The following is a 144,179-nucleotide window of genomic DNA, read 5'->3' on the forward strand; positions in this document are numbered from 1 at the left end:
AAAGTTGCTTTGGGATTACGTTGACACAGTGTAACAATGCCGGCGCAGGTGATCAGGTGATGAACCATCCCAAAGATAAACATTATGTAAGTATCTACGAAAATGCAGTTTAACACTCATTGGAGACGTATAAATTATTGTTACGTAATATTCATTATCAGATTAACCATACACGTAATACATTCCATTATATATTTAGTTCTCATTTTCTGAGGCCGCCATCTCTTCTGATCAATTTGCCAAACATTATTATAGAAGCTTCATGGGATACAAAATTGATGAAATGTTGTAAGTTATAAAAATGTAATAATCTTCTTTCACGCTTCATGTCAGTTTGTTCGAAAATACTATATATTTATATTTCTGTAATTCGCCATTTTGAGAAAACACACAGTACAGATTAAAAGGTGTCGTTACTGGAGATTATAAACATATCCTCGAGGCTGAGCTACGTCACAGAACGTTCCATGTTGCTAAGACGCGCACCAATGTGCTGGTGTGGAGCGCCGGTGGAAGAGCCGGCGAAAATAGCTAAATTCAAGAAAATTAATCCTGGAAAATTATATATGTTGGTCATGGACGGGTGACTTTGTTACACTATTCAGGAGAGTTTCAACAACCATTCCAAAGTACAGTTTTCTGAAAGTTTTTGGCCTTTGTTTTCACCGTGATGGTTGCCAGGCGTTTACCATCAAATGTCAACATTATTGAACTATTCTTATTATGGTAGCTTTACGGGGAACAATATTAATCATAATATAATAATCTGCTTTCACTATTCATGTCAAAGCAAATACAAAGTATTTTTTTTTTTTGTAATTCGTCATGGACATCCTAAACATATACATCTGTTTCACGAATAAATGGTATATTACATATATTACCGTAAATGCATGTTTTTTTTACAAGTATTGTATTTGTTTTATTAGAATGTCACACGCAACGTAATATTACCGTAATTGGTATAGTACAGGTGTGATGATTCAAACACCAAAATGGCAACAGTAACAGAAAGACTTCCCTGGCGGCGATGATAACATACGAACACGGAGCCAACAGATGAGGTTTCAACTGGTACTGGTATTATTATACTCTGCAAACATCAAGCACAATAACGCGGTAAAACTCCACTACTCCAATAACTAGATACTTAAACTCCAGTACAATTCAACGAGATCTCCGATCTGAACTCAGTGCTGAACAACTCCAGTATATATACCCCCCACTGTCTATAAATAGACCATTACATCAGCATACATAATGAGTCTGAAACTTACTACAAATTTCTAGAATGTTCCATTACCTTCTATTGCCTCCTACTGTGTTCTATTACCTATTCAACCATTTTCTAAAAAATATAGAATATTCCACCAAGACACAGTACGGTTCTAGAACATTCTCATTGACACTGAAATGGTAAATAAGTCGTATGCGACATAGAAGCGTAAATGTATGTAATGACAAAGGAGTGTCTACGGTCAAAGTAAGCCATATCTAGCACACACAAATTGTTTACAAGCACTTCCAGATCTAGTGGATTTGTGCTTCGAACAAATATGGTATTACTTTTTTACGTTTTTTTTTCTTTTATGAAATCAATATGTTTTACTTTGTCGCATAGGTGTTGTTATGACTATGTTCATTACTTTTAACTGTAAACAAGCTTCTTAAGCGTGTACCGGGTAAAGCTCGTGTATCTTGGTAATCTATTTCGATTTATTGATATGATTTTGTAATAGTCTGAGTGTACAGATGAGATGTTATCATTTGAACCATCCCAAATATAAACATTATGCGAATATCTACGAAACGGCAGTTGTGGTTATTTGTATTAGCTTTTAAAACACTAATTTGAGCAGCGTCTTTCCGAAATTTTGAAAACCTGTGATGACGTATCAATTTCTAAAGTAACTGTTTTATTATTTTTTTCAAAAATCAAGATATAAATTAAAATTCCCCTTCTCGCTACCTTAATCACGTTCTAAACATATACATCTGTTTCACGAATAAATGGTATATTACACATGTTACCGTAAATGCATGGTTTTTTTTACAAGTATTGTATTTGATTTATCAGAAGCGTAAATGTATGTAATGACAAAATAGTGTCTACGGTCAAAGTAAGCCATATCTAGCACACACAATAAATGACATTTTAGGTTTACAAGCACTTTTAGATCTAGTGGAGTTGTGCTTCGAACCACAGTCACTCTACTAGGACGGTTAGGAAGCGCTATTGTTAAAATTTTGAAAACCTGTGATGACGTATCAATTTCTAAAGTAACTGTTTTATTATTTTTTCAAAAATCAAGATAAAAATTAAAATTTCCCTTCTCGCTAAAACACGTTTAACCACACACATAATGTGGGTCTTTCTGTTAGTGTGTGAGTGAGAGCGTGTGGAATCAACGTTGTGATGACTTTCATTCAATAACACACACACACACACCAAGCGCATAATTTATAATACTATTGTTAAAATACATATTTATAAAGATTGCCCATGGAGAAAATTCATTAAAATGACAATTTGACATGCAAAAATTAAACAAAAAATGGGTACATACCGTATTCGTGCTGGAATTCAAATGCGTGACAATATAAATCTACTTAAGACCCCTTGGTTATTTATAAATAGCTACAAATGGCCTGCTTGTTTGAGAGCACATACGTATATCATACACTTAATAATACAAGTAACCTGTAGAATACTGTGTGGGTAATATTTTTTTTTTGTATTGATTTTTGTTGCATTTGCAGCAAATAGTTACCAAACAATGAGAAATCTATAGGATTGAATATACCCCACAGCTGGCTTCACATGCATTGTTCATAGTTCATATGGTGCTTACACCAGGATTTAATTACAGCACCTAGGCGGTATGTGGTTACAGCTAGCCTTAATGTTCGAGTAATCGCAAGAAATTGACATGACAATAGAAATTCATTAAAGACTGCCACTCCCATGCAATTAACAGCGAGTGAAATTCCTGGGATTGAAACATATATTTTGAAGTCACTGGTGTAGGCAACGAATAACTGCAAGTTGACATAAAGACGAGGTAGTTTATTTAATCAGTGGTCAACTAGAGGCTGAAATTATAATTAATTTGTTTATTTCAATTTCTCCTGACGTCAAATAGAATACACTGGTGAAACACGGTAGTAACTGTGGGTGAAAGGATGTTTTGGGGTGTAGTTTACATTGTATATAGAGTGGTAGGGTCGGGTGTAATGTGTTCATTTCCAACTATTATGAAGTCACGTAGAATTTCACTTAATTTATTTTTTCTGACATGTTTTCAAGCATTACATGTGAATCCAATTTTCACTGCGCTGTGTCTCAATAGAGTATGGGGGAAATGGCATATTCACTGGAATTTATTTCAGGGGAAAAATGTTTTCAGTGATAATGAAGTATTATGACAGATACCCTCCCCGTGGCTTTCATTGCGTATGGAAGTTATTTTCACGAGTGATGCGGTGTATCCTGCTGCCGTACTTTCACGAGCGAAGCCACGGGGAGGGTGTGGGGTTCTGTTATTATACACATGTCCCATATTTGATTATTTCATATTAAAAAAAGAACGTGCAACAAACCGGGATAGAAATTTAGATCGGGGAACCCAATTGCCCATTAATATGCTCCAAGACAGTGCTGCGACCTAGCAACGCTTGTCAGTGTAGAACGCGTGTCGCTGTACGTGTGAAAATAAAATAATCAGACGTCTAATTTAAGTCATTGTCCGAATAAATAACTCGTGGATGTTTAAGCGCGGTGGTCGTAGCGCAGCGCGTGTTCGAATTTCATGTAAATAAACAATGTATTTTACACGCGTTGTATACGTCGCTATGAGTCCCATATCGAACAGGACGCGACACGACGACTGTCGCCCTTTAGTTGGGACCACGACAGAACCAGAACTTAAACTGGGCGACTACGATACACGGTTGATGTTGAAGTTAAAAGTTCCTCCACAGATCTGTGCATTGGCAAACATGCCGTGCAACTGCAGTACTCCACTGACGGAATGACTTTCGTTGAAATCGGTCGTCGCTGACTCGTGAGCTGCACACTACAACCTCGTTTGTGATGTTGCTTGCTTGTCGTGGATGGACTGAGTCTTGGTTACCGGTTAAATTTTGCTAATTTGGCGTTGGTAATCTTTATTTGGAACTGAGTAACGCCGCAACGTCGCCAACAGAAACATCATGGTATATCGATGTTGATGGTTGCGGCTCCATATTAATCGGAGATTTCACTGCGGGTCCAGGCAGCGGGTGGATCTTCCGAGAGCCCTTCAAGATTTATAAAACTCAGATTCCAGGTGGTCAACAAACATTAAGTTCTCCCAATCCTAGTATTCTATGTGATGTACATCTAACATGCCAAAAATGCTGGTGAGCGATTTGAACCTGACAAAAATACTTGAAATAGATACCAGGAAGGGGAGGGGGGTAAAAGAAAAGTTATATAACATTTTATTATTCAATAATTTATTAAAATACATAAGTTTGTCCAACTCCCTGTGATACAACACCTCAGACATAGCTCATTGTACTCGGCTTGAGTGTGGGCAAAAAGTTACTATTTGAATTTTTGATATCTGTTTTCATTAATGAGAAAGTTGACCCCGAAGTTAGAGTAACTGTTCAGCAGGAATGTCTTTTTAACTCTTCTGTGATTTTTTTTGGCTTGGCTGATTTTGTCACGGTTCATACTTGACAGGCAGGTCGTACCATCACTAATTGGAAAAACAATCCTGACCCACCGCTACCATGGCAACAGCCAAAGTCTTGTAATAGCAGTGCCCAAATGATCATGCCTTTTATTGTGGCTACGTTGCGCACTGGTAAGAGATCACCGGCGCCGACATTGTTACCACTGTCAACGGAATCCCAACGCAGCTTTGAACTTTGAATAAAATGTAAATGCTGCCTCCAATCTAGAAAATACTATCGCAAAACGGTTGGAAATAATACATTTAACGGCTGAATACGTCCTAACAATAAAATAAAGTGACTTCTAATGACTGCCATGTTATTTTGCGAACCTCGTATAAGGTGCCCGGTTTTAGTTATAAACAGACGTTAGCTTCACGTTCATGTCCCTTCCATGATAACAGCCGAAAACATATTGCTTGTTTTTTACCGGTTTTCATTGCCAACCGAAGTATTTTTATTTTGTAAACAAATTTTCGTCTGCTATTTTTATTCAGTTCAAATCGTTCAGCAACATTTTTGGCATATTAGGTGTACATCACATGGAATACTACGATTGAGAGAACTTGATGTATGTTGACTGATTTTTATCATAGTACGAAGTACCAGGAAGTTACTCAGTTCCAAATAAAGATTACCAACGTCAAATGAGCAACATTTGACTGGTAATCAAGATTCATGTAATCCATGGCTAACAAGCAACATCACAAGCGAAGTTGTAGCATGCAGTACCAGTAAGTCATCCCGTCAGTGCAGTACTGCAGTCACACGGCATGTTTGCCATCAGCATTGTATTCAAACGAATCACGTGGTGTGCCGTTCTCGTTCAAACCCGGGATTCGATCAATAGGGGAGTCCCATTAAAAAAACACATTGCAAATCATGCAAGTTCAACATTTTCAAACCAATATACTAAAACAGAAATGCTCAGAGATGCAAATGAAGGATAGATATTACTTTTCACTATACACATCTCTGTTGATACTATCCCTCACATATTCTACTCCCAATTACTCCTGCGTAAAATGGACTAGCCTCTTCATGTTGACGTTCAGACTAAAATCACGTGACAGGCTGTTAAAATTGGCTGTTGTATACTCTTTCGCCGGTCTGGAAAAGGTGTTTAATTAACTCGCATTCAAGCAACAATGCAGATTTCCCAGTGGGAGTCAGACTATTCGACTCTGCCACTAAAAAAATAGGGGTGTTTTCAGCAAAAAACGAATAACCCTGGAATACACACAATATACTGAATTTCGGAACAAATCGTGCATTACTTACAGCAGCAGAATACCACAGAAATATCAGACGAAACATGAAAACACTATATATTGTATTTCAGCTTGAACCCTCTATATTGCAATTCAAGGAATTAACCCCATATGTGCATCCATTTCCCACCTTGGTATCACCCACCCCTGAAAACAAACTCTTAATACCACGCTGAAGCGTTTGGTAATAATGTGCTTGTGTAGGGTGGTGAACAAATTACTCTTGACTATTTGTATTTACAATTTTTTTTTGTGATTCGTCATGGAGATTCTAAACATATACATCTGTTTCACGAATAAATGGTATATTACACATGTTACCGTAAATGCATGTATTTTTTGTACAAGTATTGTATTTGATTTATTAGAAGCGTAAATGTATGTAATGACAAAATAGTGTCTACGTTCAAAGTAAGCCATATCTAGCACACACAATAAATGACATTTTAGGTTTACAAGCACTTTTAGATCTAGTAGAGTTGTGCTTCGAACCACAGTCACTCTACTAGGACGGTTAGGAAGCGCTATTGTTAAAAGGTGTGAACGAGCAGCTTCTGAATGAGAACCTATGCTGGTCTCAAAACTATGACGTACTAGTAATTGTCATCGGAGGGCGCTATTTTTCATTGCGTTAATGTTGCTCGAGACGACCGTGAATTTTTGAAATTGTGCTTTATTTTTACATCAAACTACAATCTCAACTGAACTATGACTAAGAGTGATATTTTATTTTACAGATGAGCGTTCTTTTGCAATCGTGAAGATGCTTTACTCGAGAAAAACGGTGTTTTATTGACAGTCTCTTTGTCTCGATCTTTAACAGTCTTTCGGTCCGTAAAATAAACCCCTCGCTCAGTTTAAAAACAATTTTATCGCTAAAAACATTGATGTCTGCAAACTTTTATAATATTTCTTTGTCCATTCTCGTAATTTTTGTGTGTTTTTATAGTCACTTTATGGCGAAATTTTGCATGTTTTCGTCGTCTATGGAGGTGGTCGCCATGTTGCTTTATTGCATGGTTTTCAATGGAAGTAATCGGACGAAAGAGATTTTTGATTGTTTTGTTTTTATATCCCCCCATTCGCTTTATTTGACGACTGATACAAATCCCGTCCAGCTGTATCGGTGATACAAGTCATATTTAGTTTCGTTTGAATATTTTTTTTATGACTTTGCTTTGTGACAATTTTATGAACAGTTTATTTCAGCATGTTCGCACTGCTTTTTGATTCAGTCGAGACAGGGTAAAATACCCGGATGTTAATTTTTGTGTGGGATTTGTTTGGGTGATATACATGTAGTATTAACTATTAATAATTTCAGAATGCCATACAAGACAGCAAGATTTTCCCGGGGAAAAACGTGTATATACAATGCATGATTATTTCCGCGTTTGAGACTGCTCTTCCGTGAAAGGGTAAAGTGCCATGTATTGCAATGCTTTGTGGGGAAAAATGACGCAACTCTCGCACTGTCTCACGATTTATCGCGTGTTTTCCGTCGCCCATTTTATGCTAATGCTCGTTAATACCGCTTTTGTTTCAATGTTTATCGAGACAAGGGTAGTTACAATGGAACGACGCGACGCTTCCTAACCGTCCTAGTAGAGTGACTGTCATATGAAAATTTGTGCTTACAACTGGTTTTTAATCCGTGTCGAAAACGTGCACAGAATGGTCGTTTTGTGCACGTTTTCGACACGGCTTATCAGCTACCTCAAGTGCCAAATCCATGAAATAAACAACCAATGTCAATAGAGTAGCCTAGGTGTTAAAAATGGATTAAGTACTGGCAAACCAACTTCTGCATATGTATGTTACTAAACGCTTGCTTTTTAGCTGATTTAGTCATCATTTTTGAACTCAGAAGCCCGCAAAACCTAATATTACATGTGAGTACGAAACAAATCCGTCGAGATTTCACGTTTTCCCGTAAAAGGGATGCTGGCTGTTCCCTCTCTGGACTCCCTCCCCGCGTATACTAGTACTGGTACTACCATGGATTAGTACCTTCCATGGTACTACCAACTCTAACCATGTCCCCATTTGGTGACACATGTAAAGCTATAAATTGGCATCAATACTCATTTCGCCCAATATTTCGCTTTTATAACATTTTATAACATATCACTTAATTTCCGACCGGAAACACGACCATGTTTTTATCCCTTTTTTTCTCACTCGCTTATTAAAAACACTGACCGCTTGTTCAAACACTGAACACTGGCACATGAGTTGTCGAAATGGTTGTTTTAGTGCTAAAGTTTGAGGATTCAACGAGTATTAACCATTATTTAATTTCGAACGACACTTCCAAACCATCATACTTTGTTTCGTTCGCGAACGTACAGCGGGACTGTGTTCCGTTTGAATCCAGGGCTGCTATATCGTTTCAACAACATGATTATCGAGACAATTACGTGATACAGGCAAGGCAACTCCTTAGGACAGAGAGCAGATACACCAGGAACATATTGATGCCACGGCCATGTATTTACAATGCGAGCATGCAGACGGGCGATATTTCTGGGTTCGCGCGCTCGAAAAAATAAGCGAAAATTATTCAACAGGCGGTTGCAAAAGCGATTAAAAATGATAATCGAAAAGCAGAAGCGAGCATGAGGTGGGGTGAAATTAGTGCTGTACATTCAGGTCCTTTGTAAAATACGATCGACCAAGATCTATATCATTCTGAGGCACGCTAGAGACAGACAAAATGCAGTTTTAAATATTGACACCGTTCGTATTTTTTAAATGAGTCAAAAAATAAATAAATTGTATGCTGCTTAAGCGATGATGGATCGAAACAGACTCGTTTTGCAAGTTTTAACGGCTACGTTCTGCTGAAGATATGAGACTTCACTTTCGGAGTTATTACCGAAGATAATGTACAACAGCAAAAAACAACAACATTTGGTTATGTGAAATAGAGTAGCATTCATGTAGGTCCAATCAGTACTGATTGTACTCGTCTATTTCGTCAACCGAACGTTACTACCCGGACCTGCTCGTCGATTATTATTGCAAATGTCATTTTTTTTTCCAGAATCAATTGGGTATAAGTACGTTATTTTAGAATGATTTTCATTTGGTTTCACCAAAGACAATTGTCTTTGGTTTCACGTGATAGTTAATCTGATTTATCATATAGCATTACAAACAGGAAGTCCTCGGCATGGGTCAGAGTACTAGCATACTCCAGACCACTCGTTTTGATGAATGGTCTGGGTGTGGCTTGTGGGTAAGAATAGAAAATGAATTTCGGTGAAGTTGTGATTATTCAGATTTTTGAGAATGGATTTTTACTATTGAAATGAAATTATCACGTCTAGGGGTGAATTGTTAATAGGTGAAGTGATGTTAAAAACATAAGTAGTTCATCTTCTTGCGTACACCGCAACAACAAAGGTTTATTTTCTAACACAGATCTCCAGTCAAGAGGGTGGCGTTTGGACGTAACCCCGGAGTTAAACCATAGACAATATAGTAGGAAGGACAAGCAACTCCAGCGATTCTATTGTAGCAGGGTAGGCTGGAAAAAAGTTAAGATGATTTAAACTAACCGTTAACATAAACTAAATATTTATTTCGATTTCTCGTTAAGGTAGAGATGCCTGACAGGTATTTTAATTAGTTAATTAGGCAACCAAGATGACCTCCCTTGTCCACAAAACTATATACAGCCAAAACAAAGTCAGCTTGGACATTCAGTTGTGAGACATGACAAAATAAACGGTGCCAGTGATAGATTTCGCGAATGAAAGAACAAAATAAACGCAATCAAAGGCGCCGACCACGCGTGTTCGAAATAAATAGAACTGACGAGAAATTTCGCCAGCATCTTTCACTCACGCAAACGCACACACATGCTATTTCCGTATATTGAATACGTTGGTAACGGAAGGGACAAGTTTAAATCATCTTTGTATTAACACAACTTGAAAGCAACAGTCTCACACTGAATATATGTTTATAAATTATCAAACCAAACAATCAATGAAGCGGACTGCGTAATTTCGTTGATGAGAGTCGCCTACGGTATTCCATGGGTATTCTAAATGGCCGTTGCTGATCACGAGTTCCCGTGTGTAGATGATTTGCTCGATGTTTTTTTTCTTCGGATTTTGATGACGGTGGAAATGATAGTGAAGAAGATCCAAACGCAATAGACACAGTAATTTATGTTAACAACTCTGTGTGTGTGATTCAGAGCCTGGGCATCAACATCGAAAATAGCGAAGATTTGCGTTTTCTTGATCGTCACGTAAAAGAAACCCTTTGAAACGCTAACAAAAAACCGAAAATAGTGAAAATAGAATAATAAAGACAATCGTGCCTCATTTATACACAAGTATTCGAATTATTTTATTGAAATTATTAATAAAAACAGGGTATAACGTAGGTAGACGTGCATTCAGGCTGAAAGACTGGACGTGTAGTCAAGATGGCGACAGACGTGAAAACGGAAAGAAAGTCTATTAAAAAAATGCGACACAGACAACAACAAAAAACAAGTGTAGTCAGTGAAAATAACAAAATTTGACGATTCATGCATCATGAAAACAATAATATTCGTGTATTTTGTCGAATACGGGGTACACACTTACACATGCATTCCGTTTGAAAGAGTATGAATAAGTAGTCAAGATGACGACAGACATGAAAACGGACGGATTGAAAGTTAATTTCAAAATAAGTGCAAGACAGAGAACAACAAAAAATGAGCACAGTCGGTGGAAAATAACATAATAAGAAGATTCATGCATCATGAAAACTAAAATATTCGAGTATTTTGTCGAAAACGGGGTACAACCTTAGACAAGAATTCCGCACCAATTTTCATATGGTGTTCGAACAAATATGGTATTATTTGTTTACGTTTTTTCTTTCTTTTATGAAATCAATATATTTTATGATGTCACATAGGTGTTGTTATGACTATGTTCATTACTTTTAACTGTAAACAAGCTTCTTAAGCGCGTAACGGGTAAAGCTCGTGTATCTTGGTAATCTATTTCGATTTATTGATATGATTTTGTAATAGTCTGAGTATACAGATGAGATGTTATCATTTGAACCATCCCAAATATAAACATTATGCGAATATCTACGAAACGGCAGTTGTGGTTATTTGTATTAGCTTTTAAAACACTAATTTGAGCAGCGTCTTTCCGAAATTTTGAAAACCTGTGATGACGTATCAATTTCTAAAGTAACTGTTTTATTATTTTTTTCAAAAATCAAGATAAAAATTAAAATTCCCCTTCTCGCTACCTTAATCATGTTTAATCACACACACAATGTGGGTCTTTCTGTTAGTGTGTGAGTGAGAGCGTGTGGAATCAACGTTGTGATGACTTTCATTCAATAACACACACACACACACCAAGCGCATAATTTATAGTACTATTGTTAAAATACATATTTATAAAGATTGCCCATGGAGAAAATTCATTAAAATGACAATTTGACATGCAAAAATTAAACAAAAAATGGGTACATACCGTATTCGTGCTGGAATTCAAATGCGTGACAATATAAATCCACTTAATACCCCTTGATTATTTATAAATAGCTACAAATGGCCTGCTTGTTTGAGAGCACATACGTATATCATTCACTTAATAATATAATGTGCTTATGTAGGGTGGGAACAAATTACTCTTGACTATTTGTATTTACAATTTGTTTTGTGATTCGTCATGGAGATTCTAAACATATACATCTGTTTCACGAATAAATGGTATATTACACATGTTACCGTAAATGCATGTTTGTTTTTTTACAAGTATTGTATTTGATTTATTAGAAGCGTAAATGTATGTAATGACAAAATAGTGTCTACGGTCAAAGTAAGCCATATCTAGCACACACAATAAATGACATTTTAGGTTTACAAGCACTTTTAGATCTAGTGGAGTTGTGCTTCGAACAAATATGGTATTATTTGTTTACGTTTTTTTTTCTTTTATGAAATCAATATATTTTATGATGTCACATAGGTGTTGTTATGACTACGTTTATTACTTTCAACTGTAAAAAAGCTTCTTAAGCGTGTAATGGGTCAAATTCGTGTATCTTGGTAATCTATTTCGATTTATTGATATGATTTTGTAATAGTCTGAGTATACAGATGAGATGTTATCATTTGAACCATCCCAAATATATTAATTAAATAAGAAATGTATGGGTTTAGATTGTCCAGTCAGCCACATTTTTACAATTTTCTTTTAATAATTTCAATTTTTACAGTAATTTTAAAGAAAAATGACGAATTAAGGAAAAGCAATGCAGGATTTTGTTGACATGAGGGTTGAAAGCATATTATTCTATTACGCCCTTTATTTTCAAAAAAATGTGTATGGTATGGTATGTAAAACATTTATATGGTGTGCTATCAAGCTACTATTATAAAGTTGGTTTATTAATCCTGACCTTTGATCAATAAAGATGTCGGCCTCAGAAAACGGTTAGTGTTGGCAATGACATGCGGTAACTTACTATCCGATGTAATTAAAACTGAGCTTACAGAGCTTTCATGTCAATGTGATGATAAATACAATTCGTCCTATGTGCAGGCTGGAAGGACGAGGGCATCATATGCCCGTAGTTCACAAATTTTAGTAACATTTAGACAAATTGAAATATTGACAAGAGTACGCTGTTTTGACAGACCCTGACCCTGTGTAAATTTGCATGTACGGAAAATTGTGATTATAAAATCAAATGATAAATTCATTTGAATTTCCGAAAAAAAGTGTAAAGTAAGCTATGCCTTGAAAAGGATGTGTACAATTCGAAAAACAAAATTGGTATAAGCTCAAATAAATGCAGATATATATTGTTTCAGTTATTTTCAAATTTGCCTGTGATTATGTGTGGACAGCATTTGTCGTTGCTCCGTTGGCTGAACTTGCCACCGGGACTGAAGGTTGGCCATTTCTAGAGGTGCTAGTTAACACTCGATGAGTGGTAGTGCTAAATGGGTATAAAGCTGCGACTGGATTATTGGTGGTCTTATATTTTCTGGAAGACCAGATACCTGGGTCGTCAAAATATTGAGGGATAGTGCAGGTAAGACACAAACAGTGTATTGTATTTTCTCTTTCAAATTTAATTTTGTTTAATTGCGTTTCTTAATATAATGATGGAATGCAATCTGTTGAAAATTCACATAATTAATGACACAAGTTCATCGTAATCAGAAATTCCTAATTGCACAACTGCAAGACTCGTCTCAATAATCGGTCCTCTACTCACAGACGTATTAAGTCATTCAAGGTCTCCATGGCGGCGATGAATACTTGAACTTTCAACAAGCGAAAGGCCTTTTCAACATGATTATCCGGGTTTACTATTTGAAAATATTATGATCAATGTATAGTCTTAACGTCATTCGCAGTTCTTCGACCATCAAAGATTGACTGGCATGAAAAGTGAAAGCTGATTATTATTTTACGCTCTTGTTTAGCTATATAGCAGGGATAAACCACATTTGTGGAGACCAGTGAATGATAGAATTATTGCAGCCAGATTTAATTTCAATTTCATTAAAACAACAATTATACATGTATATGCACGATCAATGGAAGCGACAGACAGCTTTTATGACCAGATGCTAACAGTAGTGGAAAATGTGAAACAACATAATATGGTGATAATAACTGGTGATATGAACGCCAAAGTATACACATTGGTGAAAGATTATTTAAATTCTGTAGGTTCAACAAATTTGTTATCACAGGCACATTCTTCCCGCACAAGGACATACACTTGGTCATCACCTGATAAATAAACTCATAGCCAAATTGAAACGTTTTGATCGATAAGAAGTACAGATCGTCAGTGAGAGACACATGGGTAACGAGAGGGGTAGATGTCAGAAGTGATCACCAACTTGTGAAAACACAGATAAAGCTTGAACTTAAGAAACAAGGCAAGAATGAAAATCCAAAAATGAAATACGATACCAGCAAACTACAGAATCAAGCAACAAAGAATCGGTTTTCAATTAAACTCAAACCTACAAATTTGCTGTACTAGAAGCAGTACCAGAAGACGATGTAATTGAGACATTATCCGACTATTTTACACAGATAGTATGTGTACTGTGCAGTCATAGATGGAGGCAAAAATCAGAATGGTTCCAAGTGAAGACAGGAGTGAAACAAGGGTGGGCAATGTCTGAATTTTTGTTCTTCCTGGTGATTGATAAGGTCATGAAAAAGACAACCAAAGATAACAACACAGGGATCAGATGGAAAATTATGAAGACCTTGATTTTGCAGATGGCTTCGCCCTCCTATCTACCAGTCACTCCCAAATGCAAAGGAAACAAATTTGTTAGCCTGGCATGCAAAGAAAACATGACTCAAAATCCACAACAAGAGGACAAAGATCACGAGAATGAACACAAAGAAAGATGATGCTGTTCAGCTAGAAGAGATTGACGTAGAAGATGTGGATGAATTTACATATTTGGGTGCAACTGTAAGCAATGAAGGTGTTGGAGGAAGAGACATGAGTAGTCGAATAAATAAAACTAGAGTGGTATTACCAAATTAAATAAAGTGTGGCGATCAAGGCAATATGGAAGAAAGACAAAAATCAAGCTATAAATCATTAGTCAGGCCTGTACTCCTTTATGAATGTGAAACATAGAAGATAAAACTGGTGAGAATAAATTGAACTCCTTTCAATACCAGTGTTTGAAGAAAGCACTGCAAATATTCTGGCCTAATATCAGTTCAATAGATGAACTTTACAATCACACCAAGGATAAGTCAAGAGGTTAGACAAAGAAGATGGAAATGGATTGGACATAATAGGAGAAATCAAAGTAATCACTATTGTATGATTTGACGTGGCATCCAGATGGAAAAGGAAGGTGGACAGGCTTATTAAAACAACATGAAGGAGAACAGTGGAAAAGGAGAAAAAGTTGGGTGGATGGATAGATGGTAAACTTGGAGGTCATGGGAAGTGCACAAGACAGACGGAACTGGAAGACAAGCATTATAGCCGTGTGTGCCAGGAGGCACGAAGAGGATAGATGACATGAGAGATTAATGAATCTTCGTATGTGAACAAATTTTTTAAACCAGGGGTAACCTGGCATTGCAGGAGTTGTTATTGTTGGCAATGCAGATTCATTACTCGACATTCATTACTCGGAAGAAATAGCGAGCATATGAAGCAAGAGTGGCATAGAGAATTACTCAACCACAACCTAAATTGAGCTGTATATAATGCCAACTGTAGCAATAAACAAAGCAACTGTCACTGGAAGTTGTTTCCCGCAGCTCAATGTATTGTATTACCAAACTATAGGACGCCTGTCAATAAACATGTTTCTACGACAACTGCAGCCTTCTGTAATATCACAAAGTGATATTAGCTTTTTAGGAGCGTCTGACATTCCAGCAAAAGAAACACCCTGAACCAGTGTTGTTGTTTATTGTTGCCTATTTCTATTATTATTTCATTTTGTTCTGGTTCGTTTGTTTTTAACTAGTAGTCGGTTTATTAAAGATAAAAACAAACTAGAAGAATATATTTACTATTTACAAATATATATTTGTTAGAATTGAAAACATACTTAACTTTATTTTATTCTTATTGACACATTTTACATTGGTATTACTCATCTGTGCTTCACATTAGCCAATCAGAACGACTTGTCGTTTACATTACTGTTCTGAGTGAATTTGACGTGTTAGTGTTCATATTGCAATGACTATCAGAGTGTATCTTTTGAAATAATTTTGTATGCCAAATATTTGTCGTAATTTATTTCGAATTGTACACATGACATGAACATCTCGAAAATGACATATTATTACAATTGTCTAGTATTGTATTTTCCCAGCAATTCAAATATCAAGTAATGAAGGGGAATCTTAGTACGAATGTCGTCAATATATGCGTGTGTCTTACCATGTAAGAAACGCCACATAATCATCGGTGTCCGGGGTAGTTACACTCAGCCACTTACCGACATTTTTAAAGTGACATATCAGACCAGTGGTGCTGTACCGATATAAGATATTCTGTACACAGACTTTGGCATGACAGCCAAAGTGACATTGATCGTTTTTTCAAAGATTTCCACATTTCAGCAAATCTACATCATAACTGTATCGGATCTGGAGCTAACCCAGTAATACTCGCACAACCCTCAAAATAATAAAACGAAATATGAAAAACTTTTTTACAATTCACTAGTAATATTATTTTTCTTATAATATTAACACGTCACCAGTTCAAAAGTACAATTTATTACAATGCTATAGATAACACTTTTAAATGGAAAATACTAGTTACGTGTTGAACTTCTTTAGCGAGATTCTATCCAGTCTAGCTTTTAAGCTTACACTTGTCACTTCATTGTATCAAAGTTATGTTCGACGTGATTATACAACACCAACATTGCTAAGTAGGTGTTTTTAACGTTCTTTCACTCAAACTTAGGGCAACATTTCTAATAATAATTGCTATATCCCGGTACATTGATTCCATAAACTAGAAGATAATGTATTCGTAGTCACAATAAAATGACATATTTAACTCTCCGATATATTGGAAATGTCTGTTTAGAGCAAAGTATTAACTGATTGAGACATTTACGTACATGTCATTTTGATGGTAATTACGTAACACAATGGATAACTCAATATAATGTGTGATTAATGAAATCTTCGTTTGTTTCTAGGGTAGTTTGTAATCATAATGTACGATATGGCATAACAATTGAAATTCCTTTTTCAGATTCGAGAGAACTGTCTGGGCGTCATTCGCACCTTTTTATTGTATTTAAGTATATAACAAGTAATATCAAGCATCTAAACAACATGTCTGCAAACAAATCTATGATCATATGTAGATTGCGGTAGTGAGGGGGAAAGATGACTGGGAAATAACACAAGTATAAAGTGAACCAAATGTACTTGTATACATTATCCTGTGGAAATCTTAGAGGCTGGGTTGTATTATGTCATGTGTAAAATGATTTTCAGGAAAGTTGAAATGTTGTGACGAAGGTCTGCTCTCTTGTGATAGCCTAGACATTTAACATGCGCCGTGAACTTGTTTGGATACAATGCTCTTATCAACTTTAGCAATGAACAAAACAACCGTTGGAGGCTGTTTCCCGCAGCTCAATTTGTTGTATTACAAAACTATGGGACGCCTGTGAGTTAAAATGTTTCTATGGCAACTGCAGTTGATCTACAGTCTGCTGTAAGCTCACAAAGTGCATGTTTTGACCCTGAACATCTCAACATCAACATTTCATGCCAGCTTTTTAAGGAGCTTCTGACATTCTAGCAAAAGAACCACCCTAAAACAGTGTTTCTTTTTATTGTTGTCTATTTCCATTATTATTTCATTTCTTTCCGGTTAGTTTTTGTTTTTTTACCAAAGGTAAAAAAAACTAGAAATATTTATTTACTAAATATGTGTTAGAATTAAAAAAACATCCTTTATTTCATTCTTATTCACACATTGTACATCAGTATTACTCGTACACTGTGACTTAGCCAATCAGAACGATTTAACGTTTACATTACTGCTCTGAGTAAAGTTAACGTGTTAGTGTTTATATTGCAATATTATAATAGTGTATATTTTGAAATAATTAGTTTGTCAAATATTTGTCGTCATTTATTTCGAACTGTACACCCATTAACCTTACATTTATGTAGTAATTGTATTTTCCCAGCAATTCTAATATCAAGTAATGAAGGAGATTCTTAGTACGAATGAAATCAATATTCGCGTGTGTCTTACACATGTTGTCTTTGACAAACACACCGCATTCATCACATATTAAAGTATAGTGTCCCGCCGTTAACGGTAGACATTATTCCAATGTACTCGTAGAATATAGCTTTATATTTGTTTGTCTGTTTTGGTGAAGTTTGAATCTCGGCGGAAAATGTGATTTACATTTCCTATTGTTGGAGTTCAAATCATGAATCCCATCTTCCGATCGATCTTCATCTTCATCAACTGTCTGTCTTTAGAAACGCCACGTACTCCACGATGTCCGGGGCAGTTACACTCCTTTGCTTAACTGCATTTTTGGCGTGACAAATGAGACCAGTGGTGTTGTACAGATTTACGATATTCTGTACGCAGTAGACTTCGCGCTTTTGAATTATGCCCACAAGATAAAAAAATCATCTGTGCAAAGTATTGTTATCGACTATTTCTCATTCTAGCTTTCTGCACTAACTTAAGGATTGGTTATATCTGTGCTAACATATCCAGATGTAGCTATAGCAATGGTGCATAGTGAATAGTATGCTATTCATACTTACATTGTGAGGTATTATACAATATACACATTGAAGTACACCGCTGATTTGTCAGTGCACATTGTTCCGTATTGTATTGTATTAACAGGCTTTACATGGCAATGAAACAAATATATAGAGAACAATTGTTCGCGCTTATTGTCCATGAGGAGCATACCAAAAAATATACTCCTAATAGGAGATCCCGTAATTATAATACTTAATATCAGTTGCGCGCGTGATTATGACGTAGAAGTGACTATATTAATGTAACGCAAAAGTACTGCAAATCAATATATCATTTTAGCTCAGGGAATACCATCATATTCTCTGATTTCCTAATACTTTGATCTTGGCCTGTCATTTCAGACAGTTTTTTTTCATTGATTTTTACGGTTTTTTGTAACGAATTATGATCACTGTACCAATTATCGCCATAGTCTCAGTCGTGACAGCTTGCGTATACTGGTCGCTCAGATCGAAAAATGATTACAATTTGCCACCAGGACCTAAAGGTTGGCCAATTGTGGGGATGCTTTTCAAATTGGGTGATACACCACACTTGCAGTTCGTGGAATTTGCGAAAGAGTTTGGTAATATATTTTCGATGAAGGTTGGTACTCAACGAGTGGTGGTGTTAAATGGCTATAAAGCTGTGACTGAAGCATTGGTGGAAAACAGTCTCGTGTTTGCTGACAGACCAGAATCATGGATCTTCAAAAGAATGAAAAATGGTGGCGGTAAGAATCAATAGTTAATAGTACAGACCCATTAGTGTACAACTAGCATCAACACAAATATCAGTTTACAACTCGTTGCATTTGCGTTGTGTGCAGACATCGTGATTGGCAAGTATAAGAAAACCATGTTATAGAACTGAAAGGGTTAATTAACCAGAAAAAGAAAAAGAAAATAGTTTTGTAGGCATAAGGCAACTATGCGATGTATTAATTTGGAAATGTATATTCTAATGGCCGAAGATTATACTGAACTTAGTACTATCATATTCATGTTATCGCGATTAATTTAGATTTAGAATTAAGAGTTCCAAATCACGTAAATTGCGAGAAATCTAAACTAGAATACAATAGATCCTTTAGTATATATTGAATGAATTGTTAAAGTTAATTGGGAAAGCGACAATTTAAGTGAAATATAATAACGTCAAGCAAAAGTACATGGTGACAAAATTATATAGAAATTCGAGGTCAAAGTCTTCGAATTCAGAGTAGGGTGCTCAAGTTTTATTATATTATATTATTATATATTGTATCACTTTTGTTATTATTTTACATGTACATAATTTTAACAATTTTGTAAGTATAATATGTACGTTGTGCGTTAGAACATTAGCTTTATTTAACTGTTTCAGGTAGACATAATAACCGTGTTGGGTACAAACGAGGGCAGCTAAAGAACTATTTAAGACAGCTGAGAAAGGTGGATTTCCAGTTGAAAAAGATGAATTTTCAGAGAAAATGGACTGAAATAGAGATAATGTGTGTTTCACAGAGAAAATATGAACGTAACATAGTTTTTAAACTCTCAAAATACCCGCAAAAATATGAAAATATCGCGGTCACGACAGAAGATATATTATATATATATAAAGGAAGGAAAACTGGATTACAAGATATTTAGTCGAAAGCAAAAAAAGAAGCTTCATTCATTTTAAGCGATATAGCGACCGTTAATATGCTCTAGCAATAGTTAATCTATTTTTGAGTGATACTTTTTTAGTGATATAATTTTACATGCTTTAAAATACTTTATTTTCGCTTGGGATTAATTTTCACCATTTTCGCTGAAGGAATGATTTAGTGAAAATTAAATCCAGCGAATATATATATTTTACATTCCGCTCATCAAAAAGCAGTAAAAATAAACTACATACAAAACACCCAAACAATCTTTTCAAAGAAAATTAATTCCAGCTAAAATAAAGTATTTTACAGTACTTGGTTTGCTCATTGAATAAACGCTCCAAAACAGACCACATGTGGATGGTGTTAATGTTTTTTTCAACTATTGTTACTAACATAATCTTGTGTGTGAACAACGCATAGTTCTTTTGTATATATTATCTTTCCGTTAACATATACAGTGTCATTCTAACATAGAGAATTTCTCCCTTTGACATCGTAGCCTACAATCTGCTAGCAGGAGCTTTAGTTTGAAACAAAAGTGAATATGGAATTAATAAATATAAAAATATTTTCGCTTTTAATAACTCAACTTCCTGGCTTCGCCTCTGTTGAAATTCACAACAAATCACTGAATAACGATGGCAAAGTAACACATTATCGCTGTCGTTGGAACCTCTGGAAAAAGCTTCAGTTCTGTATTTTTTATATTTGTCCTTTTTTCAAGATTTGTTTCAAAATACTAATTGTGCCATGTAAAAAATAAACAAATCGATTTGATTGTTATTTCTGCGTTTCTTTTTAGGTCTGGCAACTCGAAGTTTTGACCATGTGTGGAAGAAACATCGCACGTTTATGGTGACACAATTTCGTAACTTTGGTGTTGGCAAGGGTCTTGATATAAAGATTCAAGAAGAGGCCGAGTCGCTGTGCCAAGCGCTAGAAGCATCCAACTCCGAGCCTGTTGACTGTCATCTTTTTCTACAGCACGCCGTCACCAATGTTGTATGCAATATTTTATTTGGTAAAAGATAGGAATATAGTGACACAAAATTTCAAAATTTGTTAGTACTGAGCACCGACTTTGTCGCTAAAGTGAAATATAATATCTCAGCTAACTTTATTCCTCTGCTGTGGCATATTCCATATGGCAAATTAAATGTCTTAAAATCTACATACGCTAAGCTAAATGAATTCTTCAAAAAGCAAATCCAAGCACGAGAAGACGTAATATATTTGAATAACCCAAGAGATTTCACGGAAGCTTTACTCCGAGAGCATTTTCGCAAGCAGGAATTGAAACAACAATCAATCCTCGACGATTTGGAAAATGATATGGAAACAATTACTCATCTCATAAGTGAATTATTTCGAGCTGCAACAGAAACCACTCACACAACACTGCGATGAACTATGATGTTTATCGCCACACATCCAGAAATTCAAGAGAAAATCTATCAAGAGATAGAGGATGTTGTTGCCGAGCAACCATCAATGATCGCGACAGTATTCCATTCATCCAAGCAGCTATACGAGAAACCATGAGAATGGCAACGCCCGCACCTCTGTCTCTTCCACATAGTACTATCAAAGATTGTAAAATCGGCGATTATGATATTCCTAAACATAGTTATATCATGCCCAATATTCCGTTCACATGGATCCAGAATACTGGGCGCATCCGGAAACATACGACCCAAGTCGATTCATTGACCCCGATGGAAAACTGGGAAACAGGGTTGCCTTCATGGCTTTCGGTAAAGGTGAGTGTTGCACTGATGTAGTTTAAACCAATTAAATGTTGTTCTCTTATGAGCAAAAGCGCAATAAAAAGATTTATTTGTCCAACCTATATTATTGCAATGAAGCTAGATTCCGTAAATATTCTCGAATCCAAATATTTATAATGAAACAACGGTTCATGTGATAAATGAATAAATACCGACAACGAATTCAATTCAAGTGTAGTTCTTATGAGGAAATATTGTTGATTGTATGAAACGGTTTGGCGGATATATAATATTTCGGTCACACTCCTGTCTCAGGCAACCTTCCTATTTTCCCTACTATCTCGAATTACTGACAATTAAAGTTGTACCTGCTAATAATGTCCGTTACTTTGCATATTGTATTAATAGGTCATCGTAAATGTCCTGGTGAATACCTAGCCTGGAATTAGTTATTCCTGTTTGTTGCATACGTCATGCAAAGTTTCCGATTTGAGTTGGCAGAGGACGCTCCACTAGTGAAATGGGAAGGTCTCACAAACAACCCTGCATCCCACCGAATTCGCTGTATCACACGCACGTGAGAAGTTGCTGCAGAGGTCGCTGAATTCCATTGTCGTTTAATTTATAGTTGTCATTTATTATTGTATTTTTCAAATGGATACATGGACTTTGGTACTGGTAAAATTTAGATAATTATGAGGCAACTCATTTGGGTTCATTTCATTTTATCGTATCATTTGTATAGTTATTATTTATTTTTGAATACTGTGTTTCATCTGTGTTTTACTGATTACCTAAGGGGTATTTATAGGATGTCATGTGTGAAATATAATATTTATTAATAATGAAAAAATAACATATGTTTACATATATTGAGCTTAAATCCAGCCAAAACTGTATATACACAAAATTGTACGAACGCCTCCCCATTGACTTTGGATAGGGATGCAGATAAACTATATATGATTGGTCGGTTGGTTGTGAAAACATGTTCTGTTCAACACACACTGAAGAGAAAACTGTTCTCCGCGTGATAAAGTAGCGAATAATTTTCAAAATACTGTGCATAATTTATAGAAAACCATCCACGAACAGGCACCAATCCATCTCCGATTATTAATAATTTCGGGCGAAATCTAAGGGAAAGATACAACTGCATCAGTCTGTTTACAATAATTAAAACAAAAACTTAGAAAATACTTACGTGTATTGGGTATTGGAGACATATAAACAATTAATTAGCAACTACTATTTGTCTGCTATTTGAGAAACAATATGATCCACATTTTTAAAGCTTATAATATGAGCACCTCTTAAGAATTTACTAATAATTTTGCAAATTAGATAACTAATAACAGATTTTTACCAAAAACTAGTCTTTGTGCCAACTTTCATAAATCCAATGAAACTAGCTAATTAGATAATTATCATGCAAATTAGGCAATTAACATGCATGAAAAAACCAAAACCTAATCAAATTTGAGCATTAGCCTGAAGCATCTATGCATCAAGTTTTATTTAAAAAACAACATTTGGTTCTTGCGATATCAGTGGAACAGACAGACGCATACACAAACACTAACTGCAAAGCCTCCCATTGCGTGCTTCGCACTCGGGGGTCTACACATTGTGGAATCAGGGCCTTGTCTATGCCCCATCTCTTTGAAAAACCTTCCAACCTCTACAAATTCAGATCACGTTAAGGACATTTATGTGTGGACTTATGTTACACCTTTTTAAAGAGTATTAACTTTCAATCAAATTACTTAGTCTTTTGTTGTTCAAATTTATATATATCAATGTAGTGCTTTGAAATGTTTTGTTCATTAATATTATTTTCTGAAAGTTCTTCGGTTCTTGTTTCTTTTTCTAAAATGAAATATTGTTTGTACAATCTGAATATCACTACGTAACACATTACAAAAACTATGGGCAACTAACACGTGATAAAGCAGGCAGTGCAACAAAGTAACACATTTCTGGCACCAACATTAGATACATAAATTAATTACGTATTCATAACAACGATTCACGTACAGTGTATATGCAATAAATGTATACTATTGAATGGAAATAAATGATCATTCGAATTCATCTCCGACATATAATAATCTATAATGTCTATAATAATCAAGAAATAAACTTTAGGTAATTGCTGACTTATCATTACTGCCAAAACACTGCATGGACAATATAAGTCTCTATTTTCAAACTTTATACAAATTTTAGCACGGATGTATATATATCTAAATGTGAATACATTGTATTTGTTTGCTTTTTGGTTCTTTCATATTTTATTGTTAAATAACAAAAGAATGAATAAAGAAGGCATACCAATTTGTGTTTTTACGTCTTTATCATAATTGTACAATCACAAAAATGATCATCTCTCTAATAATAAAATACAATATTCAAACCCACTAACACTTATAATGAAAAAAATCCAAATTCATCATCTGCCAATAAGCTAAATTATGTTTCCTCGCATTCCCAGCTATGAAATACAATAACAAAACAAAGGAGACAAGAAAACATTCCTTAAGTGATGACTTTCACTTGTCATTCATCATAACAAATTGTATTTGCGTATTTTTCTACACAATTATATCATCACAAATCATGTATCCTCTTCCCAACTATATACAAATCATTGTGAAAATGATACAATTACATGTACATACATATTCTGAATTCGTGATGACAGTCACCTCCCAGTTATTATATCAAATGCGTTTTCTCGTAACTATCATTTATCGCTTCCCCAATATAAAATACCAACAGTACAAGTAAAATATTTTGAAAATCGTCAACTGTCAATTATAACACTGTTATCTCGTATTTAATCATAAATATATCACCAACAAGTCATGTATATCATCCGAGCTATAAAACACCGTCACTAAATTTTATAATTGAAAGAAATATATCATTCTAATTTTTTGTTTCTCGTATTCAACAAAAAAAACACATTCACTCATAGTAATCTAAATGAAATACCATTAAATGAAAACATTATGAAAATAGTCACACGTGACCATCATTTGTTATGATAGTTATTATACCGAATTGAGTTATACCATTACTATCTCATCCTAAACTATAATATGTAATAATCTATAAACGATACCATATAAATGTAAACGTTCTGAAAACCGTATCTAAGTGATGACTGTCCCCTGCCACTTATTATTACAAATTGAGTTTCTCTTTTGTCAATAATATACCCCCACCAATGATAAAATGGCCATCCGGACTAAACAAAATACAATATTCTACATTAACTATAACTGATAATCTACAAACCCATTCTCAAGTGCGCGGTATACAACGAATTTTGTGGTCGGCAGGCTTGTTTATAAGGCTCATTCCAGTTTTCGACTTTAATGCAGCAGCATCCTCGGCCAACTCAAATCTAAATCGTTGGATGAAGGAGGTAAAAAAAAGGAATAGCTGACACCGGGCTATATTTTCACCAGGGCATTTGCGATGACCTATCAATAAATGGTAAAGAAACAATTATAAACAAAAACTATATACGGGAAACCAATGAAAATACTCAAAATGGTTGTTATTTACACAACTAAAAATAATTGAAAACTGTGACTACGCTAGGTGGAATATTACTTTGAAATGTTTTTGTATATACATTATATATATAGTATAGATACGAAAGTCGATTATTCCAAAACAAAAGTGCTCATTACAAAGTATGTGTACAGCGGGTAGAATACGGTGATAGATGAATTAATACGCAACTACATGAATATTGAAACTCAACAGCACTGTTTCGTAAGGTACAAGTATATATGGCTCAATGGAATGTGCCACAACACGTGCATAGAATTAGTTTCATTGTATTCAGTCGTGTATATCTCACCTCTACCAAATGCCATGAAGGCAACCTTGTTTCTCAGCTTTCCATCAGGACCAATAAAACGACTTGGGTCGTACTTTTCTGGATTTTCCCAGAATTCTGGATCCATGTGAACAGAGTGAAAATTTGGGAGAACATAGCTATCTTTAGGAATATCATAGCCTCCGATTTTACAATCCTTTGTATTACTGTGTGGAGGAGCGAGGGACAATGGCGCTACCATTCTCATGGCCTCCATTATTGCTGCCTGGGTGAATGGCATACTGTCATAATCATTAATGGTTGCTCTGCGACTTGTACCAATGACATCAACGATTTCGTTGTGTATTTTCTCTTGAATTTCTGGATGTTTAACGCTATATACCAACGCCCATCGAAGTGCAGTATAGGTAGGATCTGTAGCAGTTCGGAATAACTCGCTAACAGAAGATGTAGCTGTTTCCTTGACATTTTTCAATTCTTTGAAGGTCGATGACTGTCTAACTCCATGATTGCGAAACTGTTCTCCGACTAACGCTTCTGTGTAATCTCGGGGGTCGTTCAAATCCACGTTGTCTTCACGTGCTCTAGTTTGCTTCCTGAAGTAGTTGTCCAGTTTAGAGTAATCAGACTTCATAAATTTCGGTATGCCATAAGGAATGTGCCAGAGGAAGGGTATAAAGTTAGCTGCTATATTATATTTCAGATAAGAGACAAACACATCGTTCTCTTCTAATATTTTCTTAAAAGCTGTGTCACTATACTCCCACCTTTCCCCAAATATAAAAATGCCTATAACATTTATGATGGCGTACCGCAGAAGATGGCTACAGTCAACAGGCTTGCAATTGGTGGCTCCAAGTGCCTCACACAACATCTCAGCTTCTTCATGAATCGTTGCCTCTAAAGATCTCTTGGTAAAGTCACGTAATTGCGTACCCATAAAAGTACGACGTTCCTTCCACACATGATCAGCGTTTCGACTTACTATTCCTGAAAATAATGCGGCAATAAATGATTGCTAATCAGCGATGTATAACTTTGCATATCATTGGAATGAGATAATACGAAAATATCCCCGCCTTAATATGATTATAAATACGTGCACCTGTACGTTTTGTCAAGTGCACTACTTCACCCATGAATTTTGTGCTGCCAAATATTTTATTGAATGATGATAAATGTACATTTCAATAATTTTGACCAGATATTTACTATGAACAGGAAATGACGTCACAGCCTAGCTGCTGCGTTAAGTGTAGCAATGTAGGATTATATAATACTTTATGTAGTTATGTTTTAATGTGAGGAATGTACTAAATATATCGGTAAAACGTATGTGAAATGCAAAATTATTGTAAGGTAATGTATTATAATAAGTTTATAATTATTAGAAAAATTAGAACAAATACAAATTATTGATGGGTCTGATTAATGGGAAATGGAACTATTATAATGGATTTGAGTGTAATGTTAAATCGTGATTGATGCCAGTTTGTTTTATTCACTGTTTAACGGCCAGTTGCCCCAAACCTTTATTAATATTCAGTCGCAATAAAGGACAATGTAAATATCGTCATTGTCGACTAGGTTAACTCGCAAAACTTTGTGACTCAAAAGAAGGTTTTGTTCTAAAATTGTTAAACCAAAAAACGTATATATACAAATACAAAATATAGCAGCAATGACCGAGTTTCTAACAATCATGACCAATGACACTTGGCACATTTGCTGATAGCACTGTTTGCATGTCCTTATCTGCAGCATTGCATGAGATATTACAGTTATGCATATTAATGAAGTGACATGACCATATATGGTCATCTGATATTCCATAAATGTATCACTCGAGCTTTTCTGTTACTATAACACTGGTTGCATGTCCCTATCTGAAACAGTGCTTGAGATATTAGTTATATTACAAAATAGAAAACTAATCTAGAAATATTCAATAAAACAACAACAAAAAGTCACATGACCGCTAATTTGTTTTTGATGAAATCTGTAGCCCTTGTTCCAGTGCTCAGACCCTCAGAAAGGTGTGCAATTAAGCGTTGAAAATTTCCCCCTTTGATCCAACATGGCGGCCTTGTCATGTGACTGATTTTAGGATAAACATCGCAATACATGCAAAAGTTGTCAAATTAGAGTGCTTACAAAAAACAGCGGAATAATAATAATAATATAATATAATATAAACACCAATAAATGCTCGAAATGAAACAAGTACATCTTCACAAATCAAGTACATCTATCTGGATGTGAGTTTTCATGGCAAATCAGCAGACTGGTGGTTGTTGTGTTTGTGGAAAAGTGAAATTTCTAACTCTAGTCATATATGTAAAATATTTACTCCAATAATATAATATATTTTGCAGCACATTTGAGGAGCTTCTCGCCAGACTGCAGATAATGTTTGACAGACTCTGTCAGCATGGGCTAAAGTTGAAACTACAAAAGTGTATTTGGCACACACATCGATAAATTGGATATATTGAACATGAATTGGTGAAGAACTTGAAGACATTTACTTATGTACGTAATTTGCACGGGAAAAGGAATCTACAGAATATTTTTATAATTCTTTCCGATGTTTGGCCACAATCCACGCCTCCCAGTTGATCTTATCTTTGACACCTCCTGAGACTCGTATCAACAAGTAGAATACTATACCGATGTACTACGAAAGCAGTTGCAGCAAGCATAGCCAAGCAAGAACAGATGAAACAAGCGAAAAAGAAATAAGGGTGACAAATTTCCCTTATGCAGCTAAAAAAATTGCAAACACAGAATTGGTGTTTTCTTGGAAAACACCCCATTCGGGGTTGTCATGAAACAACCCAACCTTCCTGTATATCAGGCAATAAAGAAGGAAACCTTCCTCATTTCTCTTAACACCAGTGATCCTGTAATTACCCTATAATAACCTGCCAATGGCCACTACTCAGTGACACTACTGACATTGATTCAAGATGCATATGATATACACCAGCATGCATTCTGTATCCAACAAGAAGATGTCAAAGAAAGTATAAAGTGTTGGTGAAATATAATCTATATGCACGGAGCATAAACCATTCAGGCAACTTTCAAGCTAGTTCAGTATAAAAAATATTCAATATTTCTTGAACAATGTAGAATGATCCCTCTGCTTTCTTTCATTCACAGGTTCAAGTTAAATCACCAATATTCCTAAATATTATTAATATAATAACAATTAAAATGTGATGAAGTAATACAAAATAAATGCACTATATGTGTCTTACCATCCCCATCTTTCACTCTTTTGAGGGTCCATGCATCTGGTCTTTCAGAAAATATGGAGTTGTTATCCACCAATGCTTCAGTCACAGCTTTATAGCCATTCAACACTATTACGCGTTGGGTACCAACTTTCATTGAAAATACATTTCCAAACTTCTTCGCCATTTCCATGAACTGTATATGTGGTGTATCACCCAATTTGTATAGCATCCCTACAAATGGCCATCCTTTTGGTCCCGGTGGCAAATTGTATTGCTTCTTAGACCTCGAAAACCAGTAAACACCAAATACCATCACGAACACAGCTGTGAAAGCCGCTGTCCACGTATAATCAGTTGCCACGTTGGTCATAATTAGTCAGTCAGATTCTAAAATAAATTTGTCAATTTGCAGATGAAGTACATGTCATAAATGTGTTTTGTACAGGTACAATGTTATCGCAACTCAAGATGACCGGTCTTTAATCATGGACAAGCATTCTAAATATTGAAGACCATACTTTCATGTCATGACGGGTATAAACAATGAAACAATCTCATGAAAGTATTTTAATGTCGAATGTTGCTAATGTCATATTATATATTATATTTACAAAAAATGACATTGGGGTGAATCAATCTCTCTAGTAAATCACATATATTCAAATTCAAATAAACCTATTATATACCAAAATGCATATTTGGTAAAATATTGCAACTATATTATATTTCTTATTAAATCAAACTATTGTGTCATTCGCATTTCAATGTCCGTATTTGAGGTATAAATTCACAATTCCGAAAAAAGTGTACAAATTGCGATAAACAAAAACATTGAGCTGACCTCAAATTGGTACAACGAAATAATTAACAGTGACCATTATTCTTCCCCTAAAAACTGAATACAAACAGTTATGACGAATTCGAACGATTTTTGTTTTGTTTTCATAATTCCTCCACTCAATGTAAGTTAATATTTATTGGTATCACTCTTAGAGACACAGAGGTAACTCTGTTGTTATTAACCTAAAGTACTCTGAAGTAGCTAAATGTGTTTTTCTAGATCAGTTTCAATTACAGGCCCACATGCAGGTTGGGATATCAACAAAAATAAAATTGTTTCAGTTTTGTCAATACTTATTAATTCAAGTACCACAAGAAATGACTGTATTCTAGATTTGTCAGTCAACCCGGCATTACCGTGAATTACATATAAATGAATGTAACTTAAATAGGGCTTTGTATTGTTTTTTTTTTACTTTTCACCTTTCAGGTGAATTTATATTTTGTTTCGAACATCACAATTCCCCGTTTTATGCAAATTTATAAAGACAACTTTCAGAGAAATGCTAGTCAATATGCCAGACTACATTGTCTAAGCACCGCCAGTAACTACTTTTGTTTTGTTTCATATCATGAATAGATTTTTTTTCTTGAAATGTGTCTCGGTAGAATTAGATTTATTTTCGGAGTTCGTCTTTGACTTCAAGTCGGAAGTTATTCAAAAGCCAAACTAGCGGAATATTTGAACAACTTTCCATCCATACACTGCACAGTGGAAGTTATTCCAACCCATGGATAGTGAATAATACAAAAAAATAACTCATCAAATAATGTACAGCCCATAATGTATTTTTTCTTTTTTATCCATTTCCCACAAAAGATTAGCATTTATAAACCTACTTTAATAGAATAACTGCAAAGATTTCCATTGTGTGCTTTACACACGGAAGTCAAAAATATTTCATATTAGACAAATGTAGAAAATTATTTAACCATGTTTGACTTCCACAGACACAATTTGAGTCTTTATGTTAGTGTGTGTGTGGGGAAGTGAATTAGAGTGCGACTTGTGAGTGAGACATTCATTCAATAACACACGGCCAAGTGACAACTTTAGAGAAAATTCAAGAATGAAAAGAAAATTTGGCATGCAAAAATTAAACGAGAAAATCGATACATACCGTATTCGCAGTGAAATAATGTGCTGTGGTGGGATTAAATTGCGTGACAATATAAATCCACTTACTACCCCTCGGTTATCCATAAATAGCTAAAAATGGCTTGTTTGAGAGCACATACCCGCACTATTCACTAAATACCGTAATCGACAGCATTAGCGCCCAGCCTCTATTCAGAACTTCGCGATTCAATTCGTGCTTACCAGAACACCCCCTAGGAAAAGAGTGCAAATGAAAATTTGGATTCATCAGAATTTGACAGATTGAGGGGGATATTACGTCTTTGAGGGAAAATCAAATTACGAAATTAGTTGCGTCGTCATTGATTTTTACAATGAAGGAACAGAAATGATCACAAAAAATATGCACATTTTATTAAAATATTAATTACGTACCACCAGAATTTACGAAATAGAAAATATTCGTGATGTGGTTTATCCGTCATCTCGTTTTTTTTAACCGGATCAGAAGTGCTCAGTTGCACTACATTCTGGGGCTTGGAATTTTGTTAGCACGGTCTGCCCTGTAAAATCATGTTCTCTTGTTTTGACTGCTATCGGCGTTTTGTTTCTGAAATGTTAACAAAATATTTTTAATTTGAATTTTGTGTTATTGAAAAATTTGTTAACAATTAAACACATTACCCAAATCTCATATCACAAAACCCAGCCGTTGTTGAGTAGAATTGTTGATGTGTTGTGTGCTTAATGCATCATTTGAAAAGGGCCCAGTGTACATTGTATATGCACAATACATACTACATTAAAATAAAGAGTTGAATCTCGAAATTTGTGTTATAAATTACGTTTTATAAGAATAAATTGTAGCTGACCATAAACAAATATGTCTCTTCTAATATTTTAAAAGACAATTTTGTTGGAAAATCGACGTGTTCCTACTAAGCATTACAAGCTGGTAGGCTGGTTGGCGATCCGCTCTGCTCAAAAAACAAGCAACATGTTTTTGGTGGTTTCCATGGTAGAACATGCATGTGAAGCTAACGTCGGTTTATAACTAAACTTAGTTTATTACTAGGACTTACTATTATTCTGCTGTTACATTTAATATTTCCAACCGCTTTGCGATAGTATTTTCTATAATGAAGGCAGTATTTACAGTTCATTCAAATTTCAAGTTGCGTTGGGATTACGTTGATACAGTGTAACAATGCCGGCGCAGGTGATCTCTTACCAGTGCGCAACATAGCCAAAAGAAAAAGCATGATCATTTGAACACTACTATTACAAAACTGGTAGAAGGTAATAAATTTGGGGCGAAAGTATTCAAAAATCAGTTTTTTGCTGTTGCAATGGCAGTAGTGGGCCAGAATTTGTTTTCCGATTAGTGGCGGTACGACAAAATCAGCCAGGCCAAAACATCACAGAGGACAATTTTCTCGGTAATGAAAATATACATAAAAAAACAGTAAATGTGTGCCCACACTCAAGCTTAGTAGAATGAGCTATGTCCGTGCTTTTTAATCTTAGAATTGTAGGGTGAGATACATTTGGCGCAAAGGTATTTGAAAAATCAGTTTTTTGGCTGTTGCCATGGAAATGATTAGCCAATATTTGTTTTCAGATTTTACAAACTAACTAGAGTGAATTCGTGACTTGTCTGCCAAGTTTGAACCAAATCGGCCCAGCCAAAAAAATCACAGAAGAATTCAAAAGCAATTTCTGGGGAACAGTTACCCCAACTTTGGGACAAATGTCTCGGTAATGAAAAAAGGATATCAACAATTAAAATAGTAACTTTGTGCCCACGCTCTAGCTGAGTAGGAAGTGCTATGTCTGAGGTGTTTTATCCTAAATTTGTAGGAGGAGATACATTTGGCGCGAAACTATTCAAAAATCATCATGATTTTAAGGGCAATCCTAGCAGAGCGGATCGCCAATAATATCAATGGCTACATGTTTTAATAGCCAGTCAGCATCAGGTTAATACCTACTACCGACGAAGTGTACATTGCTCGTAGTCAGTGAGTGAGCTGTAACTTTTGGGCCAAATATTGACTAAAATATTGCTTTGTAGCATATTCAATTTCCAATTTTTCAATTTGCCTAAAATTTACTTAAATTTGTTCACTATAGCAATGCACCTTATATTGATCCACGAATACTCCCCCACCAACCTGCTCGTTGGACAAATTAATGCAGAGACCCCTTGACACAGCACACCAATTCAAACACAAATACCGATTTTTGTAAAATAAATGCTCCCTAAAGTCACGATATTTCATACTGGTGTATACACTTCTCAAAATTCAATCTAAACACAATTAATCTCTTAATACATTGAACAGTAGAAGTACCACATTCCTTTGATAATGAATGTCACAGTGTAAGGCCTGCTTATTGCTATTGAGAGGGGCTCTCACAGAATTCACACTGGACAGGGGGCTCTTTCGCTGCTAGAATTGGGTGGACAATAGTACTGGAAATAAAATACTGGAGTCTTGCTTGCAAAGAAACACTTTTATTCTGGAGGACACCGCTGAAAGCAGGAGATTGCAGAGCAGTTCATACAAGTCGCAGCAGCAACACACAGGGTCCCCCATTGCTCTCAGTCTAGCCCAGATTCAGGAACACCACATGGGTTTCCACACGAACCAATCAGAATGTGGTTTGCTAGCAGCTGTCTCACGCTGGCAAGTCAGTAGATCGTAAGCATCCTTTGTTATGTAAATCACAAGCACACCTGGTAGATTCCAATTGTCCTTCCAGAGTTGTAAACAGGTATGCACACCGTTTCTTCCCATGGTTGCATGCACACTTCTATTTGCAGGGTTTGGGGTAATATGGCAAAAACATAGAATGAAGGATGTTGACAATGAATAACACCAGGCAAAGATTAACCATATGCGTAAATCACTTTATTTTGTTTTTATGTTCTGAGACCGCCATCTCTTTTGATGAACTTTCCATCACATGTTAGCATCAATAAACTAATTTATTAAAGTAGCTTCACGGGAAACAATATTATTCAAATGTTTTTTTTCAAATGAATTTTCAAAATATAATAATCTGATTTCAATAAATGGGATATTACATATATTACCGTAAATACTTCTGTTTTCTTTTTTTTTACAAGTATTGTATTTGTTTTATTAGAAGCGTAAATGCATGTAATGACAAAGGAGAGTCTACGGTCAAAGTAAGCCATATCTAGCACACAATAAATGTAAACTTTAGTGTACAAACACTTGCAGATCTATTGGAGTTGTGCTTCGAACAAATATGGTATTTTTTTCTTTCATGAAATCAATATATTTCATTTCGTCACATGACTACGTTAATTATTTTGAACTCCAAACAAGCTTTTAAGCGTCAAACTCGTGTATCGAGACAATCAATTTCAATTTATTAATATTATTTTGTAAGAAAAAACGTAAAAAACTGTGTGAATGGATTTAAATCACTGCCGAGGGTAGAAAACTATATGGGTATAGTTCAACTTCCCTTTTGAACCCTTCGCGAGGTTGTTCATAATATGACCCTGCGTCTTTGAGTCGCCGATTTTTCGTTGCCTCGTCTGTCATAGGCGTCTTCGTTTTCTTACAGTTCCTTGTCATTGCGTTAGTAAAATAGAATATTTATTTTAAAAGATTGAAAAAAAAGGTTGCGCAAAGTTATGACCATTTTTTTTCCTACAAAGTCTTGACTGACAATAATGCTGACAATGGACGTGAACCATCCCAAAGATAAACATTATGTAAGTATCCACGAAAATGCAGTTTAACACTCATTGGAGACGTATAAAATATTGTTACATAATATTCATTATCAGATTAACCATACACGTAATACACTCTATTATATATTTAGTTCTCATTTTCTGAGGCCGCCATCTCTTCTGATCAATTTGCCAAACATTATTATAGAAGCTTCATGGGAAACAAAATTGATGAAATGTTGTGAGTTATAAAAATATAATAATCTGCTTTCACGCTTCATGTCAGTTTGTTCGAAAATACTATATATTTATATTTCTGTAATTCGCCATTTTGAGAAAACACACAGTACAGATTAAAAGGTGTCGTTACTGGAGATCTTAAACATATCCTCGAGGCTGAGCTACGTCACAGAACGTTCCATGTTGCTAAGACGCGCACCAATGTGCTGGTGTGGAGCGCCGGTGGAAGAGCCGGCGAAAATAGCTAAATTCAAGAAAAGTAATCCTGGAAACCAAATTTATATATGTTGGTCATGGACGGGTGATCTTGTTACACTATTCAGGAGAGTTTCGACAACCATTCCAAAGTACTGTTTTCTGAAAGTTTTTGGCCATTGTTTACACCGTGATGGTTCCCAGGCGGTGAAAATGGTCGGATGTCCGCCCGAGAATTTACCATCAAATGTCAACATTAATGAACTAATCTTATTATAGTAGCTTTACGGGGAACAATATTAATCATAATATAATAATCTGCTTTCACTATTCATGTCAAAGCAAATACAAAGTATTTTTTGCCTGTAATTCGTCATTGACATTTATTAGAAGCGTAAATGTATGTAATGACAAAGGAATGTCTACGGTCAAAATAAGCCATATCTAGCACACATTAAATTATTTATTTTTTAGTTTACAAGCACTTCCAGATCTAATGGAGTTGTGCTTCGAACAAATATGGTATTATGTTTTTACGTTTTTTTTTTCTTTTATTAAATCAATATATTTTATTTTGTCGCATAGATGTTGTTATAAGTCTACGTTCATTACTTTTAACTGCAAACAAGCTTCTTAAGCGTGTAACTGGTCAAACTCGTGTATCTGGGTAATCTATTTCGATTTATTGATATGATTTTGTAATAGTCTGAATATGCATAAAAGATGTTATCATTTGAACCATCCCAAATATAAACATTATGCAAATATCTACGAAACGGCAGTTGTGGTTATTTGTATTAGCTTTTAAAACACTAATTTGAGCAGCGTCTTTTCGAAATTTTTAAAAGCTGTGATGACGTATCAAGTTCTGAAGTAATTGTTTTATTATTTTTTTCAAAAATCAAGATAAAAATTAAAATTCCCCTTCTCTCTACCTTAAACACGTTTAACCACACACACAATGCTGGTCGTTCTGTTAGTATGTGAGTGAGAGCGTGTGGAATCAACGTTGTGATGACTTTCATTCAATAACATACACACACACCAAGCGCATAATTTATAATACTATTGTTAAAATACATATTTATAAAGATTGCCCATGGAGAAAATTCATTAAAATGACAATTTGACATGCAAAAATTAAACAAGAAAATGGGTACATACCGTATTCGTGCTGGAATTCAAATGCGTCACAATATAAATCCACTTAATACCCCTTGATTATTTATAAATAGCTACAAATGGACTGCTTGTTTGAGAGCACATACGTATACCATTCACTTAATAATATAATGTGCTTGTGTAGGGTGGTGAACAAAATACTCTTGACTATTTGTATTTACAATTTTTGTTTGTGATTCGTCATGGAGATTCTAAACATATACATCTGTTTCACGAATAAATGGTATATTACACATGTTACCGTAAATGCATGTTTTTTTTTACAAGTATTGTATTTGATTTATTAGAAGCGTAAATGTATGTAATGACAAAATAGTGTCTACGGTCAAAGTAAGCCATATCTAGCACACACAATAAATGACATTTTAGGTTTACAAGCACTTTTAGATCTAGTGGAGTTGTGCTTCGAACCACAGTCACTCTACTAGGACGGTTAGGAAGCGCTATTGTTAAAAGGTGTGAACGAGCAGCTTCTGAATGAGAACCTATGCTGGTCTCAAAACTATGACGTAATTGTCATCGGAGGGCGCTATTTTTCATTGCGTTAATGTTGCTCGAGACGACCGTGAATTTTTGAAATTGTGCTTTATTTTTACATCAAACTACAATCTCAACTGAACTATGACTAAGAGTGATATTTTATTTTACAGATGAGCGTTCGTTTGCAATCGTGAAGATGCTTTACTCGAGAAAAACGGTGTTTTATTGACAGTCTCTTTGTCTCGATCTTTAACAGTCTTTCGGTCCGTAAAATAAACCCCTCGCTCAGTTTAAAAACAATTTTATCGCTAAAAACATTGATGTCTGCAAACGTTTATAATATTTCTTTGTCCATTCTCGTAATTTTTGTGTGTTTTTATAGTCACTTTATGGCGAAATTTTGCATGTTTTCGTCGTCTATGGAGGTGGTCGCCATGTTGCTTTATTGCATGGTTTTCAATGGAAGTAATCGGACGAAAGAGATTTTTGATTGTTTTGTTTTCATATCCCTCCATTCGCTTTATTTGACGACTGATACAAATCCCGTCCAGCTGTATCGGTGATACGAGTCATATTTAGTTTCGTTTGAATATTTTTTTTATGACTTTGCTTTGTGACAATTTTATGAACAGTTTATTTCAGCATGTTCGCACTGCTATTTGATTCAGTCGAGACAGGGTAAAATACCCGGATGTTAATTTTTGTGTGGGATTTGTTTGGGTGATATACATGTAGTATTAACTATTAATAATTTCAGAATGCCATACAAGACAGCAAGATTTTCCCGGGGAAAAACGTGTATATACAAAGCATGTTTATTTCCGCGTTTGAGACTGCTCTTCCGTAAAAGGGTAAAGTGCCATATATTGCAACGCTTTGTAGGAAAAAATGACGCAACTCTCGCACTGTCTCACGATTTATCGCGTGTTTTCCGTCGCCCATTTTATGCTAATGCTCGTTAATACCGCTTTTGTTTCAATGTTTATCGAGACAAGGGTAGTTACAATGGAACGACGCGACGCTTCCTAACCGTCCTAGTAGAGTGACTGTGTTCGAACAAATATGGTATTATTTGTTTACGTTTTTTTTTTCTTTTATGAAATCAATATATTTTATGATGTCACATAGGTGTTGTTATGACTACGTTTATTACTTTCAACTGCAAACAAGCTTCTTAAGCGTGTAACGGGTAAAGCTCGTGTATCTTGGTAATCTATTTCGATTTATTGATATGATTTTGTAATAGTCTGAGTATACAGATGAGATGTTATCATTTGAACCATCCCAAATATAAACATTATGCGAATATCTACGAAACGGCAGTTGTGGTTATTTGTATTAGCTTTTAAAACACTAATTTGAGCAGCGTCTTTCCTAAATTTTGAAAACCTGTGATGACGTATCAATTTCTAAAGTAACTGTTTTATTATTTTTCAAAAATCAAGATAAAAATTAAAATTCCCCTTCTCGCTACCTTAATCACGTTTAATCACACACACAATGTGGGTCTTTCTGTTAGTGTGTGAGTGAGAGCGTGTGGAATCAACGTTGTGATGACTTTCATTCAATAACACACACACACACACCAAGCGCATAATTTATAATACTATTGTTAAAATACATATTTATAAAGATTGCCCATAGAGAAAATTCATTAAAATGACAATTTGACATGCAAAAATTAAACAAAAAATGGGTACATACCGTATTCGTGCTGGAATTCAAATGCGTGACAATATAAATCCACTTAAGACCCCTTGGTTATTTATAAATAGTTACAAATGGCCTGCTTGTTTGAGAGCACATACGTATACCATTCACTTAATAATATAATGTGCTTATGTAGGGTGGTGAACAACATACTCTTGACTATTTGTATTTACAATTTGTTTTGTGATTCGTCATGGAGATTCTAAACATATACATCTGTTTCACGAATAAATGGTATATTACACATGTTACCGTAAATGCATGTTTTTTTTTTTTACAAGTACTGTATTTGATTTATTAGAAGCGTAAATGTATGTAATGACAACATAGTGTCTACGGTCAAAGTAAGCCATATCTAGCACACACAATAAATGACATTTTAGGTTTACAAGCACTTTTAGATCTAGTGGAGTTGTGCTTCGAACAAATATGGTATTATTTGTTTACGTTTTTTTTTCTTTTATGAAATCAATATATTTTATGATGTCACATAGGTGTTGTTATGACTATGTTTATTACTTTCAACTGTAAACAAGCTTCTTAAGCGTGTAATGGGTCAAATTCGTGTATCTTGGTAATCTATTTCGATTTATTGATATGATTTTGTAATAGTCTGAGTATACAGATGAGATGTTATCATTTGAACCATCCCAAATATATTAATTAAATAAGAAATGTATGGGTTTAGAATGTCCAGTCAGCCACATTTTTACAATTTTCTTTTAATAATTTCAATTTTTACAGTAAATTTAAAGAAAAATGACGAATTAAGGAAAAGCAATGCAGAATTTTGTTGACATGAGGGTTGAAAGCATATTATTCTATTACGCCCTTTATTTTCAAAAAAATGTGTATGGTATGGTATGTAAAACATTTATATGGTGTGCTATCAAGCTACTATTATAAAGTTGGTTTATTAATCCTGACCTTTGATCAATAAAGATGTCGGCCTCAGAAAACGGTTAGTGTTGGCAATGACATGCGGTAACTTACCATCCGATGTAATTAAAACTGAGCTTACAGAGCTTTCATGTCAATGTGATGATAAATACAATTCGTCCAATGTGCAGGCTGGAAGGACGAGGGCATCATATGCCCGTAGTTCACAAATTTTAGTAACATTTAGACAAATTGAAATATTGACAAGAGTACGCTGTTTTGACAGACCTTGACCCTGTGTAAATTTGCATGTACGGAAAATTGTGATTATAAAATCAAATGATAAATTCATTTGAATTTCCGAAAAAAAGTGTAAAGTAAGCTATGCCTTGAAAAGGATGTGTACAATTCGAAAAACAAAATTGGTATAAGCTCAAATAAATGCAGATATATATTGTTTCAGTTATTTTCAAATTTGCCTGTGATTATGTGTGGACAGCATTTGTCGTTGCTCCGTTAGCTGAACTTGCCACCGGGACTGAAGGTTGGCCATTTCTAGAGGTGCTAGTTAACACTCGATGAGTGATAGTGCTAAATGGGTATAAAGCTGTGACTGGATTATTGGTGGTCTTATATTTTCTGGAAGACCAGATACCTGGGTCGTCAAAATATTGAGGGATAGTGTAGGTAAGACACAAACAGTGTATTGTATTTTCTCTTTCAAATTTAATTTTGTTTAATTGCGTTTCTTAATATAATGATGGAATGCAATCTGTTGAAAATTCACATAATTAATGACACAAGTTCATCGTAATCAGAAATTCCTAATTGCACAACTGCAAGACTCGTCTCAATAATCGGTCCTCTACTCACAGACGTATTAAGTCATTCAAGGTCTCCATGGCGGCGATGAATACTTGAACTTTCAACAAGCGAAAGGCCTTTTCAACATGATTATCCGGGTTTACTATTTGAAAATATTATGATCAATGTATAGTCTTAACGTCATTCGCAGTTCTTCGACCATCAAAGATTGACTGGCATGAAAAGTGAAAGCAGATTATTATTTTACGCTCTTGTTTAGCTATATAGCAGGGATAAACCACATTTGTGGAGACCAGTGAATGATAGAATTATTGCAGCCAGATTTAATTTCAATTTCATTAAAACAACAATTATACATGTATATGCACGAACAATGGAAGCAACAGACAGCTTTTATGACCAGCTGCTAACAGTAGTGGAAAATGTGAAACAACATAATATGGTGATAATAACTGGTGATATGAACGCCAAAGTATACACATTGGTGAAAGATTATTTAAATTCTGTAGGTTCAACAAATTTGTTATCACAGGCACATTCTTCCCGCACAAGGACATACACTTGGTCATCACCTGATAAATAAACTCATAGCCAAATTGAAACGTTTTGATCAATAAGAAGTACAGGTCGTCAGTGAGAGGCACATGAGTAACGAGAGGGGTAGATGTCAGAAGTGATCACCAACTTGTGAGAACACAGATAAAGCTTGAACTTAAGAAACAAGGCAAGAATGAAAATCCAAAAATGAAATACGATACCAGCAAACTACAGAATCAAGCAACAAAGAATCGGTTTTCAATTAAACTCAAACCGACAAATTTGCTGTACTCGAAGCAGTACCAGAAGACGATGTAATTGAGACATTATCCGACTATTTTACACAGATAGTATGTGTACTGTGCAGTCATAGATGGAGGCAAAAATCAGAATGGTTCCAAGTGAAGACAGGAGTGAAACAAGAGTGGGCAATGTCTGAATTTTTGTTCTTCCTGGTGATTGATAAGGTCATGAAAAAGACAACCAAAGATAACAACACAGGGATCAGATGGAAAATTATGAAGACCTTGATTTTGCAGATGGCTTCGCCCTCCTATCTACCAGTCACTCCCAAATGCAAAGGAAACAAATTTGTTAGCCTGGCATGCAAAGAAAACATGACTCAAAATCCACAACAAGAGGACAAAGATCACGAGAATGAACACAAAGAAAGATGATGCTGTTCAGCTAGAAGAGATTGACGTAGAAGATGTGGATGAATTTACATATTTGGGTGCAACTGTAAGCAATGAAGGTGTCGGAGGAAGAGACATGAGTAGTCGAATAAATAAAGCTAGAGTGGTATTACCAAATTAAATAAAGTGTGGCGATCAAGGCAATATGGAAGAAAGACAAAAATCAAGCTATAAATCATTAGTCAGGCCTGTACTCCTTTATGAATGTGAAACATAGAAGATAAAACTGGTGAGAATACAATGCTCTTATCAACTTTAGCAATGAACAAAACAACCGTTGGAGGTCGTTTCCCGCAGCTCAATTTGTTGTATTACAAAACTATAGGACGCCTGTGAGTTAAAATGTTTCTATGGCAACTGCAGTTGATCTACAGTCTACATCTACAAAGTGCATGTTTTGACCCTGAACATCTCAACATCAACATTTCATGCAAGCTTTTTAAGGAGCTTCTGACATTCTAGCAAAAGAACCACCCTAAAACAGTGTTTCTTTTTATTGTTGCCTATTTCCATTATTATTTCATTTCTTTCTGGTTAGTTTTTGTTTTTTTACCAAAGGTAAAACAAAAACTAGAAATATGTATTTACTAAATATGTGTTAGAATTAAAAAAAACATCCTTTATTTCATTCTTATTCACACATTTTACATCGGTATTACTCGTACACTGTGACTTAGCCAATCAGAACGATTTAACGTTTACATTATTGCTCTGAGTAAAGTTAACGTGTTAGTGTTTATATTGCAATATTATAATAGTGTATATTTTGAAATAATTAGTTTGTCAAATATTTGTCGTCATTTATTTCGAATTGTACACCCATTAACCTTACATTTATGTAGTAATTGTATTTTCCCAGCAATTCTAATATCAAGTAATGAAGGAGATTCTTAGTACGAATGAAATCAATATTCGCGTGTGTCTTACACATGTTGTCTTTTACAAACACACCGCATTCATCACATATTAAAGTATAGTGTCCCGCCGTTAACGGTAGACATTATTCCAATGTACTCGTAGAATATAGCTTTATATTTGTTTCTCTGTTTTGGTGAAACTTGAATCTCGGCGGAAAATGTGATTTACATTTCTTATTGTTGGAGTTCAAATCATGAATCCCATCTTCCGATCGATCTTCATCTTCATCAACTGTCTGTCTTTAGAAACGCCACGTACTCCACGATGTCCGGGGTAGTTACACTCCTTTGCTTAACTACATTTTTGGCGTGACAAATGAGACCAGTGGTGTTGTACCGATTTACGATATTCTGTACGCGGTAGACTTTGCGCTTTTGAGTTATGCCCACAAGATAAAAAAAATCATCCGTGCAAAGTATTGTTATCGACTATTTCTCATTCTAGCTTTCTCACTAACGTAAGGATTGGTTATATCTGTGCTAACATATCCAGATGTAGCTATAGCAATGGTGCACAATGAAAGGTATGCTATTCATGCTTACATTGTGAGGTATTATACAATATATACATTGAAGTACACCGCTGATTTTTCAGTACACACTGTTCCTTATTGTATTGTATACAACTAAACAGGCTTTACATGGCAATGAAACAAATATATAGAGCGCAATTGTTCGCGCTAAATGTCCATGGGGAGCATATCAAAAAATATACTCCTAATAGGAGATCCCGTAATTATAATACTTAATATCAGTTGCGCGCGTGATTATGACGTAGAAGTGACTATATTAATGTAACGCAAAAGTACTGCAAATCAATATATCATTTTAGCTCAGGGAATACCATCATATTCTCTGATTTCCTAATACTTTGATCTTGGCCTGTCATTTCAGACAGTTTTTTTTCATTGATTTTTACGGTTTTTTGTAACGAATTATGATCACTGTACCAATTATCGCCATAGTCTCAGTCGTGACAGCTTGCGTATACTGGTCGCTCAGATCGAAAAATGATTACAATTTGCCACCAGGACCTAAAGGTTGGCCAATTGTGGGGATGCTTTTCAAATTGGGTGATACACCACACTTGCAGTTCATGGAAATTGCGAAAGAGTTTGGTAATATATTTTCGATGAAGGTTGGTACCCAACGAGTGGTGGCGTTAAATGGTTATAAAGCTGTGACTGAAGCATTGGTGGAAAACAGTCTCGTGTTTGCTGACAGACCAGAATCATGGATCTTTAAAAGAATGAAAAATGGTGGCGCTAAGAATCAATAGTTAATAGTACAGACCCATTAGTGTACAACTAGCATCAACAGAAATATCAGTTTACAACTCGTTGCATGTGCTTTGTGTACAGAAATCGTGATTGGCAAGTATAAGAAAACCATGAATAGAACTGAAAGGGTTAATTAACCAGAAAAAAGAAAGAAAATAGTTTTGTAGGCATGAGGCAACTATGCGATTTATTAATTTGGAAATGTATATTCTAATGGTCGAAGATTATACTGAACTTAGTACTATCATATTCATGTTATCGCGATTAATTTAGATCTAGAATTAAGAGTTCCAAATCACGTAAATTGCGAGAAAACTAAACTAGAATACAATAGATCCTTTAGTATATATTGAACGAATTGTTAAAGTTAATTTGGAAAGCGACAATTTAAGTCAAATATAGTAACGTCAAGCAAATGTATACATGGTGACAAAATTATATAGAAATTCGAGGTCAAAGTCTTCGAATTCAGAGTAGGGTGCTCAAGTTGTATTATATTATATTATTATATATTGTATCACTTTTGTTATTATTTTACATGTACATATTTTTAACAATTGTGTAAGTATAGTATGTACGTTGTGCGTTAGAACATTAGCTTTATTTAACTGTTTCAGGTAGACATAATATTTACTATTATTTAAGACAGCTGAGAAAGGTGGATTTCCAGTTGAAAAAGATGAATGTTCAGAGAAAATGAACTGAAATAGAGATAGTGTGTATTTCACAGAAAAAATATGAACGTAACATAGTTTTTAAACTTCCAAAATACCCGCAAAACTATGAAAATATCGCGGTCACGACAGAAGATATATTATTTTATTTCAAGGAAGGAAAACTAGATTACAAGATATTTAGTCGAAAGCAAAATAAGTAGCTTCATTCATTTTTAGCGATATAGCAACCGTTAATATGCTCTAGCGATAGTTAATCTAATTGAAATTTTGAGTGATACTTATTCGAAAACGGGCGTCATCAACAACAATTTTACATGCTTTAAAATACTTTTCGCTTGGAATTAATTTTCACCATTTTCGCTTAAGAAATGATTTAGTGAAAATTCAATCCAGCGAATATACCTTTTTTCCTATATTTTACATTCCGCTCATCAAAAAGCAGTACAAATACACTCCATACAAAACACCCAAACAATCTTTTCAAAGAAAATTAATTCCAGCTAAAATAAAGTATTTTACAGTACTTGGTTTGCTCATTGAATAAACGCTCCAAAACAGACAACATGTGGATGGTGTTAATGTTTTTTTCAACTATTGTGTGTGAACAACGCATAGTTCTTTTGTATATATTATCTTTCCGTTAACATATACAGTGTCATTCTAACATACAGAACAGCACTAATATGAGTTTCTCCCTTTGACATCGTAGTCTACAATCTGCTAGCAGGAGTTTTAGTTTGAAACAGAAGTGAATATAGTATTAATAAATATAAAAATATTTTCTCTTTTAATAATTCAACTTCCTGGCTTCGCCTCTGTTGAAATTCACAACAAATCATTAATAACGATGGCATAGTAACACATTATCGCTGTTGTTGGAACCTCTGGAAAAAACTTCAGTTCTGTATTTTTTTCTGTTTGTCCTTTTTTCAATATTTGTTTCAAAATATTAATTGTGTCATGTAAAAATTAAACAAATCGATTTGATTGTTATTTCCGCGTTTATTTTTAGGTCTGGCAACTAGAAGTTTTGACCATGTGTGGAAGAAACATCGCACGTTTATGGTGACACAATTTCGTAACTTTGGTGTTGGCAAGAGTCTGGATATAAAGATTCAGGAAGAGGCCGAGTCGCTGTGCCAAGCGCTAGAAGCATCCAACTCCGAGCCTGTTGACTGTCATCATTTTCTACAGCACGCCGTCACCAATGTTGTATGCAATATTTTATTTGGTAAAAGATGGGAATATAGTGACACAAAATTTCAAAATTTGTTAGTACTGAGCACCGACTTTGTCGCTAAAGTGAAATATAATATCTCAGCTAACTTTATTCCTCTGTTGTGGCATATTCCATATGGAAAATTAAATGTCCTAAAATCTACATACGCTAAGCTAAATGAATTCTTCAAAAAGCAAATCCAAGCACGAAAAGACGTAATATATTTGAATAACCCAAGAGATTTCACGGAAGCTTTACTCCGAGAGCATTTTCGCAAGCAGGAATTGAAACAACAATCAATCCTCGACGATTTGGAAAATGATATGGAAACAATTACTCATCTCATAAGTGAATTATTTCGAGCTGCAACAGAAACCACTCACACAACACTGCGATGGACTATGATGTTTATCGCCACACATCCAGAAATTCAAGAGAAAATCTATCAAGAGATAGAGGATGTTGTTGGTACCAGTCGCCGAGCAACCATCAATGATCGCGACAGTATGCCATTCATCCAAGCAGCTATACGAGAAGCCATGAGAATGGCAACGCCCGCACCTCTGTCTCTTCCACATAGTACTATCAAAGATTGTAAAATCGGCGATTATGATATTCCTAAACATAGTTATATCATGCCCAATATTCATTCCGTTCACATGGATCCAGAATACTGGGCGCATCCGGAAACATACGACCCAAGTCGATTCATTGACCCCGATGGAAAACTGGGAAACAGGGTTGCCTTCATGGCTTTCGGTAAAGGTGAGTGTTGCACTGATATAGTTTAAACCAATTAAATGTTGTTCTTTTATGAGCAAGAGCGCAATAAATAGATTTATTTGTCCAACCTGTATTATTGCAATGAAACTAGATTACGTAAATATTCTCGAAACCAAATATTTATAATGAAACAACGGTTCATGTGATAAATTAATAAATACCGACAACGAATTCAATTCAAGTGTAGTTCTTATGAGGAAATATTGTTGATTGTATGAAACGGTTTGGCGGATATATAATATTTCGGTCACACTCCTGTCTCAGGCAACCTTCCTATTTTCCCTACTATCTCGAATTATTGGCAAATATTCTTTCTTAAGGTCAAAGTTGTACCTGCCAATAATGTCCGTTACTTTGCATATTGTATTAATAGGTCATCGTAAATGTCCTGGTGAAAACCTAGCATGGAATCAGTTATTCCTATTTGTTGCATACGTCATGCAAAGTTTCCGATTTGAGTTGGCAGAGGACGCTCCACTAGTGAAATGGGAAGGTACTATGGGTCTCACAAACAACCCTGCATCCCACCGAATTCGCTGTATCCCACGCACGTGAGAAGTTGTTGCAGAGGTCGCTGATTTCCATTGTCGTTTAATTTATAGTTGTCATTTATTATTGTATTTTTCAAATGGGTACATGAGGAAACTCATTTGGGTTCATTTCACTTAATTGTATCATTTGTATAGTTATTATTTATTCTTGATTACTGTGTTTCATCTGTGTTTTACTGATTACCTAAGGGGTATTTATAGGATGTCATGTGTGAAATATAATATTTATTAATAATGAAAAAATAACATATTTTTACATATATTAAGTTTAAATCCAGCCAAAACTGTATATACAAAAATTGTACAAACGCCTCCCCATAGACTTTGGATAGGGATGCAGATAAACTATATATGATTGGTTGGTTGTGAAAACATGTTCTGTTCAACAAACACTGACGAGAAAACTGTTCTTCGCGTGATAAAGTAGCGAATAATTTTCAAAATACTGTGCATAATTTATAGAAAACCATCCACGAACAGGCACCAATCTTTCTCTGATTATTAATAATTTTGGGCGAAAACTAAGAGAAAGATACATCTGCATCGGTCTGTTTACAATAATTAAAACAAAATTAGAAAATACTTACGTGTATTGGGTATTGGAGTCATATAAACAATTAATTAGCAACTAATATGTGTCTGTTACTTGAGAAACAATGTGATCCACATGTTTGAAGCTTGTAATACTTACAGTTCAATTCATTTCTGAGCACCTCCACAACAAGTTAAATCTGATTTTGTAAGATGTCAGAAATTGACTAATAATAATTAGATAATCAATATGCATGTTTTTCATTATTAGACTAGTCTGTGAATTACCCAGAAACATCAAAGAATCAAATTATAATGAAATGTGATGATTATGTACATTGTGCAAATTCGGCAATTAGTATGGTGTAATTTCAATCCAAGACTAATGCATAAATGCAATAATTTGTTTTTGAAACAAATTGGAAATTATTATGCAAATAAACAATTATTGTAACTAGATTTCATCCCAAAACTAATTAGTTCTATGTATTGATCCAGGGCACATAAGTACCAAGTGTCATTATAATATGATGACTAATTAAAAATCGGTGGAAGCCGAAAACAAAATTATTTATGCAAAGTAAGTAATTATTTTGAATATATATACCCCAAAACTAATAAGAGTATTTATGTACCAAGATTCATTGATAAATACTTGAGATATTGGTGAAAAAAAATGAAAACTGGCTAATTATTATGCAAATCGGGTAATGTTTTAATTTAAAACTATTAAGATCTAATAAGATATCACAGATCATTTATGTGTCGAATTTCATTGAAATATGATTAAAACTTGAGATATCAATAAAAGCCAGACGATCATAAATTATTATGCAAATTAGGTATTTAATATGCACAGATTAAACCAAGACTAAACAGGTAACAAGTTTCATAGAAAAAAAAATCAATAAAGTAATCAATATGCAAAAAATAACCCCAAACTTTTATGTACCTTGTTTCATTGTAATTTGATAACTCCCATTGCGTGCTTCAGGCTAATGCTCAAATTTGATTAGGTTTTGTTTTTTCATGCATGTTAATTGCCTAATTTGCATGATAATTAGCTAATTAGCTAGTTTCATTGGATTTATGAAACTTGACACAAAGACTAGTTTTTGGTAAAAATTTGCTATTAATTATCTAATTTGCAAAATGATTAGTAAATTTTCAGCTTTTCCACTAAAGCCTCCCATTGCGTGCTTCGCACTCGGGAGTCTAAACATTGTGGAATCAGGGCCCTGTCTATGCCCCATCTCTTTGAAATAACCTTCCAACCTCTACAAATTTAGATCACGTTGAGGACATTTATGTTACACCTTTTTAAAAAGTATTAACTTTCAATCAAATTACTTAGTCTTTTGTTGTTTATATATGTGTATATATCAATGTGGGGCTTTGAAATGTTTTGTTCATGTATTATTATTATTGTTATTATTATTATTATTATTATTATTATTATTATTATTATTATTATTATTATTATTATTATTATTATTATTATTATTATTATTATTATTGTTGTTGTTGTTGTTGTTGTTGTTATTATTATTATTATTATTATTATTATTATTAGATGTGCACAGTTATTCTGCTGATGCCCTCACATTTACAACAGTTTATTGACATAATGCCACCTGGTATGGGAAAACTGTTTAATAAATTTTCTGAAAGTTCTTCGGTTCTTGTTTCTTTTTTTCAATAATGAAAAATTGTTCGTATTGAATGTGAATAACACTATGTAATGGTATTACCGAAGAAGTAACCCATTACAAAAACTATGGGCAACTTACACGTGACAAAGCAGACATCGCAACAAAGTAACACAGTTCTGGCACCAACTATTATTTTACGTATTCATAACATAGAATGACGTATATGCATACTACTATTGAATAGAAATAAATGATCATTCGAATTCATCTTCGACATATGTAGTGTGTTATCTGATAACCCTGACTGTATTGCCGTATTAAAAGGCGTATCATTGAGTTTCTTAAAAGTCAATCGTGAACGGTCTCAGGTTTTGTTTGATGTTTCGTGTGTTTCTGGAAAAACATATTACATTTGATATGTACTACCACGGCGGCCGAATAGTAGCCTTAACTAACTAGCATTACAAGAGTGCCGGACATATGCTGTTTGTCGGACATATGCTGTTTAGTATAGGAATTGAACGAGAACAGTTGTTTACAAAATATGAAAGTGGCCTTATAAAGTACAACAAGGCAGTGCATATTTAAATAAACTGACTTTTTTTTGACAAAACAGTGTGTACAGTGAAATTGAGAATACCAGTGGTAATCTGTATATCGCCCTCAACGTGCTGTACGGGAATTCGTTATATCACGGCGCATAAACATGTCAACTGTTGTATTCAATAAACAACCCCAATATGCACGTATGCTTAGTTATCACATGCTCACCCTTCACGTATGCTGTGTTATCACATGCTTACCACTCACGTATGCTTAGTTATCACATGCTCACCCTTCACGTATGATGTGTTATCACATGCTTACCACTCACGTATATTTAGTTATCACATGCTCAGCCCTTACGTATGCTGTGTTATCACATGCTCACAACTCACGTATGTTTAGTTATCACATGCTCACAACTCACGTATGCTGTGTTATCACATGCTTACCACTCACGTATGTTTAGTTATCACATGCTCACAACTCACGTATGCTTAGTTATCACATGCTCACGTATATTTAGTTATCACATGCTCACCCTTCACGTATGCTGTGTTATCACATGCTCACAACTCACGTATGCTTAGTTATAACATGCTCACAACTCACGTATGCTTAGTTATCACATGCTCACAACTCACGTATGCTTAGTTATCACATGCTCACAACTCACGTATGCTTAGTTATCACATGCTCACAACTCACGTATATTTAGTTATCACATGCTCACAACTCACGTATGCTTAGTTATCACATGCTCACAACTCACGTACGCTGTGTTATCACATGCTCACAACTCACGTATGTTTAGTTATCACATGCTCACAACTCACGTATGCTTAGTTATCACATGCTCACAACTCAAGTATATTTAGTTATCACATGCTCACCCTTCACGTATGCTGTGTTATCACATGCTCACAACTGACTCACGTATGCTTAGTTATCACATGCTCACAACTCACGTATGCTTAGTTATCACATGCTCACAACTCACGTATGCTTAGTTATCACATGCTCACAACTCACGTATGCTTAGTTATCACATGCTCACAACTCACGTATGCTTAGTTATCACATGCTCACAACTCACGTATGCTGTGCTATCACATGCTCACAACTCACGTATGCTTAGTTATCACATGCTCACAACTCACGTATGCTTAATTATCACATGCTCACAACTCACGTATGCTTAGTTATCACATGCTCACAACTCACGTATGCTGTGTTATCACATGCTCACAACTCACGTATGCTGTGTTATCACATGCTCACTACTCATGTATGCTTAGTTATCATTTTCACACACTCAATTTTACTTGAGCTTAGTCACTCTTCATTTTGGAGTTTGTAATCAGTTGACTAAAAAATACCCTTGATGCCTTGCTTCTCGTCTTTTTTTCCATAATATGAACGTTATTTAATGTAACTTATCTGTGAACACCCCCCCCCCCACTACTACATGTGCACAGAACGGCGTAGTTTGATTCAGTGTGTTATTTTTGAAGTTGAGCGGAGCACCATATATATAGTTAGTTAGTTGACTTGACAGTGAATAACTTTTGAACTAATAATTTTTTTCAGGGGTATTAACATCCTGGATATTGTCTTTAATTGGCACAAGCTCGCCATTCGCGTATGCTTAGTTAGTATGTGTAACTGTTGCCCTTTTCTTCAAAGCATTTTTTGCTCCAGCTAAGGCGTTTATACACCGATTTAGGTTTAGAGCACAAACATCTCTATTCAAGCCACCGGTCAAAACTTACGAATGTTTTGACCTTTGACAAAGTGAGGTATTCTATTTGTGCGACTTAATATATGATCCATGGGTCGCTGGGCTTAACGAGCAATAACTCTTGATCTATACAAACACATAGAATACGTGCGTATCGTGGTAGATTTATACAATGCACTTAGTTCAAACCAAATCATCCGTAGTCTCCCGAGAGCGTAATATAATTAGTGGTACAGTAATTATCATCGATGGCACCATCAGGTCTATCTTGCCTAATAGAAGATGTAAAACGCACATGCATACTGGTTATTTACATGGCCAACCTACATGTACACCCACAGGATCCTAGTTATATACATTTAAGATGTACAAACCAGAGCAATGCGTGAGCCAAGGTTTATAACAAATTATTTTTCTCTATTCCTCTTTGGTAATTTCAAGTATTTTACATGGTATTTCATGTTTTTGCTTTTCGTAACAAACTTCCAGGGAACACAAAGCAGGTAGTTTTTGTCTTCCGATCTGGTTGTAAATTTTGTAGGTTAGTCTCGTAAAGTTCGGGATGACTCAATAAAATAAACAATTACATGTATGCCGACATTGAATACGTAGATTCCCTTTTGTCTACTGTCTAGTAAATACAATTTATAGTTGATAGTATTTTATCAGGCAAACGTTGGCATTTCTGGGCGTGTTTTATAACCAACAGCGACTTCTTGACTTCTCTGTCATTTATGTGACGGTTTCGGCCATGATTCTGCATTTCTTACTCTTTGGGTGGTTTATATTGCGGGCGAATGCAGAATGGAAGCTTCCGTGTACGTGTGGTAGCCAGGTGGGTAAAGTTTAAATCGTTTACAGCCTCGTCGAGACAACGAACGTACAGAATGGTGACGGAAAAGTATGACTGACCGAGTATCTAACAAGTAAAAGGGGGTAGACCAGGCGGCATATTAACCACAATAATATGCTATTTACTGCATTAGTAAGCTCTAATTTGATATCCAAATTATAGTCTTTAATTATTTATGAAGTGCAATTGAATCATACGCTGCTGAGATTTAACTAGGTGAGCCAGTCGACCGTTTTGTCTTAAAAAATATTGTTTCGAGGCGGAGAAGCGACGTCATTGCAATCGGCACTTGGTAGTTGTAAGCAATGTGTTTACGAGTTCAGTGATACTGTGTGAGGGCAGGTGATGTAAGTGTGTTAAATTTCTGTACTAACAACATTTGTATTTGCAGTTTACTGAGAGAATGGGTTGCTATAATATTGAAAGATACGGTAAGAAACTTCTTTCTATGATTAGCACTTTGTTACTTGTTTTACGAGAATATGCAGTACAAAATATGTTAACTACTTAATCTATCATAATCATAACTGAATGGCATGTAAATACCAACATTCTAGTAATTTCCGTTAAATGGTTGTTTACAGTATTTTCGGGTGGATATATCGTGTGTCGCATCGTGTTCGATGTGGTGCCATGCGACAAAAATGTTTTGATTATTGACGCAATATTCAAATTAGCTACAGCTGTGGTGTTTTGAAATGTACAACGTAAGTTCTAAATTAAACAATCAATGCAAATCACATGCATTGTGTACGTGGCATGGGGAGCATATACGAACACAACGCGGAGCGATGACTGTATCGTTTTAATTGTTGTAGTTGATGTGTATATATACAAACTTGACAATGACGGCTTTGTTTCATTGCGCAGACGACTGTACACAGATACCATTAGTGCAAGAAAATGCAGTTTACGACAATTCAGCTTCGATTGACATGTCAGTCACGTGGTATCCTTCACAATGGGATTCTCTGACGTTACCTGCTTTGAGCATAAGCGTGAAGTTCTCGTTAACCGCAGGTAAGTGTTGACTATAACACACTATATGCCAAATTTGTAGCCACCTAGAGATACCAGTTTATCTATCCTAATATTAATTATTACTCCACATCTGTAAATATAACGTAGTATTGTAAAATGACTAATTTTTCACTGGGCTGAAATTTCACTGAATCAGCATTTCAGGCGTATTCAGTGGATTTTATCATTTTGGTAATGTGTTCTATGCTCAATTTCACATATTCACTAGGTTTTACTTCAGAGCATTTTCCAATCATCGAAATAGCAAAATTAAAACCCAGTCGAAACAACCTAGACTAGAAGTCAATTCACCAACTATGGCTTCCTAAGTTGTTTATATTTAATCAGATACTATTTTGTCATCATGCTTTGTTACCTTTCCTGTTTATACCTCATGAGGGCGTTTTTTATGGCAAGATGGCGCAAACGGAAGTCCTTCGCAGGTTTATGGTTTTTTCATATTTAAATCATTTTGTTATTTTATTTTTTTTAAATTTATAATCAATATACATAACTTGATAAAAAGAAACACCAAATTAGGCTATATTTAGTTCCCTTTTAACCCTTTTACAGTGTATTAGTTGTAGTATTCGGTTTAGTGTTTTATTTATGTAAGACAATGCATTCCTATTCATTTACAAAGATACGAATATGATCGGACTTGTTTACAATGATTAATGTTAGTCTTATTTGTTACCAATAGGATCGATACGTCCAGCGGCACTCGTGTTCATTATAAAAGGATTAACAGATAACCACCTATATCCAGAATATTCCTTTTACGGCCTCGAACGTTGCCAACAATTCAATCTCTCGGAATCATACGGAATCAATGAGAAAAGCAGAGTATGTAGCTATGTGATATATATATATATTAATTGTGGGGTTGTCCATAACAACTAATAGATCAGTTTTGATATTTATTCGTTTATACCTATAATATAAAATAGCGCCGACACTGTAATATAGTCTAAAACTATACAATTAAGAACTGCGACATGATGAGCGTCTATCGTGTGCCAAGTCCGAAAAGAATCTTCACGAATCTGAATTCAAGGAACCCGGCGCTAGGCACTGCAGGTGATCGATGACAGTGGGGTCATACAATTACACCGATAAAATATGCAAGATAGCACATGTGATGTTTTTAGCCACGAATAAATTAAAATTATTAGGACGCAAACTAGAACAGTTAAAAGTTTCAATGACTGAATACGAAATCTCTGAAATAGTAAAATACGATGGAGACTCTTTATCTATTTTAATATAACCGATGGATAACGTGACGCAGGTGCTTTTTATGGTAATGAAAAGATGATATTCACGATACAACGTAGTGACATATGTGGTGATTTATGCTAGAAATCACACGACATATCAGCGAGACAGGAAAGAACATTTTCAAAGAACATGCGAGTCACTAAATTAAATCAATTCGCGGGAGATTTGAATGTTACAATAGACTTCATGAAACATACATTGCACGCACCCAAATGACTTGAGAAGGTTAAACTGCTACAAACTGTTAAAATGATATGTAATGCTCTCATTTAGCAATACTGAGAAGAGCTACTATGAAAAAAAAGAAAACGTTCGCCAGTGATGTTGAACTATTTCCGTTAATCAGCATCAAGCCAATTATTGTGATAGTCGCTGATGTACAGATGAAACCATTCAAACGTCTTCAAAACCCAGAAAATGGTTAATATTTGGGTGATTTGATCGTTGTTTTGATTTAATGTTTCGACATTATAATTTATTAAAATTTGGGGCTGAAGAGAGTTCTCCCTTCTAGCACTAGGGGATTCTCCGTCAGTTGACATTTTTCATTTTGAGACTACAGGAACACAAACTTACGCCATATTTCACGCCCTTGGGGTAGTTTTCTACCATTACAAATCTTAAAATTCAGTAAGAGGGGTTGGGTTACGGTAATGTTCAAAATTCTGAATTAAAATATAGGGTCACAAAACGACCTAAAACATTGATCAAAAATGCGTTTTTTGGAAAGGTTTACAATTGGTTCTTATGGCAAAAACATTCCATCATATCTCAAAATTGTGTTCGGTGACCAATGTTAAAAAAAATATATGTAGCGTTATGAGGGCCACAATTCTGAATATTGGTTTAAGTTATCCATTAAATAATGTGTTTACTTGAAATCCTAGTATGGAAAATGTTCCAAAATGACCGCTATTTAGATTATTTTGCATATGTTTTCGTGGAAACACACCCCTCTTTCTCTGTAAGAACTTTAAAAATGATTGACGTACATGTAATATGAATTATCACAAAGATTCACAATGATACTGTTTTAATAGTGGGTAGCGGACTACCTTAATGCCGCAAAGTACGAAATGAACATGCGTCAAAAATTACGAAAACCAATCAAAGCCGCTCTCGACTGCGCTGTTAGTATTACCTAATAAGTGTGAGCTTAATATTGACAAGTCTCTATATTTATTCGTTTGCATCGTTCCGAATGAATAACCAGCTACGAGTCTTTATACACCTTTCCTAGTATGAATCGCGCCCTCTATTGACTAAGCACTTCTTCATTCAAAGCGTCGATACCGCTTCGCTCTGTGGCCGCACGTCAAACACAATTATGGTTTTGAACGACATTGCCTTCACCAACATACTAGTACGTCTTTTTGACATCATAGAAGTGGTCTGTCACTGGAGGGCGCGATTTACCTTGGCCGAACATCCGGGCATTTTCACCGCCTGGGATGGTTGTTGGGACTCCCCTGAACAGTGTAACAAGATTAGCCCTACGTGTGTAACATATATAAATTTGGTTGTTCAGGATTACTTCAAAGTTGAGTTTGTGTTGTTTTCTCGAATTTTCACCGGCTCGACCGGCGTTCCACAGCAGCGCGCACAGAGCCCATAGAAATACGTGGCACAGTGGTGCGCGTCTTAGCAACGTGGAGCGTCTTGTGACGTAGCTCCGCCCCCGAGGATAGTGGTACGATAAAATACCTGTGTATGTTTGCGCATCACTAGATCACGTCTTCCAGTACCACTTATTATATGGACTGCGTTGGACCGTTATCACCAGACTCTTTATATGAGATCGAGGTCATAGTATTAACCACTGCACAAACCAGACTCAGGAAAAGTGTTAAGAAAGATGTCCTCATACCATGTAAGTTTACGCTCATATTATAATTTCAAATAACAAATACTAGTATAACAAACACATAAAATTGAATACCATAACTATAACGAGGGATACATATCACTATTAAATGTTTATTTTAAAAACGATCGCTTTTATATTTTTTTCAAATTTGGTTTTTGTGTACTTACACAAATGTACCATCTAGCCCTATATTATTAGTGGTCAATCACCCCGCCATATTGCTTTATTTGCAATAACAATTTTGTAACTTTTCTACAGCATGTGAAAAACACCCGGAATTCTACCAGTGCGTGCATGTGCATAAAAAGAGTGAGTATAGAAAGTTGTTTTCAGTCAGAGGAAATCTTAAAATCGAAGGCCACTCAGTAATTTCATTAAACCTCCCATTGAAGTAAATGCCGCAAATAAAACATAACAAGTTTCTGAGTTTCTGGCATTCTAGTGACACATAAGTGCGATGGTCAGAGATGTCAATTAGCCTAGCTGACTGAATAGATAGTTATAAAAACAGAACTGAGGGTGCACTCCAATGGCCAGTGCACACACAACAGGCAAATCGGAAAACGCTTTAAAAAAATAAGCCAAAAAACAGTGGATTTTAAAACGCGCAAGGGACACAACTTTGATTACAGGTGTGAAACATCTGCATGCAATACTGCAAAATAGCAGACTTGGGTAGCAACACGCGTAAACGATGAAATACCTTCACTTAAAGAAAACAGTATGTCTGCGAATTCTCACGAAGTACACAACCTGTACCTTCCGTTGCAATAATATATTACAATATTTATATTTATCGTATACTATAATTAGCATATATTTTTATTTGAAAATAAAATAGTGAATCGTACCATTTGCATGCCAATTTATTGTTTACGCAAATTCCAGCGGTTGACTTAAAGTGAAAGTTCTGATTTCGTAGTGAGTTTTCATACTGCGCCATCATTAAATGAACGATAAATATAACATATATAAATAAAAGTGTTAAGGATATAGTAGAGGTTTTTTTCTTTGAAAACATCAACTTTACTTTTTTTCTATATTCTCTTATACGAATATATAAAGCAGGCATTCAACTAGAAAAAAACACAATTGTAGCGATGGTTTAAGGGGGTAATACATTTTGAGTAAATCTGAGATACAGTGTGTTTTATGTTTTTGTGTTTTTTGAAAGTGTTATGAGGTAAAAATCTAGGTCACGCAACGAACTGGAAAATTGAATTCAAACCTTTTATAGTATCTCTAAGTATCGCGAACATCATTTCTGTGGCCTTATTTCGATTTCTTCGAAAATAACACCCCTTTATTTGCACAGTGATTACATGGTTCTATTTTTTTGTCGGGATATTTATTTCATATTATTTGAAAGATAAGCTTTCTAAAATATATAACTTGATGGGATTCAAAGAATATGTTACTTCAGACATGTACTATGCAATTGTAATAGCAAACACCTCTACTACATCTTTAATATCGTAATACACACTAGTATTACTACACATTTTAATTGTACATTTTGGATATATTTCAGACAATGCAGCGTATTGGAGTCCAGTGTATTTCAAAGCAACAACGGAATGCAACACTGTCAATGTCACATTTAACCTACCTCCACTTGAATATCGATTAGACCGATTCAACGTCTATTTATATAAAAGAAATTATAGTTATGCATTTCTTGAAGTAACGCCGGTAAGATGAAACACAACCTTGGGACAATGTGTATTTATCTGTGACTGATTTGATAATTTATAATATCCAATACAATTGGTTCGGAGTTTATCTGAAAACTGAACCACTGTTAATAACCAGCAATTTGTATAAACCACTTTCAGGGTGTTTCTCACAACGACTCACAACAAATAGACTTCGAAAATGACATCACATTGACTTTGCTAAATGTCACGTTTGTTGACGTTGAACCAGGTATATATGCCGCAAAGGTAATCATTTGATTGTCTTTTATAAGTGATATTGTGATCATTAATTTTAAATGGAATCATTATTGCAATATCTAGCAAATATAGGCCAACAAGTTATGTCTTTACATCGTCATTTGCAGATATTGCCTAAACCAACGGATAAGGATATATGTAATATTGCGAAACTTGATAATGATTGTCACATCACTACCTCACTCAACTTCACAGTAATCGGTGAGTATCTTTCTCAATCATCATTCATCACTATCATCAACATCATCATCATCATCATCATCATCATCATCATCATCATCATCATCATTATCGTCATCATCATCATCATCATCGCCTTCAACTAAGTTGGGAATTATTGATTTTCTTATAGCCAATCCCTGCACACCTTTATGGAATCCAGCCACAGACTCGGGAAGCATGATCGGAGCTACAATAGCGGCCATTGTAATTGCCATAGGCCTTGTGCTGGCTATTGTTATGCTGTGCTATAGACATCAATGTAAACTACTCTATATCACTTTGCATGATACTGATGACAATGAGGAAGTGAACGAACTACAGCGGTTACCTGCTGCAGTTAACCCAGTCGATTATGAAATTCAATATGCAGTATACGCATCCAATGACAACACGACGACAGAAAACCATCATTTGTATAATAACGATGTATATAAAAAACACCATAAAACCATGCACGAGGAACAAGATGTACAAAATACTGAAATACACATTGGTAAGTAGTGGCAAACCATGTTTTAAGTGTGTGCGATAAATTGAAGAATTAAGGAAATAGGTCTGCATACATTCTTGACTACCTTTACACTGTCATTGCACTTTTTTATTAGACCATTAAGATTAAATTTTGTTTCTCAATTTGACAGACATCGTTACGAATCAACGTATGGCGGTCGAGTGATAGCTGTGACTATAGTAACATTGCAAGAATGTTATAAATAAATTGAACGAGTACTGATATATGTTTACTTACTAAATATGGACCCTCCGACAGGAAGATTGGTATAAAGTATACCAAGGCAGTGCATATCTGGAGTAATCTTGCTTGAAACTGGACTGTACAGTATTAGTGCTACGACCAAACATGTCGCAGTCTGTCCATCAATGTGTTGTGTGTGGAGACGTTGCTCGGACACAAAGTATATGCAACTACTGCATTATATAATACTAACTCGCCATACTTGTTAAGCGATACACCACCAGCTGCCATCCTCTATTGAAAGTAATCAGAAATCATGGGATGTATGCTGCCGAAGACAATACGTGAATATCATAACGCTATTTGTTTATTGTACGACCCAAAATATGTCACTTAAGGTAGAGATGCAGGTTCGTGGGCACTTGGGAGTGAATTTTTTTTTTTTTTGCTTTTTATTTATCAAACAGTCTTGGCTATAGACTGTTAAAATATTGTAGAATTGTGAATAGTGGAACATACTCAAAAACGATTTTAAAGTATAGATAACAGGTGTAAACAGTATCTTTTTTGAATGCTTAGCAAGATTTAGCAAGGATGTACATAAATAATAAAAAAGAAACATGGTGAAAAAAAGAAATGACGTGATCTCCATATTATGCACTATATTTAACTTTTAACAAAACGATAATACATTTAAATTTGGAACTGTTACAGCTATTTTAATAATGAGCATTAGCAAACTTCTTACTGAGTGAATTGTTATGCAAATTAGCAATTATCTCAGCTTCTTTTTAGTGCACATCCCAGAACCTTTAAAAAATAGCTCCTAGACGCTTTGACCTTTTGTTTTGAAATTTTCACAAATGATTGACAATGTGTTTATCTTCAAAACGCCGTCGGGGCATTGTTTTTGGTTGAACAGTGTTACAGCAATCGTACAGACAACTAGCCTGGGTGTTAATTTATGCATAAACTTGAAGTAGTGAAATTTGAGCTGCTGCCCTGCAAAATTGACAACTGGTAGAAAGTTTTCAAGACGGCACTTTTTTCATAGTAAACAGATGTACCCATAAACCAATTTTGACAGGAAACAGAAGCATGGCTTAGAAGCTATTTTTTTTAAATCGCTTTTGACCAAAAAAGCACATTTTTGTTGATATTTCAAACTACAGTGCTCATAAAAAAAATACTAACAAAATTTTAAAATTCATACAATAAGCTTTCCGAAAATATATAGTTTTGTGGATAAGAGAGGTCATCTTGGTTTCCTAATTAACTAATTAAAATACCTGTCAGGTAAACTGCATCTCTACCTTAAAATCTTTGCATATTTTGTACGCGATGATCTGTAATCACGCAAGTGTGTGGGCAGAGTGACCTGGGTAGTGTTCACAGTTTATACTCATTTATATATGATACAACAAATGCTACTCGATATAAAAAAACAGTGCAAATGTATGTAAACCCGCGATATAGCAGCACATGAGAAATATTGTTCATTCATCAATGACAATTAATGATATTAGAGATCAAAGTAGTATCTTAGTACAGTTGAGTCCACTTAATAGTTCTGTATACACATTCAGGAGAAGGAATAAATACGATACATATGTGAACGGTTTAAATTTTGTATTTGAAGACGTTTAGTTCTAATCTACTTACCTATTTCACCTCAGCGGTTACGAAATAATTTCTAGAAATCGCGTGAAGGGATGCTTTTCGTCACGTCGAACGACGTATGTGAGTGAGAGAAATGTCGTTTAAAAGACGGTGCTCGTCGCGCCGTATCCTGTTCGATATGGGACTCTTAGAGACGTACACAATGTGTGTAGAATGCACTGCTTGCGTGAAATTCGAAGACGCAATGCGTGCCGACCACCGCCTTTTAAATCGACCACTGAGTTCGGTTGTGTAGTCGTTAGGCGTCTAAAATATAGTAACGTCTTCCAAATCTCAAAAGGATAATCTTCGTTAATGGAAGGCTACATATCAAAACATATCGATGATATGAATAGTTTTCGTGTCGCCCAGTTACGTTACAGATGAACTTTGTCATTAGAGGGCACGATTTCGTACTGGAACCAAGGCGTATTGATACACTTAATATATCCTTGCAGATTTGTGACAAATACTAATCCAGTTTCCGCTGACAGTATAGTTTCGAGCTTTTTTCCTTCATAGGTTCTAACAATATTAGTGGAGCATTGTATCTGAGGGCATCATTTGAACGTAGTACATTTAATTGAAACACCTGAAACTTTGAAATACTGAATAATGTGAAGTGGAAAATATGACCACTGTCATTTAACTATACAGACCAACCATGTTTCTGTATACGTTTCTAGCAACAACAAAAAACACGCGAATTCGATAATGCTGTGATATCAACAAAATGATTGTGTTTTAACTTTTATAGTCTAAAGGCACATGAAATAATAAACCTCGGAAAAGTACAATTAAAATATGCTGCCACTCTATACATTAAATGGTTTCGGCCGAACCTCAATTTCGGGTTTATAGCAAGAGCATTCATTGTTTCCGCGCGGTATTAGTTTGTTAACGTCGACCTCATTCAAACAATAATTTATTTGCTTGGACCAAAATAAAGACACTCTCAGGACAATGTCATTGTCAACACTAATACACCTCACCAATAAACCGCGCTCTCTAGTGACGGAGTGCCTATGTGGTATAAATGATTAACACGTACTAGATCATTTACCGATGCTTCTGTAGCGGGAGGGTCGTCACTTGCGCACGCGCGGGAATTGAGTCCCAAGCGACGATAACAGCACGCGCTAAAAACGCAAAGGCTCATGGGTAGACGCTTGTTTGTAAACAATGACACGCTATGGCCATCTGACGCATGCGTACGTGACGACTCCCCAGCTTTAATATCGCAAAATGCGACATTACCCCCCCCCCTCCCGACTGGTAAAAGAAACTCCATGTGGCCATTTTTTAAAAGTGCATCGAAATATTTAAAGATCATGATTTGCTAAATAGCGTTAATGAAACATCTTTTTTTTGTAACCGTGCGTAAACCAATGCGTAAACACCAGAGTCACGTGGTCACATCCGCTCTGTCATTTTTGACTTGATTCGCACATGCTAATGCAGACTCAAGTAAATTCCCCAAATAAGCGTTGTTTTAATACATGGAATTGCTTATTGAGAGGGTGTTTACCGGACACTGAAATCCAATGTATTGTTATTATTTTCAATAGTGTACACTGTTGACGACAAACGACTGGGTCGTATATATGAAGTAAAGTTTGAATATTTATTAGAATCGAATTATTGTGACCTTAACGAATATATGTTAATAGAAAATGAGTTGAAATAACTTATATTAAAAAGTAATAGAAATAAAGTAAAGTAAACTACACTAAATTGACCACAATCATGAGATGAACAGACAAATTTCCTCGTAATGTTTTTCCGATATTTTATTGATATGCTGATGTGTCACAATTGTTTACTTCATATAGTTGAAATAGGTCACGCTTTGCATAAAATATCATTGTTAATTGTTTTGTTGAAACAGAAATGTGTGGAAATATTATAACATTATTCTAATATGAACATGACAACTATGTAGCATGTGCTACGAATCAGTGGGTCGTATAGACATAGAGACATATAGACATAGAGACTTCGACTCACTTAGCATATCATTATCTCTTACACTGGCAAGGCACTGTAACTCTAACCAAAAATGCGCACAATAGGGGTTTAATTAATCACATATTATAGTTATTTCATACCTACTACAATGATACAGGCCGCCCACTACACCAACCCGTCTACGGTCCGATTGCCAACTTTTAATACATTTTAGAGCATACAATTGTATAGCGAAGAGGCAATACGTGATCAGTCAAGTTCAATTTGCTAGCCGCTGTCATGACCTCGCGATTAGCGGGTATTTCTCATGGGAAAGCCTTGCAAAGTTACACTACATGACACAGACAGTATATTTATAAACATAATTGTTATGTGTTCATCATACACCGGGATATGCAAATTGTTGGCAATAATATTGGAGTAAATAGCGTGGTTATGTATTTCCCACGTTTTCTCCGTAAACTAAAAGCGACTATAATGGTAACTGTTACAATCGTTGTTCTGAGTAACTATTCAAAGTATTCTATATACCATACACCGGGTTTCACGAAGGCGTGGACTCGGTTCATACTCAGAAATGTTCATACATTTCAAATGGCGATTGAAAACAACTTGCCTATAATCCCAGGCCACGTTCATAAGGATTATTACCGTCCGTACCCTTGAGGTTTACCCTCCCCTTTGACACTGGCTCGCTTTTATTTTATGTGCAAAATGACAATGACTCTACTTGTATTTCAAACTTTTAATGTTATTTCTGCAAACGAATCACTGTTATTGATGTGATCTGTCCATTTTCAGCGATTATATACCATTGGCTGTTCTTACGTGGTCGAAGTACGCACCAAGTAACGACTTCCGTCGAAGTTCGGTGGACATACACACGGAAGTAAATACGTGGTCGCAGTATGCACCAGGTAACGACTTCCGTCGAATTCAAACGACGTAAAGACGGAAGTAAAGTTGGCATACGAAAGGAACATTACCTGTCTGTAAAAAACGCACGTCATAGTCTAATTATAGCAGGTATTTGTCACAGTCCCTCAACAACTGCGGTATAGGTAACTTGCGTCACATGACCACATTGTGTCGATGGACTGCATATGCGCATGTCAGTTGGCGTAGTGACCTCTCCTATAAATAGTCCTCGTCTAAGCTTGCTACCGCTTTAGTTCGTACAGGTGTCCTGCAGGTTAAAGCTAACACATTGTCGTGCGTACACCGTTGCCTATAATTCCGTAAACAATGCGACTTTGCAGTATATGCAAACTTTTAAGTGCGTTTCTCCTCAGCCATTGCATCAGCGGCATTTCTGCCAACTGGCAGTACGAGTGCGCCAGTAATACAGATTGTACGACAGAGGTAAGTGTGTAACTTATAACACAGCATATCGGGGCGGGTGGAATTCTTAAGTACTTATGGGTTATATTAGTTTGAACATATATTTCCCAGGCAGAATATTTTTTCAGGAGTGTATGATTCTACTAATCGTAACACATTGTCTAATACCGGGGCTTACTCGGCACATCGAACAGGAAGTTCAATGAGTGGTTTTGTCAACTGGGAATTTCCGAAAATAGAAAAACTTCCTAAAGTGCTTCCTTATTTATGTCACTGATTAGTTTATTGAGTTAACAATGTGTTATTTTGCTGTCTCGGTTAATTCAACAAAACACGTCAATACAAAACGACTTACAAGATATAAATCAAGGCTGTATGTCATAATTGCATACAAATTTGATCTAAACGTCTAAAATAGCTGAGTACGTGTGGATGTTCATGGTTTGTCTATCACAATAACCGTATTTTCCTTGTTTATAAACTATTCAGAGACAGTACAAAATAAAACAAGTTGAAGCAATGAAAAGTTCATTGTAGAATACAAACGCGTTCAAAAAGTGTTAATCTAAATAAGTTCGTATCTTACAAAAAATATTCGGCAGAAATAATTTTCTTAATAATGACACGTAACAATGTATACTTGGAATCTGTTTTATTTCTAAAGAGCCGCTAGTCCCGCGCTGCGTCATGTTCGCTATAGCACCCGGCATATCGATGTATACAGCGCATTGTTCTGTTGTGAACACTGGCGTTGTGTTTGGGGATCAGGGAACTTCGTCTCGCTTAGTTGATGTCACTTACACGTGGAGATACCGGATTCGACCCAAATGAACACACATAAGTTCATTAACAGATAAGTCCAGCTTTATTCACACACGCAGTCAGCCGAGGTAACTTCTCGCTGTGCCGTTCTCTCGTCCCCTCCCTCTTACCAAAGTTTACAAACTCTATATTAAAAGTAAAATCTGTTAAGGCGTGGCAGAGTAACCATGCGGCAGTCAATCGCTGCAGTCGTTGGCACGATCACGTGATTACCAGGGATGTGTCTCACGGTTAAAGCCTTGCGAAGTCGCCACTACTAAATACAATAAGTAAACAATCTATTTATCAAATTCCTGTAATCTATGTTTATAATCTCCACCCTAAACATGCAAGTTGGTGATTCTAAACAATAGTCTAACGGCGTATGAACCGAATGTGCGAACGTGAAGTCGCTATCACTAACTTCGAACACGCGCCGCGCGATGACCACCGCCCTTGATAGACGTACGATGCCGCCATTTTACGTTTCTTCTCGCGTCACTACTGACACAAATGTGACATTCTGCCATTAGGTTTGAGAGAAGGTGGATTTGTTTTGAAAAATAAGAATATTAATGTGTTTTTTTTATCTTGTAATAAACTTTATTTGTTGTTATAATATCCAGTGATATGAAATACAATATACACATTCATTGCGTTTTTCAGATTCCAGGTCGAAGTCTTCCATGTAGTATTTACACTCAGCGTGCTGGTGGTAAGTACGAGATATGAACTTGAATATCGATCTGTTTGTTTGATCTACATTGTCAATAACGTACGTAGATCACCAAAACCTGGTCAAAATAACAGCTATCTGACCCACTTATTGCTGCGCTACATACTGTTAGGAGCATGCATGTTACAATATCGTCATAGATATTGTTATGAATATAAGAAAAAGTGTTTAGTTGCTTATTTATGACTATGACCATGAGCTTTTTTCAATTTAATTATGGTCTTATCATACATACTTTTGTAAGCTGAGCTTGCTGTATTTGGCACAGCTAGATAATTTAACACATATTTAATTATTAATCTAAACGTTCTGATCTATATGTATGCATGAGTGATATATATATAAAATTGATTGTTGACAAAAGTCAGCCTGATAACGTTTTCAAACAAATCGCCACACTTTCTCTAATGAAAAACTCCAACAAGTTTTTTTCAGTTTGGTCGCTATCAGGATTACGTAATCTCTTTAACAGTACAATCTCGTTAACATTTAGATACTGGACTATGTTCGAATTTACCGGTATTCTCGAGAGAGTACGAAACTCCGCCCCCTGATCTGAAACTTGAAGATGTTACAATTTCAATGACAATTGATACGTACACCGGCTACGGAGATTTTCCCGGTCTCAACGTTTCAGTTGCTCTACCACTGGCATTACGTGAGTATTCTTATCAATACAACGATTTGTTAAATGACAATTTACAGGTTTTTAGTGCGTGCGATGTTATATTTGGTCATGTAGCACTAGATCATTTCAGCCATTATTTCACAACAAGCTATGCGAATCATGAATTATTGGGTGACGTACTCGAACCAAAATACCACGTGACATTGAGCCCCACAAACTGAAAATATATAGAAAATTAACGTCATTGATGTTTTATTAGCGGGGGACGAATATATGGAAGGTGTGCAAATCATTCTTCGTGGCATGACAGACAACGAAATATTATATTACACCTACTACAACCGAGAAATATGCCGAGTATTGAATTTTCAAGAAGCAGATATGGAGCGTCATGACGGGGTAAGCAATTACTGATGACTGACGTTTCTGATTTTGTCGCCATTTCCCACTTTGAGAAATCCATGACAAATTGTCTTTATTAATGTATATCTCACCTTTGTCAGGATCCGGAGAGAGTACACATCTACTATGATTGCTTGAAACCATTATCTCCCGGTAGCCGTTATGAAATCCAAGTTAATCTTGTGCCGTATTCCATACACGGACGTCCGGTTTCTTTTGTGAAAACTGAATTCACCTTACCATGTAAGTCAAATCAATTAATTTGATAGATGTAACAACGTGAGAATAACTAAGACTGATTGTGTGTTTGATCGATTGATTGATCGTTCGATTGATTGATTGAAGCAAATAAGAAAAAAAAAGGAAAAAGAATGACTGACTGACAGACAGACAGACAGACTGACTGACTGACTGACTGACTGACTGACTGACTAACAGACTGACTGTATTCTTTAACTTTATTTTATTTTGTTTGTTTTCTCCTTTTCACACACGCAGCTTGTGAGGAGTACCCACGATTCCACGAGTGTTATGCTAACTCTATTAAACGTGAGTATCCCTATTATCAAATTCAATACATCATGCAATATACTTTAGCAAAAAGTATAAAATAAATTATCCACGAGAACCGCCACGTCGAGCTTGCGTATAATAGAGGTTGCCCTGATATAGAAGACTAATTGATATATTTTGTTGATTATAGACAGCGCTGCTATGTGGGGACCGTATGTGTTCGATGTCTATGCAACAGGGAGATATAAAAATGACATAGGAGTAGTTATTGACCTGCCACCCACTGAATATGAATTGGACGCATTTCGTCTTCTTTTATATCGAAAGTATCATGACAAGTGGATATTTATCGAATATAACAATATTATCCAGGTAAGACGGAGAATAAATAATATTATTAAACTCATTATCAAGGTAAATAATTATTTTAAATTTATAACTATAATACAAATATAATATGTTCTCTCTTAAGAAACATGAGATTTTATATATTCAAGAGGAAGTACCGTCTGCAACTGGAGAATTATTGACGCTCTTCAACAAGACTGTATTCAGAGACTTACTAGCTGGAGAATATATTTTAAAGGTATAAACATTTGCCATTTTATGAACCTCGTACCACACACAGTGTTGTTAACTATTTTCTTGGTCGTGTACCTATTAGGTAAACCCACAGTTGTATCTCTTTGCAAATTCACCATGGAGGGGGTTCGACTATTACGTGTGTTATTTCATCGTGATGTTCGCTACCTGCAACCCATGAAGAATGCACCTTCCTATATGATGTAATGGAAAAACATTACCACAATTGAGAATCGCGAAATTGAATGTGAATTGTTTGAAATATTTCCACAATGAATGTAGGTTTCGTATCAGTAATAATATGTACTTGCAATTTGTTTATCCCGTGCGATTAACTGTACTTATTTTATTTAACCTTCGAGTTAAAGTGTTGCACAAGTAATTATTCTGTTGTTGTTGGTTTTTTTGCGGTGATTATCAATAATATATTTTGCTTTGTTTGTTTAAGCTGAGACCAGTGCCGAGCAATGTAGAGGCCTGTGGATTCGCGAACACCAATGATTGCAAAGTGACTGTATCCTCGCCAATCAACGTCACGGGTAAGCATAATATCAGCGTGACGTCACGCATACATCCGCGCATGGTGGATTATGGGAGAAATAAATGACTGCCCTTCAACATCAGTTGACAGTTCGAGCCTGATTCAAAATTTGTACTACTGAGCACACTACTGCGTAAATGTGCAATTTATTATGTGCGATTAATTCAAATTGTGCATTACATAGCATTATGACGTAGAATCTCGCAATATGAAAAAATATCACACAGAAATAACCCCACTGTTTTTTTTTTGAAATGTTTCCAAAATATTGAGTTGGAATTAATATAAATAGTAATATAAGACTTTTTAATCCAATGTCACCGAGAACAAAAATTGAGATATTTATAAATTACTCCACCTCATAATTTCTGCCATTTCTTAAATTAAATGTCTCTATTTTTTCATTGATACCTATGCGCTACTTTGATTTAATAGTACGTACCAGTAATTAAACGCATACTCTGTTTGTACATCGATATACGGAATGTGATATACTAAGCTAATGATGATGCTAAACGTTAAAAATAATGTACGACGAGGTTTATTACTGTTTAACTGATGGTTAAATAACATCAGAGCCCGCATGATCACATTCACTGGCTCGTCAAGTTCTAATTATGTTTTCATTACCTTGCAGATGTGACTAAGAACAGCGTGGAGTCTGGTGTGACTGTGGTACAAGAGGCCGAGAACAGCCCTAAACAGCATGTTACAGATCTGCCGATCAAAACGAGGAAAAGAAACAAAAACAGATCGGAAAGAAAGGGAAAAAATCGTAACGGTCGTAAAAATCGTAAAGGTCGCGGTAAAGACCGCGATGGTCGTAAAGGTCGTAGAGGTCAACGTAAAAAAAATGCCTAGGATAGTTCGTAATTTTACGACCCCAACACCGTGACGACACAATCACGATTGTTGTATCCGTATTATAGTAAGGATTAACACTGCATTTGTCTGCACATTTTGACGATTCAGTTTGGGACACTTGTTTCTAAATTACATATTTTACATGCCAACTGTTGTTGACGTGATAAGTGAATATGTATGTCGGCTATTAGTTGATTCATCACAATAAACACATTTATTTTGATTAACATCTGCATTTTGAGAACATGTCTTTTTCCCACTTAACAGCAATCTAAACACAAATAATCTAAATGGTAGAAAATGCCCGGATGTCCGCCCCCCAGGATGGATACTCTGAAGGAGTTCATATATTTTATACGGGATATGTTGGGGGAAAACTCCATCATCGTATTATTTGCTGTGCACATCCCATCTAACTCAAGTGAAGCTAATGCAAGTATGTTCCAAAACTAAATTGTCTGGTCTTCTCAATTTAACTCGAATTATTCAACGTAAATCTGCAGACCAAATTTGCAATAGGAATGGCAAGACATTTCGTGATTTGTGCGAATTAAGTATATTGTTATTGACAGACTCTGCAGCAAAGATCGGACAAGGGAAGTAGTAATAAATTATGCTTTTGTAACTACTATTGAAAACATTAGTATTTTTGATTATCGATTACCTTCTTATCAATCAGTGTAATTTTCCCGATATTACGGATTTCGCTGTTGACTCTCGAGTGATGTTACTGAACAAAATATGTTTGGTAACTCAGACGATATAATGGAAGCACCCGCCATGTTATATAACATACTATGTCGAATAATGCACTAAACACTACTTTTTATTAATACAGAGAATCCACACAAGTGTTGAGATAGATCGATAACTTTATTATTTTTTTCACACTTCAAAAACTGGCCAAGCTGTAGAAGGTCTCTTGAGTATGAGTATGACTGCTGCAGATTGCAGCAAACGTGTACGTAAAAGTATTCATAAACTTAGTAGAAATATGACAGATAAACCATGGCTTGAAAAACAGTACAAAGTGATGTGACAATAAAATGAAATAGACTTAGAAATGATAGGAATGTTAATGAACTACAAGAATTAAAGTGTTGTAAAACGGAAAACAGAGATCTGATTAAATAATATAAAAAGAATGAGAATGTGTAAACTAGGAGAACTAGAAATAGCTGCTAAGGACAAACAAACTCTAAAATGGCCTGGTTACGTACGCATAACAGATCGTGCAAACGGTCTAGTGAAATAAACAACATGTCATCTTTGTATTTTGATACTTTGTTAAATACGGCATCCGGATAGGATAGTCAGACATCTACAAGGAAATGAAGGATATCGATAGTGTGAACAACTATACTGATTTAGACACTTCGAATATAATTAGAATGTAGATGCAAATTATTTCATTGTTGATGAGCAAGCAATTTGAAGCATCCAGTTTTTAGCTCTGAAAACATATATATATTCTGAACACAACAATGTGTAAGTATTTAGCTCACCGAAATAGCAGGCTTTAATGTAGAATTCACGAGTTAGAGAAATCAATTGACCACATCGATCACCACTGCATCTTTCATATTATATCCAGTTGTGGACAAAATAGAAAATTCTATAAAGTATTTTTTCAATGTGTTGCAACGTCAAAGAACGTGTTCATTCAACAATGGGCATTGCAGGTTTGTTTGAATGTAATTTTCAGGCAGAGTTTGGGCATAATCCATATATATAGAAAGATAATACTGGTTGAAGATTTTGAATATGAAAACTAAAAGACTAATCATACAACGTAAATGGTAGACACGAAACAGTACACTTTCTGTGCCAGGAATTTCAAGCAATTGCTACAAATTTATGATTTTGGGGAGTGTTGGGAAACGTTGTACTGATATTAATAAACCTGGTCGGGTAACTTGCATAATTCGGGTAAACTTGAAATGTCATGCTTCATTTAAAAAGAACTTGCACAATCCTGTGTTCAGACAGGTTCTCACTAAATTTAGAATATCGGCGGGGAATTTTAATATCGAGCTCCACTGCTCGCTGAGAAAACATACCCGGACTAAATCGTTCATGAACAACCCTGTGATGGGAAATTTACCATCTTCGCTTTGATACCCAATGAAGATGTCTCGCTGGAATCACTGTCGGCATAATATGTGAAATCATCAATTCGTTGATAAATATCGACGTCGTGGTCGCAACAAACCGTTTGTTGGTCAATGTTAGCGTGGTTAATGACGAACGAACCGGGACTAGGGTGCGAATATGTACTATGGGGAGCAGTTATCGGCATCGCTATATCATCAACACTCGTACGCAAGCTGATTGGGTCTTCTGAGGACTTTGCGATTTTACCAGCAACTGCATCATCGGAAAGATGCACACACAAATGATTCTTAGCATTCATCAACTTAATTCCCAGATCCCCTTTCTCCAGCCTTTGTTTCAGACTTAAGACTTCTCGTTTGTAGGTGGTTGGAGATCTTTCGCTCAGATCGTATAGTTTGAGATAAAGCGATTCCACATCTTCCGGTACGCGGTAACAGGACCCTAACATTTTGATTGGATCTGGTATGATCGTTCCGACGGAGTACGGCAGAGTCACGTAAATGTAGTTTCCTCGTCGCGATTTACCGTCGTCGTGTGAAATGTCGGCACACATCAAATTGATCGCGATAGACAACATAGTATTACTGACGTTGGTGGCGCTGCATAAACCGATTGCATCGAATTCAGCGTCCGCAAGTTGACCCCTCCAAATCCGTTCCACACCCTCAGACATCACGAAGATAATTTTAGAGGCTTTCTGGACTTGGTCGCATACCCATTGTACCGGCCCGAGTCTGGCAATTTCCGGATAGTGCCATTCCGGGTATATCACGCTACACGCACACTCATCCTGCAAGAATCTGGCCAGAAGTCCCACAACTATCATATGGTTCTCGTTATCATTCGAGCAAAGAAGTAAAATTCGCGGTTGACCAGTTGGAGTACACCGAATCAAGGTACCTAATCATGTAAACAAAAATTAAAATCAACATTAAATTTCATTGCAATTGTTGACCACGGTCCAGTTATCGTTTAAATTTAGATGTTTATTTTCTATATTTTAGTTTTCAAAATATACAAGAAAGACTAATATAATATTAAATGACTATACATAATACAGTGACATACCACATATGTGCGACAGTTTATCATATCTATCGGAACTACTATCTGGGTTCAAACCCGGGACTATCTGTTGATTTTCATTTTGGCTTTTCTGTCCAATGTTTTTCTTTCTATACATCAGTATAAACATCGCTATCGCAAATGCGATTGCTACAAGGGTTCCTAACGTCGCAGCTAACGCTAATTCCACCGAAGATTCTGAAATTGAACATAACAACAACAACAAACCATGAGTGACCTTGGCTTAGCTTATTTATATTTATATTTATTGCTTACTCTTTTCAAATTAACGATTAACAGCTTTTAATCAATCAACGATCAACAGCTTAAATAGTATTACGAATGAAACCAAATAAAATGGTTCTACCTGCAGTGCGTGTACGTGTGCAAGAACAGAGTACACAGAAATAGTCCCCATTTTTGAAAGCATGACAACATCAATGTTTCTGATACATTAACAGAGGCGGTGGCACGAAATTTTGCGGGGGGGGGGTCTGCTCACCTTCCCTTGTGCCTCGTAGGCACAAATGGTCGCGCATTTGTTCGGGCGACCCCCCTCACGGTGCCGCCGCCACTGATTGAGCATGAAAGACCGACCAAATTTGGACGAGATAAAGATGCTTTGATATTTGCAAAATTATGATTAAATTAAAAATAACATAATAACAATGCCGTGTGTAGACAGTGTCGGCAAGAATGAAAACGTTTCCCCTAAGGTATTGAGGTAGATATGGCGGCGTTTTTAAAGAATAAAGACATCACCTTACCGGATACACATTGACCGTTCTTTAGAATGAAACCACTGTCACAAACACAGTTACGACCGTTGCCATCGCCGGTGAGTTCACAATGCATTTTGGAGCCACAGCTAGCATTGTAACAAGAGATGTCTGTAAATGCAAATAAGATTAACACGTGATAACCTATCACAATGTGAGTGGAAATTGAGAGGCACCAATTCTGTGACTTCACATTCACATTGTTGTAAGAAAAAACAGGCATTTTGGTGGCGAAACAATAAAAACAATATTCACGCTTTGAACCGCGCCCCGTTTACGACCGTTTACGCCATGGAAGCACTTATCGACTGAGGGCGCTACTTATTGTAACGATGTGAAAGCAGGCGTACAATGTTTGGCGTGTATGTGGTAAATTTTCAATGAAATTTCAAAAACTGTTCAACATTTGCATGCTGTTCATGGGCGTGTATTAATTAGAATACCGACAGCAATTATAATCTCTAGTCATATTATCAAAAAAACTGTATCCCTCCAATTCCAATATTTCTGGCATGCTGTCTCATAACATTAATACCGCCAAAATACATACATAACATATTAAGTTACTTTGATCATATACAAAATATCGCCTCACCGTTTGTGCATTTATCGTTCATTAAAGTGAAACCATCGTCACATAAACAGTTATAACTGGCGCCATTGTCAGTAAGTTCACAGTGCATATTTGAATCACAAATAACACCGAGACAAGGGTCGTCTGTAAATGAAAATACCGATACTACATTAATAGGTTCATATCAATATTAATATACCAACTATGTTTACGCGTGGATACGAAAACAAAATCTGTAATCAGAATGGTGATAGATGGGTCAATATGATTAGTAAAATGTACATATATTTATTATAAGCAGTTATGTGAATATTTAAAGTAACATTTGCATATTAACAACAACAAACTCGAACAAATCCGAAAATAAAGCACTAGTCATGGTACAGTTACGTTATCAGTGACACCATGCCACATGACGTACACATTGTGGGCCAATAGGCACCGGTCGGCTAATGTGGGCCAACGGCCAATTGTGGACCAATGGGCACTGGTCAGCCATTTAGAATCAGATCGTCAGACCAATACATATGTATACTAGTATCTATGACATGATGTATAATGAATATATAAAATCTGAACATCGCTCAAAGCAGAGACATGGCTCTAAAACCGCATTTATTAAAACAAAGTTGCCACGTGCACCGTGACCAGTTCGATCTTAAAAACAAAAAGACGTGCATCAGGGACCCAGATGTTTAATGTATGTACCAAGTTTGAACGAAATCCATTCATAAATGACCGAGATCCGGTCCCGGAATGCGAAAAATGCTTAATATTTGATCATTTTTAGCACAAAAATAGCCACCATTCGGCCATTTTGAATCGGGTCGTTCAACCAATATATTTGTGTATCTATGAGATGATGTGTTATGAATATTTTAAATTTAAACACAATTAGTCAAGGGATGTCAGAGATACTGATGGTACTTCGGCCATTTTGAATCAGATCTGACAAACAAAGTGACATACAACAAGGTCCCATAATGTCCAATGTGAGTACCAAGTGTGAACAAAATCCATCTGCAAAATGCCAAGAAATGCTTGCTTATGTTTTTTTTTCAGTCCATTCGGCCATTTTGAATCAAATTGTGAACAAACTGATGTGCATATGCATAATATTATGTATGATGTATGTGTGAATTAGGAATGTAATCGGTACAGACTTGTCTAGATCCGGAAGCTCGCACGTACGCCGGCGGACGCACCCATGCACACCGCGGCAAAGAGGTCAACCCATAAGTCCCCGTTTTCGGACTGCGGTTCGAAAGGGAACTAACAAATATTTCTAAGTAATTGTATTACCAATTAGTATATTATGCCAGTGCTAAATTCCACTATGTCGGATTGTCTTGAATATGGAATAATGTTATTGCATAACAATAACGCAACCTAAAGGTCCATTAAAGTAATTTCAAATGTGAATCTCAGCAAATACATTGCCTCACCGTATGTACATGTATCGTTCATTAAAGTGAAGCCATTGTCACATACACAGTTATAACTGGCGCCATTGTCAGTAAGTGCACAGTGCATATTACGATCACAGATAGATTTTCGACAAGGATCGTCTGTAAAAAATACAATACTATACTTTATTTATAACACATTGGAAAAGTTATCAGTTACATCCGTTAATGTAATTTCGTTTTACATACCCGTAAATCAAAAATCACAATATATAACATAACATGTCGTTACACAAGTAAACTTTACCCATCTACAATAAAAACGTGGTGTTTGCGATGACCCGACTGGGGTGATTTGGTGGCGCCATTTTTCATTTCGCCCAAAACAGTACATTTTTTGAACGTGCGTGAAATTTCACTCTGATCAAATTTGATAATTTCCCTTTTAATAACTGGCCTTTAGTTAATAACCAACAACTTGGCTCAGCGAATGCTTAGTATAGGCGATATAAGACCAAATGTTAAACTGCCGTTTTGGGAACTACGCCGTATTTGGGGTTGTGTGTCATTTATAACGAATAAATTACAGATTTAAGGCTTAACATTGTAAAATTTTGGTGTATACAATGCATTACAACACTTACCTCTTATGACAAATGTATCTGAGTAACTATATTTACACGTTCCTACGTGTGTACAACTTCTGGGAGGGGATGGTTTAACCTGTTTAGAAAATGTAAAATAAAAAACATGTTTTAGATAAACATGTCACATATCAAAACCAACCACTCATCCAACAGATGCAAGTGCAACATCCTTATGTCTTAATATTGCGTGTTAAAATGATCTGGTTATATGCAACGGGTACAGATATATATTCTGAAAATCAATTAACAAACATAATATCTTACACAACGCACACATTACTGGTATCTGGTAAATAACGGAAATTATTTAGTTCATAAAATGTACAGAATGCTAAATCACGTGGCACTATCTCTCTGCTGTTTTCTTGGGCGTAAGTCGTGACAACGTTAGGTGCCAGTTTTCTCAAGTTCAATAAATGTCCATGACTCTTTCCCCTTAATATGTTTCACTATATCTATAATAATGATGCTAAGACGTCACGATTTGATATTCTGTCCTCATCTGTGTATATACGTTTCTAATATTCTATGAACATTTCGTGAAATTCAAACTGAATGTGCAATAAACAGCACAAACCTGAAGTTGGAGGGCGGTGGTCGTCGCGTCACGCATGCGCGGAATATGGGTCTCATATAAACAAAGATAATACGAGTAATAATTGAGCGGTTATAAGTATTAATTGGGTAATTACTTTTGGTGATTTGAAGGTATCGAATGAGTCGCCGGTCAAAACTCGTGATTTAATTAGAAAAGCGTGTTGGATTGCTGGAAAATCAATGTGTATCAACACAAATGTCGCACATGCGCGGCGCGACTACCACTGCCCTTTAATCGCAAGTTTAGTTTACCCCATCCCCTTTATGTTGCGAAATCTTGCAACTATCCTATATTTTCACTCTATATACAACTGTTTATCAACATTCGCGTTTTGTAGAAATTACAGATCATCCAGGTACATACCCCCATTTGGTAACTCCCAGGTTTAAGGTTGTATACTTCAAAATGCAACTTGAATGTGTCCACTTGGTCTCTCACATAATAAAACGTCGCATCCATATTATGGTAAACATCCGAGTCTTTATTAGACGTCTAATAACAAATGTCATATACATTTTGTAGAATCATAAAATGAAAGAAATTCCAAATGTTCCCGACTGGAAACAGTATATATCTTGTATATAAAAATTCGTTATAAACGAATAAACAACGAAATCGTAGAACGGGATAGAATGTTCAGTGTGCACAAAGTATAGGAAGTAGAAATTACAACATACTTACTATTGCAAAGATATAGGTGTTCTGTCGTGTTGCTTTTGTTGAATGTTCAATTTTGACATTATATGAAGTAAAACCAAACGTGTCATCAGCCATAATAAAACTACCAGTAATGTTATCGATACTACTGTGTACAGTAATAGTCGTTGTCCAATTACCCGGAGAGATGGATACTAAAACAATAACATGTGCGTGAGTTGATTAGGAAACACCGGAAATAATACGACTACTACAACAATGATGACGGTGATCCCTCACTATATATTAAAGCGGGAGGGTCGTCACCTGCGCACGCGCGGGAATTGAGTCCCAAACGACGATAACAACACACTTTAAAAACGCAAAGGCTCATGGATAGACGCTTGTTTGTAAACAAAGGCACGCTATGGCCTTTAGACGTACGCGCACGTGACGACTCCCCCGCTTTAACCCCAATGCAATACAATAATTGATCGATATGCTATAAATATATATTTCTTTAAATTAGCTTAACATTTGAATATGTATCGGTAACCGTATCAGTAGCACTCTTGAGAACAGAAATGTCGTTGGATAGATGTCGAACGACAGGGAATAAGTATCATGCCCATTCTAACATGGCTGATTGATATGTAATGGGGACAGGAATGACATAATGAATTTTGATTATGTTTATTTCTTAGGGGTGTATGCATGATGTTCACTTTAAATTGTGGGAGATCGCCCCTGCGGTCTCTCTAAAACTGACAATGCTTTTTCCCATATTTTTTTATGATAAGGTGACCGATATATCGTCGGCAACATTACCTATTGTGCGAGTGAACGTCGAATCCATTGTACTACCCGACAGTAATGCACGTATTGCGACAGTGTACATATTACCATGTGAGAGATTATTGAAACAATCGAAGATAATCCTAGTCTAAAAATAAGGAAAAAAACGTGACAATAATATGTTATATCAATGACAATGACACTACACTACACTACACTACACTACACTACACTACACTACACTACACTACACTACACTACACTACACTACACTATACTACACTATACTACACTATACTACACTACACTATACTACACTACACTACACTACACTACACTACACTACACTACACTACACTACACTACACTACAATGCACTACACTACACTACAATGCACAGCACTGCACTGCACTACACTACACTGCACTACATTACACTACAATGCACTACACTACAATGCACTACACTACACTAATCTGTCACCGTGCCAAAGCGTTACTAGAAAACACCACCAGCAAAATCTCGTTACCTACATGTAGTAATACTACCTGACGATGGTCACATTGGGAAAAGTTGTAAATATAACATTCTGTGGTACTCTCTTCAAGTTTGTATATTCCAAGCATAAGTTCCTTGTTTTCGGTTAGCTCTAACATGACAAAGAAACATGTTATTTAGAAAATAATTGACTATGATTAGAGCAATATTATTTTCAGCACATTGGTCGGTGTCTGAAGTAGCCAGTTTACATCGTATGCGAATGATTTGCGGCTGGCAATAGTCAAGTGATCGGAAAACATTTAAAACATTTTGAGCAATGTCATTTTCATTAATTTATTCGTTAAACTGCTTGTTTACGTTGGCATCAGAGGAACTACTAGTTACTAAGCATGTTACTCCAAGAATATATACATTATCCGAAAGCGGTAGTGCATATGGCCATACCAATGTCTGTCTAAAGAAATGGTATGTTGTTTTGTAGATTTCAATACGTATTGTTGAAAATAATATTGTATTGAATGCGTACGTTGTCAAACAACCTATATCATCGAAATGCAGGTATTTAACAGGATTCAAATGTGTAAGTTATCAGCAAAACATTGTTAGTGGTGGCAGTACCTTCTAAATGTAATTCGGTTTAATTTAATTTAATTTAATTCAGTACCAAATTATATAGAATATATTTTCTTCCTGTGCATTTTTTATTTCAAATAGGTACCATCTTTCTATATTAGTGATCTATTAATTTATTCCTGTGGTTTTTGTATAAATAAATTTGTTTTGTTTTGTAAAGTAATTACTTATAAATGATTGTTACTTGGAAATCTCACTAGAAAATGTAACACATAGACACTTAGCCAATATATGTTATACTACAAATTTTTTGAATATGACATGTTTTCAAATTGTAATCAAATTTCTGAATATTTCAGTCTTGTTTATGATATTAGGGCCATAGGAAATATCACATTAAAATCGATACTATAATGCATACTAGATATACATCGATACATACCAGAGGATTTCAAGTTGAAATATATCTTGAATCCCGCGGGTTTGGTGTCGATAATATACACATCGGTCGGCATCGGTACAACACCAACCACAGACTCGGACGCAGGGGTGTTTATCTGACAATCAGCTACAACACGAGGGAACAAAATAATAATTATGACTGTGAGTCTCTCGTACATAATCTGCAAGACCCAATTCAATATGTCTAATCAGTCTTGCAAATCATTTCATGATTTAAATCGGTTGGAGAGACGTTAGTTAATATAAAATTACCAATAAATCTGGCACTATACGATTTATCATTTATATATGCACAGTCCCTCTCATAGGGATAGAGGGACTGTGATATATGTTAATATACATTATACGCAAACTGCCGTCGAAATCTCGTTAATGGCGAGAAGCCTGGGACTTGTTTTTGCCTCTCCAACAATGCTCCATATACGATTTATTATTCATATATGTTAATATAACTTAGACGCAAACTGCCATCGAAATCTCGTTAGTGGCGAGAGCCCCGAGACTTGTTTTTGCCTTTCTAACAACGCTCCATTATATATTCTTTCTCGTCATCACGTCGACTGTAACAGTTCCACATGCCATAGCTACATAGACCAGGGTAATAGTGGACGTGAACACGGGAGAAAATAGAAAAATAGAGAACTATATGAGGGGCAAAAACAATTTCCGTGGCTTTTTCATTTTCAACGAGACCTCGACGGCCATTATTATATAATAAAGTATATTGTTTGTACAGTACCACCTTTCCATTTATTCAAACACAGCGTGACAACTGAAATTTTTCAATTGATAGGGCTCAACTTACTCTTGGATTCACCCTTAACTACGCTGATACAGGCAGGGAACGACGTTTCATCACCAAGCTGTTGAGAAGGAATTATGAGTAAGAAAATATGTTCGCATTATTTGGCGATTAAAATGTATGTTATTGCACCCTGACAATATAATATATTCATATATACAGAACTCCTGATAAGACCACATTTCTTGGAGTTGAATCACCCCAATCAACAAACATAAAATATTTCTTTTACAATAACCAATTTATTTAGTATTTTCAATTACACTAATTTCAACATTTTGTATCTCAAATGACAAAACTGAGATTTGGTAATTACAAATTACCTGATACAAATATGTGAAACTGCTATGGTGATCAGTATAGTTCGCAATTATCAACGTGTGGACTCAATGATGTTTATAACGTGTATGCGAGTATTGCACATGGCTATCGTGCACCCCAAATGTCGGAAACTTTGATATTTTTAGTTATACATGTTTCCCTATTCAAAACACCATGTGATACTGTCGCTATTTTTTTCTTTCACTAATTACATAAAAACGTGTATTCACACTTACCCAACGCCGGAGTGCTGCGTATGAAAATAAGGGCATTTTCCAGAAATGTCTTCTCAGAACAGATTTAAAATGTCATGTTCTGTTATTGAAAACACTCAAAAATTTAAACTTTCTCTGGAAATTACAAAGTCTAAACTGAATCAGGAGTTGATAAAATCTCAAAACATGGTACTCGTCTAGTGAATGGCAATGTCTACATAGAGCACATGTATTACTAAGTGTGATTCAAATCGGTTAGAAGTGAACAATCTCCTTCTATACCGCCCTCAAGTGTTCATATGTTCCATGCTTTATAATAAACCCTTCAAATTCCATTCGACAAAAGCATCACAGTCCAATATTATCGATTGAAAGACGAAAATCTAATGACATTATGGTATTCCCATAGCATTGTGCCTGGTGGACATTTTGACTTGAGAGAATGATCAACACGTATATAACTAGATGTTTCCCATTGTGTAGTTACGGCGATCAAAGATTCACGTGATATTCGGGCCCTCACGTGTTAATATAATCATAAGGGGTTTTAATAAACGCATACACAATTCATTAATTAACTAGGAAACACCGTGTCGTAATGACCCGTTCTTTCATCATCACAGTTTCATTATCGCAGAAACCATCATACTCAAGTTAAACCAAGAAACAGTTCATAAACATGTAATACTGATCCCGTCTTCCAGCCTATTCTTCTCAGTACATAACCAATGTTCATATGGTAACTTTGTATTTAGATACACAATGACATTGCATTGATATATCTATATTAAAATAAAAGGGAAACAGCTCTAGGTTACGTTTGACATACAACTTATGGAGTGTGGTATATTATGTGGTGTTGGGACTGAATCAGTTGTATTTTGGGCGTTTCTGCGTGTCAGAGTGCAAACCCATAAGCTACTACCCGCAATAAATGGTTTAGTCATAAACAAATGTCGGGGAAAATGTTTTACGACAATTGCAATGCAATGAAAAACGGACATCGGATCGTATGACTCTAATAAGAATAAACTCGCGAACTGGAATTATTCTGAGCAAGAGAAACCATGCCATAGACACAGTCCATATACTAATATCGACATTCGTGTTGGTACATATTGGGCAACTATGGATTTTTTTTTAAATCTACTGAGACAACCTTATGTCTTAGAGAGAGGAATTCAAGCAAGCTTCAACATTAAAAAAACTAGCCAAGGCTTGCATTTGGACTCCCCAATAACATTTCACGAAGTCCGTGTGTCAATAGTGTGTGTTATTCGCAGCCATCCTCTCATGTATCAGATGTCTGATACATTTCCTGGAAACTACGTGCATCACTTTCGTCATGGCGCATCAAAACAGTGAGCACCAGTATTCAGATTCGAATGTCTGGGGTGTTTCTCTACCTGGCTGAACCTATGATGTATACGATCAAATCCAGGCAGAAATTACATGTGTGAGATTGACTGATATATCGTACGTCGTGTCATCACAAGGGTAGCCGTGGAATATGGCCTGATAGCTGAAAAGTTCAAACTCTTTTGGCACGTACGCGTTACTATGTTTAAACATAATGGAAACAGGGAAACGTTGGTTGTAATTCGAGAAACAGGGAAACTAACCCCCTAACGTACTGAGCACACGCATCTGTAGAGAGTACAGTGTATGTAATGAATATCACCATGATGTAATGTAATTGACATGGTGCTCGATAATAATAAATGACAAGCACTTTGAGTTTATATTTGGCTTGATTCATAAATATACACAAAAAAATCATGTTTAAAGCGCGGTGGTCGTCGCGCACAGCGTGTTCGAATAAACAATGTATTTTAAACGCGTTGTGTACGTCGCTATGAGTCCCATATCGAACAGGACGCGGCACGTCGACTGTCGCCCTTCATTGAATGGTCCCTTGTCACCATGACATTTTTATGGAAAATGTTTTGACCAAGTCGGTCTGCCAAGTTATTAACTGCAATACCCTAACAGGGGTTGGATTAGAAATTTGTATATATACTAAAATTTGAAATATTTTTTTTCCATATAATCCTGTTTCATGGTAATTTCGTATAGTAAGTTTATGAGTAATCTTCAATCATTAGTTGAGCTATTACTTCACTTGCAAAAATTGTTACTCTGTAAAAGACTACATGGTGTCTTATTCACTGGCGATCAGCATATGTGAATCTCAAGGTTAATTATACTGTGCAATATACACAGTGTCAACGAGGAATTCAACTATTTTTAGTAAGAATAATTGTTGGAAAAGCTAGAAACATTTTGTCATTGTGTTAGGGGGGATTATTTACAACCGACGCTCAACTGTGTCTCTGTTTTTACATTTCGTTCAAAAAGATCGTACGTATACTTACATTTCGCACATTGTTTCTCTCACACGGTAGACAGATGTTGTAGTTACTTACTGCCATGCTACCACCATCACCGCCATTACATAGAATCAAGACATGAGCAGCCACGAGAATTGATGTAATTGGGACGGGCATTGCTCGAGTATTGAAGATCGGCTCGTGTATTTGTTGAGTGCACAGAGCACTTCCTTTTGAAAACTAGTAATATATTTTCCGGATGAATGACCTTTCGGAAAGCGCATGTTTTTGTGGAAGTTTAATTTATATGCGCATGTCTATAACCTCGTGTTCGATGTAGGTCATGGTGACGATGAACCCACATTGCACCGTGACAAACCCCGGGCCGCCTTTTCACCATCTTCCCGGTCAATTCAAGCCACAAACGTTTAAAGATATTTTAATAGATTTAATATATGGTTTGTATTTGATAAGCATGTCACTCTATATTCGGGCATTCTCGGGGCGGCTCCGAAAATTGCCTGCTGCACATTTTTGTAAATGAGTTTTGAGAAAGCCCTTGAACACATTTTAAGAGGGACGGCAAGGGGTATTTTCGTAAGCTGTAATCAATTGTTTTTATTTTCGTAATAATGTAATATAAATAAATAAACAAACGGAAATTCGTAAACATGGGCAAGGTGAAAATGTAATCTGCTATTTTATTCGTCCGTAGTTTGTACAAAGATCTTATTTTTTGTTAGCGTATAAAGCATTAAACACAAATTATCAAATATATTATAAAAAATGTAATTAGAATTTAGCTTTATGATCTCTAAAGTGTAAAAACCTATTTTTTACTGAATGTGGAACATTTTATTTCCTGTAAAAACGTAAGATGCCTTTTTTTATTTCCTGTAACCTGTACCAGCTAACCCCCCTCCCCTCTTGTCCCCTTCTTTTAAAGGGCGGCAGTCGTCGTGCCGCGCCCTGTTCGATATGGGACTCATAGCGACGTATACAACGCGTGTAAAATATCTTGCTTATTTACATGGAATTCGAACACGCGCTGCGCGACGACCACCGCGCTTTAAACCCCAAAATTGTGACTTCTTTTTACTGATGGATTTATTGAAATAGATATTGTGCAGTACAAGTGCAGTGGAAGCGTGTATAGCCAAATCTCGCGATATTTAAAGGGCGGCAGTCGTCGCGCCGCGTCCACGATATGGGACTCATAGCGACGAACACAACGTGTTTATTTACATGAAATTCGAACACGCGCTGCGCGACGACCACCGCGCTTTGTAAACATAAATTATTCGGTTCATTGTTTTTACCCGGAAATAAACAAGGTGAATTTTAATACTAGTACGTGATTATTTTAAAGGTTTATGAACATTGTTTTGACGAATTGCCATTTCAACTCCATGGATTTGATTTTGGTTAATATTACGACCAGGATACGGGCACGGGACATTGGTTCCTCAAAATCGTTGTCGATCATTTTTTGTTTATATAAACACCGTGACGACGCGAAGCGACAGCTGTGGTGATGTAGCCAACAAATGATAAACCCCGGTGGCTAATTATCAGAATAGCAGATTGAATAATACACACATAATTTTTCAAACGACCAAATTACTCATTTCACTGAGAGGCTGAAAGACATCGAATCAACACACAGTGAATAATTATCCCGGGGACATTACATAGAACTTGCCTAATGGGGACGTGTCCCTGAAATGTTTTTTTGGGGGAGGGATTTTAGGTATAAGTATAGGTGTTATTTCTGCTCAAGATAGGTATAAATATTTTTCCGATTTGGTATACTTATGCGTACGTATATGTGCGAATATCTCCAGTTCAGATCCCGGCCTCAGATCCATATATACATCAACCCGGAAATTAAACAAGGCAATCAACATTTAAACGGAGATTTAACACGGAATAGAAAAGGGCGCACATTCCTCAGTGATATATAGATCAAATACGGTAACTCTTTTACTTGGAATAAACAGTGATGACAAAAATTGTACTTTGGTATAAATATGGGTATAGATTTTGCCACTGTCCATACGCCACGTATACGTGGATCTGTGTCAGTATTAACTCTGTGCAGTGGTTTATTACGTGTCTGTATATACTACGTATACGTAGGAATACGTTAGGCGGCATTGTTCTGCATTACGTGTACGTTAATGTGTGCACTATATACTTCCGCGCGGCGGTCTCCGTAAATATACTGCTGTGTATCAGTATGTTCTGAATGTTCCGAATGTGTGACTATACGTTACGTATTCCCCGTACACGCGTTGAATGTACGTGTGCGCCTACCAATGTATATCCTCGAATATCGGGAATATACGCATGCGAATACGCTAATGTACCCGCCGTATATCAACGATTTTGCCCAGTGCCAGGTATAAAAATGGTCACACTTTTGAGCACTCAGGGGCACCTCTCTACCCAGCTATGTATTAAGTGCCCCCGGGGTAATTATAAGCCGGGCTTACCTGAGATTCAGTGAAGCGATATCACGAACCTGATTTGTTTGTTGGTTTATCACACTGCTCGTCACTCCTCACAATAAAAATGTCTAGTGTTGCTTTTTACCCATCTTCAATTTTCAAGGTGAATGTTCCGGCAAAGCACTGCACTGTACATGTTGTGGGGAGAGGAATGTCCGAACGGAACAACACCGTGCAGGCGAACGATGCTTTTTACGTCACAAAAAAGTTGTATTGTGCTGTAACCGTAACCAGCAAAAGCGAAGTCGACTCTAGGTGGCGCTGTTTAAAAAAAAATACATTTACGGTTCTGGTTTCAAATCCACAACTTAGAATTACATGTACTATAAAATTACTGCATCTTTACACGTCATCAATGATATCAGCAGAACAAAACTCACGAGAATTTAGGATAATTTAATATTGAATTTGAAGAATGTGTCCCTTTAAACAATAAATCGTCGCCAGGCGCTGCCACAATGATACACCGTGACATGTACATGTGTGTATACAATTAACACATTGTATGGATAAAATTGGCCATGTGGAACAATCACTGAAAACATATTCTAAATATGTCATACTGGCATAATACTACTGTTGACTATTAGAAAAACAAAACAAATGACCTTCATTCGTGATAGCAATCTATTGTATATACCATTCCCGTTGTATATGACAACTCTGGTGTTATTTGTTTCTTATACAGTCAATATTATTTCTGAATAGATTTCCAAAAACAATTTTGAAACAATGATACCTCCGTATGCCCATTGTTACTATTTTGTTGTTTTTTGTGGTGGTCATGGTTCTGTCACGAGCACGCTGAGCTAATTGTGTCCATCTTACTGCGGACCAAGATGATGGAATCATGATCCTTATACCCTCATTATATAAGTGTAAATCCAATGTGCTTAGTGTTTATTTAATTCTCGACATTTTAACTGACAACGTGACTTCCAGAAATTTTGACGGAATTAATGTTTATACGAAGTGCGGATTGAACCTCGTGGGTATACAGACTTTACAGTTGCAGCCTGACCGGCGGGTCGACTCCGCGTAGCATTCATTCACCAAATTTCCCAACATGCATCTGACGTGTCAGAGAGATCCTCATTAACATTTTCTCGGTGTATAGTAAACATAACCATATATCTTTTTGATGGACTATTTGCTGGTCAATTATTTCACCGTTCATAACCAATTTCGCTGGTGACTTGTTTTTTTCTTCAAACGTTATTGTTTGAAGCAACGTGTCATTCGCCATTATTGTTGTGACAGCATGAAGAGCTACAGCGCCTATGTTCATTATGGAGTTATGACTTGGTGTAAGTTTACCAACCATTAAGCACACGCGTACGGTGTTAACGCTGGAAGTCACTGTCATCAGCCCGTCATTAAACCACGTAAGGTATTATATTTTGATTATTTATACGTTAATTTCCACAGTGCATGGAAGGGGGGGTTAACGCTATATTATAATTAAATATTAAAAGAACAGCTAATTATCGTGTCTCTCAGATTTCAAATCGGTATAGGTGTGTGTACATTGATTTTTTCTGATATAGTAATTAAAGCCTCCACATTCGGCGTGCAACGCTCTCGAAATTTATTAAAAACAACATATTATATGCGATTTCACAGACGGAGTCGGCGGGGACTTTGGAGTGTGACCCATAAAAAAGCGACGCTATGCGATGACTGTAGCCGCTTTATAATCTACAAACTTGAATTAATTAATAATTTTGCGAGATTAAAGTTGGTAAAAATTTCCGTTTTAGCGATCTCGAACTTTTTCAACCAGGCCGTGTCCATTAGCGATTTTACTGGCGTCGAGTGTAGGTGGGGAGGTTTACGGCGTATTGTGTGAAGGCATTCTCGAGGCCTTCAGTAGTTTAGCGCTATTATCTGACCGAAGAATGGCGCTACTTATCACCCTAACAACAGACCTGCCAAAATTTGTCAATGGAATAATGTTGAACAATGGGCGGAGTGAAAATAATACAGATTTGAAGAGAGCTGGTAGGCTGTTTTTTTTTTTTTTTATTTCAAGCGTGATTCGACTGGATAAGTTCAACGGAAAGGGCTGTTTTCGTTTTGTTACACATCAACACATATGTTTATCGGTAGTACAAATAGAATTTGTTTTTGAATCTTGTGTTGAATATTTTTACAGTGTTCGACTGTTGCCTAGTTAGCAAACAAGCTAATTCCTCAATCGTCATTCACTCTGGTATTATCTTCGTGTGGGGTCAGTTGGGGTCACGGCGCTGTTCTGCTCTGGCCTTTTTCACGTATTGTTCTTCTTTGAGATATTAAATAAAAAGATTTCTATTGAAAAAAACAAAACAATGGCGATAGTTGCGCGAGGGAAACGGCGCCACTCGGGTTACTTTGTTTCTTTTATTTCTGATACAGCATTGGATACGAGACTTTGAAATGTGAAATTAGGAAATATTAAATCTGTTGACTTCTTCGATTATTTTCTTGTCCGCCAGACAGACCCTGCAACTGTTCTCCTGCAACATGTCGGACCCGGACGATTGGACAGACTTCGGCCTACAGAGGCTGTTTAACCCGAACAACAGTGAGTACTTGCCCATAGAGGAGCAGTTGAAACTGTACAAAAAACGTGACTTGTTACAGACAAAATTTTACACCACCGCTGCTAAAATATTCGGAGCACCGCAAAGCCGGAAACGGGTTATTATTGCGCCGCCTATGCAGAAGGCGCCGAAACGAAAGCACGAAAAGGAATGCGTTAGACGCGAAAGAGAAGACCTGGACGAGCACGCTAAGTCCCTGACGAGTGGCGCGAATAAGTCCAAAGAGAGAGATGAATCACCAACCGTGGCGATTGGAGAAGCCAGTAAACATCGCTTACGTCAGCAACAGCTCGACTCCATGCGTGAGGAGTACCAGCCATGGTTACAAGAAAGGCGAAATCAGCGACATGAACTTGAGAAGTTAGACAATTGCACTTATGATTTTCTAACGAACAAATCGGACAAAAGTCCACAAGAACAACATTATTATTGTAAAACGTACGGTACAACTGAACGGAAGTTAATAACGGTTAGTGTTACATATACATATACTCAAAAATAACTGACGAATTAACGAACACAACATTCCAGATATCCATGTTGTCACCGGGGAATGGACTAGTTTGGGTGGAATTTCGCAGTATGTTTTACAGTCACATCTAGCAGGTGTGGATGCACCTGTTCAATAATAACATCAATTCGATTTAGTTTATAAAGACTCGTAGTCACGATGAGAAACATTGTCATGACTTTTACATTATGGCTCATTCTTCTTGCGTCAATATTTGGACCCAGATAAGCGTCTGTCCGTGACATCGTCGCGGTCTTTTATCTCCATGGTGACATGAACGCTGATGCATTAAATCGAATTAGGACGTGATTAGTCATTGGTTTTGGCGACTGTCAGGAATCATAGCACTAACTCAGTTATAAATTGACAAAAATCTCAAAATAGTATAACGTACATCTGGTGTGCATCAATAGATTTTTTATTCGTCGCCAAACGTCACTGGAAAACCATACCGGCTGTGACTATATTTTGTTTACTGAACGCAACCGTCCTCTCCATTGAAGTGAAGTTCCAGGGGTGTTAGTACCTTCAGATGTCTACCATTTTCCAGAAACCCAAATTAATACTCATTTTACATCATTTGGCGACTATCTATCCCAGGGCCTATTAACTGACTACAGTTCTTGTTTTGACATACGCATTTATTAGATGAGTCGTTTCTCGCTTTACTTAATTTAATCGACTAACGCTTTTTGGTAATTACTAAGGGCTACGTCAGAAATATACATATAAATTTTAATATCAATGAATGTGGAAATTCTAGACTGTTTTCCAGACACTTTTATTCATGTATATTGTGTATAAATAAACACTCCGCGAGACAGATTAACTACAGTTATGCTTGAACTTTCAGGTCATAGATGAGGATGACGTGTCCATCATCTCAGATCTATCATCCGATTCGTCACTCGATAGTTTTATCCATGATAAGCGCCTATCACGTTCTCCCAAAAGTCGAGAGGTATGTAACTAACTTGTATAGTCCAACTGCATCACATTTACTGTACAGGTAAACATGACCATGTGTACCATGTGCAAGGTTGTCTGTTTGTTAACTGTCAGAGCCGGAGAATATTATTATTTTACGGTTCGGTCAGACTTTCAAAGTGATAAATTATTTGCAGTTTATTGTATTTTGGCCCATTTTTGTTAATTGAATTGAGTATTTTAAGTTTATAGAAAGGAAGCACTTTCGTCTCTGTATTGCTTCGTCAGATCTAGTTCTTCAAACCATCTGTCTGTCAATTGGGAGAAGTATAAAATATCAGAACCACTGGCAGCGTTGGCCCTCCTATGTGTATAATAATACTGTCATAAAATTATATATATTAGTAATACCATATACAGTCAATCAGTGATTTTATAGTCCTTTCCAATTCATTGCGCCCTCTTCCGGGAAAGACACTATCATCGCGCCCTCTGCCGGGAGACACAGCTTTTCCGAGACATGGAAATAGTAGATGAGTCGTTCGTTATTTGGTACACAGAAAATGAATAAAAAGTATTTTTTATGACGGCTTCTTTTCATCAATCTTCGTCACTGAATTGCTTCATCGCTTGAGGGTGCGTTTAAAGCTAAATCCGTAAACGTCTGTTCAGTAGGGTATACGAAGTCAAGACGGACCGAGGCACCCATGCTCGGTGGGATTTCAGGCGCCAATAATACACCAGCCGTCACCAGAATCGTTGGCCATTTTAGCGGGGTATATTCACCAGAATAGAATTCGACTAATAGAGTTGTTTATGAGAGTCGATAAACATAAAAACTGGAAAGTGAGTCGGATGAATTTTCAACGCTGTATTGCTGAGGTAAGACATTCTGTATATCATTTTAACGTAGATTTTAGAGGTTTCTCCTCAGTATACCGCAATGCATGACGGTAGTGTCTAAAGATGTCACTTATGTCACATTGATTGGCGGAATTGCAGTTTCTGTATGATAACGACGAGCATTTGAAAACTGTCGTGGGTTGAAGGATTTTCTGAAAAATAATTGTGAATAAATTACAGAAAAATATGTATAATGACTGATTACTGTAAAAGAAAGTGAGAATACGTGAATACAATATTTGCCAAAAAACAAAACAAAAAAATTACTGGCATAATAAAACAAATCAATATGGATTAGTTTGAGTATTATTGAGCATGTCAAAATATTTGTTCCCGAAAGTTCATTCTGTTTATGTATATTAAAAATAGGATGTGTTGTTTTCGTGAATTGAAACTTTTGCCGTTGTAGCAAACCTAGCGCATGCGCACTAGATTTACATACACGCCGGCGTAAAACATATGTTTACGATAAATCATACATACCCTAATGCGTTATTTATCAAGATGCAAAATGAGACACAGTTATTTAAACATGCTATACAATTCACAAACAGATCCGCATAACCCCTGTAATTACTGTCCACAGGAATTACGTAAACTATTGTTATTTGCTCCACTTTATTGTCAAAGTAACTGAGATACGTTGCTATATCATTATAACCCGATGCAGGCACATATACCAATGTCAGACGAGGCGCTGGACGAAATCATGAGAGTGCTAGACACCGATGAAACGGGCGAGTTGGATTATCGCAGACTCGTTTATGCAATGAAGCAGTACAAAGAGGAAATGAGAGAACTTGTGAGAGAGAACAGTAGTGCAGGTGAAATATAATATGCAATTTTGGTTACTGTAGGATACTTTGGGGGAAAAATCGATGTGTGCTCAAATAATTATAATAATAATAACTAATTACGTAATAATTGGATGGACCATACGTATTATCGGGTGCAAAAATAAATAAAAAAATAAAATTATTGTATAGGTCTCTATGGGGAAAGAAACTTATGAAATGAATTTGCACGACCGCAACTTAAAATCTGAACCATATTTTGCAGAAATACTAATCCACCATTTAAAATTGTTTCCATTTTTTTCAGAAAATGGCAATGATCTGGTGAATGAAAGAGAATATTCCCCAGTGAGATCTAGAAGTCAATCTTTCACTTGTTTATCGAGAGAGTCGTCTACGTTGACCCCGACTCCACCTTTCAGGGGTTCCATGATTTCTCCGTCCCGGTTATCACCCACTGCACGACGGGCACATTCAGCGTCTTCTGCCAGAAGCAATCATGATTCGATCGGTGACGGTGAGGACACTCCGGTGAACAGCGACCTACTGTTTGTACCACCGCCAGATTTATCGGAGCAAATAGCGATGAGTCCCGATGACCTGATCATTAAACGAAAACGCGAAAAGGTGTTCAATAAAATGGTAAGTATTTTGTATTAGGCTTTTAAAAAACGGTTTCAGCTATTTTAATTTTTTAATGAACAAATACAAGAAAACATCAATATAACTGGAAATAAAAACAAGATTTTAAAGACAATTAAAAACCCTTTCAATGTACGCGCGTATATGTACGGTTGAATTTTTTTCTGGGCCTTGCCCTGTTGGTTGTATATCGTCAATACAAGCTGCCGCGACTAACTGTTCAGTTTTCCGATAATATTTTATATTTTAATTTAATTCCTAATTCGACATTCATTACGTTACAAACAAAAATGAAAGTTACGTATCTTGAAATGCATTACGTAATGTATCATATCAGCGGAGACCTCTGTATTGATTTATTTCTAGGTAATTTTGTTTTCCATAACATCTTCTATTTGAAAATTTCATGAATTAATGATCGTGTGAGATTAGATAACTTGATTCGAAACTTGCAATAGTACATGTGTATTCTGGATCTCCTGAAACAGTACACCGCTTAGGCTAGGTGGCGTACTTTAGTTTTAGTGGTCTTCCAAGAGTTAAGAATAAGTCCCTCGCCAGAAGCACAACAACATTACAGCTATGGAAAAGGTGCTCATAACTCTCTAAATGGAAGTACACACTTTCTCGGTACGGGTCAGCGTAATGCCTTATGTTCTATGTAATTGGTGGTTTGAAGAATTAATTTCTTACATTTTCTCATCTCGAAGAATGATTAACTTTTTAATTTACGAATCGTTTTATCCACAGCATGTTTTTTTATAGTGAACGTATTTGTCATGGATACCATCCCCTTACTTACTAAATTCCTGCTAATTCAAGAGCTGAGCATCCTTTTCAAATTTTCCAGTGGCTTGTGATTTTTCCCGATCGGTGTTTTCAGTTTAGTGTACGAAAAGTGTACTCTAAATTTGATAGGCGTGTGGGCCAATTTTCGATAATATTTGGTACTCCCATAGCTGAAACTATTAATCTGCGTTCTCTGGTTGTGAATGACACGACCCCCCTCCCCTTCGCCAACTTTTTAAAAGTTCTACCATTTTCCGACTCACTTGTATTCCAGCAAATATGAGAAACGAGGTTGTTTTAACATCTGTTCTTACTTAATCCGTACTCTATGTAATCAGATTTTTCTGTTCTCAGTGTATTTTATTGTATCTCAACAGGCTGGACTGTCCCTGCAAAAGAAGGCGTCGCTGCGATCGGGTGAGCCAAGCCGTATCGACACCGGAGACTCGGCTGTGGACGACTTTGCTAAATATAGCACCCTCAACGGCGACATAGCATTAATGGCAGACAGGTATCGAGAGGATCACGTGACTCAGTTCAGAGAGGTTTTGTGGAGATGTGAGAAACGAAAGGCGAATATCAAACAAGAAGTCTTGGAAAAGGGTAACGCCATTTAATTTTTAATTTTAATATATGTTAATAAATATGGTTCTCTAATAATGGTTGATGCAATTCGAACTTAGTCTACATTTGTTCTGTATTTTCAGGCCTACTTTTCCCTGGTGACAAACCGCTGAGTGACGTACAGTTGAAGATACGACAACCGGATCGCCTACTGTCTCGGAGAGCTGGACGCCATTTTGCCCGTCATTGCAAACGAATTACAGCGAAGCAGCAAAAAATATTGAAGAAACTGAACAAAGGAGCCAGAGAAGAATCCGGCGACGAACTCGAAACAAAAAAACTGCCGGAAATAGAAAATAGGGACAGATTAATATCAGTGTGATATTTGTTGTAGTGCAAATTCAATCTGACAATTCTACTGTTAAACGGGTCCGACTTCTCGACTCAGAAATCATTGGATCGCTTCAAGTTGACACGGACAATCGTATCATTTAAACAAATAGTACATTTTCCTTTTTGCCATTTTTGTAATCAAATCAAATAATTACCCAGAATGCTTCGAGAATCGCATGTCCGTCTGTATGTATTTTTGTTTTTTTTACTAATGCGAACATAAACTTCGTCTCGAATTTAAAATTCGTAATTCTGATAGATTGACATTTCTTGTCTGCAATGTGCTGACCTTGGACATGCTTACAGTGCCTATGACAACACCCCGAAAATTCGAAAACATTTTGGTTCAGTTACTCGATTACTAGTAATTAATTGAATCCATGACAACAACTATTTTGTATCTGTGGATAACTGGATACAATGTTTGAATTATTTTGCAATGTTACACTTATGTGATGCAATTCGAGTTTGTAGCTTTTTTGCCGTTGTCGTGGTAACCATGCGTAGACGCCCCACGTCTAAGAATGTTTATCGGTTTGTGACATTTTATCAATTTACCCGCTGAGAAAAAAAGGCGCCGAACGAGGACATTTGAGGTCATGCCGATGTGAATAGTCTATAACTGGTTGTTAGTCAATTACACACTTAAATTACGTTCATGGTTATATAAAAAAATAATTTATTGTATGTTTCAGAAAGAAAACATACTTCCTGAGTATTTGTATTATGTTAGAGACGGAGTTTAAAATACATTGTTAAGTAAACGATGTAAATGGTGTGTTTCTTTGAGAATGTATAAGTGTAAAAATAAATTATACGACTTACATGTTACAGAGGCTAAACACAGAAAAACATGTACCTTTGAATACACTGGGTAAATTGATACTGATTTGTAAGTGGGCCGATTCATGAGGCGGAGAGAGGGTCATTAATGCAATGATTCTGAGAGAGTTGCCCACTATCTTTACAATTCCGAGTAATGGCCTGATAAATATATATGTTTTTAAATAAAATAAACTATTAACAATTTGGAATTGAAAATACTGAAATGGTATAATAGTAAAAATAGGTCATTCCACTTGATTTGATTCGGAAAACGCGTGGTTCACATACCAACGTGATTATTTGTCTCCCAGTAGAAGCTACATCAATTTGTTTTGGCTCTGATGGACGTAATTAATCATAAATCAACTATATACCCAGAATATTCTTGTGTAAAATTTGAATTATAACATAGTGACATTGATAAGCGACCATATCCCATTTTCTCGGAGCCGCGTTTATTTTTTGTTTATGTAATACTAATAACTAGGAATCACCGGGACACTGACCATCCACTTACTAGTAGTTCAAATAGTAATGGCGGATATTATTATCATTATCACTTCCGCCCGCCTTGAATATTGTTGAATTAAATTTCTTTGGCTAAATTCGACTGAAAGAAAGTGTCCAATAAGTCTCTTCTGTTAACTGCCAACATTGTACTTGAAGTTTGCGAACACATTACACAAAGTATAATTTTTTTATTCGACTGACTCTGAGTTAATAACATGGCGTGTCTTTTTATATTGTAGCCATGACTACCCCGTGATTGGCACATATTCCATTTCACATCCTCTGCATTGCGTCGCGTGCTCGAATTCCGTGTAAATACATAATGTTATAGTATATTACATGTCTTGTTCGTGTCGTATAGGCCTCGTATCGAGCACGGTCAGTCGCCGCGGACGACAATCGTCCATTATTGATGATTTCTGTTCTATTAAAAATTATCCATGATGATCCACATGCTAGACGACCGTAATCGCCATGTGGCTGTTAATCCTCACTATCAGTGTCATCTGCCTGTAAATCATCATCGGGATTGCGACTCCTTGAGGAATGAAGATTCCCTCCGTTTGGTGACTGACAACATTCCTCTGCATCATTTTCTCGCGCCATAAGCTTGCTGAATTGCACAGCGCCACCATTGTCTAAAAGAAGAAATGAGCCAATAGTTAATACATTGTTAAAGACAATGTTTTTTTACAGTATACATATGAATAAAATTGTTAAACCTTGTTCGGATGGGTAGTCACTAAAACAATAACAAACGTATATTTCTTGTTAAAAATAGCGCTATATATGCCAGTGTTCAGTGTCTTTATAACGTCATGGTAGAGATCGATTAATAAAATTCCATGCTTTATTGTTGCGAATGAAGAATTTACAAACAAAATCTAATTCATTCCGTCCCTCGCCTAAATTTCAAATGAGTGAACTCTTTATACCAACGCAGGGTCATCACCTGCCAGGAGTAAGACCAGTAGTAACAGAAACACTATTCATATTATTAAGTTGATATCAGTGTAACAACAAAACAGAGATTACAATTTATTGAAAACTTCACGATTGAAAAGAACATGACGACGACAGAGGGCGCTCAACATCAGCGTTTTGTGTTCGAGCCGTGTAAATATTCAGAATGTGTGATCTAGTCCACGTTTTTTTGACTAATCGGCGTTACAAACGCCACGCCAGTGTTTCTCATTTACACACGTTCTTCAATGTCGTTGTCTGTCTGTGTAATAGCGCCTAGTAAAAACATGTCTTAAGTCATTCTTACCTTTATTTTCAGAATATTTCTTTCTGTTGAAAAGTAAGGGCAACTTGCCTAACACTTGTTGACCGAGCTTCTTTAAACAAAATTTTTCTGAAATATAAAAAATGATATACGATTATAAGCTATATATAGGTAATATAAAAGTCAGACCCATCTAACCGTACATCATTTCAAAATGGCACGTCTACTATCGAATATGGTTTTCGTTCGGCATTAATTATGTAGCAAGCTTTCTAACAGGTGTCTTCCTAAAATACTACTCATCAAAACAATAAAAGACGCGGCGTGAACATTATTATTCTATTCCGACTACACAATCATCGACGATAGAGGTCGTTTGTCATTGGAAATGTGCCATATTATTCAAACATTGCCAAAAAATCGCCTTATTTTACCCGATGGTCTGGTATGACTAACAAAGTTAGGTAGGAATGAAATGAATCAAGTTTAATTCAGAACAGAAATGAACAATTACTACACAGTTGACTTCGCCGACGCAATGAGAAATTTCCAATCACACGTAGTTAGAACTACGTTAAATTAATGCGTACAGAATTGGATCACTTTATCCCAGCTGCCCCGACTGTTTTCTCTATTTTGCAGTAGCAAAGCAGAAGAAAACAGACAGAAGCAGTTGGGGTAGGGATCGATTTCAAAAAACGTTCACAAATCGAAAGTTTACTTCTCGCGAGATTTTCTTCGAATAAATAATTATGAAAGTTGCACAATCCTTTGTATTACGTAATATACAACAAATATTGATATTTACGTGACGTGGATGTGTCCTTTTCGACGACTTCACACGTTGCATCTGACGATTCAGGACAACTTAAAGTGTTCATGAACAGACTAGCCTCGTCACTTTCCAGGCCGCCATTGAGGACCGTCACTGCAATAGCGTACGTAGTTCCAGGACGGAGATTATCAAATTGGTACTGGCGTGCAGAACCAGGGAGCGTAAACGTAGATACGGAACCTGTGCCGTATTCTTCATATGACACTCTGTATGGCGTCACCCCATCATCGGCTCTATTCCATTTTGTTCTCAAGGTTGTAGCAGTGACGTCAACACATTTCAGATTTCGGACCATTTCCGGCTTCATACCACCTGCAAATTTTTTTTTTTTTTCAATAGTTTCTTCAACGTGTACCTGCTTTTCTCCACTGGAATTTTTCTCTGTATTCATTTCAACTATGTCTGGCAATTCTCCGCCATCTTGATACTTGTGTAGAAATGTTTGTTGGTTTGTGCTATTATCGTCGTTGTATGGCTGATTGAATTCAATCTTCGTGTCATGCGCAGACGGTACAGGTGAATCTCGCATATTCTCTAGATCATGATCTGTTCCAAGTGCTGGTGCACCGGACTCAACGTGTATCTGGTTGAATTCACTGCGATTTGTGCGTGTCTCTATTCCGTCCCTGTTTAACCCTTCCTTGTCATCTCGATACTCATGGTTGTCACTCGTTGGCTCAACAGATTCGATACTATCCCCACTCTGTATACTGCTCGATGAATCAGAGTGTTGTAACTCATCGTTCGTACGATCTCCGCTGCGTCTGCTGCTAAAAGAATCCGTGTCCGAAGAATCGATATTTGGGTTCTCTTGTTCAGCGTTAGGATTTAACACTTTTGCTACATGTTCATGGTCCAAAACGAGAGCTTCGCGGAATTCGACGAAAGCTTTCTGGCTGTGTGGAAGTTCCTCTATCAGCCTCTTCGCTCCGTCTTGCGGAGTTCTTTCACTCCGGATGAGTTCGGCTACGTAGCTAGTTATTATTCCTTTTTGTTGCAACGTGTTTACTACACGGTTAAGAAAAGTTAAGTTTTCCTGCAGAAAGACAAGCTTATTTCTAATACATGGAGGTCCATCGCCTTTTGTGCTTTGCTCCCATATTTCGACTAGCTCTACATATTTACTGTATTTCGCTGACACCCGGGATGGTTTCTGCTTCAAGTTCACAGTCACTAGTTTCTTAACAGCTTGTACTTTATCTTTGATATGAATCAAGTTCGGATTGTGCGATATCTTGTACGATTCCTCCTCGGTTATGACGTCATCTTGTACAAGTATATCCAAACAGTGCCACTGAAAATCACCTGCGATAAAATGATAATCACCGTGAGAAACTGGGTATCACTTTTTCCATGGATAACATAAATTATGTTGATTATAAATGCAATAGTGACACTTTTCTGTTTTAACGCGTGATGACATGGAGTCAAAACATTGCATATCAGGTACTTTTGGTGTCTGTATAAAAAATGCATTATTCGTGGAATTCATCCTAATATTTAGCCGATTTTTTTTTTCTCAAAATACATACAGAATAAGTGCCGGATGCCCCAGATGAACAGTCATGTGATATATTTCACACATTCAATATTTGTGCGAAGTCTTCGCATACAAACGGATGTACACACTCGCATGTACCCGTATGTACAGTCTTACCCGTATGCACACATATGAGTAGGATTCAGCGTTAACTTCCGGGTTTTATTACCCATGGGTAAGGGCGGAGCTTATTATTCTAATTTGACTGATTATTCAACTATGGCAGCCGTCAATCGTCATTGTACAGAGAAAGTAAACTTAATTCTCGTTTATGTGCTCATCCTGTAATCTAAACTGTTTTAAGGTAAAACCATGGATGGTAACATGGCCACCTTCCATGGTAACACAAACAGTTCATTTCTGGTGACGAGGCAACTAATGGGAATCCAAATTAAAGTAAAAGCCTTAGTTTTGTTACCTGTGTCAAAAATTTGTGATGAGAAATCAGAGTGTATTTTTATAAGAAAATGTAACAAGATATTCACTTAGGATTTATAGCCTACTTGACAAAGACATTTACATAACAAACACACTTTACTTTCTGTATAAATAAAACTAATTATGGCAGTGATGTCACGGCTCAACATCCACTGACGTCATAGCAATAGGCGAGGCTCAGACAAAAGCCGGTAAATTTGAAAATGGGTCAAAATGCAAGAATAACTTCACGTGAGAGTGCTTCTATCAAGCTGTATTTCTCCTGGTAGGCGAAATATCAATTATCATATTAAGCCACATCTTGTCCATTATACAAGGAAATGTGAAACGTGTAATCCCGGTTTTTAAAGGAAACATCAATCTAATCAACATACTTGGAGAGAATCCTATATTTTTCCCGTGGTCGATAAGTTGTTGTACATTGATTAACTTGCGAACAATTTTGCGTAACTTCTTCCCCTCTTTGCAACCGTCGATATTTCTAACGTCTGGTTCATCGATTTTCCCCGACCTGTGTAACAGTCTGCCGTAAAACGTTTCCAAGGTGACTGGATTGTCCACCGATAGCTCGTGTACGTGACTAATACTGCTACGTAAATGTTCAGGTATTACTTTAATGTCGCTGTAGTCAAAACAAACTGCATAAAATACGCCGTGCCCCGCAATTCTCGCTTGCTCCAATCGCAGAATCAAAGCACCAAACATGTTATCGGTGGAATACAAGCGGTTGTCTTCTTTCTTTATTTGCACGTTCTCACCCCACTGCTTGATCAGTTTTTTGGAACAAATAAAAACTATCCGGTCAGCTTGGTATATGTTTTCTAATTTGTTGTCAAGTTCGTTTCCATCGACAGCGCTGAAATCAGAGATTATTCGAACTAAAGTTGTTGGTCGTAAGTGGTAATCGAGGAATTTCCGAAGCTGGTCGGCAACATTAGATTGCTGTGGGCTGTCATTTAAGGTTATTAAGAGAACGTGTCCGGGCCAACATGTTGAACACTGTGATTGGCCTCCAAGCATTCCATCATGCAGTCCGTACTTCACATATGCTGTGGAAAAAAAGAAAGACACGTATGTTAAGACAGTACATTACTAAATATTTATACGGAATAACCAAAAATTCAAACATTTATCAGAGCATAAACAATACGTCAAAATGTACACGTGAGTACAGCCCAGGGTGTACTTATCTACCAGAAAGATAACTTGTGGATCAGAGGTGGATATTATTTGCAAAGTGGCCGATTTAGGTATTTCACGTAAAATATGTGAGGAATTAATAAAAGTGAAAACTAGAGGAAGTGGAAATAAATACTTACGGTCTTCCACTTCACCTTCAAGTATTTCTTTCATCTTTTTAGTTTCCATAGTTCCTGGAAAAAAAAAGAACAGCATCTTGCGTTATCTTTGTTCCGACAACGCGCTATCAACGGCTACCGCATATAAAACTATATTTGTAGGACCTACGCTCCGTCATGCCATCCTAAGTTTGAGCATATAAATTGGTTGGCACGCTGCCAGTTTGTGTTCAAGAGAAAAAAAATAGGGTTCTAGATACAGGATGTCTATTTGCGGAAATTCACGTCTTATGAAATATGACCACGTGACAACATTGCACATTTCCTCGACGTTGAATTTATATGACTCGTATGTATTGTCGAGGTTGCGCTAGTTGACAAATCTGCGTGGACCAGTAGAATTGAGGTGAAGCTGCAAAATGGCGCGGATAGTCACCATGACAGGAGATGTTTCAACCCACTCACACCCTCAATATATATATACATTTGACAATTTATATTAGTCATCTTTGGAAAGTCGTATATGGGACTTCCAATAAAACTACTAATACTCCATAGAAAAAAATCTTAACGCAAAACACTTAGACTTAATAACTTTTTCCGAGGATCCTACGAAGTTTCGCAGCCACATTAAATTTCGCAGTTGTCACAAAATAAACGATAATTATAGAGAATCCCCGTGAGCAGACATATTGTACTTCCTTTGCATTTCTCTCACGTACACTATCTAGTAAATATAAACATGTCCGATAGAATCAATATCACAAACACAATTAGTTTTATTTTGTGACACACATGTTTTTACCTCCCTCTTCTGGAAATGGAATCGCCATATTTTGAGTAATACCGGGTTAAATCAAATTCCAGTTAACGCGACCGGAACGACTATAACACTAAATGCAGAGTTAGTGTGACTGCGATATATGTTTTTAGTGTTTGACATATGTCACATTGCCATGTTAAAATTTTAATTAATAGTTTTATCTCTTGTTTTTAGTTTTTGACATGTGACACATTTCCAAACTCAAGATTAATATGCTCCCCTTTGTTTTACATGTGACATAATATTTTACCCCTTGTTTTCACGAGGTTCATGAGTGTTTGACATGAGGCACATTTCAAGTTCAAATGTTAATAGATGTATTTTTTGTTTTCACTGTTTGACATGCGATCCATTCCAAAATGCAAGCTATAATATTTTACCCCTTGTTTTCAGTGTCTAACATGAGGCACATTCAAAGTTCAAAGTTCAAATGTTAATAGATGTATTTTTTGTTTTCACTGTTGTGACATGTAACCCATTCCAAAATGCAAGCTGTAATATTTTACCCCTTGTTTTCAGTGTCTGACATGAGGCACATTTCAAGTTCAAATGTTAATAGATGTATTTTTTTGTTTTCACTGTTGTGACATGTAACCCATTCCAAAATGCAAGCTGTAATATTTTACCCCTTGTTTTCAGTGTCTGACATGAGGCACATTTCAAGTTCAAATGTTAATAGATGTATTTTTTGTTTTCACTGCTAGACATGTGACCTATGACAAAATGCAAGCTGTAATATTTTACCCCTTGTTTTCAGTGTCTAACATGAGGCACATTTAAAGTACAAATGTTAATAGATGTATTTTTTGTTTTCACTGCTAGACATGTGACCTATGACAAAATGCAAGCTGTAATATTTTACTCCTTGTTTTCAGTGTCTGACATGAGGCACATTTCAAGTTCAAATGTTAATAGATGTATTTTTTGTTTTCACTGCTAGACATGTGACTCATTCCAAAATGCAAGCTGTAATATTTTACCCCTTGTTTTCAGTGTCTGACATGAGGCACATTCAAAGTTCAAATGTTAATAGATATATTTTTTGTTTTCACTGCTAGACATGTGACCTATGACAAAATGCAAGCTGTAATATTTTACCCCTTGTTTTCAGTGTCTGACATGAGGCACATTTCAAGTTCAAATGTTAATTGATGTATTTTTTGTTTTCACTGTTGTGACATGTAACCCATTCCAAAATGCAAGCTGTAATATTTTACCCCTTGTTTTCAGTGTCTGACATGAGTCACATTTCAAGTTCAAATGTTATAGATGTATTTTTTTGTTTTCACTGTTTGACATGCGATCCATTCCAAAATGCAAGCTGTAATATTTTACCCCTTGTTTTCACTGTCTGACATGAGGCACATTTCAAGTTCAAATGTTAATAGATGTATTTTTTGTTTTCACTGTTTGACATGCGATCCATTCCAAAATGCAAGCTGTAATATTTTACCCCTTATTTTCAGTGTCTGACATGTGGCACATTTCAAGTTCAAATGTTAATAGATGTATTTTTTGTTTTTACTGTTTGACATGTGATCCATTCCAAAATGCAAGCTGTAATATTTCACCCCTTGTTTTCAGTGTCTGACATGAGGCACATTTCAAGTTCAAATGTTAATAGATGTATTTTTTGTTTTCACTGTTTGACATGCGATCCATTCCAAAATGCAAGCTGTAATATTTTACCCCTTGTTTTCAGTGTCTGACATGTGGCACATTTCAAGTTCAAATGTTAATAGATGTATTTTTTGTTTTTACTGTTTGACATGTGATCCATTCCAAAATGCAAGCTGTAATATTTCACCCCTTGTTTTCAGTGTCTGACATGAGGCACATTTCAAGTTCAAATGTTAATAGATGTATTTTTTGTTTTCACTGTTTGACATGCGATCCATTCCAAAATGCAAGCTGTAATATTTTACCCCTTGTTTTCACTGTCTGACATGAGGCACATTTCAAGTTCAAATGTTAATAGATGTATTTTTTGTTTTCACTGTTTGACATGCCATCCATTCCAAAATGCAAGCTGTAATATTTTACCCCTTGTTTTCAGTGTCTAACATGAGGCACATTCAAAGTTCAAAGTTCAAATGTTAATAGATGTATTTTTTGTTTTCACTGTTGTGACATGTAACCCATTCCAAAATGCAAGCTGTAATATTTTACCCCTTGTTTTCAGTGTCTGACATGAGGCACATTTCAAGTTCAAATGTTAATAGATGTATTTTTTTGTTTTCACTGTTGTGACATGTAACCCATTCCAAAATGCAAGCTGTAATATTTTACCCCTTGTTTTCAGTGTCTGACATGAGGCACATTTCAAGTTCAAATGTTAATAGATGTATTTTTTGTTTTCACTGCTAGACATGTGACCTATGACAAAATGCAAGCTGTAATATTTTACCCCTTGTTTTCAGTGTCTAACATGAGGCACATTCAAAGTACAAATGTTAATAGATGTATTTTTTGTTTTCACTGCTAGACATGTGACCTATGACAAAATGCAAGCTGTAATATTTTACCCCTTGTTTTCAGTGTCTGACATGAGGCACATTTCAAGTTCAAATGTTAATAGATGTATTTTTTGTTTTCACTGCTAGACATGTGACTCATTCCAAAATGCAAGCTGTAATATTTTACCCCTTGTTTTCAGTGTCTGACATGAGGCACATTCAAAGTTCAAATGTTAATAGATATATTTTTTGTTTTCACTGCTAGACATGTGACCTATGACAAAATGCAAGCTGTAATATTTTACCCCTTGTTTTCAGTGTCTGACATGAGGCACATTTCAAGGTCAAATGTTAATAGATGTATTTTTTGTTTTCACTGTTGTGACATGTAACCCATTCCAAAATGCAAGCTGTAATATTTTACCCCTTGTTAGTCCCCGTTCGGACGCAGTCCGAAAACAGGGACTCATGTTTTGCCCTGTGTGCGTCCGTGCGTCCGTGCGTCCGTGCGTCCGTGATCACCTGTATCTTGAACATGCATGGACCGATTAAGTTCAAACTTCACTCATACATCACACCTTATATGGGACATATGCACATGCATTTTTTTCATGATCCGATTAACGATAGCCGAATAGCGGCCATTTTAAGGCCGAAAATGCATCAAAATCGCACATTTTCACCATTCCGGACCCGGATCTCAGTTATGCATGGACGGATTTTGTTCAAATTTGGTACATACATTAAACATAATAGGACCTTGATGCACGTCATTTTTTTTTTGGATCGGGTTCGAAATGGCCGACTGGCGGCCATTTTGTTTTAAAGAATTCAGTTCTGGATCCGTATCCGAGACATGTCTGGATTGATCAAGTTCAAACTTCACACACACAAGGTACATCATGTCACAAATATGTATGTGCATTTGTTTCATGATCTCATTAACGATAGCCGAATAGCGGCCATTTTAAGGCCGAAAATGCATCAAAATCGCACATTTTCACCATTCCGGACCCGGATCTCAGTTATGCATGGACGGATTTTGTTCAAATTTGGTACATACATTAAACATAATAGGACCTTGATGCACGTCATTTTTTTTTTTGGATCGGGTTCGAAATGGCCGACTGGCGGCCATTTTGTTTTAAAGAATTCAGTTCTGGATCCGTATCTGAGACATGCTTGGATTGATCGAGTTCAAACTTCACACACACAAGGTACATCATGTCACAAATATGTATGTGCATTTGTTTCATGATCTCATTAACGATAGCCAAATGGCGGTCGCTTTAAGGCCGAAAATGCATTGAAATCGCACATTTTCACCATTCCGGACCCGGATTTCAGTTATGCATGGACGGATTTCATTCAAATTTGGTACATACATTAAACATAATAGGACCTTGATGCACGTCATTTTTTTTTCGGATCAAGTTCGAAATAGCCGACTGGCGGCCATTTTGTTTTAAAGAATTCAGTTCTGGATCCGTATCCGAGACATGTCTGGATTGATCAAGTTCAAACTTCACACACACAAGGTACATCATGTCACAAATATGTATGTGCATTTGTTTCATGATCTCATTAACGATAGCCAAATGGGGGCCGCTTTAAGGCCGAAAATGCATTGAAATCGCACATTTTCACCATTCCGGACCCGTATCTCAGTTATGCATGGATGGATTTTGTTCAAATTTGGTACATACATTAAACATAATAGGACCTTGATGCACGTCTTTTTTTTTTCCGGATCAAATTCGAAATGGCCGACTGGCGGCCATTTTGTTAAAGAATTCAGTTCTGGATCCGTATCCAAGACATGTCTGGATTGATCAAGTTCAAACTTCACACACACATGGTACATCATGTCACAAATAGATATGTGCATTTGTTTCATGATCTCATTAACGATAGCCAAATGGGGGCCGCTTTAAGGCCGAAAATGCATTGAAATCGCACATTTTCACCATTCCGGACCCGTATCTCAGTTATGCATGGATGGATTTTGTTCAAATTTGGTACATACATTAAACATAATAGGACCTTGATGCACGTCTTTTTTTTTTCCGGATCAAATTCGAAATGGCCGACTGGCGGCCATTTTGTTAGAGAATTCAGTTCTGGATCCGTATCCAAGACATGTCTGGATTGATCAAGTTCAAACTTCACACACACATGGTACATCATGTCACAAATAGATATGTGCATTTGTTTCATGATCTGCTTAACAATAGCGGAATGATGGCCATTTTAAGGCCGAAAATGCATCAAAATCACATATTTTCACAATTCCAGAACCGGATCTCAGTCATGCATGGATGGATTTTGTTCAGATTTAGCACAATGTGTTGTACATATGCAGGTGCATTTCGGTCATGATCTGCTTTGAATGTATATGTCACTCAAATATGAACGGAACGGGGACGTGTCATTGACAATGACTTGTTTTCAGTGTCTGACATGAGGCACATTTCAAGTTCAAATGTTAATAGATGTATTTTTTGTTTTCACTGTTTGACATGCGATCCATTCCAAAATGCAAGCTGTAATATTTTACCCTTTGTTTTCACTGTCTGACATGAGGCACATTTAAAGTTCAAATGTTAATAGATGTATTTTTTGTTTTCACTGTTTGACATGCGATCCATTCCAAAATGCAAGCTGTAATATTTTACCCCTTGTTTTCAGTGTCTGACATGTGGCACATTTCAAGTTCAAATGTTAATAGATGTATTTTTTGTTTTTACTGTTTGACATGTGATCCATTCCAAAATGCAAGCTGTAATATTTCACCCCTTGTTTTCAGTGTCTGACATGAGGCACATTTCAAGTTCAAATGTTAATAGATGTATTTTTTGTTTTCACTGTTTGACATGCGATCCATTCCAAAATGCAAGCTGTAATATTTTACCCCTTGTTTTCACTGTCTGACATGAGGCACATTTCAAGTTCAAATGTTAATAGATGTATTTTTTGTTTTCACTGTTTGACATGCGATCCATTCCAAAATGCAAGCTGTAATATTTTACCCCTTGTTTTCAGTGTCTGACATGAGGCACATTTCAAGTTCAAATGTTAATAGATGTATTTTTTGTTTTCACTGTTTGACATGTGACCCATTCCAAAATGCAAGCTGTAATATTTTACCCCTTGTTTTCAGTGTCTGACATGAGACACATTTCAAGTTCAAATGTTAATAGATGTATTTTTTGTTTTCACTGTTTGACATGTGACCCATTCCAAAATTCAAGCTGTAATATTTTACCCTTTGTTTTTCAGTGTTTGACATGAGGAACATTCCCAAACGCAAGTTTAGTTTTTTATTACTTGATTTAACTTTTGGGCATGTTACACATTACTAAACGCAAGTTTTAATATTTTATCCCCTGTGCTCAGTGTTTCACATGTGACACATTCCTCAAGTTCAAATTCTAAAAGTGTCTCTTATTTTCAGTGTTTGACGTGTAACGCATTCCCAAGTTCAAATTTAAATTACCCTTTGTTTCCAGCGTTGAATTCTAAGTTCTACATACATGCAAGCGTCACATTCATGTCAATAGGTATATTATACACTCTAGAAAGATGAGATTTATTTGTTCAGGATGTTGGTGTTGTATATGTGTTTTGTTGCTTCTCTCCATCACATGTGTGTGGTTTGTTTTGTTTTATATAAATATAGTTTCCTATATATTTTCCGATGATTTTTTTTTGTAAATTCACCTCACCCGCGAATATTTTTAATGACCATCTTCTAAACATGAAGAACTCGACATAACATTTTGCGGTTCAATACAGCAACCGAATGTATTTAAGTTTTACTGACCACTCGAACCGATCGAGTACCGGGTCTGAAATCACGACACTATGGCTTTTTGCGATGTCATACAGGATATTTGCATAACAAAAGACTTCCCATTGTGAGGGTTTGGCAAAAACTGACCTCTGTGTGACATTTGCGGATTCAAGGCCGTCTGCAGATCTACGTAGAACGCAGAGTAGAACGTTTCCTCATACGTTAATCGCCGCCGGTTTCTCCGCGTCTAATTTTAGTGGTAGAGATTGTCATAACTGTCACATTTTCATATATTTTAATCCGCTCAAAATATGCTGAGCCACAACTGTTTTACCAGATGAATGCACATACGTCATGTAATTATATATTCGTCATGATGATAACAGCATACAAACACATTAAGACGGAAACTTAAAAAAAAAAGTATTTTCAAGCTGTTGGGATGCTGCTTGATTATCCTAGCATAAGTACCCTAATTATGTGCCTGTTTGTGTTTATATGGTAGTACATTTCACAAGTTTATGTTACATGGGTAGGTAGCCAGGTAAGTAGGTGGGCAGGCAGTTGGGTAGGTAGGTGGCAAGCTAGCTAAGCACTGTTAAACTCGCTCGCAATTTGCAATTTCTGCACAAAAACTCTGTTTGTACAATTATCATTGAAGAAAAAATAGAAATAGAACTCATTACACCGTTGATTGTCATGTGATGTTAAGGAAACAACTAGGGTACAGATATTTCCGTACTTCCCCCTTTGTTAGCCTGAGTCACTGGTAACAATATCTGTTGTTACATAATAACGAAATGCCTCAGAGTCAAACCCCACTTATGAAATCACATTCTCTATATAAGCAATACTTGAATATATCATTACAATATCTGTATATTTCATGTTTTGAATTCATGTCACATTCGGTCAGTTGTTTGTCTGTGATGTTACTGACTAAGAGTGTGCCAACTATAATAAACAAGGAAGTAAGTAAGTAAGTGAGTTTCTTACCAGCTATCGTTGAACTCATTTTTTCCAGATTCTCAGTACCCTACACTTTTATCACAATGTTGTTAAAAATCTTTAAACCCGCAGCCGCATACGCAATAAATATTTCCATAGTTCTACTCATGATCAGTTGAGTGAAAAAGACGCAAAATCACTGACTTCGCCTGACAATAGGTTACTTCCAAGGGAGGCTTTACGCAGTACACGGAAGTTCCCCTACAGGGAATTTACCGACTTGTCCCCCAATCCAAAACCGACGAACAATAACAATACGTGAATACAGTATGACGTCACTGTTCCTTTTTAGTTCTGTATTGCATAGCCATGTTATACAAGACGAGATGCCGTATTGTTCGAGTTACGGACATCGAGTTACGAACATCGAGTTACGAAAACATTGAGTTACAGAAATGACTACGCCCACTTTTGCGAAACCACCCCCAAATTGTAACTCTAAGTATTAGTTGACAGAATTTCGAGTTACGGGCAACCTGTTATTTTGTTTTTGTTGGACGTCCACATTTAGTAACTCGAACTTTAATTAATTAACAGTTAACCTAACTTCGAGTTGCGGGCAACATAGAATTTTTTTTTCGTTCAACGTTGTATATTTCCCGTAATTCAAAGTTTGATTAACAAAAATAAAAATATATGTTGCCCGTAACTCGAAATTCTGTTAATTGTCAATGGGACATCAAGTTACAATTTGGGCGTGGTTTCTGAAATATGGGCGTGGTCATGTTTGTAACTCGGTGTTTTTGTAACTCGATGTCCGTAACTCGAACAATCTGATTCAGCATCTCTAACAAGACACGTATAAGGTGTTTACTGTGAGATGTATGCAAATCAGTGGACACACAATTACAAATGCTCGCTACATTTGAACTATATGTTACTTCTGGAAGTGACTAGTCAACAAATGAAGCTTGTTTTAATGGACATCCTACAATAACGGATAACACTGAACGACCACTACGGTTAACGACTTGTGAATTACAGTGTAGCGGTGCAATACATTTGCCGTGTTATGTAGTACAACGCATCGTAAATGAACCTGGTATCCATACCAAACTATTAAATTTGTCCAGTCATCTGACTTTCCGAGTCTGTTGAGAGCAGGTTTGACTGGCACATTAATTTGATTGACGCGTTGTTTATTTGTTTGTTACTCGAATCATGTACTAGTATCATATGTTGAAATGTCAAAAAATTATAGAGGTCATTGAACAATCAAATATGTCAGCAACTAGGACCAAAGTGAAATACCATCGTGTCTCTGCATTCTTCGTGAATTTTGTAACTTGCCATGATCACGTTAAAGATCAATGTGATTAAAATAGAAACCTAGTTTGGGCCTTTTTTAACTTGTATTTATTTATTTATTATTTATTTGTAGTATACATTTTTTTCACTATATTTCATTATTTAATTTATTATTTATTTGCTGGCAGTTTTGGTAATTGCGAAAGCCCACAAGGATCTGACCCAATGCCTATATGAATCCCGTTCAAATCTCGTATAAGCTACAGCCAATCACAGCTAGCCTTTTATATTGTCCGAAGGTGTACTCATTGGAGAAAATAATTAACACGCAAATATAATGTACAAGAAACAAATCGTGTTGCGTGGCGTGGGTTTCATTTTGAAGACAATCATCTCGATCAAAGGTTGGCCAGGGGAAATGCCCGGAAAAAGTGGATAGATACTCGGTTAAATTTTTCAATTGCCTTTGAAGGCAAAAAAAATCATATTGTCGTCATGTACCATCTAAATATATAGTTGATTGCCGATGCCTTGTCCGGCAGGAATTGTTTGGGGGAAATAAGTTGGTCTGCTACCTTTGGCGCAATGTTTGATAGAGCACAAAAATATAACTGCAAATTTTAAATTTCTTCGGCATAAAAAATGTATTTGTCAATGAGTGCAACTATCGCGTACTTTATTTGTATTAACATTTAGATTGACTGGAGTATTATTACTGTCACTCACACACTGTTCGCGCACTTTTTGCAGTTTGGCTAGACCTCATGTTCTCATCGGTATTGGTGCTAATTTTTTTCTGCCATGTAGATACACTTTTTTTGTTGACCTTTGATAATTCTCACTACTTTTCAGTGGGAATTTGGATTCTCGTCATTAAACTGTTTTATTCCAAAATTGCACACCACCACCTCGTCGAAAAATATCATTTATTGGCGAAGATGACATCAAGTGTAGTTGAGCTGCAAGAAAGTGTCAGTTTCTCGCTCTAGTGTCATTTTACAATTGTTGTCATTACATTGAATATTTTTTTCATTTCCAACAAATGTGTACATTTCCTAATGCATCTTCGTCAGTCAAGGTTCGTTTATTCATCAGTATTTGACAATAGTTAAAAAAAATACCGAATCACAGTTACGTGACAAAAAAAAACATATAAAAAACAAAATAGTTGAAATAAATAGTAAAAGTAAAATTAATATATAAAATAAAATAAAATTGACGCCGTATAATACATGAGATTTTAATCAGATTGGTTAAAGTGTGATAGGTATTTTTGATGGTTAAAACCTTTCACTTAGGTAACCGGGATTCGGTCGTTTCCACGCTAGGCTGACAAAAGACACACACAAGCTTCGTTCATGTTCCCAAAACGATTCTCTGCCAAGTCCCTGGTTTTTCACCCGAGACAGCATTAAATCCATCTTTATTTCTTTTCACCCCTTAACCAATTACAATCAGTATAAGAGACTCCAAGGCCTTGCCTTCCAACAAACAACCAATCACATGAAAGTTTTACACATCATAATCAATTAATTGCTCGTCAAGCTGTCTAGAGAAAACATTTCTATACATTGTCAACACTAACTAATATTGATGGGGTAATAATCTCGCACCAACATTCCACCAAGATACTACCTTTTTTAAACTCGCAAACAACATTGGTTTAGAATTACAGCTACTGTCTTGTATCTTAAAAACTGCAGAGTCATAAGATGTTTTTGGTTGATTTCGACCAGCTCGCCATCTGGTCTTGTCATTAACCTTTATCAGTATATGTCATGACAACCACTGTCAAACTGACTGAAATATAAATCATGATAAAAGATAAAACCTGTGATTACTTTCAACAATTTGCTGAACTCATTTAACACTTTTACGCCAGTTTTTCAAAAATTGTTTCAGCTTGCTACGATAGAGTTTAGAACTACATTGCTAGCTATAGCAAAGAATTTTGGCACAGTTTTACTCAAAAGACGATTTTTACATTGCTCATGAATATTAATTTATGCATATAAAACAATTTTTTTTCAGGCCACTCCTCCCTCGAGCATGCCTTAACATTACCACTGCTGGTCTCGTGGGTCTTCGTTCTACATTTAATTCTCCGTTACTTCCTCGTTGAAATTGCTGAAACAATGTGTCTTGTGTGTGTGTTATACCTGTTCTGATCGGAGCAAGATTTATTTGTTGTTGAAATATTAGGGATCAATGTTTCATACTCGTGTACTCAAGTGTTTACATTTCTGCTATAATCGGCAACTAGTCGTCTAATTCACATTCAACAGTAATACTAATTAGACACGTCCAGCGGCATGTCGACAGAATTGTTGGTTACGAGAGCAGCAGACAATGTCACAGATCAGTAAATAAAAATAATAGCTTAAATTGCCAATTTTAAAATACGCCTGTTAACCTTTTTGAACTTCCGTCTCAGTAAGTAATGTTGAATGTGGTCAAGAGGCAGACTAATTATCATTCATTGGTCCTCACTCGGGTCTTTGTCTTAAAATGCCGACATCCTTTAAAAAATGCTTGACCATTACCGGTACAATACAATCACGTATAATACCACCCGTCTCGTTCAATGATTTGATTAAATATTGTCACTCGTGTGTGCAAACAAAATGTATTTAAACGTGAATGCGCTGGTCCGTAATATTTGACCAACTCGCATCGTGCTGTGTATTGCATTATCAATTAAGCGTCAGTGATCTGATTTTACTTAATTATCCCATTTTACAGAAAATACTTCTCACTCAAACATTAAGTTGTTATTGATGTACTCACACATTTCAAATCATCTGATTGTTACTACATCACGGCACACAGTAGACTTATTGTCGACTGTATCGATACGGTGAGGAGAGTTCTTGTGGTATAAATTAATTCAGCTGGATAATGTAATCAAAATGTTTATGTTGTTGCCAGGTTTCCCAGATGTGTGTGTCATTTGAGTGTTTTGTGGATGTAGAACGAAACGCGACTCGTTTAAATAGACATTGCCAATGTCATAGAGTGCAAGTGAATTAAAATAACCCACCACCACCACCACCAACACCAACCAACAAACCACCCACTCTCCAAGTGACAATACAACTAAATTAAAAGATAAGTACCAAATGTAAAAACGTGGTACCACTGCACACGAGTTTTTATACAACAACTAAGGCTGTCTGAATACACACACTATCTTGCTAATTTCAATCATGCTAGGTGGTCTGGTGGATTTGAGACGTATATTTATATTGGTCGTCTTAAAGGCCCAATTCACTTGCCCCGGGCAAGTGTGAATTGGAGGTGTGGCTATTCTAATGCATGGTGTTAATCACTTGCGTAGCCTATGATGCATCCTGTTTCAGCGGTCCAACATCACATGACTTTGATTGACAGTAGTAATTATTCAAGATTGGTCGCGCATCCCTTTCCCCGGTTCATGTTCTTTACTTTTATCCGCCAAAATCTCAGCTCGTACACAATTAATTGTCATAAATATTACACACAGTCACTGCTGTGATATTCATAGTCACATGCATCCACTTTGGCACGACATAATCGACCTGTAAGTTCGAGAAAACACGTTTTTACCGGAGCTTGGCTGGAGCTGTTTACTACAGCATGACAAGCAAGGAAATGATCCCTATTGTTTAGGAGCGTATTTATAGTATACCTGGGCCTTTAAGTGCTCTTTATAATCCAAGCACGTAATAGTGAATAGCAGGTCAAAAGTTTCACAGTCTAACAATAACGTGTATCACGCAGGGTAATCATGATATAATTGTCTTCAATTCAAACTTCGTGTAGAGTTGGTGGAACATCGGGTATCGCAAGCAGAAACAGGTTTACTCCGTCAATAGCCGGAAGATATAGAAAGCATAATTAAAGCATAATTATTGTTAACATTGTTAACGGAGATTCCGTGACATAATCCTCAGACAAATAAATAAATAAATTAAGTTCCAATAGTCTTAGATAACTTTTTAATGTCATTGTGTACGATGAAGTAAACTTCAAAGTTACATAAATTATCAATTTAAGAACAGAACATAAAAAATACCCATTAACACGTACACTATCATGGCAGAACTGATTCTTACGCGAGCTGCCGTTTTAGGATTAACGAGTAGTCACATAACACTTACCATCAACATGCCCAGTTATGAATATCTGATATCTCGTTCACATATACTAGTGTACATTTCGCACAAAATTGGTGCCATTAACAAATGATGGACGCATGCTCGGTTTGGTTAGTAAGTGTAGAAAATAGTATATTTATGTATAATTAATGTTTAAAAATTGTAATTTAATAAATACTTTCACATAATATATTTTCAATAGTCTGTAAACATTGCAATAAATGTAATATAATGAGAAATGTAAATACCCGTGTAAATTGTATCTACGCCCAGTGTTATAATAAGTACTGATGCAACTGGTGGTCACGTGATTGTAAAACTCCAAATATATATTATATATATATATAGTAAATATATGTCATAAAGCCTTCAAATCACTGAAAGTAAAATGGATATTTGACTACTCAAAATGCTTCATGATGCTAATAATTACTCAGTGTTCATTGTTTAAAACGTTTATTGCACATCTTCATGGACGGAACTTAACTGACAAATTGAGGTAATTATAAACTTGCTTAATAAATCCACGAATAATAGTGCAGTGTGGGATATTTTAGATGGTTTAACTGTGCATTATATTGTCCACTTCTTTTTTGAAAGCTTTCTATTTACCGGGCAAATGTGTCTTCAGTTTACCCAAGAGACCTTTTGCTGTAAAAAAAAATATCAGACAATGATAGAGTGTAAAGGTTACTCTCGTACAGATAATAGTATGGCGGCACAGAAACAGAGTAGGCCGGTTCAAAGGTTATAGCATATACATTTGAAATACGCTTTAAAATTCAATTATTAGGTACAATTGCGAACAGGAGATTGCAGAAAAATCAATACACAGCATTTTACACACGGTGCAAATTTTAGTATATGTATATATATATAATATATACCGAACGGACATTTTCAATAAGACTTCATCAACTCACCTTTCTCTGTATTCATGTACATTAGGCCCGTCGTCTCGCATTCCCTGTCCATGGTCAATACAGCTATTTTGAATACATACGTTGTACCAGGTTGCAAACCTGTGACGTCATAGCTGTCAAGTGATTTGTCATCGAGACGGATCTGTTTGTAAGAGTATGAAGACTCGCCTGTATGCGGGGCATAGTACAAGACGTAACCAATACAGCTGTCCTTACGTGAGCGGTCGGAATGTTGTTGGTCACGACTCCACTGTATTTTTATACTGGTTGAGGTAGCGGACAGAAAGCCGATATTTGTAACTTGTTGCTCTTCTAAAACAAACAAAAAAATAACATACAATTTTATCATATCTCTATGTTGAATTTTATGAGGTATCAAGTGTTTGGCAATTTAGAAAATGTTTCAACATCGTCGGCTTTATTATTTGTTTCCACATTGGATTATCGAATAAATAAAAAATAGGCATCAAATTTATCGATAATAACTCAAATTACGATAAGTACGTTTAGGAAATATAATTTGTATTTTGATGCATATTTTGATTCGATAAATACTAGAAACATACAACATTTTTGTTCAATCAACGATCTAGAAAGGTATATACTTAAAATGAACAGTAATCGTTCCGACCTCTCACGCCTTTGTGTCGATATTGCCAAGCATACTGTATGTGTACTCACCCATGTCTGTCGACGATTGCCGACTACTATCCGAATCAGATTCGTCACTCTCCTCTTCATCAAGTAACTCCGCTAAATGTTTGTGATCACGCTGTAGTACTTCACGGAATGCAACAACAGCTACCATGCTTTTCGGCAGTTCGTCTAGTAGCCTTCGTGCTTTGTCGTATGTGTTCGGTAATGTTCGGATAGTTTCGGCCACGTAAGAGCTAATAACATTCTGTTCTTGTAACGAATTCAATACATATGGCTCCAAGAATCTCAGCTCTCCGATAAACTTGACTCTGTTTTTCACGATGCGTTGAAATTCATTGGCATTTATGCTTGTTAACCATAAATGTACAAGTTGTGTATAATGACTTTCCGGGCCACATTTGTTTGTGATCATATGAAAAAGTTCTTCAAGCCTATCAGTCACGAGTCCATGCTGAAGTTTGACTGTTTGTGCTTCTTCCCGCGTCAAAATTCGATGTTGTAAAAATAAATCCAATAGTTTACCTTCAAAGTCAGCTGCAATAGTATAAACACGAAAATATTACATTGAATTGAATTAAAGAAGACTCGACTCGTTAGAGTTCTAAGTTATACTTACAATTCTAGTGCTTTTGTTCTGTAATTCTGTAATATTTTTGTCCCACCAAAAACAGCTAAACCTCTGTGAAGCACTACTCGTTAAGTATGATTGCACAGTTATATGACACAATTATATGTTACAGTCTTCAGAAAAGGGATTCAAATGTGAAGGTCAAGTGTCATACATTAGACAGGGAGGGCAATGTTTGTTTATGTCAAACTATGTCATAACTTGGCAACCAAACAACGTATCTCACACATTGTTTGTGATCGTTTATTCTGAAGAGGAATTCCTGTTTTGCACTTGCATTTCCTCAAACAATTGTAAATTAGGCCGCCAATGGGCACTCTCAATACTCGTCACGTGATTCTATGGCTACTTACTGTATGTACTGTACTTGTTTTCCATACAAGTATGAGTAATTACATATCCAGCTAATATTTGGCATAGTTCAAAGTTTCCTACATGTTTTAACGGTGCAAGGAATGTCCAAAACGTTTGTATATAAATGTTATAAGCCAATTGTTGAGTCTTCGTATTTTGGGAATTAATTTAATAATAATAAGGTCCTTAATGCTCGAATGCAGACATTTCCATTTTAAAATCTCACTTAATTAATGATTTAATTATCTGATAAGCGGAAGGTTAATTCGTGACAATTCTCTTATCCTAAAAAACTATACTAGTATATTATAAACATCTACAATAATTATTTTGTTTCGACGTGTACGTGTTTCTCATATATAGACACAGGATGCATACGAAATGGGTAATCATGGGTAATTATGATGAATTGTCGAATCATTGTGTTCCTCCCTTGTCAACTCCAATGTAGCATGCTAATGAAGATGATGATATCGATGAAAGACTGATGATGTTGATATAGCGCCACTTACTTGGTGAGAATCCAATTTGTTCACCATGTTGTATTTGTTCTCTCAATACTTTCACATACTGTAAATGCTTACAAAACTTCTTTCTCTCAGGTGAACCTGAGATATCCCAAGCATTTGGAAGTTTTACCTGCCCTTTCTTGTGGCATAACCTACGGCAAATGTTCTCAAGTGATGCAGGTTTTCCACACGACAACTCGTAGTGTTTGACTTGTTTTTTCAGTATGTATTCTGGCAATATGTTTTTGATACCCCACTCAAAGAAGGCCGCATACATTCTATCATGACCCGGAACTCGATTTTCTTCTAATCGCTGAATCACTATGTCGAGAATGGGATCTTTTGAACTAGGAAGTCCCCCTTCCATGCTCACTCTCTCGTTCCATGTCCGTTCAAATTTCTTTGATCCAATGAAAATTATTCGATCGGCTTGAATGATATTAGAAATATGGCGCGACAAATCAGCATCGTCCTCACAGTCCAATACATCAACCTTGCTGATAGTTTCTGGCTTTATAAAGTGGTGTAGAACATTTTCAAATGCTGACAGTACCTTCGCTTCTTCTGGCGTGTCAGGCAGAAAAAATAGAAGTAAATGCTGAATGGAGCAACCAAAAGACCCCTTACAGCACTTCAACGTAACTTTTTGAAATGTTACATAAGCTGTGAACACAAACATAGTGAAACATACTTTTACTTCCATGTGATCTGATTTCTATTTGTGTCTGTAGGTGATGTTATTAGGGAAAAACAATGGCCTCAAATTAAGAAAGAACTGAAAACAACAAAGACAGTAATATGAAATTCTACATTATAATCCTTAAACTACAAATACACGTGATGTCATATGTAAGTCTGAGCGTACTAAAATCATAACTTACGTGGGTCGTCGTCTTTGTCACTTGATCCATCTTGATCCGTAAGATTCTTACTCCATTCCTGTACCTCCGGGTAAGCCGCGTCTGTCAACGACAATGTTAAACAAGAGCACAAATTACCTTTATTAAATTACTGTCATTCCTATGTACAACAACATGACATTAATTTGACTTATAGGCGCCTAGTGGTAATGTATAACGGACAATACTAGCAGTTTGTGTGCAGCCACTCTGAAGTATCGACCTAATGTTTAAACCAAAAACAACTACATTTGTATTCTGCGTGGCCTCTATTTTGAGCAGTGTATTGACGTAAGCTTCTAAATTTAGACTAAAAGTGTTTACTGTATAATCTGGCATGAGGAAATAGTGTGGGCTAGAACGCGACGAATATTTAAACTGTTTCCTTGTACAACATATTAACAAAGTTAGCCCATTGTTATACGTTGACCACGCAGTCAACCTTTACCCAGAGCACCCTGCTTTAGCTGTTTTAAATTTGTCGAAGCGCATCCAAGGATAAATGATAAAAGTCATATGTTTGAAGATATGAATATAGTCTGTCATCTAAAATGTTTATTATTATATTAGAGATGCAGTATGGACGAGAATATGTAATTTTAAATAGTTGTGATCGATTACTGCATTGAGATATGATTCATGACATGAAAACATTCTTTTAGCATACCACTGGATTAGTTTGACTAATCAATTGCATTCTCTAATACGCATGTGTACTTCGTTTTTAGTACGTACAATAACAACCACTGCACATGCGTATAGTACTTTTGATTTTTCATTTTAACGAATAATGGTGCATGTCCTGCAAACGAAATTTTTTTGTTATGATAAATCATATTCTGATTTAGTTTACAGTATGCAGTATCGAACAATATATGTTTCCGTCTATATTGCATATTTGCCACTTATGCAAATCGAACCATTTCATATGCATAAACACTACACAATGATGTTATTCGCGGGTCATTGTATGTATCATTCGTGGTGATACAATTACTCACTCATGATTCCCTTAAAATACACACTTCGTGAACTACATCCACATGCCATATGGCAAACAATAAAAACAATGAATCCAGTCTAAATATCCAGTCGAAGTCAGTACTAGTACCGGGTAAAATATGTTGTATTTATAGTAAGTTTCATTGTTTCGCAATAATTGTACAGACTCGAATACATGTTTGGACGAGAACATTTTGGCGTATCTGATGAATATTTTGTTAAGCTCTCCAGCGTGTGATGATATTAGTTTTATATGAGGCTAATACATAATGATTCCCCTTGAACGTTACTCCTTGATCAGCGTATATATAAGAATGAGGCTACGTCCAAAAATATGCTCTGTAGTTCGACGCTTACACAATCTCCAAATGTATTTTTTTCTGGTTATCCAGACCGTGAAGTGACATTTTGCTTAAATTGATGTCGCTGTTGAGTGTTAGACAAATACAGAAGAAACAATTTTCAAAGTATGATTTTCTGATTCTAATCAGCATACAAGAAATTTAAAAGCATTAAAAACTATTTTAACTACTAATTCTGCTGAGCCTCGCGGTTCATTTGCCCTGATCTACTGATGAAAAGACGGCTATAGGAACGCTATGGGCCTGATAACTACCGTTACAGTATTATGTACGTTCACGATATAACTACCATTGAAAGATCGCCACCTGCTCCTTTTGTGATCTCAATACTTTAAGGTCAAGGTGACAGTATTTATGAGTATAAAGACTTAGCTGTGGCTAAACTGACTTTTGAAATGAATATTGAAAAAATCTAGCGTCGGTGGGCATCTCCTCTGAGTTGTGAGTGCTACCTGGTTCAGTACATTGACTATGCATCTACAAACTGATAAGCAAATACTGTCCGCCATTGAAAGTTAGAACCCATGTTAGAACAATAGTACCCGGAAAAAAGTAGTAATACCAATGTTTACTTTACAATGACACCGATCATTTTGCCACCTCAAGTAATAACAACTGATACTGCAACACTGATTTTACTAACTTACCGTCTGACATCGTTGATATTTGCACGGTGGTCACTTCTTCCAACTTGTTCGTTTCGGACCTCCACTCATTTCGATAGCGCTGTCACTGAAATGTGGGAGGTACTTTGTTTTCTAACTATGCAGAGGCTGTAACAAGCCTTTGTATTGCGGAAGTTAGATATAAATGTGACAAAAAATACCCGGAACTAAAGTGTATAATCACTCGTTATTGCCATGGTCAGTGCACGCACAATTACTTATTTCCAAGTTTGAGAGTTTCGCAAAACTTTGAAAACAGTGTCGATTTGTTAAATTATCTAAATCATAGTCAAATGCTGCAAAATTACAATAACGGACCCTGTGCTTTTCCGCGTACGTAGCCCCTGAAGTTAAGGGGTAAGTGCGTTTTACTGGGAATTACGCGTATAAAAATAGAATAGGTGTACTTGTTGTTTTGCTTGGTGAGTTTTATTGTTTCTGGTGAGTGGTGGAAGTTTCTGTCACATAGACGAACTGACCTATGCATCCGGGTAACTTGCATAACCGCGCAAGATGGGATCTCGGTGGTCCAGGCTCGCCGAATCGTATGGATAGCTAGTTTGTTGGACAGTTAACTGCAATTACACCATTCAGGAGTACTATAATGCAACATGGCGTCATCAATATAGCGTGAGTGAGAAGCTAGAGGTTACTGAGGTGTGCTATTAGACCGTGCCTTTATTTGTTATTCGTCAAAGTTTGGAAATGTTACTGGCTTTTGCCCAAACGTAGACGCCAACATTGTCCCTCTAACCATTCAACATATTATCTGTCTGGTACAAACTTCTTTATTCGCACTTCGCCCTTTCGTAAATCAGATTAATGTAATTCACCAAAATTTGACTGTCGTCAAAATCAATGGTCTAACTTCATTAACCAGATACATCATGAGGAATTTCTTAAACCACATTTTTTCCCCATTTTAATTTTCTGTCATATTAACAAATTTATCTGTTCAATAAATGCCTTCAACTACCTCTCTTCGCAAATGAAACTATTTTATACAATATATAATATAATATAATACAAAATTATATATCAATAAAAACGTCAGAAAACTATCCAGTTCGAAGGACATTTGCAGATTGATAGACTATAGAGGGCGCACCCACCAACTTACGGTTGTGGTGTAACCATTCACATACATGTCAAAGTACCTAAATGAATTCTTATTTTTATTTATAATACTTATTCTTTCACATATAATATACTGTATATCAATCTAAGGAGCATATCGTTCTTTGCTACTACATGCTCTGTCTGTTCCACTCTTCCGACTCTTCAAAATCCTGTGCATCTATCGACTGTTCAAACTTCATTCATACATTCCCATTCCCAAAGCTGGCTGGTATTCGTGCGTTCTCATTCATGATAATGACATCCTCTCCCTTAAGAACATCTATTCAACGTATACCGTATCATTGGTCAACATAATTTTAAACAGATATGTTTACTGGATCATACTTCAAAATATTTACAGAAACTTATTAAAAAGAGAATTAACAAATATTAATGACAAAGATTTATCTGTATGCATCGTTCTTCATTATTTTATTTTGTTTAATTGCCTTGTAAATATTTCATCGTGTTTAAATCGTATTGTGCCTGTTAGAAAAATATTGGGGTTAATTCTGTATAAGATTTTGTCTGGGCTGAATGCAAAACTAGTTTCTAGCCTCGCCATCATCGTGTATATCAGATACTGTATTCCAAATCCTAATGTAGACATTAATGTTATATAAACTATATGTGTTTTTAATTTTATATTTTTCCCATAAATTATCTCTTTTTTGAAAAGTCTTTGTAAAAATTAGGCCAGGGTTTATAACCCGGATACCTACACAGAATCGAGTTTTTGCTCGAAATTAAACATATCGCTTTTTTTTGTGTAAGTATTTTTACAAAATATGCACTACACCAGTATTAGCACTGTCATGATCACGCTCATGAGCTACAAACACAGTGTAGATGGGTCAACTGTTTCAGTGTCTGTCTAGCGGTGATTCATTGGGAATTTGTGACCGTATGTTAACTACTATATCGTTTTAAGTGTACATGGTTAGCTATATATCATTTTTGGGCGAATTTTTCAAACTAGTTGAATTGTGTATCAATATTATTTGACATTTGAGAGTGGGTAGGTTAGTAGGTACGTCCAGTGAACGAAAAAAATGCACAAACTCATTTATATATTATATATATATATTTATTTATTTGAGTACCAGATAAATCACCCTCACCTATGTATGGTTGTAGTTACAAAGAAATAAAAAAGAACATTTCAATAATTATTTTGATAATAAGCGTGAACTTAATATTTCATTAGAATAACTCATCAAATAACTCATTGGACGAAATATGTATATATATTTATTTGAGTACCAGATACATCACCCACACCTATGTATGGTTGTAGTTACAAAGAAATAAAAAAGAACATTTCAATAATTATTTTGATAATAAGTGTGAACTTAATATTTCATTAGAATAACTCATCAAATAACTCATTGGACGAAATATGTATATATATTTATTTGAGTACCAGATAAATCACCCTCACCTATGCATGGTTGTAGTTCCAAAGAAATAAAAAGAACATCTCAATAATTATTTTGATAATAAGTGTGAACTTAATATGTCATCATAATAACTAATCAAATAGTAATGACGTGAACTTTTTATTTGCTGCCTGTGTATGAATATTCAGTAACTATAGTTACTTCTATTCGTTGGATTATTATGCGCCCAGTTGAGTTGAATATAAGGCCAGTATAATTATGCAACATTCCCAAAACGAAGTTTTCGGGGGACTCGTCGACATAATCTGTGCCGCGCATCAAGAGAAAAAAGTCTTTTGTTGGTGTTTTTGCGATCATTCGATTTTGTTTTTATTACCAGGGTTTGTTTTTAATTGCATAATTTTTTTAATTTTCAAAAGAAACAATAAAATCTGCACGCTCACTGTGACTTCGTATTCTTACATAGCCGTACACAAAATTATATTTTTTTATTTATCATTCTATGGTAATGTGTGAACAAACTTATGATGTGATGGCTATATCTGCGTTCGTAAATAATAACTGCCAACTTAACCTAATATTCCACAGTATTGGGAACGCTATGGAAGAGAGAATGTTGCAGTTGTTCAGCTCAATACAGATGAACTAAATCACTTAAATTAAATGGGTTTGCTAGAGTAATAGTTGGATTTCATAACGTGCAAAAATGTCGGCGAGGGCGCAATGGAAACACTCACAGCGTGATGAAATATTGATTATTCTGGCAATTATACCTGCCCACGATTGGTCAATTATAAGCCCTCCCATTTGTGCACATACTTTACAGACTATAGCATCTGTAGTAATGGATATAATTGTCCCTTGAGCTAATCTATGAATACTACATAATAAAGGTCAGGAAATCCTGGGTCATGTGAAGAGAAGCTTTACTTAGAATTTAGTCGATATAATTCTGTCAATATCTTTCTGTCCTAATACATGCTCATCCTATCATACATTCCGCTATCTCGTTCCATAGCTTCCTGTCTGTTTGCAGTGCTATTCTGGAGGCACTCATCTTCGATCTCTGATATAGTAAAAACAATTTACGTTAACACGTTTATTACTTTTACAAACGTTTCACTGCAGTAGCAAAAATATATATAAAGCGACTACATATGGCAGTGGTAAAATGTAGTACGTATTAACAAAATCCACAGAATCTTATTAATATGTAGCATTTCTCTTTTAGTTCCTGTAATTAAGCCGAACAATGAATATTACCACGATAACAATATATCTATATTTAATTCATGTTGTAGTATAACACACATGACACAATCAAAGATTACCTTGCGACGGGGAATTGACATTCGTATCTCTTACATCATCTTCGCATTCGTGATTTTGGACAAAGCTTGGGTTCTCAGTGGCATAACTATTTTCCTTGCTGGCATGCATATCTTCACTTTTCGAATTAATAACTGCAAATGAAGCAGAACATTTTCACTAATCATGGTATCGAGTAAAACCTTAGTGAATGCACAGGTTGATTTCAACGTAAATGTTTTATCTGGAAGACAGTCCTGAACTACAGCAAATATTTCATGGACTATTATGATATGTCTGAGTAATTCGGCATGGCAGCTCATTCAATTACGCTCGGGTTTAAATACTATTTAGTAAGATTGAATTTCAAATAACACTTTCCGCAAAAATGACGTTATGAATTTTGTAACATACCTTTTTCGTTCGGGCCAGTAATTGCTTTTCCAGACGACTTGTCTTTACTCGATTTTTTAAGCGACTTTTTACCTACATGTCAATTAAATATGTAACATTACTACATGTTGAGAGGAACTGTAATACAGCAGGGAAGATATGTAGATTGTTAACCCACTTACGCTACGTATCCCATGTACTCTCATTTCTAAAGATATTCATAGGCCAACTCTTGCGTGGTTCAATCGTCTTCTAAAATTTAAAACAATTTAATGCACGAGAAGCCCGTGGTTAAAGCGGAAGCTTTCGTCACTGGGTATTGTAATATCGATGTGGTTAACTGATACATTCAGCGTGGTCTCCGCAAGACAGTAGATTTACTCACATACAGCCAACGAATGGAGTTTCGTTTTGTTATAGCATTGCCAAATACCATAACTTCCAGGAATATCGAATGTGTAAATATATACAGTCTCGACCTATTATATTTAATCATCGAATATGCTAAACACGTGCGGATTTAGGGGATGGAGCGTTAGGCGCGTGCTCCCTCTTCAGCTTCAGCAAAATTGACAAACCCAGCCCACCGGAGGCCACGTCATTGGGAGCGCGCGCTCCTTACCCTAACACATGCAAAATACTCACCACTGACTTTACATTTTGTGTTATTTGGAGGACCATATATCGCCTTTTCCCTTAGACCATAATAAAGAGATATTGACAACTTGTATTTACCTGTAGCTAAATCTTTAAATAACCACGATGTTTCCGTTGCCAGGGGATTTGCCTGTATTACATCTTCACCGTCATGTGGTATGCAGTTGATGCGATAACCACTGTGCTTTTTGAATGGGGTTGAAAATCTAACTTCAATGAATTTTTTTCCCTGATCGTGTACTTGAAAATGATCCACGACTGGCAGGTCTAGAAAAAATATTAATGCGGATAAATATCGTATAACATGAATAAACAAGCGACAGACATGAAAAATAAGGTTTTCCCATTGTTGTATTAAATTGAGTTTTTTTGGGGGGGTTAGGTTTACTTATTACTCGGGTAGTTTCAATACTATCGCCGTACATCGTTTGTGCATACTATGCGATAACTTAACTGATATTTCATACTAATCGTGGCGAATTGTGCACGTTAAACGGCATCAGCCTGTGTGTGCTCTAACAGTAGGCTACGAAAAGAAACGTTATTAACAAAAATTATGCAGCAGTCAACTGAAACCCCGACCTCGGTATATGTGAGGGCACATAAAGTACATCAAATAACTACATACTTAATGTCTAGTTATAACACCTAAGTAGTTGATTGTCACACAGGTTAATGCATGACTAATAAACTATATACTTACTCGGAATCACAGCAGAAGCCTTAGTTTCGGGACCATAAAACGCATTTTCGTCGTTGCCGTAAAAGTATGATATTGAAACCTGGTATTCTGCGGGATGTAGATCTTTAAATACATAATACGTTGCACTTGATGGAACAGTTGCCACTTGTATAGAGTTTGCTGTATCGTCTTTTGCCTTGCACTTGATTCTATAACCACTGTGTCGGCTGAATGAAGTTGAAAATTTGACTGGAATGAAATTCCCTTCCACTTCGCTTATTTTAAATTCATTCACATCTGGCAGTTCTAAAAGAATAAAATAAAAAAATAGCACATGCAATATAAAACGTAGTATATTTACATAATGTAATGCATTACGTCACATGTATACATGTTTGTTTAATATTTCATAGAAGCATTTCCGCTATCTTTCGTGGCATGTCTATGGGTACGTGTTTTTTTTCTCTCTAAATTAGTAATCTTAGTATCTATTGCCACATCGTCAATCAAGTCTATACTCACCAGGAATCGTAGCACACAGACTACTTTCTGGACCATACACGATCTTTTCTTTGTTGTCATAGGAAAAAGATATTGTCAAATGATATTCCCCTGGAGGTAAGTCACTAAATAAAGAGGTCGTTGCAGTTTGTGAAACAGTCTTTCGAACAAAGTGCTTATCATCTGTCGATTTGCACGTGATTCGATAACCACTGTGTTTTGTAAAGGTAGTTGAAAATCTGACTTTAATAGAATTTGCCTTCTCTTCCAGTAGTCGAAATTCATCTACAAGTGGCAGATCTGGAACAAAATTAAAAAAAAATACATTATAACCGCATCAAATACTAAAGCAATTTGTTGAGATAAGAACGTGATGTATCAGGAATAGGAAAATACATTCATTTAATGAAGCAAATTGAAGTCTTCATTGCTAAATTAACACACCTGGTAACTGTACAGTAACAACATACAAAATATCATTGCCAAAAATAAGTTGACGATAGGCAAAGTTGATGTTGACCACACATGTAGGAACTGGATAGAATTGCCAAAACTTAAATAAATAGCTTGTCCAAGGCTTCTCCGATAATTAGCTAGCTAATAAAAGAAGGAATGCCAGAGGGTTGATGTTGTGCTTCAAGTTGACAATCTTAAATATTACCTGCAACAACTATTTGTTAGGCTCTAAGTTCACATACACATAGTACAATCACATACACTTTGTGAAACCTTACATGTTTTTTCATTCACTTCTCTTTTCCTGTGAAAATAATCTTTTAGCAATTCGGCAGCATCGTTCCTATTCATACTACTGAGAGTTTCGACAAAGACTCAACTCTTGCTCTTCGCCAACTCTCCCCATGCGTTGTGTCCATATTTCCAATACGGACTTTGTTGGATGAGTATCTCTCTGAATGACTTGAATTTCTGGCATTCCAAAACCCAAAATCTTCTCTGCCAATAATCGCCAGTCGTCTCCAAATTGTTGTTCTTTATCCAGTAAATTACACAACTTTTCTACAAGACTTGTTGTATACCAACACGGTGCGACCATTATGTCCTTGAATTGTTCTTCGTCACGTTTCTATAGATTTATAGATGAAAAACAATCGTACACACTTAAATATACGCAACCAATAGCAATTAACAGTTTCAAATTATTTAACAATTGTTGTTTCACTTAAACGTTTACCAAAATGATATACGAATTACCTTGCAACTTTCCCTCTTTTTAGCATGTGTATCATTATAACCAGTGAAAGACGTACACGGTTCTGAAATGCTGAACACAATAGGCATTTGTCCACCTGATGATACAGTCAAATTGCAGCGCAATTGGAAATCATCATCCCCAGCAGAAGACTTCATAATGACAAAAGTCTGTGAGTCCCCAATCTTGTTGTATAACTTACTTTTACATAGTATCTATAAATAATTAAAGCAAGCGTTACTTAAAACAATATACAATATGATCTGCTATTTTGAAATATTATATTTCATATTAGCATGTCTGAATAAACACTAATAATATATTATAATCTCAGTTCGAATAAACATGTTATGATCACCAGTGTATCTTGATTCGTGACCACCCAACCTTCACTAATAATCTTTATGGAAACGTTAAAATCATTCTCTCCGGAGAGCAGCATATATTTGGTCACTTCTGTACGCTTTGCTCCAAGTTTCCTCTCTTCATCATATATCTGAAACAAAATCGTAGTCAAGTTTCGAAAAATGACAAATTTAAAATCTTCTAACATTATTTTCAACAAAAACTACATACAGGCATAAGCTACTCACAAATTTAAAGTCGGCATGGCAGTGGTTGCCATGTATTCTCATCTTCACATCTGTCCCGCATTGTTGGAAGTATGGTACGAACGCTGCATACTCAAGTGGGGAAGAATTTTGTTTCTCTTCTTTGACAGAAGCTTTTTTTTCGTCGTTTGGCCGAAGAGATCTGCCTACTAGTTTAAAACCAGTGAAATGATTCACTCGTATGGTAATGAAACCTTTGTTATATATTGCAGATATTTCACCTGCGTCATGAAAACGTGGTTCTTCGAGAATATTAGTCTGTGTGTATAATGTGTGGAATTCATCTGTATTCTGCATGTCAACACATGGCATAGTCAGAGAAACGTTTGCCTCAAACTTTAAACCCTCGGGCCCGCAGTAGACTGTGGGCGTCATATCAACATCATGGCTAGTATTTGCTGGTCCACTCTTATCAATGACGTAAATGAAAACCAGCTACTGTTTGCCCTCTGGCAAAGCTCCAGGTGGTATAAATAGTGACACCCCAGAATGAATAGAGTGAGTAATCCACCACTGGAATCAAACATTGCTGCTCCATAACGATCTGTCGCAGACAGCTTAGAGCTTGGGAATCCTGGAATGTTGTGACAATCTATCGGGTATGGGTATCCAACGTCTAGCCGACTATGCCCTCCAAATAGACTATAGTCCACGTTTCTGCCAAATAACAATGGTTCCTCGTCACTTCTACAATCGTATGCGTTACCATCACAAATATTATTGGAGTCCGCTGTAACATTAACAAAAAAATTATCTTATTATATATACTTATAATCCATACATCAGCTGGAAGCTTGGATATGGTGGTGCATACTCATATGGCATGCCGTTGTCTGTCCGAGGGATTAACTACTTGACGGTCAATTTTGTTATGTTTATGCGCCAGTATCCAAAACAAGGTAATGTTCAATGGCGCTGTATATAGAGAGTAGTTGTTAAAGGTTTCCTTTTTTAAGGTTTCATGCCATTAATCAACCAGTGGCTGCTCGTAGCAAGAACCAATGTCTAGCAAGAACCAATAAAAAAAAAATTTCAGGTGTTCCCTGTTTAAGGGCGCGATCACCTGGGTCAAAGGTGAGACTAACATGTGGTCTTTTGTTTACTACTTAGCGGCTGTGTACCTGTGGATTTATTCTGTGTGTATTTGGATGTTATAATCTTCGTGTTTTTCCAGTGATTTCTCTAGGTGCAGTCCAAATACAGTAGGTGCGTCTTGTTTACCTGAGTTTTGCAAAAGTTTGAGCTGGCCAACATGTGTGGGTTTTTTTTCATGTGGTTGATTACAGGCATGTTGAATTCCAATTTTAGAGCCATGTTTTCAACTTTGTTCATTATTTTCATATAGCAATCTCATCATATCTCAACATTGTCGTCTATGGAGTTTCAATTAGTGGTATGAGCCCTAAAAAGATGAGTCTTAAGTTGAGTCTTGAAACTGTTCAATGTTGGTGACTTCCAAAGCAGTGGTGCAGCACATGAGAAAGAACGTTTGCCTAATGATTCTGATTTATATCTTGGTTCATGTAAGAGTTCCTTATTTCTTGAGGTGAAGATGAGGTGAATTGAGCCTGATAAATAACACGGTGACATGTCATCAGTGTTTTGTAGGTGTTTAGTAGCATCTTGTTCAATTCTGAGCAAATCTTATAGAATCAGTGTAATATGTTCACGTTTCTTTGTGTGTGTCACAATTCTTGCTGCTGTCTTCTGGGCATGTTCGAATAGAAGTGAATTGCTGTAGTCAAACTTTGAAGAAATTAATGCATGAATAATTATTGTACATGTATTTTTGGAGACGGAGTGTCGTATGTGACCATTTTCACATAGGTGAAAGTATATAGACCGACATGTTGCAGATATGTGCTTCTCGAAGCTGTTTCTTGCCATCTCAGTGAGTTGGATAACGCTGGAACCAATGAGAATATACTTTATTGGTCAAGGAATGCAGTTATGTGGGGATCTAATTAGAAGAGCCTCAGTGCTATCATCATTCAACTTTAATTTGTTGCATGACATCCATGATTTAATGTTACGAGCTGTACTTTCAATTATGCTGATCGAAGACAGCGTGTCAGAGTATGAGAAGGCGAGGTAGAGTTGTTTGTCATCAGCATACTGATGAAAATTAACACTATGACGACGAATACGTTGACCTAGTGGTGATATATAAATGGAGAATAGTGGAGGTCATAGAACTCGGGCAGACTATCCTTGAAACGAGCTGATGACAATCGTTCAGATAAGTGAGCCAGAAAAGAGTATCAGTCATGCCAAGGTTGAACAGTCCTGTCAAAAGTATATCATTGTCAAGAATATCAAAGGCTGTGGATAAATCCAGAAGGACAAGAAGTACACATTGACCTGAGTCAAGCGACATGCAAATGTCATTATGGACCTGTAGAAGTGCTGTTTCGGTGCTATGAAATCCCTTATATGCAGATTGTAAAGGTTCAAGTAATGAATGTTCAGAAAGATATAAATTCAGTTATAGTGCTAAGACTTTCTCCACGGTCTTGGAAGTAAATGGTAGATTTGAGATAGGACAGTAATGTTTAAGTATGTTGCTGTCGAGTGACGGTTTCTTCAGTGAAAGTGTGACGATTGCAGATTTCATGAACTCTGGTACAATTCCAAGATGTAGAGAGATGTTAATTATATCAGCAAGTTTGTGTACAAGTTTTACGAGACATTGTTTAAATAGTGTTGTTAGAATATAATCCAAGCGGCATGATTTTGTATTAGTGGTCCTGAAAGCGTGAAAAGTGGAGGTAGATGTAGTTTCTATATCTGGCAGAATATTGACATTTCTAATCGAGTCTAGTTTGTCATGAATTGATGTCATGAATCTTATTGATGAAAAAGTTGCTAAATACATCGTTTGGTCACACTGTGTGTGATGGTAGCTGTTTATTACAAGACGGGTTTGAACAGATGCAAAATAAGAATTATGAGTATGAACATGGTCCTCGATCAGGTTGGTGTAGTAAGACTGTTTTGATTTACGTATGAGCTGGCTGACTGTTTTGCATTCATGTTTGACAATTTGTCTGTGAACTTCTAGTGTAGTTTCTAGCCATTTTTTCCAGCTGATCGTCTGGTCTTTTTCACCAAATTGAGTTGAATTAAATTGTAAGATGGCAGTCTGTGGATAGGATAAAAGCAGGATAATTTCAGGAAATACTTCCAGGTTGTTCTGGAAATCGTCGAGTGAAATTGGTTTAATACATCGATAAGTTATTTTCTTTTTGGAGAGTGGTGGCTAACAATACACAAGTGTGGTATTAACAGGGTTATGATCAGATAGTTGGAGTTGGTCGACAATAACACCTTTAATTGTTTCTGCAGAGTTGGAGATGATTAGATCTAGTATAGGACCTTTTATATGAGTTGGCTCTTTTACCCACTGCTTGAGGTTGCAACATTAAGCTTCAATGATGTCGGCGAATTTCGTGGCCCTGAAATCACAGGGATCATCAAGGTGTAGGATAAAATCCCAGACAAAATACAGGTGACCAGTACATGCTGCGTATTTCTCCAACAAAGAGCTAAACTCTGTTAGAAACTGGATAGTAGTAAATTTGTGGTGAACGATATAGAGCCACAAGTTTAAAGATAGTACTATGGCGAGGAGATGCGGCTTCTGTAGCTTGAAAGGATGAAATTTGTCTGAGAGGTTTCCATGAATAAGTTTTGGTGATGACTTGTAGATGATGGTTACACCACCGCCAGCCATTCCTGCACATGGTGTTTGCTTTAAAGAGTATCCAACTGGTTTGCATTCTGTAATAATATGCTCATCTCCGGTGTCTTTGAGCCAGGTTTCTATGACTGCAATTACGTTAATGTTCTTTTCAGTAATATAATCTTGTACATCTGATGCTTTGTTACGAATGCAGCGAATATTCCAGGTTGAGAGAAGAAGTTGTATTTGATGCTGAATGGTGTTCTTGGTGCCGCCATTTGTTGTATTTCTTAGTCGAATGTAGATGAGATTGTCAAAGTTGGAACGATTATAACATTGCATTACAACAAAAGGAAGCTTGTTTGCAGGTGGGCTGTATTGTTCTGATGTAGCTTACTTTATGTGATTGGTCCTTGTACAGCGATCTTACAGTGATCATAAACGGACATCATACATCAAGGCCGATCTTTGCGGCAATTTTATTATTTTTATATTGTCTTTGCATTAGGTTGGCATTGGCTTGTAATTTTTATATTTTTTATATTTGTCTTTGCATTAGGTTGACATTGGCTTGACATTTTTATATTTGCATTAGGTTGGCATTGGCTTGATATTTTTATATTGTCTTTTCATTAGGTAGGCATTGGCTTGACATTTTTATATTGTATTTGCATTAGATTGACATTGGCTTGAAATGTTTATATTGTATTTGCATTAGGTTGGCATTGGCTTGAATTTTGTATATTGTCTTTGCATTAGGTTGACATTGGCTTGAAATGTTTGTATTGTATTTGCATTAGGTTGGCATTGGCTTGAAATGTTTATATTGTCTTTGCATTAGGTTGACATTGGCTTGAAATGTTTATATTGTATTTGCATTAGATTGGCATTGGCTTGAATTTTGTATATTGTCTTTGCATTAGGTTGACATTGGCTTGAAATGTTTGTATTGTATTTGCATTAGGTTGCATTGGCTTGAAATGTTTGTATTGTATTTGCATTAGGTTGGCATTGGCTTGAAATGTTTATATTGTATTTGCATTAGGTTGACATTGGCTTGAAATGTTTATATTGTATTTGCATTAGGTTGACATTGGCTTGAAATGTTTATATTGTATTTGCATTAGGTTGACATTGGCTTGATATTTTTATATTGTATTTTCATTAGGTTGGCATTGGCTTGAAATGTTTATGGTGTATTTGCATTAGGTTGACATTGGCTTGAAATGTTTATGGTGTATTTGCATTAGGCTTGTATTGGCTTGATATTTTTATATTGTCTTTGCCTTAGGTTGGCAATGGCTTAACATTTTGATATTGTCTTTGGATTAGGTTGGTTTTAGCTTGACATTTTTATATTGTCTTTGCATTGAGTTGGCATTGGCTTAACATTTTTATATTGTCTTTGCATTAGGTTGGCATTGGCTTAACATTTTTATATTGTATTTCCATTAGATTGACATTGGCTTGAAATGTTTATATTGTATTTGCATTAGGTTGGCATTGGCTTGATATTTTTATATTGTCTTTGCCTTAGGTTGGCAATGGCTTAACATTTTGATATTGTCTTTGGATTAGGTTGGTTTTAGCTTGACATTTTTATATTGTCTTTGCATTGGGTTGGCTTTAGCTTGACATTTTTATATTGTCTTTGTATTAGGTTGGCATTGGCCTAACATTTTTATATTGTCTTTGCATTAGGTTGGCATTAGCCTAACATTTTTATATTGTCTTTGCATTAGGTTGGCATTGGCTTGAAATGTTTATATTGTATTTGCATTAGGTTGGCATTGGCTTGATATTTTTTATATTGTCTTTGCATTAGGTTGGCATTGGCTTGACATTATTATATTGTATTTGCATTAGGTTGGCATTGGCTTGACATTTTTATATTTGCATTAGGTTGGCATTGGCTTGATATTTTTTATATTGTCTTTGCATTAGGTTGGCTTTAGCTTGACATTTTTATATTGCATTTGCATTAGATTGACATTGGCTTGAAATGTTTATATTGTCTTTGCATTAGGTTGGCTTTAGCTTGACATTTTTATATTGTATTTCCATTAGATTGACATTGGCTTGAAATGTTTATATTGTATTTGCATTAGGTTGACATTGGCTTGAAATGTTTATATTGTATTTGCATTAGGTTGGCTTTAGCTTGACATTTTTATATTGTATTTCCATTAGATTGACATTGGCTTGAAATGTTTATATTGTATTTGCATTAGATTGACATTGGCTTGAAATGTTTATATTGTATTTGCATTAGGTTGACATTGGCTTGAAATGTTTATATTGTATTTGCATTAGGTTGGCATTGGCTTGAAATGTTTATATTGTATTTCCATTAGATTGACATTGGCTTGAAATGTTTATATTGTATTTCCATTAGATTGACATTGGCTTGAAATGTTTATATTGTATTTGCATTAGGTTGACATTGGCTTGAAATGTTTATATTGTATTTGCATTAGGTTGACATTGGCTTGAAATGTTTATATTGTATTTCCATTAGATTGACATTGGCTTGAAATGTTTATATTGTATTTGCATTAGGTTGACATTGGCTTGAAATGTTTATATTGTATTTGCATTAGGTTAACATTGGCTTGAAATGTTTATATTGTATTTGCATTAGGTTGACATTGGCTTGAAATGTTTATATTGTATTTGCATTAGGTTGACATTGGCTTGAAATGTTTATATTGTATTTGCATTAGGTTGACATTGGCTTGAAATGTTTATATTGTATTTGCATTAGGTTGACATTTTTACATTGTATTTCCATTAGATTGACATTGGCTTGAAATGTTTATGGTGTATTTGCATTAGGTTGGCATTGGGTTGATAGTTCTATATTGTCTTTTATATTGTATATCATACAAAATATTTGAAGAATATTGTCATTTAATATGAGGGGGTGCAATAGAAACTAGCTCGGATCTATTGCACTCCAGTTAGCATGAATTTTGATATCATACAAAATATGTGTACAGCATTGCCAAGTAATCTGTGGGGTGCACTAGAAACGAATTTGTTCTCTTGCTCAGGCATGTATGAAAGACATTTGGGTTGCCTCCAGTCAAATTAACAAATTGAAGTGAAATTGGCCACCTTCGACCCAATTATGAAATAATTGCAAACACTTGAGACGAGCATATACACAATTCACCTACAAACACACAATGACCTTGGCAGATCTGGGATAAAATGGACGAATAAATAAGTTTTTGAAATATTTAAATTGAAAAATGTAATGTAGTTTCACTGAAGTTGTGAGTCGGTGAAAATAAAATTCAGCGAATAACACTGTCAAAATTCAGTGAAAATAAACGCCATATGAAACACCCGAGATTTATGGAACTTACATGAACATACTACACTGTCAAACATTTGGTATATAGCCTGCTAGCCCAACACGTGATACCGTTCGTCACAGGTGTCTCGTGTTATCATGACATTCTGGCATTTCACAAATACAGTAAAGCTGGATTTTCTGTACTTATTTTAGGCACATCTTGTACGCCGACCAGATGATGCGATCTTTGGAAATGAGATGAGTCCTTTATTCTGATAACATACAGGAAAGTATTTTTTTTATTGTCCGCTGGTAAAATCGTGCTGTTTGACAATACCTTTGATTGACAATTGGCATGTCCCTCCAATGGCTGAAAAACCCATTACGCACTTCCATTATGTCAAATTTATCCCTTCCCTATCCCTCCTCGCTCTCCCTGGTAGACATTGATTTTGGTTAATGATATCATGTTGCCAGCATCCCTTTCAGCAGAGGAAACTGATTATATGGTCGCATTGATGTGCTTGTCAGTCAGCTGATTTGTTGAGTTTTTCTCTACTTGTTTTAGATGGTAGTTTCTTCAATTTTGGCTCCTGCGTATTTACCATTGTGGGTGTGTGGGATTTGCTGCTGTCGTTCAACATCAAGAATAACGCAAGATCCCAATTCCCTGTCCCTTAAAATCAGTGCGACGAAATGAAGAAAAAAACAATTTTTGACTTTATAATTTTTGTTGGTCCGTCTTTCAAACGCATACTTTGCTGCTTTGCTTTACATTGATGCTGGATATTCACCGCCTGCAAGGCAAGTCCAAATTTCCTCATGATCGACCTCAACTAGACAAAGCATCTTTTTCGCACAGCAGCAAGCTTCAGAATGAGGTTACTCGTGAGATTTATCTCAGATTTTACAATTGCTGTATACAGTATATATGGTCCAAGCAGAGGACAAACACAGCTGAATGGCTTTACAAACAGCAATGTGCAACGCCATAAACATACAGTAAAGCGGTGCATAGGTCATTAAATTTTAAAGAGGGGGCAATAAAATCAGAGGAGGCAATAAAACCTAGTTAATAGTTCCCCTGGGCTGCCATAGAAACTAGGTGCAGGTGGTGCATTAAGAACTATGTGTTAATGCAGGGGAGCGACAGGAACTGGGTGTTCCTGTAGGGGTCCAATATTGTACTATTGAAGGGGGTGCAGTAATAAGAAAGTGCAATAAGAACTATTATTATACATCTGTCACCGTAACGCCACAAGTTACAGCGTGCCGTAATTTTGCGGTATTTTACGGGGTATTTTCGTCCTACCATATTAGGAAATGCGAATTCCAAATATGGAATGATAACGCGCGTAAGCGTCCTCTAATAATAAAAACATGGCTGCCACCAGGGTTTGACCGAACCCTATACAAAGAAGTTCGCTTATTCTGTTCTAAACTTTTTAGATTTCGGCATTCCAAGGATGTATCCTTGGTAGGGAAAGATGTATAATAATAAGGTTATTACGAAGATACCTCAAAGTATGCACAGTACGCTTTCGCATCGACGGACGCGCACTACCGCTTCACTCTCTTCGTGCATACTTTGAGGTATCTTCGTAATAATCTTATAGTACACTTAGTAAATTGCCAACTAATCAGCACTCGTCACAGCTGACCTACATGCTTTATTTTGCATGACCTCAGTTTGCGTGCGCCCACTTTCACGTCCTTGTAACCATGGTTTCAATTTCCCTGCGTAATGGCTGTCCTTATGCAAAGGTCAAGGAACTGAAAACAATGTTGTGTCATTGCTATAATTAGACTGATGTAATGCAACACCCATAAAGCATTCCCACTCTCACATCGCTTGTGACATATCCATTTAGCAAAAGATACATACATGAAATTTTCTGTGTAAACTAGTTTTGTCATCAAATTAATCGGTGTGACAAAACCATATCGATGTATTTACGGTTAAAGAGACACATTGACAACAGTTAACTGAAATGTGGGCCAGATCTATCCGCGGTCTCCACGCATATCAACAGTAAATTTACATGATTAAGTGCCGGTCTGCGGCGAGACGAGTCTCGTGCGTTAGCGTGGTAAGGTTGAGATAATTAGAAATTGCAAAATCTATCGGAATATAGCGAGAACACTAAGATTTTTAAAACAGTTATCCCAAAAATGAGTAAGCCACATATGTTTTGGTTCACATTTGCCTGGTCTACTGGGCATATGCATCCCTCGCAATCACGCAGGATTGCCAGGATAAGTTTGAATATGGCTTTTTCCAGTTTATGTGGCTTTTTCAAGATAATTAGGATGCAGTTGTACCTTGATTTAAGTTGGTCAGTAGAACGGATTATTATAGCTTTCCTACGAAAAATTATTTACCTGTACCCAACCAATATTATTTCTATATACACTTTTTTCATACGTTTATTTGACAGGCTTCCCCTCGCCCGTTAACTAGCGAAATTGGCCATCAGGTGATCCCTTAGACAAACATTCGTATTGGACTACCGTATTCGTTCATATATATTCGTTCTTCCAGGTGATGTATAGGTTGTTAGCAAGTAACAAGTTTGGTAATTTAGAATGTCCACATCACAGATACATTTTGTAAATTCAATTAACATACCATTTCTTGCGTCTCTGTGAGTGGCAGAGTCCTCATTATCAATCTCCAAAGTGTTGTACTCTTCTCCACCACGTTGCACAGCCTCCTTTACTGTGGATTCAATTGATACTAGGCTGAGTGAACGACCAATAGTTGTCATGTCTTCCTCATCTGAATCAGTAGGTGCATTCAAAGATATTTGATCAGCCCACATGTCAATATCGCCACCGTCCGTTACAACACGAGAGTCTAGTTTCATGACGCGCTTGTTACCAACATGTGGGAGTACCGTATTTGTTTTCAGTCTATCCATTCCTCGATGAAGACACTTCAATTGAGGATCTACGCAATAAATATCAAAAAGAATACATTATATGAAACCAAAACATGAGACAAATCAAAACAATACGTACGTACAATAGAGAGCCAATAAAACAGTGAAATTAACGGTGAAATCAACTTTGTTTCCAATGTCCATGCTGAATTACTTTGTTGTTTCTCCCCTGTGTTTCATTTCACTGTTTCCAGACGCCAATAAAGTCATTGTTTAGTATTAATAGAGTTCGTTCATTTTTGTCTAAACATGTAGTCACTATAATCAGCATATGTCGCGAAACCCACAACATGAATGCAAAACAATATATGTGTCCATCTTCCCCGGTAAAAACATACACTTTATTGGTTGGTGATTTGAATGTGCCAGTGATAAAATAAAGGTAAAATATACAATCACAAACCACATCATATCTGCTATTAGCAATTTGTATGGTTGAATGTTGTGCTACAGGTTGACACCGAATCCTATTTCAACAGATCAGTCCTGCTTCTGGTGAACATAAAACTATTATACATGTGCACACTGAGCAAATGTGAAGCAGCATCTACAGTTGAAAACTTGCCTTGGAAATCCGTAGCACGTATGTAGACAAATCATGCGTAATCTACTGGTACAGTAGAATATGGTGTGAATACTAATCGATAATTTTATTTGCTTTTGTTCTGACGTATTTAACAATATTTAAATCAATATTAGTCAACAAAACGTGTCAAAAAAGCGATTAGTTTACAAGATCAACTTGATGCAGCACTAGAGAAAGATGGAGTTGCATGTGTCCTCGACCTGAGATGGTATCCAAATGTTAAGTCTGCCGAAGAGTTGACACATAACCAGTGCATCAAAAAGGCTCTGGTCACGTTATTTGTTCAAGCAAACTGCCATATCGTACCACAAAGAATACAGACAAAACCTACCATGATGAATAAGCACATGCATCTTTCTCATTTGCGGTATTAGCGAATGATGAACTTCGACGTTTTTTCACCAACCAAACATCAGTAGGGTGATAGGAGAAAGTAAATGTATTCTGGGTATTTCCTTAATGAATAGCAGGAAGTGAATACCTAAAATGCGGATCTGTTACTACGATATACAAGGCTCGTTCCGATAATGTGAATAATGGCTTTATGTTTTAGAAGTTAAAAAATATATATATTTTGGACAATTGTTGTTATAAATATAATTCTCTAAATATATTTATCACAATATAAAACTGTATTGGTTGCATATACCTGATTAAAATTTAATGAAAATAGAATTCTAAATATTAACACAACCTTCTTCGTATAATTAATGCCAGAATGAATCATTTCATCTGGTAGTTAAACTGATAACAATAACATTTTTAGCAGGACGATTAGTGGAACTAGTTAAACATATTGTGACATAAATTGTAAGTGAAAAATACAGAGCTCTGGCTGTGTGGATGAAAAGCGCACATGTTTGGATACTTCGCAACAACCCATTGCACGTGTTTATTTTTAGACTGCTGATACAGTCACTGGATTGCGTTGTCAGCAGAATTTTAGATACATACATCCTGTCTCTCCCTGTGGCATAATGGTATGTCTCAGACAGTGGCATGGTGATTGTGAAATACCTTGGAATGTGCTGAGCCCAGTGTTGTTGGCAATGAAAACAGATATGACATAGACCCAAGTCTCCTACTTTAAATTGGTAGAGCTTGGATAAGAAGTGGTCTATTCCACTACCAAAATGGGCATTCTTGATAGACTGATTGGTCCGTTATTTCGAGATAGCCAATCATTTTTTTAGATACATCTTATTGTTTGCATGGCTATACATTATTTAAGTTGAGGCAAGTGTGAAAATCTTTAGTCAGGAAGGTGACCTGACTTGATCCTGTAACATCTCGTGATGCTGATTCCTGACTCCAGTGAGCTGTACCCTATACAGGGGTACATATGCAGACGTGCTGTGCAGTAATCCCTGCTGATCAACAGGAACCACTGAAGCTCACTGCCTGAACTACTCCCGTTGTACCAGTTCTGCCAGTAGCAGCATATACCAGTACAGTTGCCGATAGTCCCTGGACACAGAGCACGAGATTAAATTGTAGTGCAGCTGCTTCGATAGTGTGTCAGATACGAAGGAACGCAACATTGTACATTGCTGTCCATTGAAGAGTGGAGTGTTCCCTGCAGCATAGATCAAGTCTCTTAATATTTGTGTACTGTATACTTCAACCCCCTCCTGGTTCCAGTGACTAGCATTCCTGTTATTTCTTTATTAAAGAGCAGGAAACCGTATATATTGTGTTGTGTTGATTTGTTATAATTGTTACCGGTATATTTCTTTCTCTGCACAGCCTCAGTTGCGGTGATATACATTCACCAAACAATCCCCACCCAACCCGTGACAGCGGACAAGCTGAGAGGGAGGAGACACGCTACCAAAGACAAAGATTATTAGACCGGCATTAAAGACAAGCTCCCCGCTCCTGAATACGGCGTAGCCCCACAAAGCCCCCCCCCCATTTAACGTCACAATATAATTCAAAATTTACCCCAAACCTTTGCCGTCATGAGCATTTTGAAAATTTCATATGAATATTTTATTTTTAATCTGTATGAAACGTGCGTGTTTTAGGCATTCTGTGCACGGTTTATCATAGAATAAACATTCAATGTTAATAGTCTAAGATTTAGTACTGGCATAATATTAACATGTAAGAACGTAACAAATCCATAGAGGTTTTTCGTAATGGCGTGTTGGCTGTTCCCCTCTGGACCCCCTCCCTATTTGGATGAAGCAAGTACACTAGTATATTTGCTGACTTACTTAACAGCGCTAAACACATAAAAAAAGTTTATTTGCCTAACGTGGGAATTAGTTCGTGTTATAATCTAAAACCCCTTGGAAGAATTGCTTTTCTGAATCTTGGTATTTGCTCCTATATTTTCAATCATCATATCAATCTATCTGTAGTGTGTATGCATTATGAAAACAGTCAAATCATTTATCGGATCTGAGAAATAGGGACCCATAAAGTGTAATGTATGTACCAAGTTTGAACAAAATCCATCCATAAACCACCGAGATCCTGTTTCAAACTGCCAGAAATGCTTGATTTGTGATGATTTTTAGCACAAAAATTACCACCCTTCGGCCGTTTTGAATCGGATAGTCAAATCAATATATCTGTATATCTATGCGATGATGTATAATGAATAGTTAAATTTTGAACATAATCAATCAAAGCATGTCAGAGATATATCACTAGAACTACATTGATTAAAACAAAATGGCCGCCAGTCACCCATTTTGAATCTGATATGGAAAGCAACATGACGTACATTAATGTCCCATAATGTTAAATTGAAGTACCAAGTTTGAACAAAATCGATCTGTAAACAGCCGAGAAATGCCTGATTTTGATGATTTTTCAGTACAGCCATTCGATCATCTTGAAGCAAATGTGAGAAAAATTGATGTTTATATGTATAATATTATGTATGTGTGAAGTTTGAGTGTAATCAATCCAAGCATGTTTAAGAAATAGGCCCAGACGCACGGACGCACAGAAGTCAATCCATAAGGGCCAGTTTTCGGACTGCGTTCGAATGGGGACTATAAAATATATAACACAAGCTGGATGTTGACGTGACGCCGATGTTATTTACAGTCATTATCGAGTGACCCTTGGGATATTGCCAAGCTAACACCGGGTCAAAATGCTAAAGCTGAACAAGTACCAATGTTACTCATATTATGTGACAAATAAACTTGTTTACTATCGTAAACAAATTGTAAAGTGGTCAGGCAATTTAGATAAGTCAGCATGTTAAATATGGCGTAAGCAAACGGTGGGGTTGCCAATTGAACCCTCAAACATTATTAATTAAACATGTATTATGAGTGAGTTTGAATAGTGTCAATGATGAATTGCCCACTGATTGTAGATTAACCGTTTAACGTTCTGTCTGAAGTATGGCATTAATTAAACTTCTCTAAACTTCTTTATCATATTAATTTGTTTTGACACGTTCTAATTACCGCCTTGTATACAATAGAACATAATACCAATTTTAAATTCAAGGTCATTGGTTCATAGACAGTAACCTGAAATGTAGGGACTTGTGAACCGATACCACGGGGTAATAATTAAAATTAGTTATGTCTATTACTTAATTAGACTCTTGCTACTATAACAGTGGATATGTGGCTGTTGATACCATTTTTACTTGACCTATGACTGGCATTAAACAATGGAAGATGGTTTGTCTTGGTGGTGTTACAGCGAAAAACTACACAGAAATAAAAAAAAAGTCATATCAATCGGTGGTCGATGACCGAGAAATTACTACACTGGCACAGCCCTAGCAATTTATCATTTAAATTTGAATTGAGTTCATTACTCTCTTGATTAAATTTGGCACGTTGGCACTCCATAATGTACCATTGTCGGTGTCAATGTCACATTTTCGTTATAGTGCGTCATAAAATCAGCCATGTTGTTTTGTATTGTTCGTCGTATAATATTCAGTAAACTAGCCATTCAATATGATGCATCTTGTTCAATAAACTTTTATGGCAATAAGTTTTCTAATTTCATGCACGCCATAATACGCGACTATTGGGTAAGAAGAAATGTATATCAACGAAAAACGGCTGTGATATATTCCTAACATTACAGTGATGCAGTATATTACAGTGCTTTATTTATGGGTCAAACAATGACGTGTGTACTTTGGCAACTGTGTAACTGCAATTAAGGTCATTTGTCGTAGTCTGACATGTGACTTTTATGGGGTATGACATAAACAGTATAGCGTATAATTTAACTATGTTGACGTAGTAGTATAAAATTGCAACTCGCGCATGAACCACACCCTGGATATACTCTGAATAATTTACATGTTAAATTAATCTATTAAACCAAACTCTTGCTGTGTTTGGGTGAACATAAATATACTATGCATGTGTGGAATATAAAGCAACACCTGTAGTTAAAAACCGTGGCAAGTAAATAAATTGTACTGAATGGTCAGTAGATCATGAGTAAAACTGTGTTAGTAGGATATACCATAATAAAAAAATAATGAAAATAGAATTTTGAATTTGTACACAACTTATTCGTGTTATAATTGAAGATTGTTAGAATGAATTATTTCAACAGGTAGTTCAACTGATTTTAATTTATTGATACTAGTAAAATGTTGTAGCATTGGAAAGTATGTGGACACAACGTGCTGAATCTACAGGTACATTTGATTACCCAACCAAATACTGTTATTTGCTATATATGTGGGAATAAGAATATGGAGAACGAAGCCTGCGTCTGCACAGTCTTTGAGCGTATTGATTACATGTTTATGTTGACCTCGTTTATCTTTCTAACCCAAATTTCCTTTGTAAATGCATCTCCCTCATTTGCGTCATTGGCGAATGATGAATTAAAACATCTTTTGGTTTTTTCGCCAACCAAACACCGTTGTGTGATAGGAGGAAGTAAATGTATTATGTTTATTTCCTTAAAGAATATAAGAAATATATCTAAAATATAGAATATCTAAAATGCGCATCTGTTACTAATATATATAAGGCTCATTCTGATACTTGGAATTGCTTTATGTTTTAGAATCTTAAAACAGTATGTTTTGGAGATTTTTTGTAGTTATAAGAGTTTTGTAAATATATAGATATTTATTACAACATAATATAATTCACCTTTAACCCCAACCGTTTGGGTCCACACAAACCAGCCCGGCAAAGTTGAAATTATTTTGATTATATTCCGCTCTCAAAGTCCCAAAGATATATATCCAGCATCTACGTTGCAGCCATGTACTCGCTCAAACAACAAATATTCATACAAAGCCAATATGGATGTTCGTATAAAAAAGAGCTCAGGCGTCACCTATTAATTGTATGAATAATTAAATTGTAATTAATGCAACCCCAAATAATTACTAATTTTACATATCGTGATATGGTTCTTTTTAGTGGTAGCGTTGATCAAAATATAAATCATGGTGTTTTATTTATTGATGATATTGAAATCGACGTGTTGTTTGGAGTATTGCTATACTCGTGTGTTATTATTATATGTACATTTCGAATTTATGAACATAAAAATAAAATAATTTATTTTTCAGAGACCCTTCAATATTTTGATTGTATAAATGTTGATATCCAAGAAACACAATAAAAATGGACATGTCTTTTGAATGTTTGTGTTTACTCAAATAATTAATTAATCAATTAAAATGAATCATGAAACTAAACTAACTTTGATGTGATTGACAATCCAGTATTTGCAATGGGTACGCTCCATTTGAATAGTCTACTATATCTTCGGCTGCAAATGTTTCTTTGAACTACGTACAACATGGTAATGAAGCACTTGCCATCAGACGATCATATTGTTGCATTGCCAATAAATCCACAAAGATTTTGTATGACTCCTACTTTGGTGCCGCTTCGATTCTAATTACTGTATCGGATATATACACTTCATTGTGTCTTCTGATAACTTTCGCCAGTCATTTCCGTATCACGCATCTAACAAGGCGGTCATCTTATTCAATGGTACAACAGACAAAGCCGATGAGCGAATAACAAAATTCTGTCTAAGATTATCTGGTGCAAAATATAAGTCTCAAAATATAATAAGACTCGCACAATTCAATCGTATGTTTTATATTTATTGGATCTAGAAAGTAGTACTTCGTAAATGAACGATCATTAATGATTGTCCGTGAGTTATATTGACAATATGCCATGTGTTTGTGTCATAATTCTAACAAACTTATACATAACCGAGGGAGTTTGCGTGAACTTGTATATTTCGAATATACATGCTGTTAGCAAATAC

The 144,179-nt window shown here is 36.0% G+C and overlaps 7 protein-coding genes and 1 pseudogene across 11 annotated transcripts; 4 read left to right on the plus strand and 4 right to left on the minus strand.

The window, feature by feature from the left end:
- The first annotated feature begins 18,785 nt into the window (after positions 1–18,785).
- Positions 18,786–22,243, plus strand: LOC100374154 (cytochrome P450 2J6-like; annotated as a pseudogene).
- A 1,756-nt stretch (positions 22,244–23,999) lies between these two features.
- LOC100374000 (cytochrome P450 2H1-like) lies at positions 24,000–36,024 on the minus strand. 3 transcript variants are annotated; one of them, XM_085496921.1, is made up of 7 exons: positions 35,993–36,024; positions 31,114–31,288; positions 30,722–30,932; positions 29,602–29,655; positions 28,782–29,147; positions 25,540–26,508; positions 24,000–25,153 (listed from the first exon to the last, which is right to left on the minus strand). In XM_085496921.1, exons 5-7 carry the CDS (start codon positions 29,128–29,130, stop codon positions 24,972–24,974), a joined length of 1,500 nt encoding a protein of 499 aa, XP_085353047.1. In that variant the 5' UTR covers positions 29,131–29,147; positions 29,602–29,655; positions 30,722–30,932; positions 31,114–31,288; positions 35,993–36,024; the 3' UTR covers positions 24,000–24,971. The 3 variants fall into 3 exon arrangements, with proteins under 3 accessions (XP_085353047.1, XP_085353048.1, XP_085353046.1); XM_085496922.1 differs by lacking the exon at positions 29,602–29,655 and having other exon boundaries at positions 30,787–30,932; XM_085496920.1 differs by lacking the exon at positions 29,602–29,655.
- Positions 36,025–43,074: 7,050 nt separating this feature from the next.
- Positions 43,075–58,904, plus strand: LOC144360036 (cytochrome P450 2J1-like). Its single transcript, XM_085497370.1, has 12 exons — positions 43,075–43,316; positions 45,021–45,994; positions 46,386–46,550; positions 52,754–52,903; positions 53,607–53,749; positions 55,913–56,054; positions 56,310–56,360; positions 57,583–57,743; positions 57,887–57,994; positions 58,114–58,207; positions 58,359–58,721; positions 58,870–58,904. The coding sequence occupies exons 1-12, from the start codon at positions 43,111–43,113 to the stop codon at positions 58,902–58,904; spliced, it is 2,592 nt and encodes an 863-aa protein (XP_085353496.1). The 5' UTR covers positions 43,075–43,110.
- Positions 58,905–63,715: 4,811 nt separating this feature from the next.
- Positions 63,716–69,184, plus strand: LOC100373699 (uncharacterized). Its single transcript, XM_002731359.4, has 10 exons — positions 63,716–63,911; positions 65,358–65,406; positions 65,921–66,085; positions 66,315–66,454; positions 66,559–66,700; positions 66,956–67,006; positions 67,161–67,342; positions 67,443–67,556; positions 68,001–68,091; positions 68,731–69,184. Exons 1-10 carry the CDS (start codon positions 63,795–63,797, stop codon positions 68,952–68,954), a joined length of 1,275 nt encoding a protein of 424 aa, XP_002731405.1. The 5' UTR covers positions 63,716–63,794; the 3' UTR covers positions 68,955–69,184.
- Positions 69,185–69,811: 627 nt separating this feature from the next.
- Positions 69,812–82,962, minus strand: LOC102807786 (uncharacterized). The gene is made up of 13 exons (XM_078012953.2): positions 82,823–82,962; positions 79,915–79,972; positions 79,090–79,215; positions 78,107–78,222; positions 77,606–77,720; positions 76,823–76,992; positions 76,505–76,633; positions 75,541–75,619; positions 74,936–75,058; positions 73,512–73,634; positions 72,905–73,027; positions 72,141–72,335; positions 69,812–71,972 (listed from the first exon to the last, which is right to left on the minus strand). The coding sequence occupies exons 1-13, from the start codon at positions 82,952–82,954 to the stop codon at positions 71,032–71,034; spliced, it is 2,430 nt and encodes an 809-aa protein (XP_077869079.2). The 5' UTR covers positions 82,955–82,962; the 3' UTR covers positions 69,812–71,031.
- Positions 82,963–86,357: 3,395 nt separating this feature from the next.
- LOC102807675 (uncharacterized) lies at positions 86,358–93,645 on the plus strand. 3 transcript variants are annotated; one of them, XM_006812249.3, is made up of 8 exons: positions 86,358–86,677; positions 87,765–88,341; positions 89,237–89,344; positions 89,986–90,192; positions 90,884–91,037; positions 91,315–91,649; positions 92,816–93,041; positions 93,146–93,645. In XM_006812249.3, the coding sequence occupies exons 2-8, from the start codon at positions 87,793–87,795 to the stop codon at positions 93,382–93,384; spliced, it is 1,818 nt and encodes a 605-aa protein (XP_006812312.3). In that variant the 5' UTR covers positions 86,358–86,677; positions 87,765–87,792; the 3' UTR covers positions 93,385–93,645. The 3 variants fall into 3 exon arrangements, with proteins under 3 accessions (XP_006812312.3, XP_085353049.1, XP_085353050.1); XM_085496923.1 differs by having other exon boundaries at positions 87,769–88,341; XM_085496924.1 differs by lacking the exon at positions 86,358–86,677 and adding an exon at positions 87,080–87,288.
- Positions 93,646–94,050: 405 nt separating this feature from the next.
- Positions 94,051–108,393, minus strand: LOC144360026 (uncharacterized). Its single transcript, XM_078012944.2, has 6 exons — positions 108,138–108,393; positions 100,091–100,144; positions 99,146–99,820; positions 96,767–98,098; positions 96,001–96,087; positions 94,051–95,368 (listed from the first exon to the last, which is right to left on the minus strand). The coding sequence occupies exons 1-6, from the start codon at positions 108,154–108,156 to the stop codon at positions 95,214–95,216; spliced, it is 2,322 nt and encodes a 773-aa protein (XP_077869070.2). The 5' UTR covers positions 108,157–108,393; the 3' UTR covers positions 94,051–95,213.
- A 5,579-nt stretch (positions 108,394–113,972) lies between these two features.
- LOC144360022 (uncharacterized) lies at positions 113,973–119,611 on the minus strand. The gene is made up of 6 exons (XM_078012940.2): positions 119,515–119,611; positions 117,486–117,566; positions 116,608–117,267; positions 115,138–115,647; positions 114,457–114,768; positions 113,973–114,184 (listed from the first exon to the last, which is right to left on the minus strand). Exons 1-6 carry the CDS (start codon positions 119,522–119,524, stop codon positions 114,138–114,140), a joined length of 1,620 nt encoding a protein of 539 aa, XP_077869066.1. The 5' UTR covers positions 119,525–119,611; the 3' UTR covers positions 113,973–114,137.
- Between the last annotated feature and the right edge of the window lie 24,568 nt (positions 119,612–144,179).

This window comes from Saccoglossus kowalevskii, chromosome 3 (genome assembly GCF_978046115.1).
Source record: "Saccoglossus kowalevskii chromosome 3, keSacKowa6.1, whole genome shotgun sequence".
NCBI classification, from domain to species: Eukaryota; Metazoa; Hemichordata; class Enteropneusta; family Harrimaniidae; genus Saccoglossus; species Saccoglossus kowalevskii.

Excerpts from the sequence above, each read along its gene's own strand:
- LOC100374000 (XM_085496922.1), bottom strand. The coding sequence starts at position 29,130 with ATGACCAACGTGGCAACTGATTATACGTGGACAGCGGCTTTCACAGCT. Across the intron at positions 26,509-28,781 it reads AAGAGTGAAAGATGGGGATG|GAATAGTAAGTCGAAACGCT; the intron begins GTAAGACACATA and ends CATTATTTTCAG. Across the intron at positions 25,154-25,539 it reads CTTCATGGCATTTGGTAGAG|GTCATCGCAAATGCCCTGGT; the intron begins GTGAGATATACA and ends ATTTATTGATAG.
- LOC144360036 (XM_085497370.1), top strand. The coding sequence starts at position 43,111 with ATGCTTTTCAAATTGGGTGATACACCACACTTGCAGTTCATGGAAATT. Across the intron at positions 45,995-46,385 it reads CTTCATGGCTTTCGGTAAAG|GTCATCGTAAATGTCCTGGT; the intron begins GTGAGTGTTGCA and ends TTGTATTAATAG. Across the intron at positions 53,750-55,912 it reads GAATCAATGAGAAAAGCAGA|ATCACGTCTTCCAGTACCAC; the intron begins GTATGTAGCTAT and ends GCGCATCACTAG.
- LOC100373699 (XM_002731359.4), top strand. The coding sequence starts at position 63,795 with ATGCGACTTTGCAGTATATGCAAACTTTTAAGTGCGTTTCTCCTCAGC. Across the intron at positions 65,407-65,920 it reads TTACACTCAGCGTGCTGGTG|ATACTGGACTATGTTCGAAT; the intron begins GTAAGTACGAGA and ends GTTAACATTTAG. Across the intron at positions 66,086-66,314 it reads TGCTCTACCACTGGCATTAC|CGGGGGACGAATATATGGAA; the intron begins GTGAGTATTCTT and ends ATGTTTTATTAG.
- LOC102807786 (XM_078012953.2), bottom strand. The coding sequence starts at position 82,954 with ATGCCCGTCCCAATTACATCAATTCTCGTGGCTGCTCATGTCTTGATT. Across the intron at positions 77,721-78,106 it reads GTCAGGTAGTATTACTACAT|ACTAGGATTATCTTCGATTG; the intron begins GTAGGTAACGAG and ends CCTTATTTTTAG. Across the intron at positions 76,634-76,822 it reads ACACCTATATCTTTGCAATA|ACGTCTAATAAAGACTCGGA; the intron begins GTAAGTATGTTG and ends ATTTGTTATTAG.
- LOC102807675 (XM_006812249.3), top strand. The coding sequence starts at position 87,793 with ATGTCGGACCCGGACGATTGGACAGACTTCGGCCTACAGAGGCTGTTT. Across the intron at positions 91,038-91,314 it reads GAGAGAGAACAGTAGTGCAG|AAAATGGCAATGATCTGGTG; the intron begins GTGAAATATAAT and ends CATTTTTTTCAG. Across the intron at positions 93,042-93,145 it reads ACAAGAAGTCTTGGAAAAGG|GCCTACTTTTCCCTGGTGAC; the intron begins GTAACGCCATTT and ends CTGTATTTTCAG.
- LOC144360026 (XM_078012944.2), bottom strand. Across the intron at positions 99,821-100,090 it reads TGAAGGTGAAGTGGAAGACC|CATATGTGAAGTACGGACTG; the intron begins GTAAGTATTTAT and ends TTTTTTCCACAG. Across the intron at positions 96,088-96,766 it reads AAAGGACACATCCACGTCAC|AAAAATTTTGTTTAAAGAAG; the intron begins GTAAATATCAAT and ends TTTATATTTCAG.
- LOC144360022 (XM_078012940.2), bottom strand. Across the intron at positions 117,268-117,485 it reads TGACAAAGACGACGACCCAC|CTTATGTAACATTTCAAAAA; the intron begins GTAAGTTATGAT and ends TTGTGTTCACAG. Across the intron at positions 114,185-114,456 it reads GTACATGAATACAGAGAAAG|CAAAAGGTCTCTTGGGTAAA; the intron begins GTGAGTTGATGA and ends TTTTTTTTACAG.